Source organism: Neopelma chrysocephalum, unplaced genomic scaffold (genome assembly GCF_003984885.1).
Source record: "Neopelma chrysocephalum unplaced genomic scaffold, ASM398488v2 Primary Assembly neopelma1_24, whole genome shotgun sequence".
Classification (NCBI taxonomy): Eukaryota; Metazoa; Chordata; class Aves; order Passeriformes; family Pipridae; genus Neopelma; species Neopelma chrysocephalum.
In genome coordinates this window covers 44,738,459-44,864,692 of record NW_020897693.1, presented here as the reverse complement: position 1 = coordinate 44,864,692, position 126,234 = coordinate 44,738,459, and the positions used below count along the sequence as shown (strand labels likewise).

At 42.2% G+C, this 126,234-nt stretch overlaps 1 protein-coding gene across 2 annotated transcripts; it reads left to right on the top strand.

Annotated features, from left to right (window-relative positions):
- Positions 1–7,304: 7,304 nt before the first annotated feature.
- On the top strand, positions 7,305–104,266 carry BCL11B (BCL11B, BAF complex component). 2 transcript variants are annotated; one of them, XM_027673937.1, is made up of 4 exons: positions 7,305–8,211; positions 21,744–22,109; positions 50,236–50,451; positions 97,075–104,266. In XM_027673937.1, exons 1-4 carry the CDS (start codon positions 8,154–8,156, stop codon positions 99,084–99,086), a joined length of 2,652 nt encoding a protein of 883 aa, XP_027529738.1. In that variant the 5' UTR covers positions 7,305–8,153; the 3' UTR covers positions 99,087–104,266. The 2 variants fall into 2 exon arrangements, with proteins under 2 accessions (XP_027529738.1, XP_027529739.1); XM_027673938.1 differs by lacking the exon at positions 50,236–50,451.
- Positions 104,267–126,234: the final 21,968 nt, after the last annotated feature.

Genomic DNA, 126,234 nt, shown 5'->3' with positions numbered 1-126,234 from the left:
ACTTACCATCAAAATACACTAATGAAAATCAGTGCCCCAAAGTGACTTGTGCGTTTTGTCTTGTACAATCCAACACCTCTCTCATATTTTATTTTATTTTTTAAATTATTAGTTCCAGTTTCCATTTTAAAAATTAAGGGGTTGAATTAAACACTTTCATATGAATTTCCTCTAACCATCTCTGCTTTTGATCTAAGGACATGTATCTATCTAGCTCTCTGCCCTTCCCCAGAACAGTAACCCCTGGGGATACCATAGAGCATAGAGATGATACAATTTAATAAAGTCACAATAAAACATCCAAGGCCTTTCATACTTTTTCACTTTCTTTAACTCAATTTATTTTTCATTTCATGGACAGAGATTTAGTCCTGGTATTAGTTTATGATTTTGCTGAAAGAATTACCGAACACATACAAAAAGGAAATATTATTTTTATTATTTATTTTGCGCCATGTATACCATAGGAAAAAAAAAAGAGTTGAAATCACTTCAGTACCGCTGTGTTTTTCATTACAAAGTTATTACATATAGAAATTACTCCAAATTATCTGAAATGAATGGAAATTATGAGGTTTAAATTCCCCAGGTTACTGCAAGCACAGCACTGGAAATTTATTTTGTCATCTTGCTGAACATAATTGCTACAACAAAATTTCTTCCATTTTACAACCACAGCATAACTTATTTATACCAGTGTTGTTGTAATTTTACATCAATAAGTTGCATGGGAAGGAGTACACAGGTGGTAATTGAAAACAATAATTTGTAGTGGGGTCCAGGTGGAACAGTTGGCTCAGAGAAGACTTCATTTGCTGCTCTGTAAATACTCTGCTTCTTGGTGGCCTTTGACTAGGGTGCTATCAAACCTCTGCTCCACCCAGCAGTGAGGTGGCCTGATCATCCTAAATCACTTTTCAAAGCACCAGTGGAGGTAAGAGAAACAACTGATCTATCACTGTGTCACTGACTTGCAGCTCATGTGCAGAAGCCAAAAGCGAGGTGCATGGGGAGAAGGTGAAATCACAGCTGGGAAAGTGGGAAGCAAGATCCCAGAGTCAGGAGCAGCATCCTTGAAGGAACTGAGTGGGAAGGAAACACAATCCAAGGCCGGAGCATGTGTGTGTGTGCACACAAGTGTGTACTGGGTGTGTTATGGCCAATATCAGCTGCTGCCCCTGGCTTTCCAGCTCAACCATCTTCAATGAGTGTGGCAAGACAATTGTCGTTTGTTTGTCAGAGGGAATGCTGTTATTTGATCATTTTCAATTAAGATGTGAGTAGTTGCCTGAGACACAAGCAATGACGCTAACATTCATACTTTGCTTCACTCTTTATGAACAGAAATGTGTAATTTGGGTGCAATATACAAGCACTCCCTGGCCAGGCATCCACACTTCTGCTATCCGTAATTGTCAACAGGAATAATGAAACTGCAGAGGCTGATACTGAACCTAGAAACTGATGCATTTCCCTGTTTGAGTTGTGTTGCCCAACTTAAAATAGTAAAAATAATAATAATAACAACGATGCTAATCTGTTACTATGGATATACCCTATTTAAATAAAATAAAGTAGGAAGAACATAAAGGGATAAAGAAAAAGAATGAATGAGTTGCTGCTCTCTTCTGATGTTCAGATTCGGATTTTCATGATTCACAAGAGACAGACTGGAATGTTTCTGTCATGAGTTCAAGCTGAAGATTTCATTGCAACATTCAGAGCTTAGAGGCCTTTGTTATTTTAAACAATCCAAAGATTTCAAATCCTCCTAAAATCATCTGAGAAAGGAAAGAGTAGAAATCGGTTGAAACTTGCACTTGAAAGCAGAGCAGAGCTGTATTGATCCCAAATTTCAGACTGTGTAAGTCCTGAGGAGCACCTCTGGAGGGAGGAAGGGTTCTTTGTCCCCTCCACATGCAAACCAAGTTGCACATGAATCGCTCTCATGCAGGCCTATGATATACAATTCCATAATGGACCAAGTTTTTAAAGTACCTCCTCAGACAAAAATACCCCTCGATTTCTATGAGGTTTTCAGGGATTTTTTTGAATTACGTAAAATTTTTTTGCAATTAATTTAGTGCTGGTTCACAAAACTCAGCTTACTGCAGCAAGCAATGATGACATTTGTTTTCCAAAGACACAAACAATCATTGGATTGAAGTCGTTAGGAAAGAAAGATGTGCCAGCTTTTTTTAAAAAAGCCTCCCCAGCAACAGTGGGTTTTACCCATTTTCCTTCAATTTTTTTTTTGTTTTGTTTTGTAAATAACAGTCCTAAAGCGGGTGCTATGTGGATGCACAAATGGCATTCATAGTGGGATGGAGTACATATAGCAGATGGGATGCTTGACTCTTATTTGTGTTGGATGCTTGTAAAGCATGTTATCCTCTACCTTTTCCTGTTGGCATATACACACAGATGCAGGTGGTCCTTTGCAGGATTAGAAAGGTGCTGGAGAGAATTGTTATCTGACTTTTAGATAGTTACAAATCTAGGGGCAGGTTTGCCTCTCCCTGAGGTCTTGCAAGTGATTTCAGTGGGGTCACAACGGTACCTCTACTGTCAAAAAGTCTGAAGCTTAAACAGATCAAATAATTTAGGAATAAATGTTTTACACCTTTTAAACTGAAGAAGGAAAAGACGGACTGATCCTGCATTGAACCCGATTAAAAAAACCCTAAAATGAAAACAGTGTTTTTCTTGTGTTCTGGCTTGCCAGTTCCATGAGTTTTTCCTCTTCTGGTTTTTTTTTCCTCTTCTTCTTTTATTTTTTTGTTTGTTTGTTTGTTGTTCTTGTTGTTGTTGGGAGGAATGGTATTGTTTTGATTTTGTTTATTTTTACTGAAAATAGGAGTGGGACAAAACTCGGACCCAGCATTTGGACTGTTATTTAGTACATTTAACACTTGGAAAGAGTTAGAAAAATGAGAGACTCTGAATGAATAAAAAAACAAAATAACAAAAAAACACAAACCCATCCTCAACCTCCAAAAGAACTCAAAGACTGAGGAATAGACTCCAGGGAAGGTTTAGAATGTAAATGTTGAGAAAATCTCATTTTCTGAACTCACTCCTAGAAACATCAGCAAATGGCAACCACCAAAAATAGGGGGGACACCAAATGTCTTGAAAACACACAAACATCCTCATCGCTTTTGCCTCACTCGAAAAGTCTTGAGAATGGGGCAGGGGATAATACATTATCCTCTTAAGCCTTCATTTCACTGCACTCTCAAATACACCAGTGTCATGGAAAAGAAAATCGAGTGAATAAATGTTGCAATTTATATATATTTGAATAGATAACAAGAACAATTTTACTGTTTGCCATAAATGAAAACCCCACCAAATCATTCCTCTAATTGAGTTTCTGAAACTCTGTTTATGGCTGCAAAGTGATTTGATACAAAAAAATTACACATTTTGAGTTATTATATCACCCAGAAATTTGATGCCACTTAACTATGTAATTTTCAGAAATGATATAAAACCACTGCAGAAAAATATTCAGGGAAGCCCAAAAGACCTCTTTTTATCTGTTTTTATGGGTCTAAAATGAGAACTTGCAGAGATCCTTGCACTGTATGTGACGGCTGAACTGCCACCTCGGGAGCTTTATTAATATGTATGTAAATATGATCTGGTTAGATCCTGTGTTTCTGTGCCATTTCACAAGGTGGAGCGGCTAACTAAGCCGAACAGATCAACGCCCTGTGTTTATTTTCTTTTTTTTTCCCTCCCAAGCAGCAACATTTAAAGATTCAAAGAGAATGAGGACAGCAGCCTCATTTATGTCAAGATTGTCTCCAACCTCCTTCCTTCCTTCCTTCCCTCTCTTCTCTCTCCCCCTGCCCCCCCCCACCCCAACACCCAGACCTGTATCAAAAGCAATTTACTTCTAACTTAGCATAAGCTTTCTCATTAAAGACTGGGAAGAAACCAAAATTACATCACACAGAATCTGCACCTCCAATTTTTCTTCCACTGAAAAGTTATTTGACCAAATGGGGAGAAAGTGGAAATGCATTCAAAATGTGTCCAAGTGACACATCAAGCTTATTCTATATGAGGATATCGGGACTTCCTCTTTACACTGAAGCCACTGTTATTTATGTATCTATATCCGTGCCAAATTTTAGCTAAAGACATTACACGATTTAAAAAAAAAAGAAAAAAAAGAAGAAAAAAAAAGAGAAACACAGAAGCTGAGCATGTGTGTGCTGACAGTTCTTGACTCAGCATGCCTTGTTGCGTATAGGATAAAATGGAATATTTGACATCAGATGAGCTTGTTTTTCCCTACAATAAGGATGATATTTCTACATGAGAACTCCTCAAATCCCTTGTATACTATGAAAAAAGAAAAGATTATTATCTTAATACAAGGTATTTTGTGCAAGAGAGTGCTTTCTTCCCCCTAAGTGAAAACAAGTACTTCTAAAGCTAGCAAAAAGCTTGTTCTCTTCTTGCAGGTTATGCTTCGTTTTGCCTGGGCTTTTTTTCCTTTCTTTTGGTGATATTATTGTAGGTTTTTTATGTGTTTTGTTGTTGTCGTGGAGAGCTGCGGTCCCAAGTTTGCAGGCCAGTGGCGGAGGCCAGAGCTGAGCCGCAGCCCCAGGACAGCGCAACGGGGCACTGGGGGGGCTCAGGCCCCTTTTCCGGCGGCGGGCGCCCAGCACGGCCGCGCAGAGCGGGACAAAGCGGGGCGATGCCGGGGCCGCCGCCGCCCGGGCAGCCCCCGGGGACCCCGGGCCCTCTCGCGGGGCTGCTGCGGCGGGTGGGGGAGAGACAGAAGCGCCGGGCCAGCTGCAGATGGAGGCAGGTCGAGGGATAGGTCAAGGTTAGAAAGAGCCTGCTATTGATCTGGCTTTGAACGCGAGACAGGGAGAGCAGAGAGACTAAAGGGGGAGCTGTGAGACAAGACATTAACAGCTTTCAGTGCTAATGATCACAAGTGCCAGACAGGGGAGGAAAGAGAAGACTGAGAAATCACTTTGGAATTTTTTTTTTCCTCTATTGGGATGTATTTTCGGAGGAGGAGGAGGAGGCAGGCTGGGGGCTCGACCCCCGAAGCCCGGCCCGCAGCTGGAGGGGCGGGAGGGGGCTGCGGCGGCCCCGCCGCCCCGAGCAGCCGGGGCGTCCGCCTGGTCAATCATTGCCGGCCCTTATCTCCCGCTCTCGATGCCCACTGGAAGACACTAGTTAATCAACAGATGATGCCCAGTAACTTCCCGATAAGCCGTGCTCCGAAGGGGTGCAGCTTCCTGCAGCTCTCCGAAGAAGGGCCGGGGCCGCCGGCGGCCGGACTTTGCCCCTCACAACAACCCCGTGCCCGTGACCTGGGGACGGGCCGCGCCGAGCACGGCAGCACAGCCAAACAAAGCCTCTCAGCCTCCCCAGCCGGGAGCAGAGTGGGATCAAAGCGGGGAGAGCAGTGCGGGCAACCCCATCCCCACCGATCCGCCCGGCCCCCTTCACCGCGGGCGCGGAGGCCGGCCAGGGGAGCGCCTTCCCTCCCTCCCTTATCCCCCGCGTGAGGCTGCCGCATCCTTTCCCCCGGCTCGGAAAAGGCTGGCCCTCAGGGCAGGACGGGGGGCTCTCGCTCGGGGCCCCGTCCCTCGCCGCCAGGCGTGGGGGGGCCTTGCCATCACCACGGTCATTTTCCTTTGCAGGACCGCGCAGAGCAAACCAAACACACACGGCGAACAATCGCCGCAGATTAAGCGCCGCTAAAGGTCCTGTACGTGTTTGCCGAGCGTTGGCAGAGGCGGAGGGCCGAGCCCGGGCAGCTCAGGGCAGTGCCAGGCTGGCCCGGCGCCCACCGCCCGGCCGGGGCTGGGGGTCCCGGTTGCCCTGGGCGCCTCCCGGGCCAAGCTCCGGGGGGTCAGGGTCTGGCAGCGCCGGAACACGGGCTGTGAGCGGGCGGGCGGGCGTGGGGAGGGAGAGGCAGATTGGCCGGAGGAGGCGAGAGCGATGCTGTTTAGCCAAATTCTTCTCAAAGCTGATTAAGGGCACTGAGATGAATTCTGGTCCCCTCAAGGCTCTCATGCAATTTAATAAAATAAAAAAAAATATATACTCATTTAACGTGGAAAGTAAATGACACGAGTGCAGCGCGGCTCTCCAAGCGTGCTCCGGATACAGGGTGGTTTCTTGGGTTTCTGCTCCATCTGCCTCCGAGCCCCCAGGCCTCTCCTCTCCCCCTTCCCCTCGCCCTGGCCAGACCTGGTGCTGAAAAGCTGTTATGCACCGAACTATTTACTTGTCGGGAGAGGAGGAGGAGGGGGGAGAGAGAGAAACAATCGCAGGAGATGGGCTGGGAGAGCCGAGATAGAGGGGAAAAAGTTGGTTTACAAGAATCTTCCAAGTTAGAAGCGCACGCAGTTGTGGGCATTTACCTGCGTGTGAAATAGGAGGACAAGTGCACTGGGATGCGGTTCCTGGGAACTCGGCGTCTCTCCATTCGTGGCTGAGACTTAATTCCTCCGAGAAAAAATACTCTCTGCCAGGATTTTAAGGGAAGGGGGGTAGGGGGGTGGGAGAAGAAGGTCGGAGCGTGTGTGCGTGTGCGGATCGGGTATGCGCGCGTGTCCCGCTACCATCGCGCTTCGGGTAGGGAGAGAGGAGGGGGAAAAAATCCCTCTCCCCAACCCACACAGATATTTGTGTTGTTGTAAAACTGTTCGAAAGAAATGCAGGGGGAACGCGCTCGCCGCCGAGGAGCTGCGGCGGCGCCTGGAGGGAAGGAAGAGCAGCCCGCGACCCCTGGGGAGCCTCCGCTCCCTGGCCACGGGGACGGCGGGAGCACGATCCGGAGCCGAGCCCGGGCGGCGGAGAGCGGCGGCCGCGATGGGTAACGGCGAGGCGGCGGCACTAGCACCGGCGGCAGCGCCGCCGCCCCTCGCCCGCGCCCCCCGCGAACCCCGGCGGCTGCCCCCGCCCGAGCCGCCCCCGCTGCGGCCGGCGCCGGGCTCGGGGAAGTTTGGCCGTGCTTGAGGATGCAGATTTGTTCCTTCCCCGCGCTCTTTTCCTAGCCCCGGGCACTCTGCGCACTGAAAGCGGCGCTGCACAAAGCCCGGAGCGGCGGCGAGCCCTGCGTGTGCCGTAGTTGGTGTGTGTGCGGTGTGTGTGCGTGTGCGGTGTGTGCGGTGTGTGCGAGTGGCGTTTCTTGTTCTCTTGCAGGGTACAATGTTAAAAAGCCACCGCTAGTCGCCCCCAGTGCTCCTACTCTCTGGGTCTTTTTGTCTCTAGTGCAGATTAAACGTCACGTCCGCACTTGAACTTGAATTTTATCCCATTGTACAGAGGCAGCCCCAGCCATAGAGAGACAGAGCGCTCCCAGAGAACCAGGACTCCGCCATCTTCACATTGCAATATATAATAGTAATAGCCAGCACCAGCCCAGCTGCACTGGGGGCTTCCTTCCTTCCAGTCCCAGTGCCAGGCGAGGGGGGAAGAGTGCAAAGTGGTGCAGGAGCACTGGCAATCCAAAAGCACCAGGGCAAAGCAGTACCACTTGAACTGGGAAAGAGGAGACACAGTTTCGGCTACCCCTTTTCAAAAAAATTCTCTCTATATATCTACCCAGCAAGGGTCAATCTCTGAAAAACATTTTTTTTTGGCAAATTTTTTTTTTGTGTGGGCTATCCCAATTCTAGTACTTTTTTTTTCTTTTTTTTTTTTTTATTTTTTATTACTGCTTTTTTTTCCTTTTAATTTTTTTTAACCCTCCTGGTGGAAAAGCGCACTTGCCAATTTGCCAAGCACTCTGGAAAGAGGGAAAGAGAAAAGTGTCACTGGCGGTGCATATCCTCCTAAGTTCAAGAAGAGATCTGGAAGTCCAAGTGGCAGAAGCAGTGGAGAAAGGACAGAGTGTGTGAAAGAGAGAGAGAAAAAAGAGCAAGAGCTTTTCCTGATGATGATGATGATGATTTTTAATTGAGAGGGAATCCCATCCAGTGCACCACAGCAGCAACAAAAAGGAGGCTTTTTAATTTTGTTTTTGATTTTTTTTTAAGAAGAACTTGATAAAGAAGAAGAAGAATAAGAATAAGGAGGAAAAAAAAAGAGGAGGAGGATCGGCCCCCCAACACATCTCCCCAAACCAGTGAAGCTCTCCAGGCGATGCCAGTGTAAATGCCAGGGCAATGTCCCGTCGCAAGCAGGGAAACCCGCAGCACTTGTCACAAAGAGAGATTATCACACGTAAGTTTGAACTTGGAACCAGACGGAGCCGAAATCGAGAAGCAAAATTAGGGAAGGGGAGGAAGCGGTTGGGGGGGGGACTCCATGAGCAACCAAAGCTGGTAAATGACTTCAGAGAGAGGGAGAGGAGAAGGGAATTAAAGAGGGGAGGGGGGTGTGTGGCTGGGGGGGATGGGCTGGGGGTGGAGGGGGGGAGAAGCCCGAAGTTTGCTGTGCGTTTTTGCAGCGGTGCGGAGGTGAGGCGGGCAGGCAGGCGGGAGGGCAGGCGGCGTGGAGCGGGGAAGGAGCTGCCGGCGGGGAGAGCGCGGCGTGGGGGGCGCGGGGCTCTCCCGGGGAGCGGGTGCGTGTGCGGGGGGCGGCGGAGCGGGGCGCGCTGCTCCGGGCCGGGCTGGGCCGACCCGCCGGGGCTCAGCGGCTCGCCCACGGCCCCGTTCCTCGTTCCTTGCTCCGGGGGCAGCACGGAGCGGTGGGAAAAGTTGGCCGAGCGCCTTGCCTCAGCGTGACAGCCTGGCCGCGGAGGGGGGGGGCGGATCAAGGTGGGCAGTGGCGGGGGAAAAGCGCAGCGACCGGGGGAACTTAGAGGGAAGCACATGGAGGCGGTGGGCCGGCGGCGGGGCCGAGCTCCCCGGCGCTGGGGCGCGGGGCAGGTAGATGGGCAGCTGCGCCCTGCCTGCCCCAGGTGCATCGCCGGCGGGGGAAGAGAACTCTCCTCCGAAGCGCGGGGGAAGGCAGAACCAGCTCGGCTGGGGCTAGAGGCAGGGCAGGGGCTGCCGACGTGCGGGCGGGGGTGTCTGTCGGTGACGGGGGGGCTCGGGGAAAGCCGAGGTGGGGGACGGGGATGGAGTGCAGGAAATGCGGGCCGTACAGTGGCACCGGCTGGGCTGCGGGGCAGGAGCGGAGGCTGCACTTGGTTGAAGCTCCAATGAAAATACACATATATGCCCCCCCCCCACACCCCCTCAAAGAAAAATAGGAAAGGAAAAAATAATGCGGGGGGGGGAGGGAAGGAGGCGCTCCCCCCACACACATCCCGTAGCTCCAGCATCCCCCTCCTCCCCGTTCCCACCCCTAAAGCTCCAGGAGAGGGGCGAGCGCCTGCAGGCAGAGTAGGGGGCAGGTCCCCGCGCGGGCGCCCCGCTCCGCCGCTCCTGTCCCCGCGGGGCTTGTGCCGCGAAGGGGGGGGAGGGAATATGTGGGGGCACATCCCAGGGCGCGGGGCCCCCAGCGCTCCCTGCTGCTCCGACGCCACCGGACCACGGGGAAGGGGGAGGTCAGGCGGGTCCCCTTTTCCCTCCTATAGCATAGGACCAGTCTGGGATGGGGGTGGTAAGAAAAGAATGCCCGGCGCACCGTGGCCCAGCGCTCCGCCGAGAAGCTCGGCCGGACCACCCCCCAAACCCCCCCCGCGCCCCGCAAGACGAGTCCGCAAGTTACTGTGCTGCGGGGGGCGGCGGCTCGTACTGAGCCAGCCCGGGGCTGAGCCTGAGCCGCGGCGGATCCGAATATTTATGTTGAGATTTTAAAAAATTTAAATAAATAAATAAAATATTCCCCCGGCTTCTCTCCCCTCCTCTGAAAGCCAAGAATAGGAGCCATCTGCCAGGAGCATTTGGTGCTTGCAAGCTCCTCTTTTTCTTTGTTACCGGTGATAAATTTCTGTTTGTAAGATTTCCTTGGGAATCGAGATATATATGTGTATATAATTTTTTCCGCCTCCTGTGGGATTTTTTTTTCGTAGCACAGGGTTGTTAGGGGACGGTTTGAGTTCCGAAATTTTAATTTCTTTCGCTGTTTCTGCATTTCCTTTTTTTTTTTTTTAATATATACATATATAATTTCTGGTTTTTTTGTGTGCGTCTTTATTTTTTAAAAACTAACCTCCCCCCGCCTCCCAGCCCATCAGCTGGTGGAACCTTGATGAAAATGCATCTGGTATTCAGCTTTTTCTGGGGTTTGGTTTTTTTTTCTTTTTCTTTATTCATTGTTATTTTGGAGCCAGATTTGCATCACCATAAAAGGTGGATTTCCCCCTTCCTCAACGCCCTCCCCTTCGTTAATTGCATTTTTGATTTTAACCATCCAGTCTGGAAAATGTGTTACCCTTTTTGTTGGTGGCTTCTTATTTTTTTCCCTTTTTGTTTTTTAATTTTCTTTTTAAAAGAAATAGCATCAACAGCCCCCTAAATCAACCTGTACAATTTCTCCCACTTGTTTTCTGTCTCACTTGTAAGGAGATGTGGGGTGTTGAAAGGGGGTGTGCGGAAAATCTGTTTTGTTGCACACGTCTGAATTTGTTTCAAGGGGTGAAACATTTCTTTTCTCCCTGCTGTTGCTGCTGGGTGTGTGGAGGGGGGGGAGGTGGGGTGGAGAAGAGGACCAGGTAGGTTTGTTATTTCAATTTGATCTCCTTTTCTGATCGCTTTATTTGAAGGTAAATAATGAGGCAGGACAGCATTCGAAGGTGCCGAGGAGTTGCGTGTACAATGGGTTTAGCGGGAAGGCTGGGGGAGGAATGGAGAGCAGAGCGGTACGAGCTTCCCTCCCTCCCCTCTTGTATTTATCTATATCTCCATCCTGAGGAAGCTGGCGGAGAAATCAGGCTGCATACTGAACAGTGGCAGAAAAAAATGAAGGTATCCAGGGGAGGAGGTGGTGGGAGGCGGGGGGTGGGGGGAGGCTGCGTCGGGCTGGAGTTGGGGCTGGGGGAGCAGGAGCGCAGGCATTTCAGCGCATAGGTCTGAGCCTCAGCTGCAGGCTTGAAGGAGAGGGGGTTGCAGGCTCTGCACTTCTCGGGAAGTGTCATTAATGGGGGAAAAGCAGACAGGCAATGTCCTGTCTAAAGGGGAGTTTGGAAAGTAGCGGGCAACAGAATGGGAAACCAAAACACTTAAACCAAAATAAAGCCAACGCCAAGTCAAACCCCCAAAGCTGGGATGAATTGATACTGTCTTCAGAAATCTTTAATTTCTGTTGTGTTTAGCTTGGGCTTTTTTCTCCCTCTCTCCCTTTTTGGCATCTTTCAGGAGAGTTGCATTTCAGGATGGACTGGAGGTCTGTGCCAGGCAAGGAAAGAGAGATGGGGAGAGAGATGAGTGGAGAGAGAGAGAGAGAAGGGTTTTCTGACACTGCTCAGCTGGAGTTTATTTGGTTTCATGCACTTTGTGTTTGAAGAAACGTTTAGATTCTTAGTGTAAGACAAACAAACTCAAAAAGCAGAGAAACTGCAGTGTAGTTGTGCTCCAGAGTTGCAGCATCTCATTAGCACAGAGGTCTTTAAGACTGCAAAACGGAGTGGCCTGCCTGTCCTTGCCAGGCTCACCCAGGCAGCCTTGTAGTGGATGTATGTGCAGGACAAAAAAGGAGGGGAAACATATGGAGAGAAAAGTGTAGCTCTGAACCTTTCTTCACTGGTGGTGGACAGAGCAAACTTGGTAGCCAAGCTCACTTAAATGCAAAAGAATGACAATATAAAAGAACTGATTATGTAGAGAAGAGGAGGTTGAGGTGTTGAGTTGCTCTGTACAAAGAAAGGTTATTTTGGTTTGATTCAAATTGGTGATTTTCCAGCTTAAGATCTTCCCTTTTAAACTCAAGAAATCTGTTTTCAAACTAGCCCTGCATTTTTCATTTGAAGGAAATATGAAAGGCGAGAGCATGTGAAAAGCTTGCTGGTAGCAGTTTTGCAGGAGGCGGCAAAGCAAGAACATTTCTGCAGAACAGCAGCAGAGATTGTGAGGGAAAGATACAGTAAAATCATACAATTCCAGGTAGAGAACCAGGTTTCCCAAGGCAGCTCTTCAGCACCTGGTCAACAGGTTTCCTCGGAACAGCAATAATTTCCTGTATCACTTTGTATGTGTACGTAGTCATTAAAAATAATAACAAAAACCCCTACAATTTTTTGCATGTCAAAGTTTTGCAAATTGCTTCAAGGAACTTCTCTTAAAATGCATTTAGATTTAGTGCAATTAACGCACATTCCCTGCAGAAGAAAACCCACACCAATGTAATCAACTCTTAATACAAAGAATGTATGCTGTGACTGAAGAATTAAAGAGGAAATTACTATTATTTTAAGGATGGCTGACTTTTTCATAGTACGTGCATAGTTGTGCGCAGAAAAACTTATTGTGCTTTTAAAAGACATTACATGTGTTTGCTTTAAATAGGACAGGAAAAAAAAATAAAGGTTGTGTGCTGTCGACTTCCAGGTTGCCTTTCATTTGAATATATTTGTATTGGACTTACAAGATAAATAAAAACACTACTGGTACATTTTCATAGTTTCTCATATTTTAAAATATTTCTTAGAACTGGTGCAGAGTAACTAGATTGTGGATCCTAGTGGTTCTGTCCTTTTTAGTTGATGTGCTCAGTGGCTTAAATAGACGTACAGTGGGTGAGAAACCATTTTGCATTTTTTGCTGGCCGGCAGATGCAGAGCGTATTTTGTCAGGCTTATTTAAATACTGAGAAATAAAACTCTTCAAATTTTTACTACCTGGCTGCCTTTAATAGGAATGGTGGGAACCCTTGCCTTGTGCAAAGTATATGTTTTTCTGCAGAACAAAGGGTTGTCTTGTGGCATGTGTCAGTAGTTATGACTTAGTGGAGTGTGCGCTTGTAGAAGTAGTACAAATTATTGATATCGGTTAAGGACTCTGGTTGACTCCAGCAGCTCTTCCTAGGGCTGAGCTTGCTGCGAGCAGATCTCTCCGCTTCAAAAATGCCTCGCACACGATGTTAGCTCCTCTTCCACAATTTCTACCTGGATCTCTTTGCGCTCTGTGTTGTTGATGCAAAATACTTTCCAAAATAAACTTCGCTGGCTGTTGGGAGCCTGCCGTGTGCTCCGTCCGCCAGTGGCGGGGGTTGGCGACTAGGGGGAGCTCCCAGCCCGTGCGATGGCCACGCCGGCCCCGCCGCGGGACGCGCGGGATGCGCCGCCGGAGCCCGCACCGCCGCGCCCGGCGCGCACTGTGCTGCAAAATGTGCTCAGCGTAAAGTTGTAGTATCGATTTCCATGCGAAGATCTATACAGAGCTAGCCGAGAAGGGCTGACAGCGAGACGAATCTAGTTTTAGCTAAATCGCGGCTGATTAATTGACCCGAGTGGACAGGAGTTTTTAATTAAAATTAGTTTTTAACGGTGCTTTTTATTGTCAACAGACAATGTTTAAATTCTCCATTTGTTGTTGTCAGATAGTGATCGGGGTAATGGTACCTGTACACGAGTGAGCCTCTGCGTGGCGGGGAGTGGGGGGGAACCCAGAGAGATCCATGTGTTTGCTCCAGTGGATGTGAAAACACGGAGTGAGGAAGCTGCAGCTCTAGAAGAAGGTATGTGCAGCAATAAAGCAGACACACACAAACAGAAATCGGCGTCGATTACATGTCAGAAAGCCACATGTACCCCTGCCGAGAGGATTTGATATGAGAGAGTTGAACCATACTTTGATCCTCAGGTCCTTAGAGCAAAAAATCTGCAGTTCCTGCAAATGAAAATAAGCTTTCTTTTTTTCTAGAGAAATAAACACAAAATCACATCTGTCATGTAGAAGTTGCTGCTGAACAGCTCACAGGGCTTGTGCTGTGTGCTTCTCCAACAGGCTTGTGCTGTTCTCTGCTGCAGTCGGCTTGTGCGTTGTGGACGGACTTTAGCGGGACTCTTTCTTGCCCAAACGTATAATTTAGTGGCGTGCACACGGGAAGCTTTGGTCAGTGGATGTCTGTTTCACCCATCCTGAGAAGTCCATCAAGTTATGGCGCTGTTAACATAGCAGAAGCGTCTTCTTATTTTTAGGGTGCAATATGTGGATGGAGGTTAGATTATCCTGTGACAGGAAAGCGTGCTTTATTCTAACCTTCAAGAGAAGTAAATTAGGTCAGACAAAGGATCAGGGCTGTCATCAGCTGTACTAGAACCTTTCACTCTTGGGTAGAGAAGACCAGCAATTTATCTGATGATTTCTCTACTTCATTTAATGTTTGAATTGAGCTAGTTGGAAGCATATAGACAGCAGCCAGCTCATTTGACAGACCGGTAAGCTGAAGCATACAGTACCTGGGCCACTGCTGATGCTAGTGTTGCACAGCCATGGGGAAAACCTTCCCTTTTCCCCTCCCAAAACCTCAGACTTCACTCACTGTAGCTTTCCTTTCATTCCATGACTGTTAACTTTTATCAAGAGAAACAGCTATTCCCCCTCTCCTCCTCCCGGTCACCTCGCCAAGTGCACACGCACACACGCTCCCCTTCCTCTCGTTCCCTCCTCTGCCTCTCACCCTTCCCACTCCCCCAGGTCAAAGCCTGGTGGAAAATTCTCCCTGCAGAGACCTGCTACCCCAAAATGGCTCTCCACCTCCTTGCTAGAGCATTTCTGGCTCTTCATTTGCCGTTTGGTTTCTCCAGGGTTGAGGTGCAGTTGTAGATTGAATTTGGTCTCCCCTCGGTAGCATCGAGAGAAAGCATGTGGAAAAATAAAGGGGGGCCAAGGATTACCCACAAGCTTTAAAGTTAGTGTTACTACAAAAAACCACTTGATGAAGCACGAGCATTGGCTGTAGATGGCTTTATATATATGTATCCTCTTAATGAGGGAGGGAAAAGGCATCAATAACTGCATGCATTGATAAATGCATGATTCATTCAGCTGCTTTTACTATAGCACCTTCCTCTATGGTGTTTATTTACTTTCCTAAAATGTACATGGGCAGGCTGTACACCATTCCTCGGCATCCACAGTTACAGCCTCAGAAGCAGTTGTGTGTTCAGCTCCTGAACATCAGTTAAATTTGCTCGTTGTCTGCCCTCCTTCCCAAAGAGATGTTACTTGCTTGGTACTGTAGACCCTTGCTGGAGCTTTAAGTAGCAGCTTTTTTTTTCTTTTTTTTTTTCCTTTTTTTTTTTTATTTCCAAAGGATATATAAAAAATGCCTAAAGCAGGCTATTTGAAAACAAATTAAAGTAGAGGGACACACTTCATGCGTTGCAGGCACGCGCCAGTAGAAGGGGGTTAGAAGAATATAATCATTTTACTGGCAAAAGTGACACCAGATCGGGGATTTGATTAATGGTGCAGCATTCACAGGGACTTAGTTCTGTATTTTTGACATATGCAAGTCTTTTGTGTTGTTGCCTCAGTGCAAGAAATTCCGTTTTGTTTTTTTCCTGGAGTTGCTGATAATTTGTGTGTGTGCTGGATATGCCCAAGGTACTTTCCAAAGACTAAGCACTAGACAGCACAGTACAAAAAAGGAATCCAAAGTTAAGGGAAAGGAAAAAAACACACTGGTTTACTTAACTTTTTTATGACCCTTTTTACTAAGCCACTGGAAGAAGCCATAAATTCGCTGAATGTTATAATGAATATGCTTCAATGAAAGTAAAAAAAAAAAAAGACTTAAGAAAATTGTGTATGAGCAACAGTGTGCCGTACACAATTGCAAAACGCAGTTTCTTTTGAGCCTGATATTTAAGAAGAGAACAGAGCTGTTGTATGTTTAAAACATGCTCAGAACTAATTACTTAATTTTGATCATGCCTTTTAAATCCTTGAGTAAGAATCTCTGCTTCTAATATCTTTTTCTATGCCAGTTGAAAGCCTGTACCCAAATACCGCTCCTTCTCCTTTTGTGGCACCAAGAGCTCCTTTCTCTCCTTGCTTGTCGTTTAGTTTTAAATAAAACAAATGTATTCACTGGGGAACAAAGAATGCTTTTATATCACATCATCACATCCCATTTTATCTTCAGAGATTTACAGCTTCTGCAGTCTATAGAAGTGCCTATACATTTTCTGCTCTCAAAAGCCGTAAATATTTTTTATGAACATATAGTTTACTTAAGAGGAGACACACCACTCCCTTCTGTAACACTGCATAGTTTCTGAAGAAATAACATCTGACAAGTGTTGGATATTCGTGCAGATTCTTGGATATTCTTGTCTTTTGTCCTGTTTGAGTACGGCGTGGTTATTGTGTCATTTTCCTCCTTCTTTTCCCTAAATCCTGATGGCTCTTTGTGGCAGTGCTTGACTTGTTCTGTCTCAGGTGTGTACAGAGGGTTAAACTGCTTTCTGAAAGGTTCAGTCTACTTCTGCTAAAGGTGTCCGAGGTACCAGTGTCGCAGGAATAGTCCTCCAGCTCTCCGCGCTGTGCAGGTGCTGAAGCATTGGAGTGAACGGGTCATTTCCCCCCCCCCCCCCCCCGCACCGCCGTGTCCTTGTCCCCTTGCTGTCGGTGCCCAGCGGGGGCGGCAGGTTCCATCCTGCCTGCTGCGGGGCCACCGACACCTGCCGCGCTGCGCTGCCGCCCGTCCAGCACGTGGCGGGGGATGACCGGACGGCCGTGGGGGACTGGACGGGGGCGGCTCAGCGGCTGCACCGAGGCCACGCACGCACGGTGTGGCAGAGACTCGCTCGCCGCTGCTCCAGCTCTGCCTTTGTGCACTTTGCGCACACCGGAGAGTCGCTGGGAAAGTGAGGAAGAGCCCCTGTGTTTCTGGGGCTTCTCCATCAAGTTGCCTCTTTTGGCCAACTCAGCCTCAGATTTTTATTTAGGAAAAATTAAAATAAAATAAGATACTGCAAACAATTGTTTTGCAGTCCTCTGAAAAATTAAAAATTGGTGGCAAATAAGCTGTGCCTAGTGTTGCTGAGTGTGATGCTGAGGCAATATGTAGGCATAATCTCAACTCTGCACCTTGCAGCTGCAGGAGCTGCTGGAAGGCTCTGGAAGCAGGTTATTGATAAACTTCGACGGCAAGGAGCCATGTCATCCGCTTTGAGCAGCGTTAGTCTTTGTGCAGCAAGGATCCTGACACCGATCTCGGTGATAACCCAGCCAGAGAGCGTGTGATTCGAGCTATTTCCGTTAAGCATGTTGATGCTACAGTAAATGTGACATGTGGGTGTTGATTGAAGGGACATCATTTTCAGGCCTGCTTTGGGCCAACACCCTGAAGAGCAAGTCAGTTCTTTGTGCTCGCTCCCCAGCTAGGCTGAGCTCTCCCTGGCTGTGCCTCCAAGGCAGCAGTGACTGTGTGAGGAGAACAGTGCACTTGATGCACTGCAGCACACTGGTGGGCAGCTTCCTGTGTCTGGGCACAAGGAGCTGTGTCCCCATGGTGGACCCTGGGCAACCTCAGCTTGTCCCAGAGAAGGGTGGCCCCTGGGGTAGCCTGTGCTTTGTCCCCCACGTGGGTATAAGGTTGGGCAGTGGCTGTGGTAGGGCAGGAAGGGCATACAGCAGCACCTCTGTGGTGAAGGCACTGGCAGCGCTCACCTTCACCACCCCGTTATTGATTTGTGCAGAAACCAGCCACAGAAGGCAGGTTTCACATGCAACACTTTGGCCCGACACCAGAATGTTCCCTCTTCCCCTTTGCTCTACCTCCTTTTGATACTTCAGGACAGGAAAAATAAGGAGAATAGGTTGGCAACTTTATAGCCCTTCTTACCCAGGCTCTGCAGTGCAATAAAAAGGCAAGAAAATAAGTGATTGCTGCCTGGACCCAAACCCTGTGAACATGCATTCACAGTTCTGTCCTTCGAGGCCTTGGAAATGATTTTTAGGAACACAGTCTTTTCCACTATTAATGGGTATGATTTTGAGACAACTGACAGGCAGAAAGTAGTTAGCATGTGCATTCACTTTAATACTGGGCATGAGAACATTGTTTGCATGGGGCACATATGCTCTAATGATGTCACCACACTGGAGTAGGAGTGCTGGTGGCTTTGTGACAGTGCCTTTATGGAATTAAGGGGTTTGTCCACTGCATTTTGGTGTGGTAGGCAGCCAGAGAGCTTGGAGTCCAGTCAGCAAGTGTAATGATTTTTTAAGTAAAGCAAATGATTTAGATTGTCCAATTGCATTAATTTCACGAAGCCATCATATAACAACATTGTCACTCATGTCCCCATAGATTGCCCGTTGCCGACTCACTGTGCTCTCTAGGCAGGCAATGCCAAGGCAATCCCCTTCGGAGGAATCTCTGGATTCAGGGAAAATGCTGGGCACACCTTAACACATCTGGAAGAACCAGGGCACCAGTCCTGTCTAGAAATATCTCGTTTGCATTTTTTTTTCTCTTTTCCCATGTAAGGGAGATGAGGTGTTTTTCATTCTCTCTTTTTTTTTTCTTGTGTGTGACTTGATTTCTTCTTCTTAAAAAAAATATAAATTAATTTTAAATAAATACTTGTGAAGAAACACCCTCCTCCCTCTAAACCCAGCTACCAACAACAACAGCAATAAAACCACAGAGTTAAATTCAAATAATGTGAAGCGACTCATTTGAAACCCACAGACACAAGTAGAGTCAGAACTTTAGATTGAGACTGGCCTAAATTGCCCCTTTGGTATTAAAGGACTCCTTAAACAGCCTAAGATCTTGGCTGTTGTATTAACCAGGCATGACCCGATGCGTTATGGGCTGGGCTTGCAGGCTTTTTTCTCTTTTCCTTTGTGGGTTTTAAATCTCTCCTGTAATGTTACTTGAATGTAGGTTTTTAATGGCTTAATTGAGTTGTCAATAGGAAGCCTTTTTTTTTTTTTTTCAATTAAAAAAAAATAAATGCAAATTGACATGGATAAAATGCATTTGAAGATCTATTCAGTATTTTGTTTTTCATTCTTTTATGTCTGTTTTCCATGTCCTGAATAAGGGGATGTAATATAGCCTCTGCATTGTTGGGTGAATAGCTGGTCTCATGCTTGATGATTTATTAAGCTCAAATCAGAAATAGAGTTGAGTAAAAAAAATCTTTTGATAGTTTGAAACCCAATTACTACTGATCATGAGGGCTCAGCGTACCAAGAAAACGAAAAGCTGATTTTCGGTGATGCGATGACTGCCAAAATATGAAGGAATACCAGATGTTATTTTAAAAAAGTGCCATTGCAGAGTCCTTGGAAAGAGAGTGAGCGAGTGTAAGTGAATAGGCATATGTGGATTTAACTAATATTCAAATGAAATGTATAACTGAAAAGAAAGAATTTGTAACAGTTTAGCTGTTCAAACCTCCTTCATGTTTCCACAGACGCCTGGTCAGGACCCTTATCAAATGCAGCAATTTTGCTACGTTTTCTGAAGAGCACAATTTAAATTGCAGGCAAAAAAATATAAAATCCTCACATCACAAAGATAATAAAGTTGAGGTCTGTGCTTTTCTTTTTATTTGTTACATATATAAAATATATAAATACCAAAATTCAGTCTTTGTAATTTAAGACACAGACTTTAATCAGAAGCCTTTACAGGAATGTTAGTGAAACTAGTAATAAACATTTTTCTCCTCGGCCACCTTTTTTTCTTACGACCCTTGGTTCAGTTCCTGTTTTCGTGTTGTCTTTTTCAGCTCTTTGTCCCATCTCCCGTATGTGTATCTGTGTGCCTGTGTGTGCCTCTCTGTATGGTTTTTTTTTAATATTTTGACACACTGCTCCCCCTTAATAGGAATTCTGACTACAAATAGTGTGCACGTTTCTAAAGGAACCTTTTCACAGTCCTTTTCTTTTGGGTCTAAAATGATGTATATGTAATTGGTAATTAAAGGTGCAAGCTCTCTTCAATATAAACAATATTGCTCAATGTTAGATCATTAAAGGGAACCGCAGCACTAAATAATTACCTTTTGCATCGTGACATGCTGTTTGCAGGCACCCGCTCCCTTCCCAGCAGTCCCTTTTCAGCACAGGGTTATGGTTACATTTTCACTAAGGCAAGGAGGCATCTTTTCATGATATAAATTGGTGAATTAATTGCGTAGTATTGTCTTCAAACTCCTTTTAAACTTAGATTAAGGGGAAGAAGGTAATTAATGCTTTTCAGAATGAATGAGTTTGGAAACAGAGGCCTTCCCTTGCCCATCGTCTTTTCCAGCAGGATGGGCGCTTCTCTGGGGTCCCTGTCCGTTTCTGCCGTCGCTGCTGCTGCTGCTGCTGCTCTCCCCTTTGCTGTTAGGGAGCTCTGATGCAACTTGCAATACCACTGGTAGATATGTCGATCATTTATTTATTCTGGAAGGCAAAAATGGGAGTGATTCTTTTTCTAACTACCTTTTTTCAGGGCGCAACCATTTATGTTGCCAGGTAATGCGTTCCACCTTCTACCATTTGTCTTTTTCCTATGTGTTTCTTTTTTTTTGCAATTGCTTAAGAGTGGGACAGAAATCCTTCTGTTTTAGGACTGGAGAAGAGTCCAGATCTGGATTATAACATCTGTTTATCACAGTCTTACTTCTTTGAGATATTTGTGTGACTTACTTTCCCCAGGAAATCCATAAGGAAATCACTTGGACTAATAGAGAACGTTTTTCCTCCTATTCCTTTAACCCTGATTCGATTAGAGGTCTCAGTCACTGATTTACATACTGTTAGTTCCTCTGTTTTGTTCAGCCCAAATCCTATAGTCCTTGCAGAGTCAAACCAGCCTTAGGCAAAAGTCAGTGGAAATTTTGCCTGAGTAAAGTCCAAGGTTTGTATGATTTGGCAGTTACATGGTAGAACAAGAGAAAAAAACCTCCAAAACACGTTTTGCCTCAGAAATGGATTGTGATCCACAATTATTTTATAATGTAAGAATTATCTTATAAATACCCATTAAAAACATGGTGGTTTTTAATAATTGTGAAATGAGAAGTTGCATATTTCCTAGAAACTGATGCAGGTTACTCAGAAATTCTTTCCCAGTCTTTGGGGGTAAAGGTATGAAATTCACCAGGTCTCTGGGCAAAATTTAAACAAGAAAAGCTTTTATTAACATATATAGCAATGGCAGGGTTATTTGACATCAGAAAAATAGAGTGGAAGATTTCAGGCTCAGCCAATATTCCAGTATGTTAAATAAGCACCTCATTCCCTTTCCCACTGTACAGACTTTTGAAATCCCTTAACTGCTCATGTGACCATATCCTGCTTACCTTACTCTTACAAATAGTTTGCTGTAATTTGTCCTAATGGGTGGTCATTTAATCTTGCCGGTAACTTTGTAACGGGAAAGGTGGTACTAATTTTGTATGTCACGGGTATCCTGGTTCTGCTAGTTTGGAGCATACAAGCTTTCCCCCTCTCTCTGAAAAAGGAAGAGAGGTTTGGGTGCATAAGCTTTGCTGGATGGGGCCTTGGCCAGATGGCTGGGAGACGCGGTGGGAATGAGAAGGTGGGATAAAAAGAGAGTAACTATTTCAGAATATGACTCGGGGCTCGAACGCTTGCAAAATGGCTCTTTGCTGATATCCTTGCAGTGCTGGCAGCAGTGGGAAGGAGCTGTCAGGAAAGCTATGCCAGGTCAGCCTTTCCATTTCGTTTCAGGCAGGCTTGGTTGCAAAATGTATTGAAATCATTCTGGGAGAGCGGAAAAGTTGAAAAATAAAAGAAAGATCTAATCAGGCTTGACTTCTTCTGGGGGTGGGGGAAGGCTGGGCCTCTGGTGATGCATCCTTCAGAGTCTGTGAACACTCAAAGCAATCTCTTTCTCTTCTCCCCTCATCCCTTTCCTCCCTCTTTCCCCTTGTCCATGCAAAGCAGAGGCTGACCATGTGGAACCGGCACTGGCCGACGAGGATGAGAGCCTGGCAATAGCAGACCCAAGCGGCATCAGCATCGCTGCAGGCGGGACAGACCCCGACTTGTTAACCTGTGGACAGTGTCAGATGAACTTCCCGCTGGGAGACATCTTGGTTTTTATAGAGCACAAGAGAAAACAGTGCAATGGCACTGGTGGTGTCTGCTATGAAAAGAGCATGGATAAGAGCAGCCCTCCCCCCTCCTCTCGCGCCGAGCTCAGGAAAGTGTCAGAGCCAGTGGAAATCGGGATCCAAGTCACACCCGATGAAGAAGACCGTCTTCTCACGCCTACAAAAGGAATTTGCCCCAAGCAGGAGAACGTTGCAGGTACAGCACGTTTTACACTCAATCAACTGCCTAGGTAATCTTTTAACTAGAGTCCTCTAGAAAGTGCCATGAAACACAGACTTCAGTAACAGGTCTTTATAGGAACCATCCATTCTGGAGAATCCTCATGGCTATGCAGGGCTGTCCATCCCATGTTTAATTCAGTGTAGCTGGCTGTGCATGGCCAGCTGCTGGAGAAAGGGGCCTCTCAGTTCCCTGGGAGAGCCAAATAGCACCCTGTACACATGGCAAAAAGAAGAAAGCTGGAGTCAGAAAATATTTCACGAGCATCCTTAAGAAGGTAGAAGTGGCGGAGGGATAGGGGACTTTGGTGAGGTGTTCAGTTCAGTCCTCTTCCAAACACCTTTTGTCACATGCAGACTCACTGGGAAGGATTAATCCTGACCCTAGTGAAGTCAGTGGAAAAATCGTCTTCCCACTGACTGTTAGTGGGAAGAAGATTTTGTTGTGAGGGCTGAAACAGGGGTTCATTAAATCCTTGCTTTTTCTTTTCCTGGGGTAGATATCAGCTTCCTGGCCTGCACTTCTGCCAGTGCTGCTTGTCCTGGGTCTTTGTAGATGGCTCAGGTTGGGTAGGCAACACCTGCATTCATATGCACACCTCAAATGGGTCTTCTGAACAAGGATACAAGAGCGCAGGCTGGCCTGGGTGAGAAAATTGCAGGCATTTCTTTTTCTAAAGCTCTCGTACATGGTGCAGTTAACATTCATTCAGTGGACCTTCCTTGCTCAGAGGTGGGCTGGAGGGTGATGGTATCCACCTGGGATTGCTGACATGCAGTGGTTCCTGCAGAGTGACTGGCGTGGGGCTTCTTCCGTCGTGCAGGGCTTTTGTCCCCTCTACAGTGGTGAAAGGAAGGCTCTCGTCCCTGCTAGTGAATGGGAGTTTTATGTTACACAGTAGGATGTCCTCTGAAACGGGCCTTTTTTGTTCAAACCAACTGCATCCCATACCGAAGATCAGTGGCAGTTTGTCTTTCTGCCACTGTCCTGATTTCTCTAGGAATTGTCCTGTGGGATTAGATCTGACAGTCCAGGATCCTGCCAGTAGTAGATATGTTCCCATGAGGGGATCCCCAGAAGACTGGTGAGAGGCTCCTATCTTTACAATTGAAGCTGAAGAGATTCCCACTTTTAATGTTGGAGGTCTCTGAATCAGCCCCCAGCATCTCTGACAAGCTTGGGCATCATATAAGTGAGGATGCCAGCCTTGAAATGCTGCAGTCTTCAGACATCCTGTCTTTTAGAAGAGAGTATATGCCACCCATTAACTACATTGTTTTCTTTTAAGAATCTTTTTTGGGTGCAGCCATCATCTTGGCATGGGACAGGTGGTAGCTTTGGGGGGATTACGTGTGGCAGCCTGTGCTGTAGGGTTGTAAGCAACCCTACTGTAAGACCTGACCCTGTCTTTTCCTCCTCCTTTTTCAGCTTTCCCCCTCCTTTTTCAGCTTTCCTCATTCTTTTTCAATTGTGAATGCAGTTCTTGGTAGAGATGACTACATTGTGGTGTAGCAGATTTGAAGGCTAGATTTCCTTCCCATTTGGTAGGAGCAGAAGAGAGGTATTCAGCACATTCTCCTCTGGTCTGCTGAAGGTCTGAGTGATGCTAAGTGATGCTCAATAACTGTTGATCTCCCTGTAAGCTGATGGTGCTCAGCCCCTTGCAGAGGTGCCCAGGGTAAGGGACACCCAGGGTAAGGTTGGTTCAGGAGACCTATGCTGCAGTTGCAGTCCAGAGCTCATCTCTGACTAATCTCTGCCCAAGTTCAGTCCATAGTGAAGTACCTCAGTGGCCCAGTGCACAGGGTGCTGTCCCATCACAGCTTCTGGGGGTCAGCATCAACATAACCAACACTTGTGCCACACAGAAAAGCTGCCAGGGGAGGAGGGGGTGAAGGGGATGTTCACATGTGAGAAAGGCATAAAAAAAAAATTTAAAAGCCAATCTGGAGCACCTAATCTCTTTCAGACTAAACTGAATATCAAATGAAAATATGTAGAAAAGATTTTGAATTGAGAAAAATAAAAGGGTTTATCATTTGATTGGCATTTTCTCAGCAGTGCATGGAGATAGGGACATCCACTAAATAGTGCAGTAATAATGCTTTCTCAATTAGGAGCCCAGCTCTGAGATAAAAAGGTGCAGTGTCCTTCCATATTTTTTTTAATAGCAGCGGATAGTTTTCAATAGTAGGATAAAAGCCTCACATTACAGCCATGGAGGGTAGCCATGAAAAACCCACAGAAGTCATTCACTGGAAAGGCTTTAGTGGGATATACCAAACCCCTTATTTATATTTCAATAGAAAGGCTTTCTGCATTAGCCAAGAAAATCAGAATCTGCATTTAACATTAAAGGTATTTCCCAGTGAGCGGCTGTAGAGCATTGTTGTTAGATTTGTTAAAAAAAGAGACTAAATACGATTTCATAAAAGGGAAACTTAATCTCTAAGGCAGCTTTCTCCTACCCTGCCACCCCCTCTCTTTATTTTTTTATTTTTTTTGGTAATAATGCAACAGCCTACAGTATTTTTACTTTATATGTGACGAAAGATATTCTTAGCCTTTCTGTACTGCGACAGGAAGAATGAATTTCTTTATTCCACCAAGAAATATGTAAAATAATCCCTTAGAAGTATGGGGAGATATGTTTGTTCAAAGCATTTAAAATGTTATTTTAATCAAAGGCACAAAACACTCTACATGCTGTGTCAGCTAAAGGAGACCATTACATTTTAACAGCAAATCATGCTCTTTTCCCCCCTCCTAGCCAGCCCCCCCCTTTGAAACTAACTTTTTTTTTTATTAAATAAAAAGGCGAAAAAGATTAAAGAATAATAAAAAAAAACTTCAGTGGCTCAAATGTATAAAGTAATTTAATATGGTAGAAGCATTAATTATTTTAGCTTAATTGAATTCTGAGGACTGCAGTAGTTGCATTTTTGTAGACAAGCTCTGTTTATTATTTCTTTGTGTAGATTAACAGTAAAGGAAACATAGATAACTTTCAGTTATTTATTGTAAAATAAATGTGTCAATTCATGTGTAAAGCAAGCTGTTCAAAGATAATTGAGTCTTTATATTTGAAGAGGGAAACCAGAAATCACCCACTCGCCACTTCGGCTCCCTGAAATATGCTGCCACCACTGCTGTCCTCAAAGAGGTTTCAGCTCCTCTCCTTGATCTTGTGTAATTTTTGTAGACCTTCTTATTTGGTCAAAATAATTTGTATGGCCTTCTGCGGTGTGATTAAGCCGCCAAACCTTACATCTTCCCATGGCTGGATGCTGTGAGGGTACATCGGGAGCTGAGCTTGGCTCTGCCGTTGCACCTCTCTTCCCTCTGGGCATGAGGATATTGGGATGCAGTGCTGAGCATTCATCCTGGCACAGGGTACTCCTGAGGTCTTTCCTCCTCTGTTTCTTTTTGTCTTTTTTTTTCTGTCTTGGTAGCTCTTCTTGCACCCTTCACTGAATGCCTCTTGACCACACAACAGACCCTGAGCTGCTTTGAGGCAGGCATGTAGAGCTCAGGAGTCTGCAACAAATTGTATGCACAATTTGTAACACAAATCTCCGGCTGACGTTTCTATATTTTGCTAGAGACAAAGGCAACTTTTTCTCTGCAATCAGCTTTTAAAGATCTTATGGTAATAAAATCTGTCATCTTTCCCTGCCTGGTAACTTGCAAATCCAAGCTTTTCAAGGTGTTTTCATTTAGTTACGACTGTCCATGCGATGTGTGGTAGCACGTTAGCTGGCATTAGGAGGATGTGACTTGCTTAGGAGCAGTCTGCCCTGTAAAGTTTTTGGGTTTGTTTTTGTTATTTTTAAATTGGCTGACCTCTTTGAAAATCAGTTCTGCCTCTCGCACAGAGGGTGTGATAGTATCGAACAGATGTACCAGATTGTTGTACAGCAAAACATAGCCCGGCCAATGAGTTGGCCAGGAGTTATCAGTCACTGCTCCTTTTGCTTCACCGCTGGCAGGTATTTTGGAAAAAAATTAGACCACTGTTGTATTTTATATCTCTTTTTATCTCTCATACTTATCAGATCTTGGGCATAACCAGGTGACCTGTCCTGGCTGAAGAATGACCTGAGAAATATGCTTCCACTGTCCTTTGACTGATAGTATCTCGTCTCCTCTCCGTGGCCCTGCTGGGCTCATGGGCTACTGGTTTGTTTGTTAGCAGGACTCTCTGAAATGATCCAGGTTAAATAAAAAGTACCAGGCAGCCAGCTTGCTTTTAATGCTGGTTGGTTTCATAGAGCCCTGGCAGAGAGGAAGGAACCTCTGTGGGGCAGGCACCACTTGGGACAGACCTTCTCCAGATTCACTGACAGGTCTGCACCTGCGGGCCAGAGTACCCTCACAGACACATAACGACAGCAGCAGCAGCAGTTCATTAAGACAGCGAGTTAATTTCTGCAAGGATAGTGCTAGGAAAGGGGAGGGGGTTGATTGGAATTCCTCATTCATCCTGTCCCGGCCACCAGTGCCGGGCTCCACACATTGTACTTGAACTAGATGTGCATCATGAAAAAAGGCTCCCTGTCAGAGGCAGGATTTAACTGCAACCCCTGCTCCATGAATGTTCATTTCAGGCTTTTGAATGGTAAAACTGCCAGTGAGAGAAACTAAATAACTCGCATGTGCTGGAAGCCAGAGATAAACACCGCCGTAGGTTGCCATGAAATAGGCTATTTGATATATTTAGAATTGTTATTTTTCTCCAAATTAAGATTAGTTAAATCCATGTGTGTTGTGTGAGTGATTGTTAACTCAATGGCATGGATTATCCTTTTTTCAAATCATGACAGCTAATTATTATTGCTGTCTACCCTGAGACATTCACTTACAATGTACCATTATGGACCCGTGCACCCATATTAACTGCAGGACTCAGCCAGCCATCGTGATGCCTTCACATGTGAGGGGAGGAAAATGCAAGCTGAAACAACCCGAGCGCTGTGATGGTGATGTCGGGCAGGTTGGGAAGAGCTGTTCTGAACAGCACTGAGCTGGCACATGGCTTTGGGGTCATCCCCTTCCCAAGGCTGCCATGGCACTGGGTGCTGCTACCAGCATATCCCTGGGGTACTGGGTCTTGCAGGAGTGACTTGTCAAAGCCAGGCCAGGAAAAACACTATGTGAAGAAGAAGAGGCTTCCAGAAGTGTGTGGTAACAGTGCCTGAGAAACTCAGCTTGTAGTTGCAATCCTTCTCGTGAGGCTTTTCCAGACTTGTTTCTTCCCTCGCATCTGCTGGGGTTTTCCTGAGTGCAGAGGAGTTACCTGGTCACCTCCTCCTCCTTTGCTGTATTTAGCAACACATTTTGCCAGGTATTTAGCAACACATTTTTCTAATTGGTGTTGCTGAGCAGTAAGGGGAGGACACATGACACAAGGAAGGTGTCAACTGGTGGTGCCCTGAGAGAGGGTTAACGAGCAAGCTGCCTGCCCCTGGGACCTTGCTGAGGTCCTGGCTTGGGTGTGGAGAGAAAAACAAGCTAGGTGATCTCACCCAGAGCCCTGCTTGTGCCCAGAGCTGGGGGTGGGGAGGCATGCTGAGGGAGCTTGGCTCTCCTCTGGGGACAGGGCAAGCCCCAGCCCACAGGAGTGGCCCTTCCCTGGTTTGCTGAGGCTTGAAGCATGACCAAGGGCTGCTGATATGATGATGGGTTAAAGTTTAAAGGCTGCCGGTGCAAGCCAACATGGAGGTCTCCAACAAACGTGATTGCCTCCGTGGGGGATCCTAAGAGAGGGTGCCCATCAGCGTGTGTGCAGGGCTGCAGCCGCAGGGCTGTGGTCATGGTGCTTCTCACCAAGGTGGCAGCACAGATCCTGCTAATCCCGGCAAGAGTTAAAGGTGAGAAACCTGCCAGTTACAAAACCCTTCCTTCCCCTTGCTTGAACTCCACCACACCCTGTGGCCCCACTCCAGCGCCCTCTGCTCAGCCCCAGCCCGAGGCCACCGACCGCCCTCTCGCCGCTGCAACCTCAGCTCGCCCCCAGGTGTCCTGCCCGGGGTCCGGCCCCGCCAGGCACCAAGGCTTTACCGGCATCTGCCAGTCAAGAGTGAAATTAATCACACTGAGTTTTTAAAAGGAGATTAAAAAAAAGGCCAAGTAATATTATGCTCTCGATTCTCCTTGCTGGTTTTAGCTTTTTGTTTTGTTCCTCTCACCATCCTGTTTTTCAAAGTTATTTTCCGCGCCCTGTATGTGGTTAGCAGAATTCCCACGAGGGTGAAACGGTAGGTGCTGGTGCTGGAGGAGCGCTGGGGGGGTCCAGTTCACCCCACTCTGCCCTGGTTTCACCTGGGGTAACTCCCCTGAAACTGGCAGGACCATGCCAGATTTATCAGGTGACACAAGTGGGGACCTGCCCCTGAATGCATGGTGTGCCGAACTGAGAAACGGGCTTGCTGCTGTTATTTTTTCTCTCTCTAATCTCTCTTAGTTATAGTCATCTTTGGTTTTATGAGGGACAATTCTGGGTAAAACCTTTTTGACAGAAGTGCCATTTTGCAGGCTGATGAGAGGGGATTTAAGAAGGTCAGTCAGTACACTTGGCAAGAGTATTCTTGCTCTGGGGTGAGTGCATGTGAGGAGTCACTCTTTAAGAGCAAAACTTGCTTGTTTGTACCAGCTTGGCACTGCTGTTACCCTCTTTTAATTAAATGGAAGAACTCTGGACTTAGAGTTAGAACCCACTCAAAATGTCACCCAACAAAGTGGTTTTCTGCCTTTATTCAGTTCCTTTTGTGAAATTACTTGGGCCATGTGTGAAAGACCAAAAATCCTGTATGTATCTGGTTATTATTTTTATGGAAAGATTGGTAGATTTTTATAGGCAACACTAATAGCAATGTGCTTGTGCTTAGTGGAGTATTGACTGCAAGAAAGGAGTCTAAAGGTATTTGCAGGGGAATTTTGCATTGGCATGTTGATGAAGGAAAACCAGGTGTGTGGAAGCACTATAAAAGAGAAAAGCTCCTATAGAGATAGAAAAAGTTACTGTTCCTCTCCAAAGGTGGATAAATACAGAAAGGCACAGAAATGGTTCCTTTGCTTCAGCAAGACAGAAGTGTTGCTATAGCACGAGGTTACCTCCCTTCATGTCTTTTCCATAGATTGTTTTTCTTTCTCAGCCAGTGTTTGAACTGTGCTGCCTATACACACAGTGACCAAATCGGCTGTGACATAAAGGTTGAACCTTTCAAGGTTTTTTTGGAGATTGGAACATTTTTCTATCATAACTGGAGGAAAAAAAAACCCTGTGAAGTAATCATACTTTTTGTACAAGAAAGGCTTGAATTTCTATGTCATGTCACATAACTTCAAAGGGCATAGATTTGGGGCTGACTTTCAGCACTGGCTTCGGTGGCCGAGTGGGAAGATGGGAGCCCGGAGGGTGAGAAATAGAAGAGAAAGGCCAGGTATAGAAATAAAACCATGTTTCTCAGCAGAAAACCCTGGAAGCCAGGAGAAACGGGGTAGCTGGGTGGCTCTTGTCTTGGGAGATGCGTGCGCGCACTCCAATCAGAGGATCCTTTTCAGCATGGTTCCTTTTCCCCATTCCCTCCCACCCTCCAAATGGTAATTGGTGGGCCGTGCAGTAGAAACGTTATTAAAAAAAAAAAAAAAAGAAGAAGAAAAACTGGGTGGGTGGGGTATCTAGGGATTTGGTGTCTAAGCTCAGGAGTTAAGCCGGAAATCCCAGAGATGTAATGAAAACAAAACGGACTTTTCACTCGCGCTGTGGCATTCTGGCAGTGAGAACGCTTTCGTGAGCCAATGTTTTCATTGTAGGTTTTCTCGAGAGAAGTAGTGGAAACGAATCGTTAACCCCTTAACTGGAATGAATGTGGTTGCTGCAGCGGGGAGAGGAGAGTCCTCTTGGCTCCTGGTTGCTGTGTTGCAGAGCTTGGGGGTGTGTGTATGTTTGTGTGTAGTGGGGAAGGTGGGGTAGATACCACTTGTAAGGAGTTTAATAATGTTAATGGCAGTTGTGAAGTGGTTACTTAGTGGTTGTTGTTTTTTCCTCTTTGCATGTATGCCTTTGCAGAAAGATTCAAGCATGGTCAGCACGAACCACTGTTAAGCCCAACAGCTCTAAAACTCGCTCCTTCTTCTGGCATTTGGTAGCGTATTTCTTGAGCGAGAAAAGGGGGACACTGCTCACTGGTCCCTCGGCAGGGTCGTAAAAGCTGCGGATGGAAAAGACCTACCAAGTAGCAGATTCCAGTTTTCTTGGAAAGTGGATGTACAGGATGTATGTCTGTAGTAGGCATGTTACGTATATAGTTTTAAATGTTCAGCAGCCTTGGATGGTGTTCAGCCTTACAGGAGTAAGCCCCTTGTTTACAATAAAGGGAGTTTGGGGAGGAAGGGAGCTGGGAGTGATTAATCTAATTTACCCTAACAGCCACTTTTAGTGAAGAGATTTTGTATCCCTGTCCCCCATGCTCTGATTAGGCTGTATCTTATTTTGGTATTTTATTTCACCTTTTGATCACTGCTGGCACTTACTATATTTCTCTCTCCACTCTCTCATTAGGGTATTTTATCTGCATGTATTCTTGCAAACGGTATAGAGCATCATCCCCTCTGTTCTAGCTAAAGAGGATCTCATTTACTCTTTAGCATCTTGGAAGAGCAATTAAAATTATTATAGACCTTCTTCCAGCTGTCCTAGGTCCTCTGGTCCTTGCATGCAGGTTGTGGGACTCTCGGTGCTGTGCAGACTTTGGATGTAATTGCATAGCTGCTGCAAAGGGCTGTGTCTCTGCAGCTGACCTTGCTCAGCGCATCTGGCCTCTGAATAGCTGTTTGCCTTCTTTCTTCCCACTTTGACAGCTCCCCCCCTCTGCACTCCAGCCCCTCACTCTGCTCCAGCCCACTCCTTGTCTGCTCACTCTGGGAAAGCACAGCAGTGGCAGAGTATTTGTGGCTGAAACTGCCTTGGCAGTGAGCAGAGATTGAGGAGTGCGTCGGTTCTCCTGCACAAAATAAGGGGAAAAATAAGAAAGGAAAGAGATGCTGCTGAATAAATGATGGTTCTGCATGTTTTCATACTATACTCCTTTTGAAATGGTCATTTAAACAAGGTGGAGTGGTGAGGGAGGAGAGAACAAGATGAGACTGCAGACAGGGATTAAACAGCCCTCTTCCTCTTTTAAGACATTTATTATTTTCAGAGTCAAATCTGTAGTCAGCTAATGTAATTGTAAAGGTCTCCTTTGAATTATTGCCGAGGTGCTCTGAAGTCTTCTATTAGAGCTGATGTACTTCTGTGCAGGCAAAATCCAGATTTGAATTTAGCACCTACTTGTTTTATTTTCTATATTAAACCAACTCCTGGTTCATTTTTTCCTTTCGAGACCCACTTTTTGTTTCCTGTTTTCTAGACTGCCCTATTACTATCTCATAAAAAGAGTTAGAAACTGAAGGGAAGTTTCCTGAGCAAGAAGGAATTTTTTTTCCTTTTGTTTTTTTTTTTTTCTTCCCCCTATGTCTTGGCCCAGAGCCAACCTGTCTTTCAACAAGTAGAGAGCCATTCCAAGTTGAAATTTATAGAGCAGAGTCCAGGTTCAAGGGCTGAAGCCCGCCAACAGCTCCAGCCTCTTTGTTACTGATTAATTCTGCAAGCGGTTCAGCTGGTTTGCTCACTTCTGCCCGCTCTTCACAGCACCATGGCGCTTCCGAGCCGGCTGCGGCTGCTTCCCCCTCCCCTGCTTTTCAGCAGTGCTTTTTCCCCTCCTTGTACAGCATTCCCCCAAAAATTCATTTTAACTCCGTGCAGTTCAAGCTGCACCGAGTTGACTTTACAGTGAAAATTACAAAACATCCTTTCCCTCTTTCCCTCCACTTTTTTTTCCTCCTTTTTTACTTTTTTTTCCTTTTCCTTTTTTCCTCCCTCCCCCCCCCCGCCCCCTACAGCTAATTTTAAACGTCTGGAGCTTCCCATTTCACTTCAGCTCATATTAACGATTGCTTCTTGGCATCAGTTGGAACCCAAGTTCCCAGGTTTTAATTAGTTTACTCAAACACATGCACTGGAGCAAAAGAGTTTCTTTCAGCTTTACCTGCAAAGGATGTTTCCTGTCTCAGCGAGGGGGTTTTCCTCGGGAGGGATTTGAAAGGCAGAAGTTTTCAAGTGGTCTCAATATGGGGCCCCACAAGAGTGAATGTGGGAGGTGAGGGGGAGAAAGAGCAGGAAGAGAGAAGGAGAAAAAAACCCCCAAACCAAAATAAAAAAAGAGTTTGGGAAAGTACCTTGAAATGAGGATGGTCCCAATCCTGCAACAAATTAGATGTCAAAGCACAACCTTATTGACGTCAATGGGGGTTTTGCCATTGGCTTCAGCACAGGCTGGATTTTGTCCTTAGCCTGCACTGAGCTGTAGGTAACGCCAACGGTCCTCTGCAGGCAGCGGGATTACTGATGTGCAGAAAGTTAAGCATGTCTGTAAGCGTTGGCAGGATTAAGATCTGTGCTGGTATTTTCAGACCAAGTGAAATGCATGTGGGAGTTTTTTAAAGAAGAAAGTGCATGGGAGTTTTAAAAAAGGGAGAATATAGCCAAGCCTGCCATTTATAAGCGCCTTGGGGAAAAACCTGGGTTGCTATTAAAAATATCGGAGGACTAATGTGTTACTAATTGTGACACAATTAACTTCTTAAAAGTATCTGATTGTGAGTCCCAAGAAAATAAAAAGATGTGGATGAATAGCTAGAAATTCAGGCCTGTGTTTCAGTTAAAACATTTCTTTTCTATTAACTAGAAATAAAAGTGAGCCTGGAGGTTCACTTTACCATGCATCTTGGTTACTCTGTTCCTAGAAGCCTACTTTTGAGTGGGTTACTTAAAGAATTAAAAAAACAACAACAAGGAAAAGAAGCTTAAACCCAGTAGCTATCTGAGACCCCTGTATGTGGCGTTACCACACAGCTCTTAAATTCTTGTTTAAACATTTCTTGAGAGCTGTTTCTTGTGAAAGAAAAATGTGTGCTGTTTGTTTCTAGCAGATTAAAAGTTTACCTTTAATGTGACAGCTTCTCAAATCTAGTCGGAAGCATGCTTCTATTTTATGGTATTATGAAACAGGTCTTGAGCAGAAACAACATGTTTAAGTAAGAGAGAATGAGATAGAATTTGTGGGTTTCTTTCTTTAATGGTTTATAGCCAGAAACCTTTTCTGTGTCTGCCTCTGAAACTTATGTGCATACAAGTGGCCAGCACATGTAAACCATGCTTTGAAATTTAACAGTTAACCTTAAAAAATATTAAGTTCAGCAAAATGGCATTTTTATTTTGGAATCTACAGACAGCTCTTTGTAATGATCTGGCAGAGGAATCTAAAGTTGGTTGTTTTTTTTTTTTAATCTCCAAAACATTCGTAATTTCAGCAGTAGAAAACTGAAGCACACCCGAGCTCTGAGAAGGCTCTCTCACATCTGCCTCTGCCTGTGTGCCGATTCCCTGGGGTCCCATTTATAACAATCTAACAAGATAGAATCTGCCTTTGAGTATCAGTAAATATGGCTAAAGATCACAAAACTGTACTCATAATTGTTCAAGACTAAAAGGCAGAATACAGTGTTTGATTAATGTTTATGGTACAGGGCCTTTTTGCAAGAAAGAAGTGAAAACAGTGAACCCCAAAACCCCCTTAAAAAACCCCTTAGCCCCCATGCCAGCTCCCTCAGACTTCCCTGGAGGATGCTATCCTCATTGTGCAAAGTTCATAATTTAAGATGATGCACTTTGATTTTGAAGCTGATTGAGGATACCTGATTGGAGTTGTTTCTCCAGAGGGGTACACAAGGTGGGTTTCTGTTAGCAGTGCTGGTACACAGGAGCAAAAGACATCTTTACTGGCCACCAGAAGTACCCATCCCTTCAGGGGGCTTTTGACAGTGCATTGTCTTGGAGTGGCCTCATCCTTACCATGTCTGCCCTGTGGGTGAGGAAAACACCCTCAATCCTCAATGCTCTCTATCTGACAATTAACGCTCATTAGAAATATTTCATCAAGGGGATGTTATGGATGCAATGGTGTCTGTCAGAGATCCCTAGCAAAGGCACCTGCTTGTTTTGGAAGGACTGATAAACTGGATTGATGAAGTCTGTGGGCTGGGGCCTTGAGGCTGCTTGGGCTAGGGTTTTTTCTGCAACTTGCTTCCAGGCGTTTCTTGGGTGGGGCAATTCACTGGTTGTCTTCACTCCCTCCACAGGAAGCTCGGGAACTCCTATTGTCTTCACTGTTGGGAGGGTTGGAAAGGTTTACTTCTTTGAGCGATAGTGAGTGGAGAATACAGTACAGATGGATCTGTTTCTCTTTCATTAGGTCTTTTAAGATTCTTGTTTAAATGTGTTTGCTTATCAAATGGTAAATGTCAGTGTTTCAAATATCACTGCTATTTAATAAATAGACCTTTGAAAATGCCCAGGCCAGGACTTTGTAAAATGCTGGTCTTGAAGTGGCAAAGGTGACACTGGACATGCACAAAGAGGACAACATGAGTAAGAGTCAGTGCTAGTCTGCATTGAGGGCTGGTCCCTCTCAGAGGCTCCTGCCAGGGCAGAGGCCAGAGCAGGTCCTGTGGGAGGGAGCCAGTGATGGGGCTGGATGCTGGCCAGGGTGCCAGGGGAATGTGCTGAGAGGGTGGTTGTGACTTTTGCAGTGAAAAATCCATGATTTGGGGAGTGGGGTAAGGGTACAGAGAGAAAACCTGGAGGGGCAGATGTGTGTATGCTTCAGTGGAGTTTGTTTCTCACTGAGGAAAGCTGCGGCCTTCAGGGTGAGACAGTAACTGGGGTGTGCAGAGAACTGTGCTAGCAGAAATACCACTCCAGCGTGCCACCACAGGAGAACCCTGGCACTTCTAGAGTCACGCTTGAATACTTCTATTTCCCACCTTCCCGTCCCTACACTTTGCCCAGCGCTGGCTGTGTGATGGCCGTGCAGAGCAGAGCCTAAACTCTATTCCTTCTGTAGGACAGGTCAGCATGGTTTGATGGGTGTAGAGCAGGAGAGTTCATCAGCCCTTTCTTTCTCCCACCCTGCAGCCCCACCTTTGTTCCCAGAAATGGAGCAAGTCCAGGAATTTTTAATGCTAGTTGCTATTGGTTTTAACTCTCCCATCTCTTTGCCAGCACCAGCTTTAAGACGCCCACAGGAGATACGCAGTCTCATTTCTCAGATGAGGCAGAAAAGATGTGAATGGGTTTATTTTCTGAAGTGCCTGGCTGCATCTGCTGGGGGCTTGGGGCAGGCTGCTATGCTCAGTACTCCTCTGGATGAGGCCACAAGCACTACTGTCCAAAATGCCAGCGAGGAACAGGTGAAGGTAGTGGGGCTGTAGCCAGGAGAGCTGCCCTCTGATTCACTTCTCACAGCCCTACCCTTTTGTGCATGCGTTGACATTTTTGAGCAAGCCCTAATCCCTTTGAATCTCTATGCTGTTAGCGTGTTCCCCCCACCCCCAAATTCGTTGGCAAAATGGTTGGTTTAAACAAAAGTGAAATCACGGACAAGGCACTGGGGAAGACAGTGATGTCTCCCATCCCCTCTCTCAGCATGCACCGGCTGGTGAGGATGGATGGAGGATGGGAGGCTTCATGCCGCTTCCTGGAGCCTCGGCAGCATTGCCACTGTGGGCACAGTGCCAGAAGATGGCTTCTCCCTTAAAAGTGAATAAGGATCTAAGGAAATTTCACTTGTGAGCATATGATAGGCTCCCTTCCTATGGGGAGCTGCGAGCCCTGGAGCTGGGTGCCTCAGGTGAGATGCTGTCTGAGTTTGACTGGGTCAGGACAAGACTGAGTGCCCTCTCCTCCACTGTGGGTGTTGGTTCCAAGAGGAGCTGGGATTCCTCGGTATTGCATCTCTGCAACTGGGTGCTGAGGAAGAGGAGGAGGCAGGGGGGGAAAGGGAAAAAGAGGAAAGATCTGTGACAAAATCATGCGACACCCACGTAAATATTGTTTGTATGAATTGGGTCCTTCATCTTTTGTTAGCAGCAGCTTGTTAATTAACAGCAGATTAGTGCTGCTTTCTTCTGACACATGAATATATTTTGGGCTAGAAAATACTTGTACTCCATAAAACTGTGTGACTGAACAATTCAGAAAGTACCAGCGGAGTGCCGTAATGGATTCCCTTTTCATCCCCTCCCCCCTGCCTTCTCCTCCTCCTCCTGCTCTAAATGCAAGCAGATTTCTGCAGTCTAGTGCAGAAGAGACACGTTAAACACAGCTAAATAAATCATGTTTACTCTTGGCGTTCTTGGTAGTGAAAAATCTGTTGGCTGTTTTTACTTCCTTATTTCTCAGCATTTGCTTCCTACCTGTTTTTGAGTCTGTGCCCAGAAATAGTAGTTTTGTCAAATGAGTGGATTATGCCAACCAGCAGTTCCCTCTGCCAAGGAAGCTGCTGGATCGCAAAACCCGGTGACTTCTTTCTTACAATGACACTGAGATTCCCACTCTTCCTCCCCCCAGTCCCCATTAGAATATAAAATAAAAATATTAAAATCTGGAGAAGGAGAAAATGTAACCAGATTCCTGGCAGTTGAAGAGCCCAGATCAAGGAAAGTTGAACTTCTGTTCCAGAAGCCCTCCTTTAAGCTGTTTGTGGAGGTGAAGGCACTGGAGATAGCAATAATAGGAACCAGACATTTTCCCGTTCTCGTTATCATTTCTTGTCCCATTCTCCCCTGGAAATGGGAGTGGGTTTTGTTTCAATTTTTTTTTCCTTCCCTCTACAGAGAGCTTTACAGCTGGGAGAGAGAGGTAACTGAGCCTTTATTTAACCAAGCTGGCTGGTGAGCTGTTGCAGGTGGAGTGTGAACTCTGGTTTTGGGTCTGAATTCTGCTCCTGACCCTGTGCTCTTGGGTGGCCCCATAAACCTCCTGCTTGAGTGAGGGGCTGAGCTTCCTTTGCAAGGTGGGGTAAATGCAGATATGACAAAGCCATGCACAGTGCATGTATGTATATAAAATATATCTACAGAGAGAGGGGCACATCTGCTGTCATCAGCAGAGCTGTGTCAAGTGGAGGTAGTATAGTCCAAAAGATAACTCCATTTTGACACAATCTTGGGTATTAAGTGCTTCTCTTTGACCCCAGGTGGCAACTTTTTAGCCTGGACTCATCTTCCTCGTTGCTGTTATCCCAGATGTCAGTGATCCCAGATGTGACTGTAACATGGATTATGAGCCTGGTGGACTCTCCCTGTTTAGTTTTAAAATTAGAAAAAAGATCCTTTCTCCCATCAGAGCTTTGCATGTATTTACTCTTTGATCACATTGGAAGGGCCTTATCCTGTCTCCAGAGGAGCTTTAGTTCTGCTTTCAGTGGTAACAGGGATCTGGCCCTGTGCTGAATATTAGCATTTTAATGGCTTACTTAAAACCCCATTGCTGGTACACTCACAGGGCTCCTGGCAGGAGAAGAGTCCAGCTCTGGGGTTTTGCGAAGTGATGTTGCAGGCTGCTATGCCTGCTGAAAGAGAGGAGCGGGGATGGCCCATTTGTCATAGATTATTAGTATTGTCAATAATAACATGTCTACAGAAGCCAAATTAATTCCTTCTTCCACTTAGTACTAAGTCGAAGAAATGCCAGATCAGTTTCAGAACAGGGGAAAAAAATAAACAGAATCAAAGTTTGTATGTTATGATCCCTCTGAATTTCTGGTGGGAATACTCTATGATAGAAATGATATTTCCATAGAGGCACTGGCTGCCAGTTTGCTTAATTACATTAAATAGTGGTATAAACCTCTGCAGAACATAAACCTCTGTTCCAGCCAGTCATTAGAATATTGAATCATAAGGAATAATGATACCAGTGCTAACGTGTTACAACGGTCTTTATTATATTAGTGACTGAAGTGTTATTTAAAAAATAAGGTTTGTTGTAGCAGTTTAGGTGTGCATGCATATTTTCTCTGATCACCTATTAAGAGACTGAGGACTAGATTTGAATTTATTACAGGGAAATAAAGGACTTGCTTCGAGGAAGAGCTACTAGATCGCTGGTTATGATTTTACAATTTGATTCTACTTGTCCTTAAGGAAGGTTCATAATGCTTACTTTGGAAATACCATCTACATCTAGAAAATTAGGGTTAAAAGGATGACTTTGTTGAAACTAATTACAGGCTAGTTCAGTTTTTTATTTGGTGACATTTTAGAGATTTTCCTCGTAATGCAAGAGGTTATAGAAAGATTTGGTTAGACTGTGATATAGAGCAATAAGCTGCTGTCTGAGTATATTGACATTTTCATCAGAAACAAAACAAAAGTCTACTCACCTTTATTTTACTGGGGTGATAGGTATGAATTTAATATTGCTTCCTCATCCTGAACATGGATGTTTGAAGGAACATGTTGCCTCACCTTGTTTGTACAGTATCTCTGTTTTGTGATCTCTTTGGGTTTTTTTTTAATGCACTTTCCCAGCTAAGTGTATTCAGCATCCATTTCCACTTGATAATAAAAAGCCTTTTTGTGTCTTATACTTTTACCTTACAGAGAAAGATGCTATTCTGTACAAATAAATGGGTAAATTGGGAGTTATGGGGAAGTCTGGTACAGCAAATATATACCTCAGAAAAAAAATTCTGTGTGTAGAATGGTTCTTGGTTTCTTGTATTTGACTTTGCTCTTAGTTTTGTGTGAGACTGAAAGGAGAAAAGGGTTGTTTTTATACTGTACATGTGTTTTACCTCTCCTGGTGCAGAGTTTGGTTATCCTGTCTAATAAGCATTTGTGGTTGGCCAAATTCTGTTTAGATCCAAGTGTTTGGGTACAACTTCATTGTTCTATTAAGCAGGAGGATTGGGCACAGGTTTGCAGCATGCTTCCTTGTGCAAATGAAACACTGGTTCATTATTTCATTTTTTAAACTTACATTATAATCTGAACTACATTCCTGGTTGCTGGTTTATTTGTCTGCTTTCTTTTGTTATTTAAAAGCTAGTTAATTTCCTAGCCTCTGTTCCATTCAGACAGCATTATTTACTCAGTTGTGCTGGTGTCCAGTGAATTGAAGACCGAAGCTTTAGATCTTCAGTAGATTTGGTGAATTGTTTTACCATTTCCAGTTGATTGCTCTGCTCATCTAAAGATTCAGTTATTAGACTTGGGTCCACTCATACACACACAGCTGGATTGATTTTTCCCTGGGAGATCCAAAATTCAAAGGGAACCCTCATTTTAAAAATCACTGTTGCTCCCTCCCTCCCTCCCTCCCTCCTCAATCACTGGCTCTGCTTTGCTTTTTCAAGTTTGCATGTGTTAGTGAATTGCTCTGCTGAGTGTGAACGTGCTCCATGCACAGGGAAAAATTTTAAAATTATAAATGTGCATGTTAATACCCCCTCTCCTCCCCCCCCAATGTTATATTACTTTAAGTCTGAGGTATGCATTCACACTAGGCAGGTAGACTATTTTTCACATTGAAATTCAGCACTTACAAAGTGCCTACACTTACATTGCTTTTGGCAAGGGGTGAGCCAAAAAAACAGAAGCTGTGATTCTCTCCCAAAGCTAATTGTGTCTGTATATTAAGTTTGTCCATCTGTGCTGTGCAGGGACATCGGCATCACCTGATGGTTCTCCTTCGCATTTCCAGCAGTGAAGCAGTTAACAGTGCTGCTGCTTAATATATTGCTGTTACAGAGTCTTTTTAGTTTCCAGGACATTTAACTAAATCAGGTGGATATCATTAGCCGATTTTCACAGATGGGGAGACTGAGGCACAGAGGGGCAGAGTGACTTCGTCTGCTTCTTTTTCCCAAGTTCCCTACCGTTCCAGGAATTGTTTTCACTACCAAACAGCTGAAGAGCTGCTAAAGTCTCATCTCGCCTAATTTCACCAGTGATTTTTTTTTTTTATGAGATATGGATAAAATTCAAAACTACAAGTAGAAAGCAAACTTTAGAGCAAGGCAGAGATACTTACCCGAGCAGCAAATCCTGCTGTTCTCTTTTCCAGAGGCCATATTCAGCCTGAGGATACATGTTTGCAGTGCAGCATCTGATGGTGTAAGCCGGGCTCGGCTCTGAATGGCCAAGGCAGAGAAGTCCACTGGTGTTAATGACTCCTGCTTATCTGTGGCTCTTCCCTGGCCACTTCACTCTATTCATTTTAGCCTCTTGACCATCCTCTTGTGGTCAAGCCTGCTGATTATTTGTAGTGGCATTTCTCTCTCTAGCTGCCTGTATATATTATTTTGCCCTTTGGAAACAACTCTTTCCATCCACTGAGTTCCTTTATTAATTCCAGGGCTTGTTAAGTTGCAACGATGGTCTGTTGGGGGAGTTATATGTTTCAATTACATCAGGAATATTTGTTGGTATATAGAAATATTCATTATATAATCAGGACTAAAATTTTTAGACCCCACAAGGATTTTTACAACCATTGAAACTTCCTAGGACTTAATTACAAGAGTTGGGGAACAAACTTGGGAAAACTGATGAACTGTTTATTGTCAACCTTTTATGCATTTTGTTAAAAAAACCCTCCACAAATCAGGGTGATTATTGTTATTTGTTAGTTTATTGCGGTAACTTCTGGACATTGCAGCTCAGATCAGGGCACCATTGTAGTAGACACTCTGCATTCCCAGAGTGAGATTTGGGCTCTGTTTGGAAGTGTGTTGGGGCTGAACAGAGCAGACAGGCAGTCAGTGGAAGGGGAAATCTGAGCTCCGGGAAAAGGACGTGCCATAGACTGGGTGGCTCATGCCCTGGGGTTTGCACCCCAGCCCTCTTCCCAGCCCAGAGCCCTGTCTGCAAGACCACCCTTCTGAGATGAGAAAAGTCCCTGGTTTCCTGTGCTATATTTTATCAGATCTGTTGATATGCTACATTTACTTATCCCTTATGATGTTTTTAGGCCAAATCTTGCCCTGTTTTCTGCTGCTCTTGCTCCCAGTTGCTCTCATAGCAAAGGGATATGGTCCTCCTGGGGCAAAGCCTTGTGTCAGTGGGGTGGGCAGAGGGCACAGCAGGGGGAAGCAGTGAATGCAGCCTTGGGGTAGGCAAGAGTCCTTTTCCCTGTGTATTTAATTGGGATGAGCCCAGATGTTTCAGTTTTTCCTTTAGTTTTATGTTCATAGCGCAAACAAGGGGCCAGGAGCAGGTTTAGATGACCATCAGGTGGGAAGGAGGGATGGGTGGTCCTGCAGGAGCCCCTGTGGAGAACTGGTACATAAGCATGCTGCCAATGCTGCCATGTGGCACCTGGATACCCCTGCGGACCACCCACCCTGGTCCCTGAGTGGGGCCAGTGACAACCCATACCCCCATTTTCTAAAAGAGGGGTTTTGGACTGCAAAAGAAGTGTTGCAGGCATAGCGTGGGCTACTTCTGTGAATTCACATGGTCTCTTAGGTAAGTAAAATTCTCCACAGCTTGCCCTCAATGTCCAAGACTCCAAAATGCCATGCACAAATATGTGGATGACTAAAATGTGGATTTTTTACACAGTGAGAGGAATTGCATGCTCTTTAGATATATTAGTATATTTATTAACCTAACAGGGTGTTCCAAACTCAGTTTATTTATCTTTGTAAAGTACTTCCAGAGCTTTGCGTGGAAGGCACTAGAGAAATGAAAATATTATTATTATTATTATTGTTATTATTGTTGTTGTTATTATTATTACAGCATCTAACTACTGACAGGCAACCACAGCTGCATGCTCATTTCAAGCCATTTAAATTTAGGGGCTGATTTTTACAATATTGACTCTTAATGCTTTTCCCTATTGACTCCATATGCAGAAATGTGTGTTCACCTGGCCTGCAGAAGTATCATTATTCTCCAGAAATATGTAAATGGGGGGCTTTAAAGAAAGAATAAAAATGTGGCATAAATACTAAGTATTCACATTTATATGGCAGAACTCAACTGCCATTTAAGAAGGGCTTCAAAGCAACCAACTGTAGGAGCCGGTAGTTGCTTCTCTGTCATTAAAAAAGAAAATGCACCGATTAAAATAAAGCCAAAGAATCTCATGGACAAAGGATAACATTTACAGTGTTCAAGGGTCTGACACGAGCTGTGAACAGCCCAGGAAATGGAGATCTGAGTTTCACAGTCAAGCGTTTTAATCAGTGCGGTTGTGCACAGCCACTGCCGCGTGTGTGTTATGTAATATCACACTTCACCCGCCCACACACACCTAGAGACAACAGGCATCTTCGAAAGGTCTTGGCATTATTCAGAGGAAAGACTCCCAGCAATACCCTGGCATGGTGTTTAACCTTATCTTTACTTACATTTAGGCATTTCTCTTTTTTTTTTTCCCCATCTCCTTTCTTTTCTTCCCCCCCCTCTTTTCTTTCCTATGGTACATCAGTAGTGGGTATTTTTGTATCTCCAAAAATGAATCAGATATAGGGGGAAAGATTCCATTAGCTACATGATGTGTTTTCATGGCAACTGTGAAGGTTCTGGTCATGGCCCTTTTTGCAATTTGTAGCATTGTCCTCATGCTGTTATTATTATTTTTATTTTAAGTAAAGTTGAAATTTTACATTCTGAAGACACCAGCTACTTATTAAATGGTACCTAGCCTATGCTTTCTTTAGATTTTTAAATAAGAAATAATTAACCAGAGTTTTTAAAGGTCTGCAGAAAAGGCAAACAGGCCTGTGAAACCCCAGGATCTAATAACAAAAAGGTGAGTTGGTTTTCCAGTGCCCTAAGAGTTTGAAGATATCCTTACTCTGTCTTTTGAGTAACAGACAGAGCTCAACCACATTTCGTTCAGGTATAATGTAGCCCTGAAGTTAACTGTCTTTCAAAAAAAAAAAAAAGAAAAAAAAAGAAAAAAAGATGTCACTGGCTGCTAATTAGATGTATTTTAACTGCATAGTCATTTTAGCAGCTAATATTGTTACTATGTGCTTCAGTGTGAATCCTTAGTGAAGCTATTAAACTATGAGAGCCTGAACTTATCAGACATTTTATAATGTGACTGGATTTTTGTATCCTTGCTCAGAAATCTGTGGGGAGTGGAGGACCTTTCTGGCTCAGACATGGAAAACACATTTTTTACCAACTGATTACCAGGGCGGGCAGCTGAGACCTCCTTGCACCCTCCTTTTCACTTTTTTTCTTGCTTTCTTTTCCCTGGCAATAATATTTCTTCTTTCTGTTGCACTCCCTCCTCTCCCAGGCAGCGGTCAAGCCCTGCAGTGTGCCCTTTACCCAAGGAATGGGATTTAACAGCAGGGACTGGTCTTGGTTATTTCAGGATACTTTCGACTCCTGCCTGTTGTGTACAACAAGTTGGCCGTTCTCAGCCAGTAGGCTCTCAGCATCAGGCAGGTTTCTGCTTTTGAAAAGTAATAGCCCACAGCAGACTGTGGACTTAGCCATCATTTTCCTAGCAATTTCTCACCCAGGATTCTTACTTTGTAATTGCTGGGCTGGGTTTCTCAGGGTTTGGATTTTTCCCTCCATCTCATTGCATCGGGTGATTTTATTCTCCTTTGCACTCTAAAACAAAGTGACTAATACAATATCAAAACTGATGAAAAAGAAGGTGATTCTTTTTTCCCCCCCTTTATTTGCTCAGATTTGAATTAGGTTATCTGCCTATCTTGTTTATGAAATTTTGTGCTGTCTTTTTTGCACAGACTGTGACTCCCAAATCTTCCACAGCTCCATTTCCATATTCCTGCGTGCTTGTTCTTTGTTAATCACTTGGCAAGCGCTTATTTGAATATTAAAAATTTCTTTAATCATCAAAGGCAGGAGCACAGCTTCATGAATATTCATATTTTTTTCCTCCTCAGACTGGATTCTAGTTCATTACCCTGCAGTAAAGCCAAACAGTCATCAATCGCGCTCATTACAGCCGCTGGCGTTTTGATTGGCTGCCTGCTGCTGGTAGCCCGCGTCCCCCATCCTCCCGCTCTCCTCCATGAGCTGTCGTGTACCTGCCAACAACAACAACAGAAAAAAAAATATATCAACAATGCAAGAATAAATTTCTCCGGTTGAAAAACAACTTTGCAAACTTGTCAAACAGTCCTCATCACTTTTTTTTTTTTTGGTTTTACACCAAAAATTAAAAAAAAAATTAGAAGGGAGAAACTTGAGCTTTAGAGATGAATATTTGTCAAGAGAGTTGACGTAAGTTTCATTTGCATAATGACTTTGTACTTCTGCATTAATAAAATTTGCATATGAAGCCATGTTAATTACTCCTGATCATGCTTTTTGCATTCATGCATAGTAATTTTCTCCGACTTGTGAGAATTAATGTCTTGGCATGGGGGGAGGAAGGGAGGGAGTTGGGGTACTGTCAAATTTCTATGCCAGTGCCCCTCACTCACACTCTTTCTCCTCCTTGCTCACCACGTCGCTGTTCTTGATCTATGACTCATTTATGCATTATCATTCGAAATTCTTGGGAGAAAGAAATGTATCAATTCAAAGGGAATCCTTACCTGCCAAAATTAAAAAAAATCCCTGAGCAAAATATAACAAATCCCTTCCCTGCCCTCCTTCTTCTCTCCCCAGTGCAACTTTTCATTTCCAGCTCGAGCAAAGTTTTAGTCTTAACATCATAGTCGGTGCGGGGAAACTGCTCCAAAACCGCTGTTTGTGTGTGAGCTGGGGGGAGAGGTAAAGGCTGGTGTGCAGGTCTGTCTGAGCACTGGGCTCTGTGTGTATGTGTATAGTGGTGTCTGCCCATACCATGGAGTCTTTCCTGAGGGGTGCTGTAAGCATCTGTCCCTTCCAGGGTATGAATTTATTGCTCTGCTAGTTGCTGTTGGAAACGTCTGTGCATGTGTGTCTCTGTATGCTCTGTGTGTGTACACGTGTGTGCTTGTGTGTATTTGCTCCCTCAACCCTGTTGGTAGCTGTATAAAGAGACATGACAGAAAGATAGTGCTATCAGGTGGGAATAGTCCATGTAAGAGGGTGTGATACAGATGAGACAACTTGGTTTAGAAAAGCTTGGAAAAAATCTATTGGAAAGATTAGCGAATAGATTTGTCTTTCATTTTTGGATGTGTCTGCTCAAAGCTGCTGCAATGGTGCATGTAAAACCCATCTCAAAACATCTGCAGTATTCTCTCTGAACATGATGGGCACAGGGCAGGGATGAGGCTTCAGCCTGCACTCCAAATTTGTAGCCGTACACTGTTTGAACAGATGTTTTTCTTTTTATTGAGAGTTTTTTAATAATGGAGCTGAGCTTTATTCTCTAACCAGCTATTGATTGGATTTTCTGTCACCAGACAGGCACAGAGAGACACACAGAAAAACTTGGTTCATGCCCCGTTAAGTGGCTCACACGTCTGCCTGTGCACCTGCCTGTTTGCCTGTACACAGATACACACCCAGGCACCCTCCCAGCCGAACACACAACACCCCCTGGGACACCAGCTACACAGCTACGTGTGGCTGCAACTATATATGACATGAGACATAAAGGCAGATCTCTTAAAATTTACGATTGGTTCCCCTGGTCTCAGCCATGCTGAGGTGGGATGTTGTGGATGCTGCTTTGGCTCCATCTTTGTGCTTTGCTCAGGGACTTTGCTGCAGATGTGCCCGAGGAGCGTGGTGTTTCACATATACCATATCATACGGCCAGTCATGCCTAGGCTTAGGGAGAGGGACAACAGAAGGATGCAATTTATGCCTTGATTGTGGCCTTTGTCAGGTTTATCTAGGCTCTTATGTTCATTTCCATTGTCTGGGGTCATATCCAATTTACCTTATTTTCTTCTTTGAAAGTTTAAAAACAGCAGAGAGTAAAAAAAAATTCAGTGTATGGGAATCAACATCACTTGTGAGCTACTGCCGTGTACAGGCTTTAAGGATATGATGAGCCAATTTAAGGCATGAGAACAAAATCTTCCTCTATCATCAGCAATGCAGATATTTTATTTACATAGTGGCAATCCCTGTGCATGTTTCACCCTCATACTATGTGCAAAACTCCCCTTTGCAACCATGCAGAATGAATGTAGAATATATAATTGAGATCTGCAGTGCAGGTGAGTCATTTTCCAGTGCTGACCCCAGAGGAAAATCGAGCTTCACACATCGTGTCATTGATGTTGGAATGACACAATGCTGCATGTGTGTGCCTGCTCTTTCCATCCAGCTGGGATATTTGCCTCTAAGATTGGACTGCAGTTCTTGTGGTTTACTTTCCCTTAGTGCTGATTGTGGCTGTGCCCTTTGTGGCAGTCAGGGGCTTGCAGGTGTGTTTTCTTTTTGAAACCTCTGTGCAATGTGATGTGGTCGATTGGATGTAGAATTCCAGAGATCAGCTCCGCTCCCTCGCCTGTTGCTGCGTGGGCCGAGCAGAAAACTCTCAGTACCACCTTAGGATACTATCTATCTACCCATATCTATTTATCTTTTTATCTCTTTGTTCATTTTGTGTTTGTCTGTCATCTGTAACAGTTAAGTTGAAGAATGGTAGAGCCTCCATCTTCATTTTCAGCTTTAAATAGACCCTTTATGGGGAAAAATCCCACATAGGATCCCACAGAGAGGAGCTAAAGAGATAAAACAGGAATATGTTCCTAGCAAACACAAGCTGAGCATTTCTGAGCACAACTGTTATTCTTTCTATAGCTTGCACCTAAGGCATCATGTACCTAATGGTGGAACACTCCTTTCCCTGCCTTTCCCTAAGGCCATTGGGTATGATTTCCATCCTCATGATTTGCCATCTGATCTGATTCTGTAGGACTGTCTGGATTTGTGACAAAGAAGCAAACACTGAAGTCGTAGCAAAGAGGAGGAGGAATCACCTGATTTGACTTTGTTGGTAGGGACAGACAAATCTTCTGATCTGGCAGCCCCATGATCTTTGTCTCTTCGTGCTGGATTTGGGAGTGGTGGTGGTAATCCCTGATCATCTGCCAGAGTCTCTCTTGGTTGATTCTTTTTCTCCCTCACCAATTCTTTCTTTTCTGACACTAGGTTAGCAATTTTTAGATTTCCTCATATATACACTAAAACACAGAATCATAGAATGGTTTGGGTTGGAATGGATCTTGAAGATCATCTAGGTACAACCCCCCCCACCATGAACAGGGACACCTTCCACTAGACCAGGTTGGTCAAAGTCCCATCCAACCCGACCTTGAGCACTTCCAGGGATGGGGCATCTACAGCTTCTCTGGGCAACCTGTTCCAGTCTCTCACCACCTTCACAGTAAAGAATTTCTTCCTAAGATCTAATCTAAACCTACCCTCGGTCAGTTTAAAGCCATTGCTCCTTGTCCTATCATTACATGTCCTTGTAAAAAGTCCCTGACTGGCTGTCTTGTCAGCCCCATTCAGGTATTGAAAGGCTGCTATAAGGTTTCCCCAGAGCCTCTCTTCTCCAGGTTTAGGACAAGAAAAAGACTTTCTGAGTGACAGGTTCAGATCCATCCATTCACTGGCATCTGGTTCATACAGTCCTTCTGTAAATTGGTTAGGTACCTTGTTAAAACAGATTGCTCTCTTGCCCCCACTACCTCTGTTGGGAGGCTCTTACAGGATCCCTTTGACCAGATGGTGAGAAACCTCGTATTTGCAATCTTAAATCTGTTTCCACACTAGAAGAGATTATTGGGTAGGAGCAGAGAGGGCCTCCCTGTATCCACTTGGTGAGAGCTTTTTGCATCTTGTACAGCTCAGGGCTGTGCAGACCACATCAATTTCATCGTCAGTGTGGACACACAAGGACTAAAAGGAGGCTGTTACTCTCAGGATAGTGCTGTGTGCCAGGGCCCGTGGTCCTCCACACTGAAGTCCCATGCAGTTGAGGCTGATGGTGTACTTGTTGGGCTTCATATAGTTTCTCTGTGTGATGATCTCCTTCAAAACCTGTAATATGGCACCATGATGTATAGAGGGCCATGTGATTGCAGGACCCTTAGTCATGGTGGAGCTGCAGACACATCTTGTGTAATCTGAGAAGTAGCTGCCCTGTGGTTCTATTTTAAATCCCCATTTTAAGCTCATGACTTTCCCAGCAAGGACAAGTGCACAGGCAGCTCAACGCAGTCTAGCTATTTTTATTATATTAAGAATATAAGATACAATTGTTAAGTCATTGGAGGGAATCTGTGTTACTTTTTGCGTGTTCCATGAAAAAAACCAAACTTGTTAGTCATATCTGTTACAGTGGCAGTAGAGTGGTTCATATACACACTGAAATCCATGTCCGACATCAGTTTCCACATGCATAGTGCACCATCCTGCCCAAAATACAATGTAGATATGATCTGGATAGCAGTTTTCATTACCTGTTTGTGTAGTACTTTCAGAGAGATGAAAGAGTTACAGAAGTCAAACAACAGAGCCCCCAAAATAAAAAAGTCCTTCCTTGTTCCACAAGCCACAGAGATGGCTTCTATTTAAAACCAGTCCTCACAAAAGAGCATAAATTTTATCCTTGATGCTTGAAGCTCAAGTATTTACACAGGGAATTTAGACTCTTCACTTGTGGTTTTGGCAAAAGCTTCACACAAATGTTTTGCACTGGTGGTCTCTTACCCATTTAAGATAAACGCCAAAATCAAATGCAGTCCTTGCAGACTGGAGCACTGGATGCTGTGCCAAGGATGAAGTATCCCCGTTTGCCTCACATGTGTAGCTGTCAGATCAACATACAGGCCTGGTTTCCAAATAGGGACTCTCAAGGTGGAGAGGCTCTCTTGGAAAATGTTGCATGTTTAGGGTCAGAGGGAGCATGGATAAATATTTCTCCTTGCTGCCACAGTGTCAGTTCCTTTAGAAAATGTTGGGTTTTTTCTAGGGTTGGAGGGAACACAAATAAATATTTCTCTCCTTGCTGCCATGGTGTTTGCATGTATCTGCAAGGCGCACACTCATGCACAGCCAGAGATGCCACCATTTAGAAAGAGACCATTTGCCAGAAGGTACCCCACAATTAGCACACGTATTTCCTGATATAAATACAGGGGGAAACTGTGGTTTCTGATCTACCACTGTGCGGTAACTATTGGCAAATGCCAGTTTTTTAATGGCGACTACTTCACCACATATCTTCATTTAGAGACTTCCCTTGATTAGTAGCTACTCTTTAGTTAATAACTAAGTGGTAGGCATAGTTTTAAATGGAGGGGTTGGGATTCCCAGTAGATGGAAAGTGGTGCCATTCCCTAAGCTTCCCTTTAAACTCTGCTAATTTATGCCAGCCAAAAACATGACTTCTGCATGATTGCGTGTGTGTGTCTGTATTTGTGCAGGTGTATGTCGATATTTAAGACTTGTATCTTAGTTTTTCGAAGCCACAGAGTTCAGTTTGGACTAGTGCCAGGAGGAGCAAGCGCTTCCAGTGGAGCAGGGGAAAACTTTTAAATACAGCTTTTAAATGGCAGGTTATTCCTAGAGGGGTTAAAAATAAATAATACGGTTGGAGGTTACAATATCATCTTTTAGCTGCGAGGAAAAAGGTTGTTCCCTTCCTCGCAGGCTCAGTAGGGAAGCAGCCTGCATAATCGGGGCATGCAAAATGCACAACTGGCCGCAGCTCAAGCGGGAAGGCAGAACGCGGCCGCCAAGGCTTCCTTCTGGGAGCTCGGCTCCTGGCACCTCGCTGGAGCCATTTGAGCTCTAAGTCACCTCACTTTGTCCGGGCTGGTGTGTGGAGCCCACTTCAGCAGTGGCTCGGCAGAAAGCCTGCCCAGTTTTGTGTCAGCTCAGTGCATTAACACAGCCATAAAACAATAATCCCCCTTTTGATTTGGTCCCTGAGCAAGTGCCGGTGGCGACTGGTGGCGACGTCCGCTGCCTCTGACTCTGCTCCGTGCCAGGGCTGGCCATCCCCCACCTTCCCCCCACTCCATGCATACCACAGGCCCCCAGCCTGGGTTCGTGGGTCCCCCAGGTCTCTTCTTATTCTTCCCCTGTCCAGTGTGAGCCCAGCAGCCTCAGCCGGACACAGAGAGGGGTTCAGACCAAGTGTGTCGTGCGTTAGGCAGCCAGCCCCCACCTCACTTGTTTCCCCTGATGATGCCTCCTCTGTCCCTTCAAACTTAGATCCGACTGACAGTTTTTTCTATTGTTTTTTCTCCAGGGCCGTCCAGGCCTGCAAACCTGCCGGGGGCTCCCATAGCTGCCTCCTCCCACCCTCACACATCCGTGATCACGTCACCTCTCCGCGCATTGGCCTCCCTCCCGCCCTGCCTTAGCCTGCCCTGCTGTGGTGCACGTGCAGTCTCAGTTGGCGGGACTCAGACTGAGATTCAGACTGAGACGTCAGGCACATTTGGATGTCATTGTCAGTTGTCAGGTAATAGAAATACTTTTTTTTTTGTTGCTATCTGAAGGTCAGTAGTGCTGCCAAGTGATGTCGTCTTTGTTGTGGGAGAGCTACCTTTGCTGGGTCGCATGGGGAAGGCAGAGAAAATGCCTTAAATCCCTTTCCTCCATCCCTCTTTACCCTGGAAGAGGATGGGGAGTGGGAAAGGGCATGTGATTCCCTCCATTTGCCCATCCCTCCCTTCCTGCCTGCCCACCCTCAGTTGTCACCCGCAGCCACTGCCGGGCCGTTTGTGCCATGTTGTTAACAAATGTCTGAGACTCCTCACAGAAAGTGATACCCCAGTATCAAGATTTCATCTCTCTGGGATGTTTATCTTAAGCTTAATTGGATAACATTTAACATCTGAGGTATTTTTACTTCACTCTTTTTTTTTGCCCTCCCTCCTCAGTCATTCATATTAAAGGCTCTCCTCCGTATCCATGTGCACACAGGGTGTATGTGCTCCATGCTGTTTTCTCCCTTGCTTTGAGAAAATGCTCCTTGGTAACTCACCATGCATCCCTGGCCTCTACCCCATCAGCTTTTCTTTTTCTTTATTCCTTTTGGATGCCTGACTTTTGTCACCACAAGGAGGGGAAAGTAATGTGAAAATGAAGGCACACCAAGCTAGCCAAAGAGAACACGGACATATTGTTGCCAGACCCCATCATTTCAGACCCAGTGATCTCTTTGAAATCAGTGGGTGTTTCTGAGTATGGCTCAGTTGCAAGACTGGGTTTATGGTGAACTGCAGGCTGGAAAGGTGAAAAGCAGTGGGGGTTTAAAAAAAAATACAGATGTGGCAAAATCCACAAATGTTTATGGAGTCTCACTGTGGTGGGCCAAACCCCACAGCTCTCATTCATGATAACATGCATGTAGTTTTAATAGGGAGTTCCCCAAATGATTCTGGATAAGTAAAGTGTGAGGACCAGAGGATTTAGAGAGACAGCAATGACTGTCAGCAGTAAAGCCTTTGGGAAATAGCTCCTCATTTCCCCCCTGAAGCTGGCAAAACTTTGCTGTGCTCAGCTTATTCCTTCCACAAGTAGTGGTACCACATGGCTACAGTATGCTGTATCTAATGAGAATATCCCTGTACATCTCTCACTGATGTAATAAAACAAGACAAAAAGATTTGCAAGAAATTTAAATTTGTATCTTGGAAACCCTTGTTCTTGAAAGATAAAATATTCTCAGGAGGAGGCTTTCTTCAGGGTGCCGTTTCAACCTTGGGTGAAGCTCAGGGCATGCAGAGAAGGCTCCTATGCTGCCTGGAGGATGCTCAGCTTGCACCCATATGCTTGCACTGGAGTGCAGGCACTGGGCTTGCAGCAACGTGCTATGTGGTGAAGTGCTGTCAGTGCATCTGTGGGTTTGGTTAGATTTTCTGCTGTGTTCACTGTGGTGGGAGATGCTGTTTTAATCAAACTGCTTCGCAGCCTTGGCAGATTGACCAACTGGCCTGGGATGAATGTCGAGACAGGTTCTTGCAAATAGTGAGCATTGGATCAGAAAGTCAGATAGCTCCCCCACCTCCTGCCTTCCCTCCTCCCAGTAACCAGTAAACCAAACTGGAACTTATCTCCTGTTTTGCTGTTCTCTGTCTTCACTGGTGTAGACTGCACACATGTGCTTTTGATACTCAGGTAGTAACAGTGAACTGAATGCCCTGGTTCCCTATTGCTTCTGGTGCCAGTAGCTAGTGGTAAGGGAAGCAAGCACAACTAAAAATAGAAAAGGAAGGAAGGAATAACTTATTAAAGAATGTGGGAAGGTGAGGCTTTTGTACTTTGCGTACTTTGAGTTCTCACTTTGGAGTTCTGTGCTGTGAGTTTTCAGAATTGCCTGTTTGCTGGGAGAGCGATGCCAGCTCTGTGGAGAGAGAGACCTGTTATCATGGCTTCCTGTAATTACTGCTGCAGTCTGCGGCACTTAGAGAATAGGTTATATCAAAGTGCATGCTACATGTTTATGACAGTAGTTGGTCAAGGTCTGCTTGAAAGAAACATTTTCTTCCCTTGAAAAAGGAGATTATGTCTGCTTAACCCTTTCTTAGCTCACATAGAATTCACTGTACGTGAGCCTGGCCATGGTTTAAACCCCATGGGAAGGGTTATGGGATCTTTCTGTCCCCCAAAATATTTTGTGGAAATGAAAGAAAAATGAGTTATTTGTGTGGACTAATAATCTAGTGACAATCCCGGTATTGTGCCCTCTTTTTTAATATAGACATTTACAATAGTCTCCTGCTCCAGCTTTAGAGATCAGCTTGTCTCTCTGACTTGATTAGCCTTTTATTCTGTCAGCTCTGTTCTTCCTTCTGAGGAATTGTTTCCTTCTTTGAACAAAACCCATCAACAGTTCTTGCCTCTCCTCATCCTTCATTGTTTCTTACCTTTCCTGTTTTTCAGCATTCATTTAATTCAGGACCTGGAGTTTTTCTGTGCAGTTCTCAAGCAGGCTGCGACTCTGAAGGCTTGAAGTTGCAGGTACTCCCAAATCTCTGCTGGGCACTCAGAAATGAGGCCCTCAAGAGTCCCTCACAGCAGTTTGTGCTTGAGAATCTAAACTTCTGGAAGCCAGTGGGATTTGGGGTACACATGTGTGAAAAACTGCATTTGGAAATCTCCGACCTAGATAAGAGTGATCGTCTGGGATGCTGAGCAGCATTCAGTCATGCACAGAGGAACTCATGCTGCCTCATCCAGAGCTGTTAGTGATCTTTAGAAAATGTGCTGCTGATAGTGGTTTCAATCACAGTAAATGGTGCTGGGACATCTGCTTGGATGTCCACTGTGCTTCTCGGCTGGTGCTGGTCGTGGTCTCCTCAGTACTTGTTCAGTTCTTTGTATTCAGGGCACTACAGGATGAGGAATTTGCAATTAAAGGTCTATATTTTTCCATGCGATTAAAAAAAAATCTACCACTGGTTCAAGTTCTCTCTCAATCTATTTATTTATTTATTTTTTGCCTCAGAGGCTTTTGTCTGTTGAATTGGGTTCTCCCGTTTAAATGTTTTTAGTGCCTATTTAATTAGAAGTTGGAATAGAGTAATGAAATTCACAGGGTTGTGTAGCTTGGATCTAAAATATAAATGGGCAAAGCATTCATTTTGCTTTACCCCTTGCCAGATTAGGGTGCTTTTTTGAGCCTGCTTTTTATTTCATTTCAATGAATTGCAACTGCTCAGAGTAACTGTAAAACACACGCAGGTTTTTTTGCATAACAGAGACATGCAAATGATTGTTGAGAGACGTAATTATGTAAAGAAAAGTATATGCCTGTATGCATGCACACATACACTGCAATGCTTTTTGTGGGGCTATTTTTTCACAATACATCTTCATAAGACTCTTTTTATGATGCTGATTTATTAATATTGTACATTAAGGCTTAAATTGTCAAAGCTGCCTAAGAGATTTGGATGCCCATTTGCCATTAAAGTTAACGAGAAATGAGCATTGAAAATCTCAGTGCAGAAGTGCATGGCACTTTACAGTGTGTTCTCCAAAGAAAAAAGTCCCTGCCCTGAAGATACTATGGTGCAAAAGCCCCAGAAACGGGATCGTAATCGGCATAAGACAAAAGGGATTGTAATCACACAGAGAATAATTTGTCCCCTGTGCCTGCGTTCAAATATATACCTGATCCCAAATCTTTGGACCTGGGCCTATGGGTGAGGATTTTATATACCCCTGTAAAGATAATTAAGTCTGTCTAATACACATATATTCATCTAACCAGTGAATCTGCTTCCTTCCCACATGTAGGCTGGTGGAAGGAGGTGGAAAGCAATTAGATACTTAGTTGCACATGTAAAAACAGCAAGTGGGCATGGACAGCAATGATTAATGGACAGGGCTGTGTAGTTTAAGGTCTAAAACAGAGGAAAGCATGGGGCCATAGCTCAGAAGAGAGGAACAAGCTCCTGCTAATTCAAGGAATCAGCTGTATTAGTCATTAGGACATTCTGAAAATCACAGTCATCTTGTAAAGTTAATATCAATTTACTTGGCTACTGAAATTCTACTTACTGCTTCATTTAACTAGTCTGGTGTTTTCTTGGCAAAGGTTAACGTGACAGTAAAGATAAAAGCAGTCCCTATAAGTAAATCATAGGTTTTTAAAAGAATACTTTTCCCTCCTTCTATTATATCACCATATTAATTTTATGTTGGTTTTATAACTGGAGTCAGCCAATAAGAGGAGCTAGATTAGACCACCCTGCTGTAAAAAGCTTGATGCAATTAATACAGTCTGTCTAGAAAGCAGTATTATTTCAAAAACTTTTATGTTAATGATATGGTATGCACTCGGCACATTTCTTACTTGAACAAGAAGCAAGCTTTTGTTCACTCCAGACTGGGTTTTATTAACACAGGAGGATCAATGGAAAACAAAACAGTAATCAGAGCAGAGAATGCAAACTCATCCGGCAAAAACCTCCTAACTCATCATGTCCCAGGACAATGGCTCATACTCTACTCCTCATTTTTTGTTCAGTGGAATCTCAAAAAAAAAAGAAAAAAAAAGGAGAAAAAAAGAGTGCACTAAAACTTGGTTTCTGTTTAGTACTTTTTGAGAGGAGAAAGGGAGTTGGGTATAAGTGTCTGAAGGCAGACAAAGACCTATAGTTTCCCCGAGACCCTTTGTAAATGTATCTTTTCATTTTGGTGCATAAAGAAGAGATTTGCATAAAGTGCTGGCTAGGGAAAGATCTCCCTATTAGTCATAGTTACATGTATTTATTTACTTTAGTGAAATATTTAATGCATGCTTTGGTAGAACTGACTTAGTGGATGGTACTTACAGAGTGCAGGGGTATGTGAGAGATATATATACTAAAACCAGTAATGCATCATCTGAGTGTATTCATCCATCTTTACACCTGTCTGTCAATCTATGTGTTCATTCATTTACCCAAGTATTAAAATCATATGTGACCTGCTGTCTATGCAGCTCTCCATCTCACTAGATATTAAAATCAGATCCAAACTCAACATAGGTGGGTCTAAGAGAGACTGATTTTTTTGACTGAGTGATGTATTTGTCAAGAGGCAGTGAAGGGACCTTAAGATCGCAAAGAGGTGACTAGAATGAGGGTGCTGCATGGGGCAGGGTCACTGGCAATGTGAGCATGACTGCAGCTTTGTTCTGGGCAGATGGCCGATCACCATAACTTTGTAAGTCCTAATTATGTCAAGTTAAGAACCAGCAGGAGCAACAGTGATATTTAAAGGTGCTTTAAAGTGGATGCTTACCATTTCTAGACATCCCAGGAAAAAAAGAAAAGCCCTTAATTGCAATAGTAATGGGTGGAACTGAGTCTGGCAGTCTTGGGACAAAATGGTTCAAGGCAACGTTGCCTGCAGTAAGGACAATGGCTCCAACATTGAGAGAGTTAACTCGATCGCATACCACTACACTGAGCCCAAGAGTCTGAACTCTTCAAACGCTCCAAATGGAGAGCTAAATCAAAGAATCCTGTTTCAAATCCATCCAAGATGTTGCTGTTTTTCTCCTCTGACAGGAGAAGCATTTGGAAGTGCAGTTTCTTTCTTTTTTTATAGCTGTCTTAAAAAGGAGTTTGGATGTTTAGCACAGCTGGTGCTCATTACATTATGCACTATCAATAAAATAGCATGTGTAATTAATTTTTAATGCAGTGCTGTATGCAGCGCTTTAAAGCAGTTACTGTATGGGGAGAGCCGACACCGGTCACTGACATCAGAAATATTGAAATAGAGGGCTAGATTTTGCATTTTTAAAGGGTGTATGTGTGAGTGGGGGAAGGGTGATTCCCAGCCAGCAGTTTTCTGGCCACAGTCAAATTTAAAAATATAGGAACAAGATGGATGAAGGTGATTTTATAATTTACTTATTGGAATGAATGATTTTATTTCCTTTTAGAGTTTGCTGAGCGATGGCTGGATTAGGAGTAGGTGACTTCAGAGTATAGGTAAGCACCAGGGGAGCACACAGCAACTGATCCATCTTTGTTAAAGCACGAACAGGCTTTGGTGGTATCAGGTGGGAGATGAGGCAAAAAGGGAGCTTATGAGAAAGCAGTGGAAGGCCATTTCTGTTCTATCTTATTGAACAGTTTTGTTTTTTCTTTAAGGGCTCTTTTTTTGTGCTTTCTTGTTCCCATTAGTAATAACCCCCATTTTTTTCCCCTTGATTCATTAAACATTTGGGAGTATCGATAGTTTGGAAGGGAGAGTGAAGCTTAGTTGCAAAGAGGCACCACTGATGGCAAGGTGCCTGCTGCTCTGACAGAAGACCCAAGCAAATTAGAGTCTTCTTTTTTTCTTCGTGTTTGTGCACTACCTTCCGTAAGAGCAGCATAAATGAAGACTGCTTTAATGGGGTGCAGTAGGCAAGGTTTGGGCACCATCTATCTTTCGGTGCCATTATGTCCAGAAACACCTCAATTGTCTGAAGGAGGAGCAGACCTGCTTTTGAAGTTGTAGCATGGTGCATGTTTGTATTCAGCAAAGGGACAGGAATGGCTTTCATGTTTCTGCTGTAGAGTAATCATCGGGGATGGTTTGCAGTATGGGACCAGCATCTCCCCTGCTACCACTGCTTTCCCAGCCGTTTTCAGGGAGTTGAATGCCTCTTGGTGAATAATTCCTAAATAGAGAAGAAATCAACTGCAGGAAGAGAAGGAAGGAAGCAATCACCTAAAAAGCAACAAAATTAGGGGTAGTGCTTGTCAGGTGCCTTGCCTTTTGGTTGGGCAATGCACCAGTTTTGTAAGAGCTGATTTTTTTTTTTATACGCATGCATGAGGCATAAATGTTTGCAATTATTCTTTCTTTCTCTCAGTAAATTGCTGTTCCTTTGTACATAACATATGCTAAACAGTTCACTTGTACAGCCTCACCTGGCATATTCAGGATGGAGTTTCCTCCTGCCCCTTCAGCAGTAGCTTTTTGTCATCACTTTTCTTCTCGCTTTCTGTCAGATTTGTGCGGACGTGTTTGTGTGTCTGAGCCAGGAAGTGAATTGGCCTGTTCAGTTTGTGAGAACAGAGATAAATCTCTCGTGCACAAATATAATGCTCAATGTCAAAGGAAGTAGGGCAAGCTATGGTGTATGGCGTAGGTAGTTGTGATGAGAACTGCTCTTGAGTTCACAAGCCAGAGTGGGAAAGGTGGAGGCAACAGAGAGGCGTTGTACATTTTGTAGTGAAATTGCTTTGTTTTATTTTATTTATTTTAGAGGAATTGGATCATTTATTCCTGGAGTGACTCAGGTTTAGGCCAGAGAACTGCAAAAAAATTACCCCGTGTCCCTCCAGAGCTGTCTAATTCAGAGGACCTGGGCTCTTTTTTATTTTTCTGAGTGCTTCATAAAAATAGATGAAAGGAAGAGTTCTGTGCTCAGATGGGATGCTTTATGTTCAGAAAGGGATTTGAGTCAAAGAAGCCATGCTGATGCACCTCGCATGTGCCCCACTGGGCTTCTGTGTTCTGCATGTTGGTCCTTCTATCTGCTGAGCAGTAAACATCTGAGCAACTGTTAGCAACATATGTTTTTATGCTGTTTGCTTTCTTTTGGGCAGTCTTTTTCCAAGCATTTTTGCAGTATGCACAGAAATCTGGTAGGCTAGTGTACAGTACATGCCTTTGGTATCTTTATTTTCGTCTTGTTTTTGTCTAAATCAAACCATTTCTATGGGTCCCTGTTCCAGCTAATGTAACCTGCCATAGCACAGGGGAAGTCAGGTTCAATGAGACACTAAAACATGCACTTGGAAGGAAGCAGGCAAAAATCCCATGTAGCAAAGGCTTACATTTTTTATGAATTCAGCTGTATGAGTCAGAGGTCCTGGGACTTCTGGAATGAGGTTAATGCAGGCACTAAGCAAGGAGATGGGGAGACATAGCCGCTGGAATTGTGCCATGAAACGGTGCTTTGTAAATTAGTGTTTTTGCTATTAACATAAAGAATCTCTGGTTAGAGAGGGGCTGGTTTGCCCAACATACCTGAAGCTTTTATGCTTGTTTAAACATCACTGGGCTATTTGAAGCCAACTGTAAATGTATTATTTTCTGTACATCCCCTGGCAATGTGAGGGGAGCATGCCATCCTTTCTGTGTATCAGTCTATCTCCTTTTATGTCCTGTATTGACCTAGATTACTTCACGTGAGACACAGATCTAAACTTGATCTTTACGTCTCTTCCATGGCTGCGTGACAAATGTAGTGCTTCCAGGGTGTGCTGTGCCATGCCAGCAGTCCACTGAGAGATGGGTTAGGGGCTGCCTAGGGATGCTTGGCTGAGCATCTTTCTATGAGGTGTTTTCTGACTTCAGTGGTGTTATACTCTTCTTCCAGCTGTGAACATGGTCTATGGAATTCCAGGATGTACAGAGATTTAAATAATAATCATAGTATTGTTGGTAAATACGTAGCATTTAAGACTGTCCATGGTGATCAGGGCAAAACCCAAAAATTCATGGAACCTTGTAAGACCTCAGCATGGCACCAGTGCCTTTTGCCTGCCGGAGAACTAGTTTTTTCAGTTTGCATCTTCTAACAGAGTTTTGGGTTATTTTCTCCACTCTTCTGGTTGAACATGGAGAGAGTAAGTTCATTCGTTATGGCACAGACAGGCTTATAATGCAAAGTATGTCCAAAAATTAGATCTGAGTGTTTACAGATTGATTAATCCAAATCCTCTATAAAAATGTGTGAACTGTTGAGTAAACTGGAAACAGGATCATTGGGGTCCTACAGTGAGAACAAGATTAGTGAGTAACTTTACTTTCCTGTAAAACCTTATTAAAAAAAAAAGGCAATTATTTTTCTATTTTTTCTACTTTCTCCTCAAACTGACCTGATACTTCCGTTGTAAATTTGAGGTAGAATCTTAAAAGCTCTGTAGTCTATTGAAGCCAAACACTTCACTATCATTATCAAGAGAGACATAGAATAGTTGTAAAATGATCCTATGAAATTGCTGTAAACTCCTTCCCAATTTCCTTCGTACTTTCCCTGCCCATTTTCCACACGGAGCGCTGTGAAATCTGCATCGATGCTGCCCCTGCCTCCATCACCACTGTCACCATTCATTAGTGCAGTTAAGCACACTCATAACTGTCTGAACTCTTCCCATATTTAGAGCTCTCTAGCCATCAAATCTTCCCTTCTGCTCTTCCCTTTTCGAGAAAAAACCCAATGATCAGGGTTTGAGGTGACCTCTTGAGATATAATTTTAATTCAGTGGCCTGCTATCATCCAGAGCTGTAAGGGAGAGCAAAATTGTGAGGGACAGTACCACCACTGCTTAAATAATTTGCTCCCTGCCCTTTTCTGCTAAGTTTGCCAGGCTGTGTCTTGTGATTATAAACTGAGATTTCTTAAATTTGTTTTCTCCTTAATAGGTAACGATGAGTGAATGCTGTTTCTCACTTTCTCCTCACTCTTTCTTCACAGATGTCTTTGCTCTCTGGGGCCAGCTGGCACTGCTGGGGAGGTATTACCCAGGGGATTTCATTGCCCCAGGATTAGATTTCCCCATGTACATGGCAGCATGGAGCTGTATTGCATATAGCTCCCTCCCACAAGTCCCAGTGAGTCACCATGCTGCTTGCTGGGCTGTCTGATGGGAACAGAATGCTCTGTCCCTGGCCACCCTGGACATGGAGCTTGTGCCCATCTGTACCTTTCCTTTCCTTTCCCCTGCTCTGCCCTAGACATTCATATCTCTTTCTTTTTTTTAATATATCATTTCAACTTTGCTATAAGGTGGGTCCTTCATTCATGCTGTCACTGCCAGTGGTCCCTGCAGTAACAATCGCAGCATTTTTTTTCTAAAACTCAACTCCAAAGTCAATTTGCTGGTTTTAGTGGTTTTGGGGTCTTTTTGTTTTGGGGTTTTTTTTCCTTCTTTAAAATTAACATTTTTTTAAATGGAAATGACTGCTGAAAGTAAACACAGCTTGCAAAGTACAGACTTATTGGGCCAGCACAAATTTCCTTAATAAGCTGGGGTATGTGTATGTGCGCGCGGGTGTGTTTTTCCCCTTTAAACCTTGGAATAAGAGTGCTGTCTCTTTAAATCCTAACTCAAACTTTACTGGCGATTTTACAGGGCCTGGTTTCATTTATAGTGGAGCCAGACTTGCTGTGTGAGAGCCGTCCGCATGCTGGAATTAGTCTTAAGCTCGCTTCTGTGGCATTGCCAAATTCCATGTTTGTGTTTTATTTAGAATTCTTTTCACGGCCAGTCGAATCTGTTCAGGCACACATAGGCAGTGTTGCGCCCCATGGAGAAAATAAGCAAGTTTGCGTTTTCTTTGGCATAGGCCATGGCCACAAAAGACTGCGGTCTAAAAAAACATTTTTTAAAAGCTATTTTAACCCATAACAGATGTATAAAGTAGGCACACGCATGCCAGCTTCCTTAGTTTTAATTAAAAAATAATTATGGCTTTAATGGGATGCTAGTGACAAATTTGGATGAATGGTGGGTGACATTATCTCAAGGCTTGCTTCAACTTATAAATTAGTGCATTTCTCTTGGCCAGTGGTACAGATGAAATTAAACGAAGGAGCAGATTAATATTTCTTAAAGTTCCATTGAACCAAATGAAAAATCAAATCAAATAAAAAACCAAGGCCCCTTCCTCCATCTCTGCCTCAGATTCCCTTTTCCACGAGACCATGGAACACAGAGGAACGGTTACTTTCTCTGGCTGATAAATGATCTGGCCAACGATAAACTGGACTTAGGTTTTCAAGGTACCTGTCCCTTTTGTAATTTCATATTGGTAGCTACATCAACAAAGTATTGTGATTAATGTCAGCTGGTGCTTCCATTTATAACCACATCTAACTAGCTAACACGGTACCTCCAAGCCAGGAAATCTTAAATATAAACCCATCCCTATATATTGCATGTTGCAATGGTTCTCTCTCCATACCTTGACTAACTCGCTACGATGCTGGCCGTGATTTCTCACATCTTTAGGCTATTTTCAATTTGGGGCTCACCAGACCTGGGCTAGATGCACAGGCTTGCATGGACAACAACAGTTTATATTTATGAAGAAATAAACAAAGGAGTAATAAACATGTAATGAGCTAACCTCAGATGATATCTCTACTGTTATTAGTCAGGTGCATGTAGAGTTGAGGAAAGGAGAGGAAAGGATCAGCCTGAAAGACTCTGGATATTGAAGAGGGAGAGGTGTGATGCGTTCACTGGAAAAAGTGTCTTCCTCCTTCCCATGCAAGCCTCCACCCCACCCACTGACACCTTGAATAGGTGCTGAGAAGAAAGGCGATAAAGCAGCACAGCTTTTCAGGGCATGCAGCAGAATCACATTTCCTCTAGACCTGCTTGCCCCACTCTGGTTCTCTCCAGCAGCAAAGACAGCCCAGCGTGGGATGAGGCTTTCTGGATGGGAGCAGATGATCAGCTTTATGATCTATGGCACAGGCAGATGAGGATCATTTTGTTTCTGGATGGCAAAACCCTGTTTCCTGTTCTCCGATGTATTCGTTCAGGAAACTTCTCATCTGCTTAACATTTAGCTCCCATTGTAAAAAACAACCCTGAAATGCTGCTGATACATGTAATCTAAATGGGGAGAGCTCTTCTTCACTTACACAGTGCTAGTTTTCTGTAATCAACATGTTGAATTTTTTCCTTTTTAAAAAGTTAAAGTGAGTTTTGGAAAAAGAAAATTGAGGAAAGAGAGAGAGAGTATGAGGTGCTTGGTGGATAGCTGTGCACCTTCCCCGTGGTCAGTCCCTTTGTCTTGTGATCTACAAATGTTTTACTACTAATTTCCACGCAAATGTGGCAGGGTCCCCCACCTTGCTTGCTGAAAGCTGTCTGCCATGTTAAGCTGGGGAAATCCAGGAAAAGGAAGCTGATCTGCTCGGTTTGAGCCAGTCTGGAGAATTTGAACGACTCAGGGAGATCCGTTTGATCCCTTGGGGAGGGCAGTGTCTTTTCTTGATGTGCAGGATGTCCATTGCCTGAAGCTGAACCAAGCCAGACTCTCTAAAGATACAATTCTTAGGCTTTGTTTAACTGCAGCAAAAGAGAGATTTTCCTTTGTCGATTGAATGAGGATTTCTGTGGTAACATTTCCCTGTGCTTGAATTCCTCATGAGTGAAAATGAAGCTCCAGCATTAAAAACATGAGTCATGCAGTGCAGATGAGAGTAATTTTTGCATTCCTGGAATTTTTGGAAGGGAAACATTACATTCACAATAATCCTTTCAATTATACCTTATTGCTAAAATAATCCATGAGGCATTCTGCAGTAGAGCCCTCTGCTATTTGGTTACAGTTGAGGCTTTGAAAATAGCACCTGAAAGCTTTTAGACTCCTGTGTGTCAGTATCTTAATTTTCTTTTTATGTTACTGCACACAGGATGGTCTGCCATCCTTTTTATTTACTCCTTAGGAATTTTTTGTTTAATAAATAAGGCTAATTTGATTTGTTCTGATCTGTCTCAAGTATCTAATTGCTGCTGTTGAGAATGATTAATGTCCAGTTGAAAGGATTCCATATCTATAAATGAGAACTGAAAGCAGATGTTAGTTTGATGAACGTGTGCTGCCCATTCCTTGTCTGCACTGGCACAGAGAGCAGGCTGCTGAGATATTGCTATCTATCAAAAGAGAGATGTTAGATGCCAAATACAGTTCAGAGTCACACACCAATCATGAGTGGAGTGAACAGTTAACAAATAATGTATCCCAGGTAGGTTTTTTTCTCTGCTTGTGAAATATCTGTACACAAGACTGTTATCCTCAAATTGTCAGAAGTACTTGATGAACTCTAGTTCAGGGGAATGCACTGTGAGTTGATGACAACCAGGACTTTGTCTCTGAGTTTTCACTCAAGGCGTAGTGTTGGTATTTTGTCCAAAGGCAGGTAATTTCAGTTTCCAGTGCTATTGCATGCACTGGACTGCTGACTCTGGAGTTAATTCAACCCATAAAAAAGCCCCTGACAAAACCAAACCAAAGCTGATACTGTTCTCTTTGCCATTTGTGGACTGGCTAGTTGCTCAAGCATTTCTGGCAAGCCAGACCAAATTCTTTTCAGAGTTCGCTAGCTTGGGTTCACGCAGATCTGTGGAGAGCAGACAGTAAAAAAAGCAAAAGAAGCAAAAGACTAAATTGCCTGGCCACAAGATGAGGTTTTGTATCATCCAGGCAACTTTGACATACACCTGCACAATAAGCACAACAACTTTTTAGATAAAAGTTGGTACAAATAGGATCTTTCCCCAGGGACTCTCCAATTTAGCAATGATGCTTTACAGTCCTTTCACAAGCAGTGCTCTCTAGTGCTCTCTGGGCTACTGGACTTCACCATCCCAGCCAGTGTGTAACAGCAAGTTAGCAGCCAGTGCATGGAGGAGGAGAAATTTTGGACAAGGGTGAGCATTTCTGATAATGACAATAGGATTGGCAACGTTTCCAAAAAAAAAAAACAACAGAGACCACTTGCTTTTTAAAGCATCTTTTAAAAATATTTCTAATAGTTTTAAAATCCTCACCAGTATTACTGTGAGCAAAAGAGAAAAAACAGGTTAACGGATTTAGTCACTTTGATTTTTTTTAATGTGTGTGAAATAGCCTTTGCATTTTTACTCTTTGTTAAATCACTATTCAGGTAATGTCTATGACTAGAAAACTATTTCACAGGTGGACAGACGGAGATGTAAAGACCAACACAAATCTTCCTTGCTGTCAATAAATCAGGCTGACTTGGGATGTGTGTGTGATAGGGAAAAAGAGAGAGCAGGGGAGATGGAGGATAAAAGGGACAGAGAAAGGACTTGGAGTCATGGAGAAGGATAAGTACTGGCATCCCAGAGCTCTCTCTATGACAGCTTCTGTGCTGTAATCATGTCAAAATTACAAGAGTACTTCCAGTGTGACACACTGTTCCCCTGGAACCTGAATAGGACTCTAGATACAGCAACCATGTGAGAACAGAGGAGAGACTGCTTTTTCAAGATTTTTTTTCCATTTGGCATTTAACTATAACAGTATTAATTCCAAATATAACTATTTCTTAAAATCCATGTGTTTTGTTTCATAGATGGTACTGAACTGAGCAGTGAGACTTTTTCAGTTAAAGTAACTATACTTAACTGGATAAAGCATGGCCTTTTAGATTGTTTCTGATGATTTTTCCTGACCTATATCTACCTGGCTGTGCTATAATGTCAATAGTTCCCAGCTGATATACCTCACAAAGTGACTGGAAATCAGAAAGTGGACCAAAAATAAAGTAAATGGTAACTTTCTCCCTATCAGGAGATACTTTCAAGTTATTAAAAAATAAAACCTGCTTTTTGTCTTCCTTTACTTCTCTTTCTTTCTCCACCCTCTTCTTAGTTTTTTTTTTTTTCTCGTAGGCAAGAAATGGAATTGGTGCAAATATGACTGTCCTAAATGAGGCTTGTGAGATACCCATATGGCTGATATCATTACTGGGCAGGCTGTAGTGCATGACAAACTTCATTTCTGTGGAGAAAGTCAGGACTGAAGTCAAGAGATGGGGCACAACTGACCATGTAGTCGAAAACACATGTTGCAATTTCTTTTGATCTAGTCTCTTTACATGGGGTAGGAGGGAATATCTTTGAGAAACTGTTTAAAGGGAGATTTCTTTTTTAATATGGTAGCTTTCCTCATTGCAATGAACACAGCCTGTGGAATGAGCTGTGAGTGTGTAATTTTAGCAGGACAGGGCTTGTTCACAGTATTTTATTGTTTCTGGAAGTGGTCATTTGAGCAAGTACACATGTGCTATGAGTAAGTATTGGTTTGCTCTGGCTGCTTCTTAGGTTTTCCTATGAATAAAGGTGTGCCTGGCCCTGGGCAAATTGTGGAACTCCCTCGTGTTGGCAGCAGGAAGGTGTGAAGGGGTTGGGAACTTCATGTGGAGCTCATAGCTCAGTGCAGATCTGAGGCTCAGAATTAGGAATCTCATGTTTGCTCTGCATGGACAAATACTCTCTTGGCCTTACACAACTGCAGGCATGGCTGCAAGGTTTAATCATGCATCTAAAATCAAAGGAAAACACCGCACAGGGAGTGTTCCTTGGAAAAAGCAGCTTTAGGAGACCAACAACAGGCTCTCTTTACAGGTGGGAGAAAACAAATCATTCCTGTCTAGAGGTTCCCAGAGATACCAAGGAAAGGACCCTGTATCTGGCTAAAATGAAAAAATTCAGGTTGAAAAATATTATGAGAGGATTTGAGAATTTGTTGTTTGCTTTTATTGTTATCCAGTGAAAAGCATTAATAAGAAAAGGAGATCCTTGCATTTCAGGTCCTATTCCCTACAGTTTTGGAAATCTAAATCCAAGCCTCTGTTGAATTTTCCCTGTGATCTCGGACTTTTCTCCCTGAAAAGTCTCCCACAAACAGTAAGAAATTCCAACTCTTCACTCTCTGAGGGGAACATTATGAGGATAAAGATGTGGAAGTTTCTGAAGTGCTCAAATACTAAAATAATAAAAAGCTACAGAAGTATATAAAATAATTGTGAATAATTTAGGCTAATTTCTGATGAATTGCTCATCCAGGGCTTTATTGGATGTGATGTAAATGAGACTGAGGGCCATTGATAGTGATTGATGTTTATCCAACCCTTACTGTGTTTAAAATTCTCACAAGCGTATAAGCGGTAGCGCTGTTACTCCTCTCTGTGAAAACAGTGGATCAAATTGTGCTCTCAGGTACAGCAGCTCAAGACCATTGCAAATTAAACCACTGGAAATCAATGGGGTTGCACATTTGTAACTGAGATCAGAATTTGGCTTGGCCTTGTGCGGTGCTCTCTGTGTTAATTCTTGCATCTGAACCTGGAAGAAACGGCTTTTTTATTACAGCAGTGCTTGAAGAGACCCCAGGAAAGTAAGGTGTAAATATCAGAGGCTGCCAACAGCTAGTGGCAATTTCGGCCTAATAAACTGGAAGTAAATAACTTGGTGATTAGCTGGAATTGGCAGGCCACTTAAACACAGCACTGACTGGATACATGGTTTTCCCTGTTCACACCTTAATACTATATCACAGCATGGATGGATGCCTGGAAGATAAATGAGCCTCAGCAGAACTTGTTCTGAATCTACCTTGACACTTCTATTTGTAAATAATCTCAATGATAATAACAACAAACAACCATAAGTACTTAGCTAGAACCTTTTATCCTAAGGAGCCCAGATCACTTCTAATTTGAAGAGTGAGCAAACAATAAATAATGAAATCCAAGTCATTATAGCAAGGGTAGTTTTGTAGTTCAAGTGGTGAACTGGGAAGACAGTGGAAATTGGGGTTTCTTGCTGCTGCTGTCACCACACAGTCCCTCTGTGAAGGTGGCTAACTCCCTTTCCCCCCAGTGTGTGTCTGTAGTGGGAACATGTGAGGCTTAATCTCAGGCAAACAGTTATGTGGATAAAGCAAGCAGTGCAAGAACCTAAACAGGATTATTGTGAATAAACTTGTATGTTCAGAGAAATCAAACCTGTGGAGAGACACTCTAGGAAGATATATGATCACACAGCAAGGGAACAAATGAACTCTTTCAGGGCAGGACATAGACGAAGTCCATGGAAGTTATCAGGAAAATCAGTTGCTATTGATTCAGTGAGCATTAGGTCAGGTTACTTGCTCCCTGACTGCCATTAAGTTGTATTTCAGGAGACAAGAGGGCATTTTGGCAAGGACTGTAAGAGAAAGTTTGGCACGGTCCACTCATTTTTGCTATTGCCATGGTCCTTTCTCACTTCTCTCAATTCTTACATCTTCTGTACTGTAAGTAGCAAGAGAAGATTCTAGTGCAGTTGTCTTTTGCTGCCTTTCTGAGTCCTGCTTTAAGCTCTAATACACTGGCTTACTTTAACATTTTGTTTCTCCACTGTGTTACTTTACTTTTTCCTTTGCAGTGATGAGGTTCCTGTTGCAAGGAGGAATTCCCCTCTCCCATGTAATAAAATGACCAGACTGAGTTAGCATTATGTTCTCAAAGAGGAAAGGATATAAAATACTCAAACAGTGCCAGGTTGTCTGACAGAATTAATACTTTACAGTATTGTGTCATTCCTGCAGCCTCTTCTTTTCAGTTACCCATCCCTCTTAGTCATTTCATTAGTCATTATTTTGGCAAGGGGTGTAGCAATCTGGTTTGATTGGAAAGCAGCAGCCTATATTGTCCAGCTTTGTTACCTATGGCGGCCATCATGTTGACATGTAAATTTCTAAGAATTTAGGCTGTGCATGGGTCAGAAAGTGTAGTGCTTCTTGACTCCTTCACTCTCTGAAGTACACAGTTGTGGTGGTTTAGAAGTGGAGTGATAATCCTTAAAAATGCTGCAACTTGCCTGAGATTGTGTAGCATAGTTCATCTTTGTGGTTTCTCCTAATCAGCCCTCACAGGTGTGTATGACCATTTTACAGGCAGGAAAAAAACAAAGGGCTTGGGCACAAATTTGGTTAGTAAGTTCCCAGCCTCTAGAAATCTGGTCTGGTCACGTTGCTACATGAACAACAGGCATAAAATGAATGTACGGTTGAAAGTGATTTGCTTTGGGTTTGGATTAGGCCCATAATCCAGGTCAGCAGTTATCAAATTATCTTGCAGAAGGTAAGAGTATTTTGGCCCAAGGTAGTCAGAATTGAAATGCATGACAAAATCTACAATTCCTGCTTAGGAGTGCTAAAACTTGGGTATGGAGATACTGGAGCATTTCTGATCAAATCATGAGTTTTAACTTTTACTGTAATTGAGAACACGCAAAACAGTTTTGTTTTTTTTTTAAAGGAGGGGACCTGAAAGATTTAAATGTAATTAATTTTGTTTTGTTGAGATTAAGTATTTAATACCTGGAGCACACTGGGAAAACAAACCAGGGTTGGGTCCACAGTGTGAATCTCCGGGTTTTGAAGAAGCCGGGAATCCATAATGGCTGCTTTATGTGCGTTTTCTTCGTTTCTTCAACCTCTTGGGCAGAAGTCAGAGCTGTGCGCAGTATTTTGCAAGCAGACATGAGCTCGTTCTGCCCATGCTTCAAGCCAACTGGACCCAAGCCAACCTCCAGCGGAAGCCGTACAGCTGCGCGAGCGAGGATGTCGAGCCCCAGCCCCGTTCCTCTGCAGGGCTTGTTAGCTTGGGTTTGGGGTTCTACTAACCACAGCTACCTGTCCTCTGCCTTGGTGCTGGCTTGTGCCTGGCCAGGCTGGAGTGCAGGCGGGGTGAGCCTTTGTCAGCCTGCCAGACACCATGTAGACATACCCTTCCTCACCCTAGGCAGCAGTTTCTCAGGCACTTAATTTTCGTTGAAGTCAGCATGAGCAAACGTTAGTCACCTTGAGTAGCGGTTGCCAAAGGAGGTCCTTTGTGTAACGCATAGATTTAGCAATCTAGGCATTGACTTTGCATTACTAATGTTTGGTCTGCTTTCTCCCAGGCCTTTCCACTTTCGTGGTCACTGTCAACCCCCTTTCCTGCTAGCTGCTCCAGCTCCGTAATTGCATCTGACTGCAGTGATACAGTTGTCAGCCCTGAAGAAGTCTCTAGACTTTATTGCCACCCTCCCTCAGGCGATGCAGTTTGCCACCAGCCCTGAGAGGCTGGTTTGGCGTCTCTTGAAGTTGCTGAGATCTTGATTGTGCTTTATGGTGATATTGCCCTTTCTCTTCACCTTGAAGAGGGGAGTGGCAATTTAGCCAGAAGCGAACAAGTGACTTCAGCAAGCTGGTGCTTCTTCCCTATGGAGTATATTATATGTTTCACCCCAGAGGGTACAAACTATGGTTTACCGAGTAAAAAAAAAAAAAGTAAAAAGAAGTTCGTGTTGGCTCGTGTTTCTGAGTTGTCTGAGACCAATCAAAATTGGTCTCTGTAATTCAAGGAATTCTAAGAGTACATTATATTATCTGTTACTAATTCACTAGTATTCCTTCGTACTTGGCTCATTGCTGAGGAAACGTGAACTTCATAGTGATATGAAAGCTTGAAATTGCCCAAAAAAATTCTTCTCTCACTTTTTTCAGGTGCTAGCACTAGTGTTCTGAAAAACTCCGCATGATCTAGGTGTGAAAATGTGATCTGTTAAACTCACCAGAAACTTCATGTTGACTTCTGTCAGGTTTCTCATAAGGATTTGCATCCTAAGAATTGAGAATAGCAAATGTTCACTTTACATTAATTTTTAAAGTCTCAAATTGTGGGGTTTTTCCTACTGGAACTGAAACTTAAAATTTCTGAGAAATTAAACTTGGTTTTCAGTTTGTTAGACAAAACCATGATATTTTATATCTGATGACTTCTGGGTCAGTATCAATGCTATTTCAACATTTTTCTCCCAGATCATTTGCATTCTGACAAAAAGAGTTGAACATGGATCTCAGGACTCAGGAAGGTTCCTGAACTGCTTGGCAACTCTCTTTCTTCTCACTTGCACAGTCTTTCTATGAAACTTCATTGAAACTCAGCTCTTAACACAGGTCCTCTTAGCCGTCAAAAATCTTTGGAAAAATGGTCTCAGCCTCTCTAGTTCATGGTCTTAAACTTGTTTTAGCTTCAACCACGTCAGATCTGTAAGAAAGGGTCTGCATAGGTCTGTGAAAAGAATTGGGCTTTACATGTTGACTGCATTGCCTGGCTGGTACAGTTATCCTCAAAGAGCTTTTTTAATGTGATAGACATAAGAAAAGCCTTTCCATTGTCTCTTCCATGTCCTGAGTTTCCCAGCTAGATTACAAATAGAATATGAAAGTCCAGACGTGGGTCACTCAGCCCTGGGGTGTTACGGATGCCCTCTTAGATCTGTGAGGAAAGTGGTGGAAACATACCTTGTAGAGTGGATGCACTTCACAGTTGGAGAAATGTAACCTAATTTGTCAGCTATCACAAAACACTCATTTCATTTCCATTGCTACAGTTTTGTCTAGAACTGTTCAAACCCTGCAGGGTTCAGTTCACAAGGTTGTATGTGAGCTGAACCCTGCTCTCAGGTTGAGGAAGGGTGGGTGGAGAATCAAACCTTTCAAGTTTGCTTAGAGGGATGAATCTGAGAAATTCACACCTTCAGAACTCCTCATCGTCTTCCTCTACTCACACGTGCACTGAGCCCTTTTGTACTCTTTACTCAGGACTTTGTAGTGATCCTGGTAATTCTTTCCCTCTACTTGCATTTCTGGCTTTCTTTGCTGAGTCACCCAAAGCACTGTATAGTGCTTTCCTCTCCTCAGGGGCCCTGGGTGCTGCCACTAATCAACTCGTGCATTGTTATAAAATGCATTCAGGATCTGCCCCATGCTGGAGGTTAGCTCACTGGTGATTTGATCTTCTCTTGGTAATTCACATGTGGAATTTGTCTCTCTACCCAAATTTATGAAAGTGTGGTTTATATTTTGTAGAAAATACAATAGGGATACAGTTCTGCTCAAGCTATTGAGAACACACACCAGTGTAATATTGTGGCTTGTTAAAGTTATTTGCTGCAGGATTCACATGCAAAAAAAAAACAACAAAAACCAAACCCCAAAATCCAGTAGGCAAAATCATATTAATGTTCCGCAGCCTTCATGTAGCATTTTTAATTCACAGTTGTGTCCCTATCGGTGCCCCTTTCTTTAACATTCATATTAATTCCCAACTCCATTTCAGTGTGTTAGCCATATTCTGTTCTTGCTTACATCCAGTTGATTACCGGGAATTAAATTCTTGTAGTGGCAAAACATATGAAAGATGAGATAATAAAGTAACAGGATTTTGTGTATACTTCCAATTACCTTAATGAGTTTATATATTTTTACTTTGGCTGTGGAGTTGTTTTAATGTGGCTCCTCAACTTGGCACAAAGTAACGCCCTTTCTTGCTACTTCCCGTAGGTATCCTAAGAAGGGATAATCCAAGCCTATAGAGTGTTTTACCTGCACAGTCCACCTCACTTTTCTCACAGCGACAGTGTCATTTCTCCATTTAAGTGCAGTACAGAACATGCGGCTTTGAACATGTGGATTTTGGTGAAAGACAAACAGATTCCCTCTCCCCTTGATACTAGAAATAGCAATAGCACTGAACAGTCAAAATATTTCAGTCTCTCGTTCTAACTGTATTTGAGTGTGCCTGTGTTTCATGTTCTGTTATCATTGCAGGAAAGAATCCCCCATCCTTGATAGCTTTTTTTGGTGCTTATTGCAAAGATGAGAGTGAAGAAGTAAGGGGGAGCTCTTCCACAACAAATATCACTGCATGCTCTAGGATCTTTTGAAAAAAACCCTTTTTTTATTTTTTTAAATTTGTCTTCCAACAGTCCTTATTATTAAGATATTCATTCTTATAAAGGGATGTTAAGTAATTAAGCCTGTGGAAGGGGCAACATCAACAAATGCTGGAATATATTTAAATAATGAAGAACATCTTTAATTTGTACATGTAAAATAATTGTGGGCCGATGGCAGGTTAGGCATTCATATTTATTAAAATGTACTTGCCTCTGCTTTAGAGGAAGAAGGTTGTCTTTTCATATACTCTCCTTCAGCCTGAGCCACTTCAAGACTTCCTTCTCTTCAGTCAAAAAGAATCAATTATGTGTTGCAGTTGCTTTCCCCCAAAATACTTTGATTGCCTCATTTTGTTTTAGCTGAGAGCACTCAAGCCATTCCTCTTTATACAGGAGGGAAGAGGGGTGTAGAAATTACGCAGTCTGTAACCAAATAACCTGGCCTTTAGTGAGGATTCCTAGTGATTCAGAATATTGACAGCAATCAGGAGTCTCAGGCTGTTGAAACTTCCCCTCTAATTGAACTGGGAAAGGTAAACCAGTTTCAGTGCTCCGCACGCTGTAATTGCAATAATTTAATTTAGCTATTTAACCTGTAATTCAGTGGTATTTATTAAAGAGCATAGGAGAAAATGAGGCCATTAGGAGCCAGAGATGAATACATTGAAATGAAAATGAACACTTCTAACTGCTAGTTGACCTTCGTTTTGTAGCAGTTTTTATTAGGCTGGTCACGGTAATTACTGGGACGTGAATCACGGAGAAAAGTGAATAATTCTGTAATGAACATTTTTATTCATTATCTCACATTTTCAGGAATCAGAAAAGTATCATGTAAAAGTATCTCCAATGTTCTCCTTTTGTTTGTTTTCCGACAAATAACGGTTTGTGGACAATAGCCCAGTGCAAAGCATCACTCCAGTGTGAGAATTCATGTCATGCTGAATTGATGGGCCTGTGGTGTTCCACATGCAGCATGAGTGGAGACTGAGCAGTTTGTAAATCAAGCAGGAATCATATTATAAACATAGAACATGCTGGTCACCCATGCTAACAGTTAGGGGGGCATATTTTGGGTCAAAAGCTGAGGTATTAAAACTTCCCAGTGGCTTGTGCTGAGCTCTCCGGGCTTGAGTTCTTTCACCCTGGCTCCTGCTAAGGGCCAGTTCATCTGGGGATAGGTCTTTCTGACCATCAGCAAGTTGTTTTGGGGAGCACAGTCAGCATCTGTGGAGGCTTCTGAAAGGTTTTTGTGAGGCAGGGGTGAGGCCAACACCACAGTGTGAGCTGTAGAGCATCCTCCTTTCCTCTCCTGCTTCAGCTCACACCAGCATTTCCAATGCCAGCCTAGCACTGGAGCACCCAAGCTGCCTCCCCAGGGTTTACCTCAGAGGAGAAAGGGTGGAGGGAGGGAAGTAGTGGGTGGATCTGTGGTTCTGCTGTGGCTGCTCTAGGACTGCCATCTCACTGGGGAGCAGGGGAGCAGATCAGCACCCTGTGAGGAAGTCCCTGTGGGAGGGAGCCCACACACTACCCCACACCAGTGCCTGCGTGCCGTGTCCCACGACCTGCCAGGCTCCTGCCACCATAACCGTTCCGGCCGTGTTGTTTCATTGAATCTCCTCCTTTGCTGCAGCAAATTATTCGTAGTTAGTGTCTCAGCAAGGAGGAGAACAGGCAGCATTTTGGCAGTTATGCTGTGATTGATATTCTGTTCTCTGCTCTTGAACACTCTGATCATTCTTTTCACCACTCTTGTTTTCTTACTAGTGTTATTAAACCAGTCAGACTCTACAGGTGGCTTGCCTCCTGCACTCCCATAGTTCACAAGATCTGAAGGTGGCTATTTTTATTTTTTTTTGTTTGGTTGGTTTGGTTGGTTTTTGTTTGTTCTTTTGTGTGTTTGTTTTTTAAATAATTTTTTATATTCTTTAGTTTTGTAAATTACTGCCCAATACAATGAGATGTAAGTTCAGAGAGAGCAGTGTAGTGAGGAGGGTTACTTCCCAAATCCATGCACTATTCATGGCCACAATAATTCTAACGCGTGCAAAGAGGGTGAATGTATTGATTGCAATTTTTCAACCTGAAGAGGTTTCTAATAGTTCCAGTTTTGAAGCTCCAAGCATCTTGGAGATGATCTCTGCTAAGCATTCTTCTCCCTACGTAAAAATGGCCAATAAACCTATACTAAGCAGCAGTAATGAAAAACTCCAGCCACAATAACCTCTTAATTTCCCAAAGTGTGTGTTTCCTTGCTTGAAACTCTTTGATTTTCAGCCTGACTTTGAAAAGGAACATAGGTCTCCTTTAGCTTTAAAGTGTCCCAGTGATGCACATTCTCAAGATAGTTTTCCTAATTTATTTTACTGTCTTCACTTTAAGGCAAATCTCAATCCCTCTGGCAGATCTCTCACTGGGACTGACATCGACTTGAGGCTTGGTATTCAAATGGCTGAGGCTATATTGTGCGGTTTTAAGGTGGGAAAAAACAAATGGAGTTGGAAGTGGTAAGGTGTGAATACTTTCAACATTCACCTGGCATCAGAAATTGAATGTAACTTAAAACCTGAGATTGCAACCTGAGTGTGCTTATGGAGAGGCACTAAGGAGCTGGGCAGAAGAAAGGGAATGTTATGTTTTCCAGTTGACTTATTTTCCTACCATATCCCCTTACCTGCAAGCTACATCCTACTGCTCAGCCAAGAATCCCAAACTGATAAATATGCCACCGTTTGCACCAATTTTCTCTACCTGACACTAATTTAAACTCTACCTCACTGAAGTGTCTAACCTGAATACTTGCTGAGGATTTGAAAGCACTCACCCCTTTGGAATTTGGCAGTGTGATCTTATAGTGGCTTGCCAAGTCTTTTGTGGGGGGTTTAGTTACCTATGACTAGTTTTCTTTAGAAAACTGCCACATTCTTTTGGGCCCCTGTGGCTAAATGGAGATGTACAGAAGCATGTCTGACCACCCCCATTCAGTGATCAGCCAGAAAACTTAATCTTGGGTCAATCTAATAGAGTTAAGTTTTATTACTAATAGTTTTCATCTGTGGTAGCTAGTTAGCAATTACAGATGATATGTGAATGCTGACTCAGTATTGTCAGGATAGTCTATGATTTGAGAAGGCTTAATACAGCCCAGAGTTTAAAAACAATTAGCAGATTCTGGCTGTTTCTTTGGAAGGCAAGAGTTAAAAATCCTTACTGTACATTTTTCTACATCTACATCAAAGATGCTGTAGTGGTGAGAGTTACAGACATACCTATACCAATAGATATACATTCAACATATTCCTTTTATATTCAATTTATATTTTATACACACACATGTATCTGCATGTGTATGTGGGTTGGAAATAAACAATTTTACCACTACATTTTGCTTCAGAAACAAATGCCAGCCAGTAATAATGGTATACTTTCTCTAGCATAGGATCTTTTTAAGCCGTAGACTTTGCCACTGGGGACTGTACTATGAGATAATTGACCCACGTGAGTTATGTGTCCTGAGTCTAAAGCAAGGGCACACGTAGTGGCATCAAAATCAATTATCTCGACAATACATTCCCCAGTGGAAAGGGCTACTGCAGTTAGAATAGACCCATGAAAAAGATTTAGATATTTTAAAATGTTTTCAGTGACTTAATTCTTTTAAATAATGTTATTGCATTATGCAAAAAATAGAACAACAGTGGTAGATTAAACTGTGCTTAGTGTACCTACTGATGGACTCCATACGAGCACTCACTAGCTGGGGATGAAATCTCATTGGGGTATCACTGATGGAGTACTACCAAGGCTGTATTAACTGGGCTGCCTCTGTTGCCTCTATTGCAGGTAGTCACCTGCAGACTGTCAAGTAGATGCATCTTCATTTCCTCTGTGGTCGTCATCCTCTTGCGTGTGTCAGGGAGAAGCAAAAGTAATGGCAGAGCTGCCAAGCTGTGAGGACAAAATTCTACCTCTGCCAATCCTTGCAAACCCTTGCCAGAGTAAAACTATTTGGAGAGAGCTCAGGGATGGTGTCTCCAGTCAGAGTCCGATCACCCAAATGATCATAGCTAAATTATCATGTACTGGAACTTTGAAACTCTTCAATTGCCCCGTTGCTTGGTTACAGGATCATTAGTCATCTATTCTGGTAGCAGGGTGAGAGGTGGGGGAACTGGAGGGAAGGGGGGAGAAGATTACATGTGCTGTTGAAAATGCAATGAGCACATTCGATCATATCTAATTCCCATTTATATTACTGTGGACATCCCTACTGCCCAGCTGCCCTCTCAAAGACTCAGAGCTATGGGATTTTTTGATGCATGAATGAAGACTGGGAAGAGGGCCAGCATGCTGTTCATAGGCTTCTTCATCATTTATTACCTTCTAGTTTTAATTGTTTCCCTGCTTCTCCCGAGATATTTATCTAGAAGGAATTGTACTATGCAATGCAGACACGCGAGGTGGCAACTGAAGATTGCTTGTTAGCTCAGTGCACCGTACGGTAGATGGATCTTAATAGAATAGGGAAGACTATTTACATTAATAGAAGAGGCCCATTTGTAAACCCTTTATTACTGAAGTACACAAGTTTGACTCCTGTTTGTCCATTAAAGAGGTGTGGGTTATATAATAATCACCACATAACTACACTGTCTGTATCCTTATAGTAATGAAAATCAGATCTCTCCATATGCCACGCCGCTGCATCCTATTGTGTCTGCAGAGCTACATTTATCTCTGGTAAAAGGCTCTGGTAGATTTACAATAGGGCAAAAATTTTGTCTGCTTAGTTTCTGACTGGTACTCAGCAGAGGAAAAATAAATAGAAGCTCCCAGAAGGGAGCTTGATGATAGGAGGTAAAATATTCCCTGTATCTTCAGTGGAGCTTCACAGTGTTTTTCCATGGGCAGCTTTCAGATGTCACCCTCACTGCCACTTGCCTTCTCTCATCAGAGCCTGGCGGCTTTGCCACAGGCACTACCTTTGTGCCAGTTACCTTTTGCGGTTCTCATGCTGCTATCCAGCCCTACCCTGTCCTGTTGGAACTGCGTGGCCATGGCCACAGCCAGCTTCTTGCAGAGCTGGCGATGTCTGTGCAGTGGGCAGCCTATGGCCAGGGTGTGCAGAGAAGCTTGGTCTCTGTTTGGTCAGCCTCCAGCTCCAAAACCTAGCGCAAACACAGTGGTGTACCCAAGGGAGGGAGAACTGGCAGTGTAAAGCTGTGTGGAATATGGCTCCAGCCTTAACAGGTCGGTGCTTTGTGTTCTCAGAGCACCCCACACTGTGCAGGAGATGTGGCAAATCGCTCCTTATCTCTGAGGAAGGTCAGACCTGAAGGCTGAAGCAGGAGTGACCACTTTGATTTAGGTCCTCTTTGATTTGAAGAATAAAAAGATGCAAGTCCCTTTTCATGCTTTGAGGGCTAGAGATTTAGGGGTGCTTTTATGCCTCTGTCCCATTTTAGTCTTCAGGAAAGCAAGGGTTATGCGTTACTCCAATTTCATTTTTTCAAATGCAGTTTGCAGTTTAGAACAACTGTGTGTGCGTTGGGGCTTGGAAGAATTAAAGGCTACTAAATTAGGGGAACTTCTTAGGTGGAAAAAGTGGCTTCAGAAACAGGCATTTTTGAATTTACAACCCCAAAATTATTTTATCATTTCTCCCAACTCTTAAATTACCTTGAATGTTTATCTCACCTTTTAGGGGAGTGGATTTTGTCTTCATGAAAGTTCACGTTATTCACTGAAGCAGTCAGGACTTCTCTGTTTGCCTGATACCTAGAATTTCCTGTAGTTAACTGGGAGAGCATTTGTTGACTTTGATAGGTCTGCTGATCAGAGTCCATGTTGCCAAGTTCAGTAGACAAAGCATATACACCAGATTTATCTATTCCTCATCCATCTTGACAAAGGGATAAATATTGACTCAAGTGTTCAATCTTGTTTCCCTCCCATCCCCCCTCCCAGCAAAACACAAAGTACATGTTTCATGGATAGAGCCAAGTGACCAAGCTTAGGTAAAAATAACTTGTGCTTGTAGATACGAAATGGCATCAATTAGTCTGAGTAACAGGTCATCTTGCCCGAGACAGCACACATCATTAGGTCTAAAAAGATGATAATATGTAATTTATAAATATATATCATATGTGTTTCCTAATGTCTTAGGAAAAAACCTTTTACCATCATATATTTTTAATTGCATAATGAATGTTACAGTATGTGAATCAGCTTGATTTAAAAATACAAAAGAGTTGAAGTACCCTAATAATAAATCTGTGGGTGTGTGTTGGAAAGGAGATGCAGTTCGCGTGACTGATGAGATATTAACAGTTTTGACCTGATCTCTTGGTGACTGATATTGATAACACTCATTTCTAGAGTGCACCGAGGCTCCCATACAGCACAGCCTCTGTTGAGGTTGGAGGAGGTGTGTGCAGCTCATGCTGAGTCCGGTGTTTCTAAATGGGGTACTTGGATCAACCCGATTCCTTTTTGTGAATCACGGCTATAAATTTAGAAGGCAGAAAATGCCTGTTTCATAATGCTGCCTGACTCTGGCAATGGGACCTTATTGTCATGTACTCTGAAGTGCTCCTGCTCATCTGCGATGTTGCCATCTTGGAGCTTCTTTTAAGGATTTGTTGGCCTCAGAGTTAGGAAATGTTTTCCTGATAATCAGACTACACTGTTACTAGCCCAGTTAAATCACATTACTACGTCTTGTACCCCAGTGGGATCCCCTAAACAATTGCTTGGCATCCTCACTATCTGTCCCCTGTAAGACACTCCTGGATGATTATCTGGAGTCTCCCATCAAACTCCAGCTATAAGGCAGCCTGGCTGTCTGCTTTGTGAGTGTCCAAGGCCCTTCTTCCTGCTTTGCATCCCATATCCCTCAGCTGCATTTTTTTGTAAATCTGGCCTGCTGTGATGTTTTGGTTAGAAAATAACTTCTCTGTGGAGTTAAGCATCTGCCAGAGATTGATAAAGGCAAAGCAGTCCAGACTGAAGGTTGTCAATCAACCCCTCTGTCACCCAGCTCTGCCTTCTGGTCTCAGAGGTTGTAGAGGAGGGAAGCTCTTGAGCACTGCTTGATCCAGGAACATTGACACTGAACTGTGGAAAAGACTCTCCATCCACAGTTATGCACATGGGCCAAATTCAGTCCTTAGTTTCACCATCCCAGGGTGTTCTTGAAGTCAGAATGTGATCCACAGCAAGACTAAATGGGAAACTATTTTTCCACATAACAAAGACCTGACTCTATGATTTTGTGCACCTTGCTATTTGGAGGATCTTGTCAAATTGGAGGTAATTCAGAGAAGAACAACAAAAGTGATTAAAATGTTGACAGGATTGTTTCATATGGAAAGATGGAAAGAACTGAAAATATATGAGCAAGTTATATAAGGAACAGGTAGAGGAAATACGATTCAAGTGTCAAGGAACATTGGGGGTGATTCTGTAGTGTGGCACCCTCTCCAGGCCCCATTTTCAGAAGGTTTGGAATGAGGTTTTGAAGCCTGTGAAGCCAAAGGGGCTTCAGTATTGTCTTGATGCTACACATCGGGTACATTTTCAGAATGAGAGCTACAGCCATTAATAATATGTAAACTGAACTATGTGTGGAGTGAGCATTAGGAAAAACTTCCAGACCTTGACTGATTTTCAGGTTGTAGAGTGTTCTTAAGAGGTGGAAAACTGTCAAGTTTCAGCAGAGTACTTATAAACCCATCCCCTAGCCTTTGGTGAATATGTCTCCTTTGTTTGAGGCATTTGAGCCTGGATTAGGTGTTAAATCTAGGCTAGGAATAGAACAAGAAACTATTCAGTTGATCAGGAATCAAGAGCAAACTATCTAAGGGAAGGATGGTTTGGAAAGGAGCTGCCTTGTGCCCTATCCTGAAGTTTTCTGTATGCTATTAGTTAGAATTCAGTCTCCTGTGGAATCAGTAAGGATTTGGTTATAGTTAGAATTGTGTAAAAGCAGTGTGTGATTTTGCTGTCCATATCTCTAGGGAGTACTGTGCAATAATCTGCTGCCATGACCCACTCAGGTTGCACTTGACAGTGCAAGTGTCCCTGTTAAATAACCCGTGAGTCAGGCAGCAGACCCAAAGACGATGTAGTTTTTTGCTCATACTGAATAGAGGTGCAGAACTCATTGCTGCAGGATGTCTCAGGGACTAAAAGTAACAAACAGATCCAGAAAAGGACTAGGAAGATTTGGTGGGTGGTTAATAAAAAGGCTAATCTGGTCTGGATCAAACCCTGGAACTGAAAGACTCTAAATCATTGGTTGTTAGGAGCTGGGAGGCCTCGATAGGGTCGAGCTGTGAATTTTTTTGTACCTTGATTCACAAGCTCTTTCCTGAAGCTTCAGATGGTGGCCATGATTGAAAAAGGGGTCCTGCCTGTGGACATGACCCAGAGGGCTTATGTTCTTATATGAATAAGAGCAGCAGTGTCTGGCTGATGGGATCTCACTGATTTCACTCTGTCCAGAAAGAGACCTCGAGGTTCAGCCCAGGATGCCACAATTTCTGTCTCCTGTGTAAAGCCAATGCAGCATTTGGGTCTTGCCTGAACAGTCCCTTTCCATTAGATTAACTAAAGGGGTCTTCCAGACAGAATAATCCAGAATACATCAAGGTGTAGATTGTTTAAACTGATTGCCATCCCAGTTTATCTGACCTGTTTTAGCATACCTATATGAATCTGCAGTGAGAAATTTCCTGATACAGCCAGTTTTAAGCTGACAGAAATAGAGGCTACACTGGGGTTTGCACTGGTTAAACTGAATCCTTTTGATTAAACTGGTGCCAAATTCTGTGTGGACAAATCCTCATATTGTAACAAACCCACACATCCTCCCTTTCCTCTGACAATCATATCAGGCTGGTGAGTCCTATGGACCCAATCTAATAGAAATGGAATTTTTACCATGCAAATCTTATTACCTAAAGTGCCAATGAAACTAATGGGATTTTGGATAGTAAAAAATACTCTGTATGTGATACATAGTTTGGAATATAAATTCATGGGGGGGGAGGAATGTAAGGAAAAGAAGCTGTTATTGCATGTGGTCCTTTGTGACTTTGAAGGACCTGTTCCTCCTGACACCTCTCAGCTCCCACTTGATTTCAGTGGGACCAAAGTGGTGTTTAGCATCTTGCTGAAAACACTGAGCTCCTTGCGGATTTTGGTTTTGAAATTACACATCTAAGTGTTTGGTTTAGAGCTCATATAAAGGAAGTGAACAAAATATACCCCAAACTTTCCGCTTCAAGGATGGACATCGAGAGAGATATATAATTTTCCAAAGGAAGACATTTTTTGCTGTGGAATTTGGCTGAATGCATCAAGGACACAGGGAACATTTGGGCATATTTTGAAAATTCCTGGATTAAAAAAAAAAAAAAAGGCTAAACCTAGATAACACTTTCATTTAAACCCCCTCCCCAATATACACACACACATATATATATATATGCTAGTGTCCTCAGACTTCCAACCTGTGTGACAGCTCTCAGCCTGAGGAGAGTGTCAACAGATAGATCTAAAGTTAATAACTGAAGTGTTGCAAACACTACAACCTCTAAAACTGTTTCCTATAGTTCCTATTTGTTGTGATAACACAGCACATCTTGTGAAGGGTCCAACACCCCTTGTCATTGCTTGGTCAGAATTCCTACAGTTTTTTCTAGGTGCTTAGTTTATGTGTGCATTCTGGCCTACAATATTTTGGAGTAAAATCTTTTTAATAAACTACAGAGTTGTGCTGTTTTGATGGTGATGCTGATCACTCAGTGTTGCAGTTTAATCCCAGTTGGCAGCTAAGCACCACACAGACACTTGCTCACTCCCCTCCAATGGGATGGGAGAGAGAATCAGAAGGGTAAAAGTAAGAAAACTTGTGGGTTGAGATAAGAACAGTCTAATAATTTAAATTAAATAAAATAATAATGAAAAATTGTAATGAAAAGGAAAATAACAAAATCAGAAATAAAACTGAAGGAAAACAAGTGATGCAAATGAAAAACCATTGTTTACCATAAGCTGAATGATGCCCAGACTGTTCCCTGAGCAGCAGCCCCCCAGCCAGCTTTCCCCATAGTTTATAAAATGAGCAGGAGGCCATATGGTACGGAATATCCCTTTGGTCAGTTGGGGTCCGCTGTCCTGGCTGTTTCCTTTCCCAGCTTTTTGTGCACAACCAGCCCACTGGCTGGTGGAGCAGCAAGAGAAGATGAAAAGTCCCCAACTTCAGGTAAGCACTGCTCAGCAGCAACTAAAACATCAAGATGTTATCCACATTATTCTCATTCTAAATCCAAAACACAGCTCTGTGCCGGCCACTAGGAAGAAAATTAACTCCATCCAAGCTGAAATCAGGAAACTTGGTTTCCTGTCACTTTGGAAGCAAAGATGCAATAAATGATACCTTTATTTTTGTATGTATTTTAATGAAACAGACAGAAAAGGCACTTCAGAAAAGTGGAGGAGGTCAGATATAAACAACTGCAATGTGATGTACGTTTTTGTGGCGTTGATAGTTATTATTCCCAAAGAAAATAATGTCCTTTTTTATTTGCTTTTAACATTTCGCCCTTGGCATCTGTTCCATCCATTGTGGACTAACCTAGACTCTGTTCTCTGACGATGGGTTAAAGCGAGCACTTACTGAAAGGCATTCTCTACTTAATTACTTTTCCTTCTTCTGGAAGCTATTTTTTTATAGTCACATGTTAATTGTGTATTAGTGGGCCTTTCTGATTAGTTGAAAACATAATGAAACCTTTGTAAACAACAGGGAGAAAAAGGGGGAAAGAGGGAGGGAGGGAGCAGGAACTGGGGAGAAAGGGACAGAGAGAAAGAGAGGTGTGAAGTGGGGGCTGGATCGGTGGGGGGGAGGTCAGTTTTGAAAGGCAGAAATTATGCAAGTGGAAATTTCTGGTTTTTTTGAATGACAACTTCCCTCGCCCAAATTAATCAACTTACTTAACGAGAAATGAGATGCATGGAGATGCAAATTGCTGTTGATCTCCAAAAGCAGGGTGGCAAAGGCAGCAAGTTGGAATGGCATGGAGGGGGGCTGAGCCGCAGCTGTCCACTAACAAGTCAGTCCTATTTGTAAAGGGCACGGAGCTGAATAACGGTTTTGTTATTGGCTTTCTCTCTTTCTCAGCCGTAGGTAGAAATGCTGCATTTGTTTCCTGCTACTATTTCAGCAAGATAGATGTCCTCCTTTTTTATCTCTCCTGCCCATTTGATTTTCACAGTGGAGCCCTGTGTTCTCCATGCACCCCAGCCTCCCCGTGACACGGCAAAAAATTGGGATACACAAGGAGCACAGGCTCGGGTGCAGGGTCTCAAACATGCAAGGTAATACCAGATAACTAAGTTATCTGCAAACCTCTCAGAAGGGCAGGAAAAATTAAAAAAAAAGAAAAAAAAGAAAGCATGTAAGCAGTACTTAGGACCCAGCTCAGAGCCCAGCCTGTGTAGATCAGATTCGGTGAATCAGCTAAATCAGGCCCCCTTCTCGGAGATGTTTTTTCTTTCCCTGGAAAGCTGCTCCTTAAACACAATTCACATTGGTTGTTTTTAAAAGGACTATCCTCTGTTTGCAGTGCTGGATTTTGAACGGGCAGAGCCTCCCCCTCTCTGGTCCTCCGCCCCCACCTCCTTCTGTTGCTGCTTTAAAGAGCTGTGCTTATAGGGATTTTGCAGCTCTCTGTGTGTTATTAGAAAACGTGTGGCTGGGACGGTTAAAATGGGAGTGCTACTGTATGCAAGAGCAATGTTCACTGTAAGCAATCCAAGGAAATCCTGCCAAGGCAGTATATGAACAGCAGCCAAACAAAACACAGGCGCCTTTCCAGTGAAAACCAGCACACTTCTGCAAATAGAGGAAAAATTGACTTTCTGATTTGGAGTGTTTCTACAACTAAGAAGAATTACTACAGTGATTGTTCTAAAAATATTTTTCGGCAGCACATTCTCCAAGGGGTTGGGATGCTTAGCATTGTTTAATTATGCTTCTCTGAGGTGATCAATCTGGATTGTATAGAAATAAAATAGGAAGTTTTTAGGATCTTTTTTTTAGCCAACATTGGCATTATTTTTCTGCAGTGTTATAGTGGCATAAAACACCACCTACTTAAGGAGCAAAACCGATGTTTTTATCTTTGCACTTCAGAAAGTATGATTAGAGATTCGTCTTTTGCAACTTCATAGGCACAGATTGAAATTTAACTGCTTAATCTAAGCAACCCCCAAGATCCCCACCTCTGTAACTGATCCGTTTTATTTTTCACCTGAGGTATTTTATACCTTCCTCCTTCCCTTGTCTCCACCTCACAGTCCCCCCCACCCCCCGCCTCCTATTTAGGCTTTTAAAGCTTCTGCTCATTTTGCTTCTTTGTTCATCCAGTCTTGGATTTTCTTTTAGAGGACTTCTGAGTCCTGTAGGAATCCTTTTAGTATAGATGTATCTGCCGACATTCTGGCATTCAAAAAATTTCCATAATGATGGAAATTGAATGGGATTCCACAAATTTGCGTATTGTGAAGAATAAATATGTTATTAAAAATTGTTTTGCTAGTCTCAGCTCCGATTTTTTTTCCAAAGAATTCTTAATAATGGAGTTTAAGAATGCAGTGAGCTTATCTAAAATGAGCTAAAGAACTTGGATAGATCTAGGGGAGAATTGCATTATGGTTTTTTTTAATTTCCAAAAACCAACATAATATCAGCAGAAGAAAAAGCAATAGAATTGTCAAAGATTGATTTCAGTGTGTGTATTTCTTCTATTTCAACTGTTTGTCTTTTTAACTAAAGATACAAAAGATACTTTACTAGCTGTGTCTCCATTTATTCCTCTAAAATATTTACAACTGAGTTCTTTAGGCTTCTAGCTGCTGTGAACTCAGTTATCTTCTTTTAACTACACCACCACAAACCAGATTTATCCTTACATTGAAGACAGTGTCTTGAGACTAACAAATCCCAATGTGGAAGAAGACCTGCATCCAGAGCCCATTGAAGCCAGTGGAAAGATTCATATTGACTTTGGTGGGCTTTGCACTGGGATATTAAACACTCATTTCATCTTCTTTTTTATTTATTTATTTTTTAAATTTAGCTACTCATTTTCAGAGCGAGAATAAATCCTAAATTTGCCCTAATTTACTAAATTGACTTGTACTATATTTGCCATTCAGGCAAAACTGTATTCATAGCCATTCTAACAGAGTTTATATATGTATTTATACATATATAAACACGCACATATACTACTCATATATTTGTGTGTGGGTGTATATGCACATGTACATTTGTATATATGTATATATATATAAAAATAAAAGAAAGCTTGAAAATTTCTGCCTTGACTGTAAGGGATATCATCCTCTGTGTTCAAATTAGGATATGGAAGTTGTTGCATATGTTGTGTCAAGGCACAGCAGTGCAGTTCTGTGTCTTTAAATGTTGATGCATAACAGTGAAACCAGGTGAGATCTGACCCCAGGTGCCGGCTGCTGCATGCGTTGTTGAACAATTTTTAAAGGATGCAGATTGGGTGGTTGGAGGAGGAAAAAGGATGTCTTTTTTCTAAAGAGGTCTTTTTTTTTTTTTTCTCGGTGAAATATATTTTAGGTTTAATGAAATGATAAAAAAAAAATATTGACTTAGGCTTCATATATTCCTCTAATAAACAGCTCTGTATAATCTAGGCCTGACCTGCCTCCCCCTGATGAGCAGTCCTAGTTGTCATGGAGCCCCAGTTATGCCAAACTGGGGAAGATTTTGTTGAGACCATGAAACTCATTTCACTGGTGGTTGTACATAAATGGTGAATTAAAGATCCTTCACAGAATTACTCTGAAGTGAAAGCTTGGATGCTGAAGAGGTCCTCCAAGGACTGCTTCTGCTTCTCATGTCTGCACTTCAAGAGCCTACATGGCTTGAAAAACAGCTCCAAAGCAAAGTCTTTCCCTTCATTCCGTTCAATGTAAATCCAGTTTTGAATCATTTCACCTTCAAGTCCACAGGTTCAAATTCTGTGGTCACCAGAGATGGGTCACCAAGATAAATTGCAGATAATTTGGGTAGTGGGCCATACTGAAGGTGTGTGGCTTATAAACCTAATTAGAGGTGTAGTTTGTTGCAGGCAAAAATTATTGATACACAAGGAAGGTTTTATTCAGAGACATCTGTAGGTTGGCAGCTGTGCCAGCCATGTCTGTTCCTCTAAGTAACGGAAGCCACACAGCCGGGAATAGCGACGGTTTGGTGACAAGTGTTGAGAATATTGGTTGAATTGCACTATGAAAATATTTTCATTATTTTTATTATTACTGTTCTGCAAGCGGATTTGAGATACGTGCCTGCCTATGTCTGCATGCGTGAATGGATGAGCCGGAGAGGGAGGGCTGTTATTTTTATTTTTTTCAATCACACCTCCTTAGCATTTTGTACATATCAGCATTCTAGCCGAGCGATTTGCTAATTGCACTGGAAGACCCACTTTAAATTCAGGAATACTGAAACTTTGAAACTGTAACATTTTGACTGGCGAGAATGACCAGTCTTCTTTTCTCTTTCGCAGTGAGCTAGTTGAAGGAAGCTGGCATTGTCGCAGAGTGAAAGCTCTGCAGAAGTGCCGCAGGTTTTTCATATGGAAATGTGAAATAATGGGGTGATTAAATAGAGCTGTATATTAAAGTACATCTGACATTAGAATTAGCATAATGTGCTCTAGCCCTAGGCTGAGTACTTTATTTGCCATCTGCGTCGGACCAAAATCCCCTGGGGAAGCGCTAAAATATTCTGAATAAACTCAGCCCGAGTTCTTATTGAGAGTAAAATACCATTTGTGGCACGTCGTATTGATTCGTCTTAATTGCGGTGCAGAAAAGAACATTCAGTTGCTGATGACTTTTGTACTCTGTGACAAGTCGGCTGGAGTTATTCTAACACTGCAGTTGGTTAACCTGAACAGACTGTCGTGCTCAGAGAAGGAGAAAACCTTATCTTCAGTAGCATAAACTATAGTATCATCTCCCAGCTTTGCTACTTTCTATCTCGATGCAGCATTTTTTTTTATTGTTTTTTATTATTCCTTGAAAACGGCAGCCAATGAACTGGAGGGAAAATGGGGCTTCATTTAATCAGTCCAAGAAAATTCACATTCTTACCTACTTATTCTCCCCAGTCTCCCTCCCCACACTTCCACCCCCATATCGTCTTAAAAAAAATCCAGAAACATCTGACCAGCTTTCATCTAAGGGAGTGAAAATCAGTGGAACTTGTCCTTGAGGATCCATCTCCGGAACCATTAGTTCAAGAGATTTATTATGTATATTCTGTAGAAAGCTGTGGCTTCTCCTGTGCATAAGCCCACAGTCTTAGTCAGTTGTAATGGTTTGATTTTTGTCAACTCTCCTCTCAAATAGGTTGCTGAATACCTTTGAAAAAGTGCTTATAACATGCATAAAAGATAAATATTTCATCTGAAGGAAAATACTTTGATGCTCCATGCAATTCTGTAACATTCATAAGGTCCAGTTTTTACCCTATAATTGCCTATCATTATACACAATTTACATATTCAAACATTCTCTACAAACCTTAGTCTAGCATGTTTTTATTACAAATTCAGATCAAGGGAATAACCTTTAACTTCAGAGACAAATGAGACAAATTTACAAGTGCATGTCTGCTGTTTTCTTGTGTTTTATAAATCCCTGCAGACCTGAACACTTTTGCTATAACGCCACTCAGAACAATATACATATATTACTACTTGTTTGTAGTGCTTCGGTAATGAGTCCCCTTTGTATTAGATAACCTATATAATTCAGCATCTAGGCCCTCCATAACGTCAATTATCTCCTCATAGCTAAATGTACATTCCATTAAAACAAGATTTACAGCCTTTACAATACTTCTTAGGGTTGAACATGGAGATTTTGTGGATTTAAAGAAGCAGAGATGGGAGTTAGCATTTGTTAAAGAAGCAATGAATTAAAACAAAAATGCTATTTCATTTACTAAATATGAATAGGCACCTAATACCCTAAGAAATAGTTGCAGTAAAACAAACTGAAGTAGTCCTGAGGAAAAAAAGACAGGAAAATTTGTTTTCACCCTTTGGCTTCTTTTATTGTTTCCTAATTTACTCTTTATTTTTCCATTATGTGACATGGACAATTTCCTTTGTGTATCCTTCTTTTAGTTCCTATTCAGATTACTGAGAATTCTTGATTGTAAGATGAGAAAATGGCACCTTAGAAAAGTCTGTGGGAAAAAAAAATATCCCAGCACTTGCCAGTTTTCAAACAAAGCTGGTTACAGGAAACCAATTTAAAGGGAAGCTGCTGGCATATTTCATATGTTGTAGAAAAGATTGACATTATTTCAAATGCATTTGAATACCTAATGCTAAGAAAAGGCCTAGAAGTGTCCTTTAGCAGTACAACGGTTTTTCACGAGTGCTGTAAATGTGATCCTATATATTAAACCACCAGCCGTGGGTAGTCCTATGGTCTTTTAATCTCACGAGTGGGTATGTTACCCTCCTGTACTGCATTGCCCATTTTCTCTGATAGTTTTCAGTATTTTGTACAGCAAGTTTGTAAAGCATCATTTCAGTCTGCTAGCTGATGCCTTAGGTTCAGAGAAACTATCTAAAAGACACAAAGCTGTTTAGATGCTAAAGGTGGAGTCAGTTGAAACTGTTGTATCACAAAGGGCTGATTTAAAAGTTAACTCATTCACTATTGATCTTTTAATATTGATTTTCCTGTTTGCTCCTCACTTTTCACACTTCTCCCTTTCTCTGCTTTATAAATTGCCTTTGTATTTTAGATTTAACACCAATTAGGAGAAGGTGTTCAGAGATGACAAACATGTTTTTTATCTTCCATTGAAATAGTGGTTCTGGGTCAAAATCCCTGTGTCATGAGTTCCAACTTTTGCTATGTATTTTCCTTTCTTTTTTTTGCACTAAGTGAAAGCATTTCTTATACTTTGTAGTCTGAACTTCCAGGAAGCCAGAAGCTCTTTTAAGGAACAAAAAAATTGGACATCCAGAACGAAGTTGCCCAAAATGCCTATTGACATTTTATACCTAAAAATATAATATTGCCATTTTGTAATGCACTAGAAATTAAACTGAGATGTGCATTTGGCTCATTTATGTGAATCTGGCATTACAGATCTGAGGTATGATTAAGTCTCACAGAAAATGTGACCATTGAACACGAACTGCATCTTCAGCCAAAGGTCGCCTGTGTCCATTAAGAAGCAGGAAGCATCTGTTTGTGTAATGCATGGCTGTAGTCTGCCTGCAGCCTCCTTCTTTTTTGTAACTGTAAATGCCAGAGAGGACATATAATATGCTTCTGGGGAAAGTTTAATGAAAAAAGAACAAGTCACAACTTGCTATATTCATGTAAGTCTAGTTAAGGTCCTTGTTAGTGACAACCTGGTATAGTTTATCTGGAAAAATTCAAGGTCTGCATTGGTGATTATCACAGCTACTTTGAATTCATAGCAGAGTAATTCAAATCAGAGTTTGGAGAGGTTTATCAGGTTGATATCTCTAAGACTTTCAAGGATTTATGCTCTTTGTTCTTGGAATTCTGAAAGGATTGGCTGTAGACAGACAACATGACAGTCTAACTTCTCAGCTATGTGATCGGTAATTAATCTGTTTGGTTTTCCACTCATTTAATAAAATAGTTCATTCAACAGAATAGATATTTATTATTACAAGAATGATAAACAGATGATTTGCAGTTCTGCCTAATAGAAAAGGAACACTTCTGAAATGGTTTCAGAAAATAAAATAGTCTCCCAAAAATGGGGCAGCACTTAATCCACCAAAACTGGAGTTTGACAGTTGGCTTTAGCACAGAAAGAATTAGTAGTACATTGCTAATAGTAATGTAATATTAATATATTTTAATATTGGTGCCAGTGAGTGCTACTGTAGATATTTTCCAACAGGTAGAAGATGCTCTCAAGAGTGTTTGCATTGCTAATCAAAATCAGTGCTGGGAATGAGAGGGTCTTGGGTGGTAGGTTCTCTTGGCATAAAGCTTCTTGTATAATCTCTGTAGAGAGCTTGCAGTCTCACTAGTCAAGGTAGAAAAAGGATGGGAAAAGCTGTAAAATATACAGGCAGTGTGTGGGAGAAGAATATTGCATGAAGTCGTGATTTGATGATGGCACTGGAGGAGATAGGCTATCAAGAGGCAAGGTAGAAAAAGAGAACGAGGTCTTGTATGGGAGGAAACAGGATTCTGTTACTGAGAACTAATGTCTCTCAGTTAGTTCTTCCTTCCGACACCCTTATTTTTCCATCCACCTCTTAAAAACATTTAATTTTTGTTTCCCTGTCATATTCTTTCATTCACTGACCTCATCCTGAGAGTCCTCATTTCCAGATGACGACAGGCTGTGTGACCCCTCATGTTGAGTTCTTTCATCTAAATCTCCATCTTTTCTTGACTGAGATGCACTTCAGGTTGGCTGAGCTTTACAAGAGACAACAGCTGTTTATCTGAGTGTAGAATTGGAGGTGCGTAGGTTGTGAGACTGCAGGCGACTTGTTAAGTCATAAAACACCAACTTTAGCTACCAGTTGATGCTAACTTTATGAACTGTTGGTGATAGTCCCCATCACCCTTAGCAGGATGTGTTGCAAGACTCTCTTGAGCCCTTTCTTTAGATGAGGCAGTGTGGGGATGGATGCACTGTGTTAGCTCTGGGGATGGATAGAGGAGTTGTGCTTGTTTTTCATCTTCAGTGCTTGTTGCCATCAAAACAAAATTAAGGTGAAGAGATGTGTAAAGAGATATGGTTCCTTTGGGTTTGGTGTTTAAAACTAGTGACTGTCATTGGACTGGCAGTGGTGATCCACATCCAGACTTGGACCTTACTTCACATTTCTGTCTTTTTTGTTGAGACTGTCAGTCCTTCTGAAATGGAGGTAGCAGCACTTCCAAACAGCCCAGGGAGTTCAGGAAGGGTAAAACGCTCGATACTGTGTGTGTTCAGCACATCTTTATTCTATTATAAACATATGTAAGTAAATGTTCTTGCTAACTTGGATAATTTAAAGTGATAATATGGCTTATAAAACCTCTTCAGCAGAAATACCTGTATTTGAGATATTTTTGCATACCCAGTAAAGCATCGAGTATGAACCGATATAGTTCACACAGCAGATCCACACTGTAGACGCCTGTGAAACATTTGGCCCTTGTCTGGGTGATCTGTCAAACTACATATAACGATATATTTTTTTCACTATGCACCACTAAATCTTTCCAGTATTTAATGCCCTTCTTTTTAATGTCAGCTGGTCTTATAAGGAGACTTGTAAACTCGTGTTCTCAATTATGGCATTTTAATTTAATAATAATTCAATTAAAGGTGTGTTTTTTATGGAGCATCCACGCTACCTTTATTGGTATTATTAGAGTAACCATCATAATAACAAGGAGCAATTATTTAAATATTCATTAAAAATCAAGTGGTGGAGAAGAGAGTAATATTGGTGGAAAGATTGTAGGAACCTGATACGTGTCTGTTCCTGAGTGCTACAATAAAAGGTGTCCTTTCTTTAAAGCTTGCAAGTTTCTACTTTTTCTGAACTTCTAAAGGTGCAGTAAACCAGCATTAAAATTCCTTAACGTTTTTATTGCTACTGTTGTAACTTTGTAAAAGGGAACCAGAAATATTATCTGGAAAGTATTGCTAGAGGTAAAGAACGGCCGTGGTTATATGGACCTGACTGCAGGTCCTCACCACAGTCCTGGCAGGGGTTATGGGTGGGTGATTAAAAAGAGGGGGAGTTCATTCTCTGTTACAGCTAATGGAATTATTCAGGCATGCTGAGGGGAGGATTCATAAGGCACTGGATGTCACTGTAGCTCAGCAGAAAATAATGAATTCTCAACAGTTCTTATCTCACACTGATTATTGTTTGATGGTATCCAGAATAACTGAGGATATTTTGAGGGAAATTTTTATCTCCAGGGCAAAGACGCTCAGCATTCAGGGTATATAGAAAGTCATGTACCAACTGGGCGAGGAAGATCTGCGTATCACTAAATGATACAAGTCAGACTGCAGAGGACAGATAAGTCAGGGATTCAGGCTGCCTGGTGCAGCAGGGTGGATGCCTGCAGACGCAGGCTACTCTTGTTCTGCGGGGGCAAACTGACCTGTCTTTTCTCACTGCCCCCTCTAAGGGCAGAATCTGGGAGGCAGTATCTGAATTTAGCTTTGTTTTGTGCTGTTCATGAAAGAGAAAAAAGCTCATTATTGCTTTGACATTTTGAATGGAACATAATCTGTCATGCAGTAATGGAGGGAACACATTTTAATATTTCTGGAAAAGACCATCTTTTGTCATAATATGCAGAAAAGGCAAGAGTGTTCAATAAGTTCATAGTTTATAATTACCTGCTTTGGGAGAAGACACTAGAGAGATTTTTAATCTCCCTGATAAAAATATAACACGATCTAATGGTTGGGAGTTGAACTCAGCAATTTGAATTGGAAAGGAGAGAAGGAGTTTTTTAATACTGAAAATAGTCAACCATGGCCACCAACTACTCCAATACAAAGTGAATTCTCTCTCACTCAACATTTCCAAATCGAAATGGGAGAAGGAGGTGCTAAAAGACATGAAGTAGTTCAACTGCAAATCCCTGATTTGGATGATGTCTGTGTGTGAGAAGCTGACTAAATTGTTTCCTATGTTTTGCACGTGCATCTAGGCAGGACAATATATTATGATCTTAAATTGCAGGAAGAAAGATAAGGCACTTGGGGAACCTTCATGATGGTAAAGGAGAGAAGGAATGAGGTAGACTTTGGAAAGGCTGTAGAATCTCCATTTGATGACCTTTGAAGTGGGATAGTGGAGCATCTTCCATAGATATGAACAGATGCATAGATACGGAACTGTAGTGACAGGTTAGGGGGGAATGGGTTCAAACTGAAAGAGAGTAAGTATAGGTTAGATATTAGGAAAAAATTCTTTATTGTGAGGGTAATGAGGCACTGAAACAAGTTACCCAGAGGAGTTGTGAATGCCCTATCCCTGGAAGTGTTCAAGGCAAGGCTGGATGGGGCTTTGAGAAACCCGGTCTGGTAGAAGGTGTCCCTGCGCATGGCAGGGGAATTGGAACAACATGATCTTTAAGGTTTCTTCCAAGCGATACCATTCTATGATTCTATGCTCCCTTGGGTCAGGAACTGGACAAGCCAAACCTTGAGGTTTATCCTAGTCCTCTCATTCTTTAATTTCACAATCCTTCCTAACATTTGAAACAGTATTTCTAAATCTATACACTTGTATCTCAGTAGGATTCAGACCTACAAACCTCTTTCTTATTGTCTGAATGTGGCAGTGTTTGTTTGGCTTTACTGCAACCGTGAAACTACAATTGATTGCTCAGGAGTTATGACCTGGATGTCTCATGTCTGTGTGGTAGATACACCATATCTACCAACTACTGTAAAGATAAAGAATTATACTTGAACTATCAGCCCTGAAATTCATGCCTAGTTACAGACTGTAACATTGAAACCACGTGCAATTCATCGAACAGTAATAATGAAGTCTTGGCTTGTGTTTAACTCTAAGCACATGAATAATTTCATCACTATCCAACAGAGCACTTCAGCCTATGCTTAAGTTTCACTGATGTTGATTACTCACATGCTCAAAGTCAAGCACATGCTAAAGTGATAAAGACTGCATATGGCAAAGACTATATAGCTAGTTGTCATAAAGCAGGTATTTAGACAGACTTCAGTGTAGGTGGCAAGGGATTAAGATAGTCATATATCAAAAGTAGCCTTATAGCAAAGAGTTTTATAGTATAGGTGCACTGCATTATTAAATATAAGGATCATTCTTGAGCAATATGTGGCTGTTTCTGGGCATGTTTAAAATATTTAACAAGTTTTTGAATATAAAAATGTTTGGAGTGGATCTTCAAAGATTTTTGACATTGTTCTGTTCTTAAAAGTGAGCATCTACACTGCTCAGGGCAACTTTTAGGCAAGAAAACCATGAAGTGATAGTAGGAAATTAACATTTAATTTTTTTTTTTTTTTTTTTAAACAGGGAGTCTGGGGACAGTCTTTGAGGGTTGTGAAAGTTTAAAAAAAATAAAATGTGTCTATATATGCAGGCATGTACACACAAACACTCATGAAGCAGTCAGAGATTGGTAGCCAGATAGCCTGCAGTCAATTTTGTTGTTGTGTTGGGGTCTCCTGAAGAGGAGTCATAAGGAGCATAAAAGCTTAACAACAGAAAGGAAGAGAAGACTTACGACTGCTAGCTTGTAAATCTTAGATCACTAATAACACTAATTTGCTGTTTGAAAGAAAACTAGAAAGGAGGGGATTTACTTTCCTCTCTTGAATTTCATGGAGGTGAAATTTTGGAGAACAAAACAAACTAAAACATCTTAATTCCATGTAACATGTAATAGCAAGCATCCAGCCAGCTGCCATTTTGAGGGTAATTTTTTTAATCAGCCATTTCAGTTTTAGATTGGCCTTGATCCTCAGCCTGCTCAGGAATTTTTCTTCTTACGTATGTGCCTTTGCTCAAGTAAATGTGTTGCTGTTGTTGTTGTCGTCTAATACACAGCTGCTTTCTTCCTCCTGTCAGTTCTTGAGCTAAGCAAAGAGAATGCATGCACACACACAGACACTCACACACTTAATTTTTTTAAAGAAAAAAAGCCCCACAACAAAAAAGAATGCATGCTGTGACTTTAAAAATGAAATAATCGAACAGCTGTGGGTAATAAATCGATTAATTAGAGTGGATAAAGTGAAGGTGAAGGGTGCAGAGCACTCTTTAATTTGAAGATATATGACCTTGTAAGATGCTGCACTTCATTTGCTATTAGATCACACTTTGGAAGGGGCTTTATTAAAATCTATTCCAGGGTGAGCTGAGGTAAAACATATTGTTTAAAAAAGCTTTTGACAGAGTATGTTATATACTTTAGTCTGCTTCAGTGATTTCTGTCACTTTTTATACTACACATGTTGCTGTGCAAGAAAAGTTAAAGGTCTAGACATTTTCATCATATTTCTGTAAGAAACAGAAATTTAAATATTTGAAGTAATAATGGGAGCATTTACTGTTGCTTTGGCTGCAAAGCTGACATAAAACTTCCTAACTGCCTCAGTGCTGAGTAGATTTTTAAGGGATAATGTATCAGTTCCTTTCCATGTTTGTATGTGGCTTTCATTAATGTCAATAGCAGTTATGGGCACTTTTTCCAAGCCAAGTGCAGTTCTCAAACTTGTGTTTTTTTCGAACAGCGATTGTTAGAGATTAATCAAAGCAACTGCATCAGTCTCGTAGAGACACAGCGTGCGGGGCTGGGGCACAGGGGCCATGTCTGCCAGGCACAAATGCCCGCCGTATTGTGTACATTTTTTCTTGGCTGTGAAGAGATGGCTTCCCTGAAATCGGGGTTTGAAGCTGCTGTCCACAGCAATAGCCCTACTAAATCAACAGAAGCGTGAGGAGCTGCATCACATTTATCACCTACCTTTGTAAATAAGTCTCAATCTGATACATACTTTTTCCTTTATGCTGTTACGGATGTATATTGGGTGATAAGATTAGATAAACTGACAGGCTGATAGGTAGGCAGATAATCTTCTAGCCTCCTTGTCTAAGGTTTTGTAGGTTTTGTTAGCAGCAACCGTTCCTGCAACAGCCAGAAGAGGGGAATTCAGTCAGCAGCAATCCCACTTCTCCTGATGTGCCCGAGTTGAATTTTTTTTCTTTGTCTGCTATGAGTCATTCCCCTTTACAAGGTAGTTTCGATAATGCGGTTCTGCTCACCTTATAAACTCTTTCATTTTCAAGCTCATGCAACAGGCTTTTGTGAATGGCAGCCTCCCTGTCTAGAAAAGGGTCTGTGTAGTTCAGCTTTGGATCTGAGCTCCTGTGGAGCGGCTGGATCAGGCACTGCTTGGTTCCTTGCACCGTCATGGGTCAGGCAGGAAGCTTGGTTCAGGTACTGAACTATCAGGAAGTTTAGTGCCTCTGGGTGCAGTGGGGGCATCACTACCCAAAATATGTGCTTTCATAAACAAACAAACAAACAAGCAAGAAATTAATTTTAGGTTTTACAAAATGGGCTGTTGTTTTTTCAGGAAACCTTCCCCTCATTTAATAACAAACAACAAAACAAATCCTGGACCGTGAATTTTAAGTTGACACATATTTATGAATTTATCAGAGTCTTGCAGAGACATTGAAGAAAGGAGGGGAGTGGGAGAAAAGTGCTTTTTGAAGATAGGACATAGTTTATATTGTGCCCAGGACTGGAATTTTCTAGCTAGCAAAATTATGACTGTGGTGCAGACTTGTCCACACCTGTCCTTTATGTAAAGCTGAATCAAGGTTAAAGGAATGCTTTCCACCTTTATGCAGCCGTTCAAAGAGGCTAGAAAAGCAAACAGAACAATGTTTTTGGCTCTGGTGAGCATTTCTGCATTGGAGGGCAGGCTCAGGCTCAGAAATTTTTGGGACCCAGTTCAAGCACGGCCCGACATTTGTTACTGTTAATTGCAACTGTGCTGTCGGCTTTGATTACCGGATGTTTCATTTGAGTGGCTTCTTGGTGTTTTGGCAAAAAGAATGTCAAAGTGGTTTATGCAAGGGTATGTTTTCCAAGCTCCTGTTGACTTGAATAGGACTTGTGTGGCTAAATACCTACATAGTATTTTAAAAATGGAAGTGCTGGCATGACTGAAGCATGTATAAATTAAATTCAGCAAGATCTCAGGGGACTGCTGCATGAAGTATATAAAATGAAAGAATGAAAATGACACTGAAGCTCCTTGCAGGTGCCTTGTAAAACCTACCACGCTGCATTTTCCTTGGTTTTCATACGTAGTCATAAATCCCTTGAAACAAATTCCTTTTTGTGGAATAAACACATGAAAGGATTTGCATCCTTCCATGTCATGAAGGAAGGTTTTATTTGCAAGTTAGAGGATGTAAATGTATATAGCAGAAATGCGTACGTGTGATATTTGTCATACATGTTAAGTGAATAAGTGTGGTGAGTAAATGTGCTGTTCAACAATTTATATCAGTCAATACGTTGCAATTAAATCCTTCTTTCAGAAATGCCAAGAAGGAAATGTGTTAGCAAAATAAAGTGCATGCCAACTGTATTTAAATGTTCTCCACTGTATTATTTTTTAAGTGTTCTTTCTGCTTTTTCTTTTATAGGTAAAGATGAGCCTTCAAGCTATATTTGCACAACATGCAAGCAGCCTTTTAATAGCGCTTGGTTCTTGCTTCAGCATGCCCAGAACACACATGGATTCCGCATCTACCTGGAAACAAGCCCTTCAAACAGTTCCCTTACTCCACGCATCACCATCCCTCCTCCTCTGGGACCGGAGACTGTTGCACAGTCCCCGCTGATGAATTTTCTTGGAGACAACAACCCTTTTAATCTTTTGCGGATGACAGGACCCATCTTGCGTGAACACCCTGGCTTTGGTGAGGGTCGGCTCCCAAACACACCTCCGCTGTTCAGCCCACCACCTCGTCATCATCTGGATCCACATCGCCTTAGTGCCGAAGAAATGGGGTTAGTTGCCCAGCATCCCAGTGCCTTTGACAGAGTTATGCGTTTAAACCCCATGGCAATTGAGTCCCCAGCGATGGATTTCTCCAGAAGGCTTCGAGAGCTGGCAGGAAACAGTTCCACCCCTCCGCCAGTCTCACCCAGTCGCACCAACCCTATGCATCGCCTGCTGAATCCTTTCCAGCCAAGTCCTAAATCACCTTTTTTGACCACTCCGCCACTGCCCCCCATGCCCCCCAGCAGCACTACGCCTCCCCAGCCTCAGGCCAAGAGCAAGTCCTGTGAATTTTGTGGGAAAACATTCAAGTTCCAGAGTAACCTTATTGTGCACCGGCGCAGTCACACAGGAGAAAAGCCCTACAAATGTCAGCTCTGTGACCATGCTTGCTCCCAGGCCAGCAAGCTAAAACGCCACATGAAAACACATATGCATAAAGCTGGCTCCATGACAGGCAGGTCAGATGATGGACTGTCCACCACTAGTTCCCCCGAGCCAGGCACAAGTGAGCTCACTGGAGAGGGACTGAAATCCAGTGAGGCAGATTTCAGGAACGAGAGTGATCCTTCTCTGGGCCATGACAATGAAGAAGAGGAAGAGGAGGAGGAGGAGGAAGAGGAACTTGAAAATGAGAGCCGGCCAGAGTCAAGCTTCAGTATGGACTCAGAGCTGAGTCGTAACCGAGAAAACGGCTCCAAGTCGCTGCCGGACGAGAAATCCCTCGTGCTGGGAAAAGTCATCGAGAATGTAAGTCTAGGTGCCATTCAGCAATATAACGACATGTTAGCTGAAAAACAGAAGAGAAGTAGCTTCATGAAAAGGTCCTCTGATCAGCGAGACTTGTGTCCTCGAGATCTCTGTCAGAGAGATCCGGGCGATGAAGACTCAGTGGTAGGAGAGCTGGACCGCACTGAGGAAGGTGCGGTCAATGGAAGAAACTTTGGCCCGGGTGAACCCTTCCCAAACTTGTTCCCCCGTAAGCCAACACCTATCACGAGCCCCAGTTTAAACAATTCTTCTAAAAGAATAAAGGTAGAGAAAGATTTGGACTTGCCACCAGCAACGATAATACCTTCCGAAAACGTTTACTCCCAGTGGCTGGTAGGGTATGCAGCATCGCGGCACTTCATGAAGGATCCGTTCCTCGGATTCACAGACTCCCGACAATCCCCCTTCGCGACCTCTTCTGAGCACTCGTCGGAGAATGGGAGCCTGCGTTTCTCCACTCCGCCGGGGGACATGCTGGACGGGGGGCTCTCAGGGCGCAGCGGCACGGCGAGCGGAGGCAGCACCCCCCACATCAGTGGACCCGGCCCCGGGCGACCCAGTTCGAAGGAAGGGCGCAGGAGCGATACATGTGAGTACTGTGGCAAGGTCTTTAAGAACTGCAGCAATTTGACGGTACACCGTCGGAGCCACACTGGAGAGCGGCCTTACAAATGCGAGCTCTGCAACTATGCATGTGCCCAGAGCAGTAAGCTGACGCGCCATATGAAAACGCATGGCCAGATAGGGAAGGAGGTCTACCGCTGCGACATTTGCCAGATGCCCTTCAGTGTTTACAGCACCCTGGAGAAACACATGAAAAAGTGGCATGGAGAACATTTGCTGACAAATGACGTCAAAATTGAGCAGGCAGAAAGAAGCTAAGGACCCCCCCTCCCTCCTGCCCCTCCCTGCCCCCACCTCCACTAGGTTAAATTTCAGGGGTCTAGGTAACATTTTATTTGTACAGTTTAACTATTGCCAACTGAGAAAAGATGACCTAACTTGCCTCCGTAAACATAACTTAGCATAACTATGGTAGGTGCCAGACTTTGGCACTTAAATATAACCTGTGTCTACAAAGTTCTATTAAACCCGAGGGTTGATTAAGGCAGTAAAAATTGTGGAGCCTTTTAACTGTGCAATAATTTCTGTATTTATTGGGTTTTTGTAATTTTTTGGCATGTGCAGGTACTTTTTTTTATTCTTTCTGTTTAAATTTCTTTTAAAATTTTGTTGGGTATCCCTTTTTAATTTTACCCAGTCGTAGCCTGAGATTACTTGCATTGTAGGGGAGAAACATATCTTTTAAAATTATAATTTTTGGGCCGCTGCTTTGTTGAAATTTAAGCTAAGTGTGTGTAATTTCTTGTGAAGAAGCCAGCATGAGAACCGAAATCTTTTTTTCTTTCTTTTTTCTTTCTTTCTTTCTTTCTTTTTTTAAATTTTTCTTCTTAAATAACCTTGAAGATTAGGGAAAACAAAACTGTACAGCGGATAACAATCTTTAAAATTAGCACTTTCTTTTGAAATTGGATCAAATACATAGCACTGACAATGTCGCTGATGATAGAGGCCTTTTCTAGATGGATTGTAGCACTAAAGCTATGACAGCAAAAAAGACAAAGGTGCAGAAGGCAGCTACATTCAAAACCCAGAAACATTCTTAATTGTACATTACTATCTGATAGTTTCTTCTTGTTGTTAAAAGCTATGGCAACATAAGGGTGCCAGTTTGTCACTTTTTGCAGTGTTTTCCCTCCCTCATCCCCTCCTGTGACTCTTCCTAGAGACAATAAAAGAACATCTTGAGCATTGTAATATTATTTTCAAACCTCAGAGGAGCCAAATGCCATCTTTTTTCTTTTTTTTTTTCTTTTTGAACCACAAAATCATAAAATTTGAATTCAGGACATCTACTTCCATCTGTATTTGCTGTGGTTAAATATTAGAAGATGGGAAAGTGTGATTTTCTCAATGAAAAGCCTCAACTCATAGGCATTTGGTTTATGAGTAGGAATATTTTATGATGTACAGTGATGTTATTATAAGGAAGAGAAAAATAAATCCTGGTTGATTTACCTGTCTTGCCAAGATTCTGCTCCTACTGAAGTCGGTAAGAGTTTTTCCCTTGACTTAATTAGGAACAGAATGGAATTGTATTCAGAAAAAAGCATTATGACAGACAAAAAGTAAAGCAAAGGAAAATGCACCTGTTCTACTTTTAAATTCCAAATATTTTAAAGCCTTTTACAACTAATATTAGCAAACAGTAGACAATTATGGTTAGAGATTTTAATTATGTTGACCCGCACTTTAAAGCTTTTGTTTGTGGTTAAGAGAAAAATGGCTTCTCAACAAGAAATTACATCATATTCTACTTGGCCCAAAGGTGGGTTAAACTGTAAGGGAACAGCTGAGATTAAGTGTCAGTGTTGCTAAGCATGGCATTCACAATACTGGCACTATAAAGAAAAATAAATAAAAATAATTTATTGGACAGTTTTTCTACTGCCATTCAATTTGACGTGAGTGCCTTGAAAACTGATCTTCCTATTTGAGTCTCTTGAGACAAATGCAAAATGTTTTTGTGAAATGGAAAGACTTTTAAAAAAAAAGTAAAACAAGAAAAGTACATTCTTTAGAAAAAAAAAAGAGCCACATTTACTTAAAAAAATTACTGGTTGAAGATAGTGGACATGAAAATGCCATAAGACCCAATCAAATGAAGATGTATACCCAGCACAACTTCGGACATACATTAGCTGAATTATTCTCAGCTTTTTTTTTTTTTCAGGACAACGCTGCTTAGGAAATGGAATGGAAATGATTTACTGCTGAATTAAAACTCAAATGACACAAATTACAAGTTGCTATCATTGAATGAAAAAAAACAATTCAGGAACAACGGCTAATTTTTTTTTAAAAGTTAAATTTAGTGCACTCTGTCTTAAAATACGTTTACAGTATTGAATACATACAAGGGTAAAAAAGAAATTGTGTGTATGTGTGTTTGAGCAATCTTTTTTTTTTTTCAAAGTTTGCTTAATAGGTTATTAAAAAAAATGCCATAATGGCCATGTGTATATTGTTTTCTTTTGGTGACGGGGTTTTAGTATATATTATATATATTAAAATTTCTTGATTACTGTAAAAGTGGACCAGTATTTGTAATAATGGAGAATGCCTGGGCATTTTACAAAACCAGAAAGAAAAAAAAAATTTTCTTTTTTCCTTGAAAATGTTGCAGTAAAATTTAAATGGTGGGTCTATAAATTTGTTCTTGTCACTGTAACTGTAAAGTCTTGAGTTTTAGTAAATTTTTTTCTGCCTTGGGTGTTGAATTTTTATTTCAAAAAATGTATAGAATCTTGTATTCGGGGATTAAAAGGTGATTGCTACACCACGTAGAAAAAGTATGTAGAAAAAAGTGCTTAATATTGTTATTGCTTTGCAGAAAAAAAAAAAAAATCACGTTTCTGACCTGTACCTATTTTTCTCTTTTTTTCTCCCCTTTGCCCCCCTTCCTTCCCCTTCTGGAATGGATATTGATATTGGTTGATTCATATGATGTAGGCACTTGCTGTATTTTTACTGAAGCTTGTAATTTTTTAACTGTACGCTTGTCCTTTTAAAGGGATTTAATGTACCTTTTTGTTAGTGAATTTGGAAATAAAAATAAAAACAAACAAACAGGCTGCCATAATATATTTTTTTAATTTGGCAGGATAAAATATTGCAAAAATAAAAAAAAATTTGTATGTGAAGTCCTTATTGTACAGGAAAAAAGGGGGTTGTTAGACGACCTTTCAGTAAAAGAAACAAAACAAAATAATTGAGTGCTTTTTTATTTTAAATTTTTTTGTTGTTGTTGTTCACAAATAATTTTAGTTGTATATATATTTTTTTTGTCAGAAATGGCCTACAAAAAAGTGCTGTTCCTACAGGGCTCTAAATAACTTCAAAGCTGCCTGGACCCCTTGCATCAAGGTTTTACCAGGTATGGTTGAACCAGGCTGGATGGTTATTTCCTGTTTGTGTGAAATGAAATTCCGTTCCCGGAAAGGTGTCTGGGGTGACATCCCACAGGTTCCCTGCAGATTTGAGAGAGAGAGAGAGGAGATTTCTTCCCCTCCTTCCAAACAAGAAGATGTCCAATCCATCTTCCCTCTCCTGGCCAACCCCCACTCACTGCTCCTCACACCCTGCCACCGCCCTCTGGAAGAAAGTCTTTTTATAGCAAAAAGTGAGAGCTGTTGCATCCACTTTGACATAAAATGGTCTGCTGTTGGTACAGCTGTAATCGGGTTGAAGAAAAATTAGTCCAGGCACAGCCCTCCTCTTCCCTGTCAGAACAGGACCGACTCCGTGTACAGGTCTTGCCAGTCCATGTTATTAGCTGCTTTGCTGCTGTTCACTCCTAATTGTACATTCCATAAATTTCTGAATGTTTGAGGGACTGGGATGAAATCCTGTACCTTTTGATTTCTCTCTTCTTTGCAGTCCTTTTTCTCTCTCTCTCTCACACTCTTTCCCTTTTGGGTCGAGGGGAAAGAGAGGTGGAAGAAGAGGCACTAATGCTTCAGTGAAGGGGAGGAGGGGAAAATGCTCAGTGCTCTCACAGGAAACGGTGGTAAAACTTAAAACAAAACAAAACAAAACAATATTGCCATGCCAAATTCTTCTGCTGCTTTCATTAGTGCAGAAACACTGGAGCAATTGGAGAGGCATGGGTGTGACAGGGAGAATTTGGTCCAGCTACCTAACAGATAGATGTATGCCTTCCAGACTTGAATGATGTACCCTTAAGACTTATGGAGAAATTCTGGATCTCAATTAGACTGATATAAATCAGGAATTATTCATAACTCTTAGTCCTGAATTACTCCAGCATAACAGAGGTTGGAATGTGGTCCCTTAAAGGCACATTTTCACTTTTTGGTGAAAACTGAGATCTCTGGAGTTTCACATAAATTCAGAGTCATGTCACTGAACTCAGAAGAATCTCTTGGAGTTGAATCAATGCAATGAAGATCAGAAGTTAACTGCACATTTTCAGTCCACAGTTCATTAATTTAAGAAATAATTTCACCTTTCATTTTAGTGTAAGTTGCTTAGGAGCTCCAATCTCCCTGTTGTTTTTAATGATCCAGAGTAGCAAACACCAGCAGTTGTCTAATTTTGTGACTTAGATCACTGAAACTAACAGTAAGTCACCCAAAAGCACAAGGGTTGTGTTTCTGCAGACTGTAGTGATACTGAAATGGCCCTCCTTATCTTCTAGCTTAGAAGAGCTGTAGTTTACTAGGCCATAAGCACAATATAACATGGACATAGCTAGAATGCTGCCACAGTTCTTTTCACACTTGAGGTAGTTTTTCATTATTTTTTTGAGGTTGAATTTATTACTTTCATTGTTTCTAGTCCTGCTGCCTTTGTAGTCCAGAGCAAAACTCCAGTCAACTCCCTTGGCAGCAGGACAGGTCTGGAAACCTGGTTTTAGAAAGAAAAATACCAATTTTTAAGGAAAGGGTCAAAAAAATCAGCATTTCATCCCAGTCCTCTGTAAAAGACAGTCCAAGGTTTTGTTTATCACAGGCAAACTCATTTTTATGGTGCTCTTTGTATTTTAGAACTGCAAAGCAAAGTAACGTTGATTTAAGTTGTTTGCATTTGTACCGGCAAGGCAAAATATTTTTATTACCTTTTTCTATTACTTATTGTATGAGCTTTTGTTGTTTACTTGGAGGTTTTGTCTTTTACTACAAGTTTGGAACTATTTATTATTGCTTGGTATTTGTGCTCTGTTTAAAAAACGAGAGCACTTTTTTTTTTATTATGGATAAAATGTTGAGATGGCTGGAGGTCATTTCAATATGGCTTAGTGAAATATTTATTGTTCCTTTTATTCTCTGTACAAGATTTTTGGCCTCTTTTTTTCCCCTTATTGTCACAATGTTGAGTTCAGCATGTGTCTACCATTTCATTTGTACGCTCGTTCAAAACAACGTTTGTTCCAGTTTCAAGTTATAAAAATAAATTGGACATTTGACTTGATCTCCAAATCTTGTCTTTCCTGGTTCTTTGAAATTGAGGGATGGGAAGGGGAAAAAAGAAAGGAGTGAGGAGTTGAAGCTTCAGCACAGATGATAGAGCTTATGCTGTATTTTCTGTCAGTTCTCATGGGAGTCAACCAGGAGAGAATTCTTGTTTGGGAAGGACATGTGAGAACCTGCATGATGCTAAGTAGATGCTCAAGTCCTGTTTACATCCCTTTGACTTAAATATGATATAAGGTATTTCCTGAGTAGGGGTCTTGAGACAAAATGGTAGAATAATGCTTGAAGCAGTCACATTTCTCATATGAAATCATGTTATGTTTGGGGCCATTAGCTCAGTTTTCTGAAGGCAGTGAGACCTGCATTTCTCTTGTGTTTCTTTCCATCCCTCCACAAAAACTTAACTCTATGGTCTATGCACTTAAGTTTGTTAATGTGTTCTGCTTCTTGGATGCCGATGCAAATAGGGAGAACACCTACCAATTCAATCAGGACCTCAATTTTGGCCACAAACTGTATTATGTGAGAAGCACCAAAATATAACTGCAGCTAAACATGTGCTCCTCGTCCTCCTCTGCTAGGGACAAAGGCGTGCACAGTGAAAGGCAGAATTTTGCACAATTTGAGGATAATTTTGCACAGTTTGAGGATAACAGCTGACAGCTACAGACAGTTCACTATCCTGATGCTCTTTATCAAGCCAACCTGTTAGCTAATGCATGGAAATCTTAAATAAGAGAACTGTTATTCAAACCATTATTGGAAAGCATAGGAAAGATTTGTAGTGTCAGAGACCAGATTCTGATTTCCTGGAGGCCCTGGTCCAACAAACCATGTAACAGGCTTGTGATTCAAAGCAGGCGAGTAATTGAAATTCACTTCAAAGGAACTGCTCCTGGACTTTAAAGTATTTGGCTCAACTCAGAAGTCAGGAGGGGAAGCTAAGTGGTTTGTGCTACAGAAGAGCTCCTACAGATGGTCTCTTCCTGATCTCAGGCTCCCTGAATCTACAATCTAAATTTAGGTATGTGTGTAAGTGCTTTGCTGGATCAAGGCTTCAGAGTGATATAAAAGTTACAGGCTTTGAAAAGTTGCACTCATGAAAAACCAGTGAAAATGAAATCGGAACCCGACGCTGACAATTATATTGGGCAATAGTTCACGCTATAATTTCCCAAATGCCATGTTCGTTTTGGATGCCTTCTGCAGTGAGCTGTAAGGGCTGTTACATTTTACTTCTAAATTTCATACAGTTTGCATTTGAATGGGGTGTTTTTGACACCCCATAAACATGACTTCACTCTAGCTGAGCTTTACACCGCAGTGTCATTTTGTCAGCTGTAAAGGCGCTGCAGGCCTTGCAGATGTTGATGTGGTGTTCGAAGGTTTAGCAGCAGCAGCCTCTACTGTGCATTGTGGCTTGTGGCCGGAAGGGCTTGGAGATACAAGAGGACAGACTCTCTGTCTATTGCCTCTGCTAAAGGAGGTGGTATCCGCCCGGCAAGGAGAAGCGTGGACCTCCTGGAAGTTGTAATGCCTTCACTCATCACTATTGGATCTGTTAGAGCTTGTCTGTCAGAGCTCTGATTACTCACACATGTTGGCATGAGGGAAAAAGTAGAATTAGGCCCTTTTTTACAGAGAAAATGTGAGAAATCACACAAATAAAGCTGCAAACAACTAAATCCAAATGAGTCTCTTTGCAACATCCTTGGGTTGGATACTCCTGTTTCACACATGCTTATGTAATCCAAGAACTCCATTATAATTAGAAAGGAAAAGGGCTTAGAAAAATCTTTGTGACATCCAAGTGAAACCAGTGGAATTCAAATTTTGGTATGAAAGGAGAGACACTTATACTTAGCATTATAATTATTATAATGAAAAACTATTTTAAAGGTGATTTGATTTCTCAAGGTCCTTATTCTTCACACTGATTGTACACTACATTGCTTCTTTGGATTCAATACATTTACTACTGATTTACATAAGCATTCCATGGACTTGAATCTGGCTTAGTGGCTTTACATACACAAAACTTACATAAATTATAAGAACATATAACAGAATAGCATTGGCCATTGAACTGTAAGACCACAATTGAGATTTTTCTACTAAAATGTGGAGATCAAGAGTTACATTTACCCTACCAAAGGACAGAAAGATACCATGTGATCTATACATCCAATTAAAACAGCTTGAAAACTGAGCACTCAAAATGAAAGGCTTGTGAACAGACCAATAATTATACACCAAAATCATTCAGGAAATAATTCTGAATAATGAATATATTTGAGAAAATTGTGATCTATTTGCAGACAACTTGTAAGCAAAAAAGAAGCAACATTTGCCTAATAGTTGATTTGCTCTGAATTATTCTCCTAGCTCAGCTAAACACTGACCTTTAGCTACTCAATGACAACATGGATTTCACTGTTTGACAGATGACAGACCATTCTCTGGGATCACACGTGTTAGAGATGGAAAAGACCTATTCATTCCAATACACCACCAATGCAAGACTATTTCTTTCAGTACATTTCCTAAACAGGATATTATATAGAACAGGATCAAATATAATTTTACACCTACACATTGAAAAGAAAATTGGCTGGTAAGGAGGTATTCTTCACCCAGATTTGTCACTGTCCATTTTCCCACGGCTTTAATCACAGGATATGACAATATTGTACTAAATTTATTGAGAGTGGACATATGCTTAGGGCTTAGTTGGACCACAGTTTGAGGGTGAGGCTAGTTCCAAAAGTTGTTCAGATTCATCTATTTCTGGTATTAATTTGGACACTATTGCATTATGCAGACAAGGTATTGATTTACAGATAACTTTTTCTGTGCAAAAAAATAGATGCAGGTTTTCTTTTATGTGTATCTTTTTAATTATTTCTTATTCTGTCACCATACCTGTAATAAAGTTCCTGTGCAATGGAAGTACGCTTACATGTTTTCATAAAGAGTTGGCAAGTGGCAGTGCTGATTATGGTGGAAGTCACAGGTATCATCAGAGAACATAAAAGCTAACAAGAATGTGAAAGAAAACAATGATGTTTCAATGATTCCTATAAACTGACAAGGAATTACAATAATGCAAAAAAATACACATCACTTTTCAATAATGTTTGAAGCATAAAGAATAGATGCCCAATGACTAACAAGTTAGATATGTGTGCGTGCGCAAAAACTGTGTATACATCTCTGTGTACGTAACTTGGATATAAGTGTACCTGTACAAAGCTAGAAATTTGAATTTCTCCTAATTAACAGACAAGTGTAATTGAGCTCATTTTAGTCCACAGCACTATATCCCTAAGATTGCCAGTTACTTTAGCAAAGCTGATTTAAAATGGGTATTACCACGATAAATGAAGACTCCTTGCTTCACCTCTAAAAATAACAATTGAAGTACCCATTGCATGTGGGCAATGTCTATATAACATTCTACTAGACACTACTAAAATCTCTAAAATGCTGTTTTTCAGTAGAAACCAATAGATCATAAAGCAAAGCTCAGTGACTAGCCAAGCTAATCTGGTACATGTGAAATTTCCACAGTACCAAAGTACTACTAGCAAATATGTTGATAATTCTTTTCCTCACTATATTTATTAGTTTATATGTAGAGATGGATATCACTACCTGTGTGTTTGGGGCATGTGGGGGCTTCACTCATCATGGTGCATGGGTCTTCCCAATGGTGTGAGACGTAGAGAGAGAACTAAGATGACTTAGAAAAGCCAAGTAGACATGGAAACACAGAACGAAGAACACGGAACAAGCACTCCTCCTTTAACTCTCTATGATATGATGATGAGAAGAATTTCTGGAGTGAGGAAGAAGGTCAAGAGAGTAGAGTCTTCATATGATATATTTCCAATGTGAATCAGCAGCAAACCCAAGGAAAATAGAGATTGATAGCAATAGTAGTTTCTATGCAGGATGTGGGCTGCAGCAATCTAGTCAGAAACCAGGCACTTATCACAGAATACTTTGAATTCTTAGCAATGATGTAACATAATGCAACTTCACTGAGCAAAGCTCTATTCCAGCAAAATACCCACAAATGACTGACAGAATGAAATGACACAATTACAGAATTAGAAGAGGAGAGGTAAGGAGATGTTGAGACAAAAACAAGGGAGAAAATCATGTTTCATGTGGTAATAATGTTCAGATGGAAGGAATGTGTTGGAGGATGCATCAAGACTGTTAGACATTTCAAAACACCTAAGTGAAATCGGAGTTTAAATCGCATTTTAGAGATAACTTGAGTTCTAAGACCCACTGATTTTTAACAAGCTTTGCTTTTCCAAATGACTATTGAAAATAAGTCAGTGGTCCAAAGTTATTTTAGAAGAAAAATTCGTGTCATAGATATAATTCTGCTCATATTCCAATGGCTTAAATTATTGCTTTTAATGTCTGAACATTTTTGAACATAGAGAACTTGTAATGCCAGACTCATTCTGTTTCAGTTTGTGGCTTAATCTCATGTTTACTGAAGAGAAACATAACTCCTAACTCCCCATGTGTCAGGGGAACGTAATTTCAGGGTAAGCAGCACATGGCCAGGACAGTGTTTTAGCCATTTCACTAGATACGAAAGGCTCCAGAAATATATTCAGTTCAATATGGCTCATAAGTGTTCCAGGAGTCCTATGAAACTCTTGGAATGACAACCTGGTGGATACCACTCTCTACTTGCAGGAGGTTCAAATTTAGATCTGCAATTTGACTTATTGCAAAGACTCTTGAAGTAGTGGTACGAAATCATGGCTATTTAAAATACCTAAACTGCAAACAACCAACAACATGAACTTTGTTGCTGAGGAAAACATATTTTTAGTCAAAAAATCATGTCTCTGCATGAAAAATGTTCACTGAAGAAAATGTTACTATGTATGTGCTAGTTTTGAAGTTTGATAAGTAAAGTGTTTGCGGTTTACTCCTCTGCTATAGTTTATCCTTTCTATGAAAAGAGTTGCAGGGTAGCTCTCATGGGTGCTCCTTGTCCACTTTAGTGTAAAGTTGGGTAGATTAACCAGTTCTTTGCTGACAGATCAAGCTAATTGAAGAAAAGGAAAGGACTTCAACAATCTTCCCAGATGTGGATCTGAAAGCAGATTTTTTTTCTTTTCTTTTTTTTTGAAGTAGCTAGTTAGAGAAATGAATTATCTAACTCTACATTGTGGGGAGCAAACTAAAGTGAGATATGTCTTGATGTAAATCAGCATTGTTCTGTTGCGTGAAAGTAACATCAATTGAGAGTTATTTTCCAATTTGTGCTATCCACCCCAGCTAGGTAAATGGTTTTAATATCTGATATATTTTTCATGAAGACTAAGATGTTCCTCAGACTTTTTAAAGCAAGAGATGTTTTGAACCAAATTACTTGATTGCTTTGTGATACTAAGTGTGACTTCCCAATAAGTCAATCCTTACAAAGAGTAGCAGAAAGCAGTAACTCTTGGTAAAGTAAGTATACTGTGCATGTTGGTAGGAACTTCTGTGATGTATGTGAATGACCAGCCAGCAGAATTAAGTAACTTCTTTGTCATTGCAGTCTGATGTAATTTTTCAAGCAGTTTTTCCCAGAAGTATGTACTTGTCTTGATATGCAAAAACTCTGGCCACAGAGTTCACATGATTTTCCATACTCAGAGTCTGCTTCTTTGTTAGCTGTTATTCAAAAGTGATTTCATATTACCACTTTAACCCTGGTGATGAATGATTTCTCAATGTAAAACCAGTACATTTATCTTCACCATCCTGTTTTCTCACAGATGAGGTTTCAGTCATTATTCCTCTGTCCCAGCAAGACTGGACATTGACTTCTCCCTCAACTGTTAATGTGAAGTAATTTGTACAGGTAATTGTGCCTCAAGGGAAGTTTCTTGGTTTCTGTGGAGCACCCCTGGCCCAGAGGTCTGGTGATCTCCTTCTGCAGTTCTCCCACGATATCTGCTTAAGTGAAATAGCAGTTTAAACAAAAATGAATTCAGATCCTCTGAGCACAAAGGACAAAGAACAACCTGCATGCCTACAAGTAAAGTGTTGTTTGGTTTGCCTGTTTCTACCAGCCAAACATCATATCTCAGTTTACTTGTATTAATACATGCTCCTAATTTTCCCTTCAGGGAACCTTTTCTGCTCAGGAAGAGATATACAGCTTGAGGGAAAGAAAGCCATCTTGGAGGAGTAACTCAAAACAAAGTGGGTTTTGAGGGGTCAGTACTGGGAGAGGTTCTGTTCAATGCTTCATTAAAATCTAAGGTGATGAACTAAAGACAATGTTTGTTATATTTGCACACCAGACCAGACTGTGAAGGATCAACACTGTGTTGAAGGTTGATGGTGGTTTTCAAATTGATCTTAATATCTGACCAATTTACTAAACAGCTGCTGGCCAGGAAAAAAAGGAGTATGAAGGATCATAAGTGACAGGGAGACAGCAATATGGTGTTGCAAAAAAAGGCAGATCCCACCATGGAATATATCAATGAAAATATCCTGTAAATGGCATGATGTACTCTGTCCACTCTGGCTAGCATTGGTGAGGACTTTGGACATTCATCTATGGGTTGAGTTCTTACAAATCAAGAAAAATTTAGGCCAGTTGGAGGGTTGTCCTAAAGGGAGCAAAGGAAATGATCAGAAGACTACTGTGTAGGTTTGATGGGAAAATAGTGAAATTATTTGGATTGTTTATCCAAATAAGAGAAGAAGGAACCAAAGTGAAGGAGGAAGATAACTCTTCTCAAGTAGGGAAATTAATGTTATAAAGATGCTCTCCCACTCTGTGGCTTCATATGATTCATATGATTCATATGATGGTATCTGGAAGAAGAAACAAATACACTGCACCTTCATAAGGAATTTCACCTTATGCAACTCTGAGATCCTTTCATTGGCAAACCTTTCCTTTCCTTACAAATCAGTGGTCATGGCTCCCTTGAATGGCACTTTAAAAGAGCAAAGATAGGGTTTTTTTTAATGTTACTAAACAAGACAGTTCAATGGCAACCTTGCTTTCACCCAGTCTTCATCAAATTGCAGTAGAGACCTGTGGACCAGATTCAGATCTGGTGTAAGCTAGTACAACATAACCTTTGAAAGAGTGCCTCCTTCTTCCACCAGACCAGAATTTAGCCCTTAATTTAACTCAGAGAAAAATGCAAATTAGCCTAATTAAACATACAGTTCAAGCAATCAAGATACTGGTTTTGTACTATATTGATCTATTTTAAAATATCAACGTAGGACAGTTAAAACCAAAGGGGGCAATTAATGTCTTTCCCTGGGAAGGTGTGAAAGGTACCTGTCAGGTTTCATTAAGGGTATTTATTCTTTCCTTTCAAATTGTCTCTGCTTTGAGCAGACCACTCTTCTGGGTTAATGGTGACAGAAGACAGCAGCACTGCTCTAAGCATTCTACACAGGAAATGTAGCCTATTAGTGAAAGATGGGGAATCCTGAAAATGAAATACTTTACTGTTGATGCCTCTGAAATGTCCCATATGCTTATAACTGTCTCAGAAAAGCAGCACTGGAGCTTGATACCCCTGCCTTTGTGAAAGACTCAGTATCTTTGGGCAGAACCTACAAAGATCAAAAGAAAAAAATGTTATTATAATAGCTTTATGAATTGGGATCTGAAGCAAAGAAAGATTAACATATTTGTTGAAAGTTGTACAAAAAACACTGTGAAACAACCAGAAGTTTTGTGGAGATCTTCCGAGTCCAGCTCTCGTGTGTTTTGATCTTATTCCTTAGTCCTAAATGAACATGCATCCTTTGGTAGACACGTTGCTATGGAAGGTGACATCTGAAGGTGTAAGAAATTAGGTTTTTCCATAGAACCTTCACCACAGCTTGTTTAAATCAGGGAAAAATATCCCATTGGTTTGAAAGGGCCAGCTAAAAGCTTCAAGGGGCAGGGCTATCCTCCACCTTTAGTGTGAGCACAGCATGACTGCATTAGACCTCATGGGATCAGCCTGACCTCAACCAGACAACGCACCTGCCAACAACCCGGAGAAACTGACCTGCTATGGAGAGTGAGAAGGAGATGGGAAGAGTTTTCTTACTGGACATGTTGCAGTGGAAAGAATGCAACTAGAGACAAAGTAAGGGAGAAGAGGCGATGGACAAAGAGGAGGATCTTTTTGTACATTCCTGATGAAACCTGTGCTGTGCTTTGTGTGTGTTTCTGTCAGTTCCTGTGAAGCAAGTACTGCAGGGCTGTGATCACAGCCGTACAGTTTGCAAATAACCAACAAATGTGAGCAGCCATAAGTCTCTGAGTTGTGACCTTTGATGGTGGAATAGATTTCCCTTGTGATGCTGAGATTCTTTGACAGCTGAGCCTGACTCTGAGTTTACATGTTTTGTCAGTCCAGCATCTCTCAGGGTTTGTGGTTCGGGTGGCCTTGGTGACAGTCACTGTTTTCAGTTCAAGATGTGAAAGAGATGCTGGGCTGCAGCAGTAATTCTTTGGATATTTCTCCAGCCGAAAATCTGCACATCTCCGAGTCTGACATTTTCTTCTCAGTAGCTTTTAATGTTATATGGATTTTTAAGAAGTATAATTTATGTCAGTGCTATTTAATGATGCACCTTTAACCAAAGATAAAACACTACCCACGTTGCTTCTGATTTAGCCTTTTTGGCCTGGTTGCTGCAGATCATTTTAGCAAGGGAAAGGTTGTCTGCAGCATGAATCCCCCAACCAGTGAAACTACTTTGTCTTAATTACCTCAGGACGAGAGAGTGCCCCTGAAGCAATCATCTTTGTTTGTTAACACACCCTATCTGCTGTGCTACTCCCCATAAATAAAACATGACCAAGATTACAATGTCATGTTCCCGTGGACTCTAGACCCTGGTAACTGCTCAAGTAGAATGCACAAAAACATCCCACAGCAACCCTGTGCATATCGGAGGGCATAGCAAAGGGATGTTTCTCATTCCTAAGCAACCACATGCATACCAGCTTCTAATATTAAACACGATGTCTGCTCGAATGCAAACAGGATGCATAAGACATACTCTTTCTCGCCTTTGTCGCAGGAAAACAGCAGATCCCAGTCCAGATCTGTAGGTGGTAAAAAAATCGCAGAAGCTCCAAGATCTAGCTCAGGAGTTTACCCTCTGCAGATTGCCTAATTGGAGCCCCGATGTTATCCATTACTGTGGAGTTGGTGGCAGAGGGTTGTAGGAAGAAGATTTAAGGATTTGCAAGTGTTCTGTCCTGGTTTTCTCTTGTTTTTCTTTGTAAGGATTTGTCCATTAGTGCTTTGCCACTGTTGGGGTTCTCCCTAGACGGGACAGCACTTGACTGCTTAAGCTAAGATAAATGAATACTATAAACAAATAGATTGGCCCCTTAAATATCTGGGAGGGGAAGGTAACAGGTATCAGCTGTGAAATACTTCCCAAGCTTTGATTCTTACAGGCAAAATTGGAGGGTAGGGTCACTCCTGCACTGAAGTGTGTCTTAATCTGTGATTGATCTTACTAAAATTAAGGGGCACTGTGGAGTTAAAGATTGTTTAATGGAGGTTAAGATAAGGGCAGTGAGGAATCACCTCCTCCAAGATAGAATAAGGGGGAATGAAGCTGCCCAGGTAGCTCAGAGGAAGGCATATCTTCCTGCTATTTACTAAGGGGTTTTTTACTTTTGGTGCAGTGGCAACCTGGACCAGTGTGATAAGACAGTAGGCAAGATGGGTTGGTCGAAGATCTGGCACCTTCTGCTGGGTTGCTTCAGGGTCATGTAGCTTCAAAAGAGTCAAGGAGAGCTCTTCTGTTTGTACAGGACACTTTTATTACAGAAATGCTCTGTTACACCTGCAGTGCATGCCTACATATATGTCAGGTCCAAATAAGTTAATTTCAATGTACTCTCAAATCTCCCCTGTCTTCTTTTTCTGAACAAAATTATGTTTTCTATTCTGCTTCCTTCTTCCTTAACACCCCGCCCCCACACACACTAATGCTGGTAGGAAACTGCCTTCCAGGGGTCCATAGAGCAGGTACAAAGACCATTGGGGGTGCTTGCTTTTTCAAGAGGTTCAGTATGGTTCTTGTTCAGAGAAGGTCCACAGGGAAGATTCAAGATGTGGAAAGAGCACAACTAGGAAAAGATTGCTTGAGACCATGAAAGAGATATCTGAGGTTTGTTAGGGATGATGCTGGCTGGGGAAGGTCAGAAGCAATTTTTCACCCTGTATGCAGGTAAGCTGGAGCACTCCTTGATACATCTTTATAAAGGTTTGCATGCCATAAAAGGAAGGTTTTGCAAGCTTGCAGAAAGAAAACCTTCTGAGGATTCCTGAATACACAGAAACCATCTTTGGCCTAGGAAGTTGCTGAGTCACAAAAGGCTGGAGACTGGAAGACTATTTAGAGAAATGTTTTATGCATTGCCTTGATCTTAGATGCTTCATATGCTCCTGTATTTGGGTACTGCTGGAGAAAAAAAGATGTAGACCTTTGTTCTGATCCCACACACTGTTGCCAAGGCTATACTTGGGGGCTGATAGTCAAATCTGTAAGGCTGGTGTTATAGGCTGGTGTATGCACTTCATGGCAGCTGGCTAAAATTTTCTGAAACAATCCTCAATGGCCTTCCTAGTCAGGGCCATGCTGTGTGTTTTTAACCATGATGCTGTATTTGTTCATTCAGAATATCTCTATGTCTGTGGCCCATATTATTATTTTAAAAAAATTCTCTATGTCCAGTCAGCTCTCAGCAGCTCTGCTCAGACGATCAGTTGTGCCAACTGCCCTGGTATTCTTTGTGAGAGAGACAAATATCTCCTGCAAGGGGAACCAACAGCTCTTTCTTATACAGGACACCAAAAAGACATCAGAAAGGGCACACTGCTGTCTGACAGGCTGTTGCATGGATTATCAAAGGCAACTGCCTGCCAGTGCCTTGACCTACTGTATGCTTTGGTCAGGCCACGCATTTCATTCATTTGTGAATTCAGAGGTGCTTTTTGAAGGCAAAAACTCTTTTCTTGACTAGTTGCTCTAAACGCAGACTCCAAGTCTCTGTAGAATACTTCAGTTCTTTTAATGATTTGTGCCCTGTCACTTACAGAGTTCTGTCTTTTTTCCCAGCACTGCAATAAAATGTTACTTCCCTCTCTTGTGCTTTCTTTCTACTACCATACTTTCAAGTTTTGTTTTGTTTGTTCAGTGTTGTCTTGATAAATTCCATATTGTTCTTCCTGGTTTTCTCTCTCATCTTTGTCTTTATATCATTGTTCTGATTTACAAAAAACTCCTTTATTTCTTGAGCTTAAATCTCTATATCTGCTTTCTTATCTCTTGCAGTTGCCTTGTTTCCTCAGATACAACCCTGGCTTTTATCTGGCATCTCACAGCCTCTCTTGGCAACTTTCTGCTAAGTGTCTTCTTTCTTCATTTGTAGCACCATTGTTCAGGCGGATTTTACTTTGAGATTTGCTGGCTTTCATTAGTCAGGATGGCACATTGGAAGTTATGTAAGCACTGATTTTTTTATTTAAAAGCTATCAGGTTAAAATGTGTAAAAAGGAGAGTAAGAAAGGAGAGTAGCCAAAGCGATAGAATAATCTCTAGTCAAAGTTTACTGCTTCTAGACAACAGCTTTGGTTTGCAGGGAAATATAAGGGGGTAACGCAGGGGGGGAAGGAGCAAATCTCCATATTGCATAAAATCAACGTGGCTCTAAATCTCCACAGCTGAGGGTTTGGCCCTGGCTCTTGATTAATTCATCTTGCTCAGAGACCTATCATCTGCTGAACATTTCAGTCATTTTGCAGGTGGGGAGAGAAACCTGTTGGGGCAGATCTGTGTGTCCGTGCAGAGGAGTGTGGATGTTGTGCCCAGGTGTGCGGGTGGAACTCCTCAGCTGCTCCCGCTCCCACGGCTGCTGGGCCGTGGCTCGGAGGGACGGCTGGGCTGTCACGGGGAGGGCTGGAGGCAGCTGCTGGAAGGTGCTCGTGGTAGATAGAGCTTCCTGCCCCGAGGAAGGGGCAGGAGCGGGGACTATGTGCTGCTGGGCTGTCTCTGAGCAGCTCAGCCTCCCAGGGCTCCTCCTGGCCTGACTCGCCAGCATCACCCACTGCCGTCCCAGGGCTGTGCCTGAAGCACAATCAGAGTCATAATTTGTTGATGAAAGGATCTCTTACTGCGGAAAGTCGGAGTTACTGACCTCTGAGTCCTGTTAATTAAAGTTTGGTAATCCAGGAGGGAGGAGGACCTGGAAAATCACATTTTGTTCTACGTAAATGTTGGTTATGGGAGGCCACTGCTGTCACATGCTGGCACTAAGGGAGACTCCAGACTGAACAGTGGAGTCAGCAGACGGAAACTGGCCTTGTAAATCGGAATTGCCAGTTTTTGTGACAATGAACAAAAATGTAATTTTTTAACCAAATGTATGTGTCATAACTTGGTGACCTCAGTGAATACACTTTAATTAAGTCCTTTTGTTGCTTTTCACCCCTTTCCCTCAAGCAATTCCAAGTTTTTGAAAACAGCCAAACAAAGTCTGTTGTGATTATTATGAATCTGACAGAACTGTGAATGACCCACAACTGTAAAAACACAATATACCAGCTCCTGTCTTTGGCCTTTAGGCAGAACTTGCTGTAGCCATTACTGGGGTAATGAGAACTCGGCTCTCAGTGTGATGTGCTGTAGTCATCCCCTTGGGCAAAGCTGCCTGTGAGCTGCTCAGCTGCTTGGAGCCTGCAGCCTTCCCCTGCAATCAGGGGAGCCAAGCTGATGCATATCAGATCCGGCTTTGGCCCAAAGACATTTGCTTTCGTCTTGGGAAAGGGATAGTCTGTAACTGTATCATTCAAGTTGGAAACCTGACCTAAAGGCATGAAGCAGAAGAGATTATGGGAGCTGCAGGTGGGACAGAGCTATGGAAGCCCTTCAAACAGGTTTGAAGAAAAGGTTCAGGAAGCCTGGGTGATGTGGAAGATGCAAAACTGGAGACGGACCAAAAGAAATGAGGAGAGAACAAGGAATGCATGGCAGTGAAATCCAGGCCAGGGAAGCAATAGGAAGGAAGTGAGAAAGAGCAGGGCTTTGTGGGAGGTGAGGGTCAGCAGAGTAGGGAGATTTCACTGCTGGGCACCTGAGCAGAAAGCGGGAAAAGGGGGAAGGATTTGGAAATTGGAAGTACTCGTTTCATTTGGGATAATAAGGCATGAGAACACCAAGAGATCCAAGCTAGGCAGGAACTGGTATGATCTGAGGCAAAGGGCTGCAAATGGGGCTGGCAAAGTGTGTTTGAGTTTACACTGCAGAAGAAAGCTTGATTGAATAGGCAATTATTCTGGTTTTGCAGACCTATGGTGAATTTTCTAAACTCAAAAGAGGATCAGAGAGAGGCAGACCATTGAAAATAACTAAGTGGATGATCTCATTCCATTATTTTTAACTCCATATACCATTGATAATTAATTTGTCTGTAACCATATTGATTTTTTGTCTCATGTTTTATTGTCAGCGCTTTGTTTGCAATATATAACTGGTAAAGTTACAATTAACCCTTATTGCCCTGTCCAAACACATCTGTGCATGTTTAGAAGCACAACAGGAACATTATGCCTTGAAGTGATTCTTTCAATGCACAGTAAAATGCTCACGCCTATACTAATGAAACAAAATTATGAAAGGGATGCTTTCATGGATGAAGGTCGACTTGGAGCTGATGCTACACTGAGCCCTATTTGGGGAACATAGTAGTCATATCTTAGTGAAATTATTCCTGTTTCGCTCATATCTAGAACAAAAGATCTGTACAAAATATTCTTCTGTAGATTTTTTCCTAACTAATTAGCATTTCTAAGGGGATGCTTATACTCAAGCTAAATCAGGATACTTTACATTTCTTGAAAGAACTTCCCCTTTGACAACATTAAAAACCTTGTTATGCATATGCTAAACCTGCAATTCTCTGTTTTTTTTCTTGGTGGCCTGACACTGTATTTATTGTCTTAAATGTAACCTTTCTTGCTTCCAGAAAAATTAATTTTGTTTTGAATCTTCAGGATAGGTAACACATGTATTTACACACACATACACTCTCCCTTTTCTTTGATTTGGGTTTTCAGTTGCACACTGTGAACTTCAGCCACTGGGTACAGCAGTTCCTTTGAGCAATTTGCAACAGAATCACTAAAATGCCAAACCGAAACAAGCAGCAATGCCCTCCTGTGTGCCTTGGTTTCTGCACTCTCAGTTCTGCATGTCAGAATGGCTTTTCTTTGCCGTCAAAATTCACAGGGTCACCTGGAGACAGTCTCAGAGAAGCACTTCCCAACCATGATGAGAGTGCTCACAGACCCCTCATCCTCTCAGCTGCTCAATCTCCTGCAACTGAGATACCCAGACCCTCCAGAATGTTTAATCCACCTGCGGTTTCCCTGACTGCCCAAAACTGTCCTTTCCGGCTACCAACAGCTCTCTACATCCTAGACAAGCTGACTAAACATCCTCCTTCCTCTCATGATATATGCCAGCAATCATGGCTATGTGGTGTTGTTACATCTTGCGACTGCTTCTCCTGAATTTTACATAACATTATGGTCTGTAAGTCTTTAAGTTCATTCTTATTTGTGTGTAGGTCTGTGATTAATGTTGGTGCGATCTGTGCTTGTGTTGGCATGAGGAAACTGGCACAAGAGCCTGGACATCTGGGGGACAAGTAGGCTCCTAGCTCTGAATCCCCAGCCTACGAACACAAAGGAGTTCAGTTTTCATCACCAAAGCTCTCTCCTGAAGTTACATAGAGTGAAAGGTTGTTGCAGAGGTTGTTTTGGGTGTTAAATAAAACCACAGTACCTATATTTTCTCTTATTGTTGGGGTTCGTAGTGTGAGAACCATTAGGCTTAACCATTTCTGATCAGAAGTGGGCCCAAATCACAACCCCTCACTTGAATTCTCTAGGGAACACGTGGAATTTATTCACTGAAGTTTCTAGAAAGCTACATAAATGGCATTCTGGTGGTTGACACTGATAATTTTGCTTTTCTGGCTCAAGAGAACACTATTCCATTTGGATAAATCTTGTCTGTGAGGGAAACACAACCCTAGGGAAGCTCTCCATCAATTAAAACAAAAGTCTAAGAAGCTAAGGAGTATCACAAGCCTTACAGTCTTCCACTCCAAGCGTGAGACATGCTTTGTGACCTTGCTTTATCCAGTATGCAAAAACATGTGCAGACAAAACCAGAAAAAAACCCAACAAACCCTAGGAAAACAAGAGGCCTGGCACCACACACTCTTCCTCCATGGGGAGATGATGAGAGAACAAAGAACATGTGATGGATGTGAGACACATCACATATTGTGATGTCTTCACATACTCAGATGAGCAAGTATCCAAGTCTCAATAGGACAGAAAGACACCTGAATTACTGCAGAAGATTTTAATGGAAAGTGTAGATGCTGGGGTGAGTGTTTCAGTGCCATGTTACTCTTGCAGTGAATGTTCATGGATCATCAAATTTAGTAGTTAGCATAGACATGTTTTCTTCTGGACATTTCATGGCATTCCTGACTTTATTAAAATCATGTGTTCCACTGCTGTGCTTTTTTTTTTTATTATATTTTATTCTTCCTTGTATGTAGAATGTCCTAGTTTGACTGCTGGTCCGGTGGCTATTTTCCAGGAAAACTGTTTTGTAACAGGCTGGCTCACGTTCCTCAACTTTAGCTCATAGACTATCAGAGTTGAAAGTCTGCCTGTAATCATGTAATGGAGACAGGACGTGTTTTTAACTTACATAGTGAGACTGAAGCTATGACAGCAAATAACACTTTTCTTACAGAGAAAGCTATAGATAGGCAGAGGGAAAAAATAATTGTGACCGCAGGAAGAAATTCTTCAGTTCTGCTCCCACATTGAGTAACTGGAAGTCTGTAGGTGCATATTGTTGGTACCTGCTGTGACTGCTTGCCTGTGGGAGATAATTTTCACGCAGAAGGTTTAATAATAAACAATTCCTATACCTCCAAAAATCAGGAGGAGTTTACAGTGGAGAAAAAAAAATCTTGCTTTTTGGAAGTGGAGCTTTGAAGACAATCCTTCTGGAAAGTAATCTTTGGACAACCAACAGTCACCTTTTAATAATAGTCTCATGCAAATCACACAGGGAGAACTGAAGTGATAAAGGGGTTTTGGAAATTGCTGCCCATAACCATCAGATATATTGTATCCAATCTTCAACTATTGTTGTATTGTAGAGATTGTTGAATGTGATGCTTTTTACAAGTTCTGATCATAGAATCATAGAATCATAAAAAGTGATTTTTCAGGGTGTACAGGAGAGTGGGTCACTGGATAAGAGATGTGTGTGACTTAGTCAGGGGAAAACAATTAATGGATTTCTTTGTCCCTCTGAATGTTGTCTCAGTTGGTGGGGAGATGTGTAATGGGAAGGCCTGATGAGGTTACTGGCTAGCCCAGGGTCTGTCTGTCAGTCTGCCTCCTTCACTTCCTCAGCTGATCCCTCTCATATGACTTATATTTTCCTAAAAAGATAGGTCAACAATTCAGGACATTTGCAGCAGCTTCCATACTTGTCTTTCTGCATTTGAGCTGACATGGGGAAATTTCTGGCCTCAAAAGGCTGAACTATCTCTAGTTGCCCTCCCATTTCAAGCTGTCCTTGATGACTGGGGCTGAGAATCAGAGGCTCTTCTAACCTGTGGCAATTTGCTGCTCTGCAGGCATGGCATGCATATCCAAATCTGCTCACTGTGTCTGCTTGTACTGGGGTCCTCAGCCCCTCACATTTGTTCTCTTGCATTTCATCCTGCCCTGCAGAAGACAGTCAGTTTTCTGGGTGACATCTCTTACCAGATACTTGCTGAAACAGGACATGGTCTTCTAGCACAGATCCAGTCTGTCTAGAGTACAGATTCAATCTGGGAAGCAGACTCTAAGGCACATAGTTAAAAAGGAGGATGAAAATTATTTAAACATGAGTCTTAGCTGTAATCTGAATGTGTGTTTTCACTTACTGCAAATATTTAGTGGCTTTAGATATATGAAATGGATCCATTGGCTTGGCTTCCTCTCGTAGGTGGGTGCCTTGATACAGAGTGTAAGCTGAGCACTCATTTGACAAGTAGGAGGACATAACCCTGCTGAGCTGCAAAAAATGGAACATCATAAACAGTGGGATAGTCATCTGCCTTCTTGACATCAGCATATTTCAGTTCATTATCAGCTGGACTTATTATGTCATGTTTAATACTCTGTTAACTGTGGTTTAGTGGAGTGTGATTGGCTTAGGACATTGGCAGATCATTCATTTCTACCCACACTATAGCGTATAGACTGCTATGTGACTGTTCCTATGCTCAGCAGAGGTTGGTCTCAATGGAAAAGTTATTCAAAATATTGGAAATTTCTGTTGTAGAAAATAAGAAATGAAGTGTTAAATTTTGGGTCGCAGTATACAAAACACTATGGGAAAACCAGCATGCATTGTTCCTGCAAATAAAAACCCAATAAACAACAAAACAAAGGCCCACAGAAGCCAAAGGAGCTGCTAGAGACAAATGTGAAATCCACTTTAAAGAAAAAAAAAGCAGTAAGTCAGCACAACACTAACAGGTAACAGAGAAGGTGACAAGTAACACGTCTCTTCAGAACCCTAGACAATGTCTTCTCTTTACAGTTGTTGTCACTTCATTTGAAGGACATTAGGAGCTTCATCTTTACTGCACTCATGGGAAGAAAGGAGAAGAGACAGCATTGAGAAGCTATACTTCCCTGAAAGGATGTGTTAAGGGTTATCGAGTAAGCTAAAAAGGTGAACTACATGAAGTGATGTCCTTGGTGTTGGATGTTCAAGCACGAAAAGAGAGAGAGGGGCAAAGTGGTTCATAGTTCAGGTTTTAGTCCTTCCTATACATATAGTGTCCTCTCCCATAAGGCATTTCTTGAAAGAAGAGTTTTTAAAGATATTTGACATAAATGTATCACATAAGCAGCCTATCAAAACACAGTATCCCTTCTTGGGAAGCTACCTTTCCTAATGTGATTTTTGCTGTGCTTAAAATAACAACATTAAATGTGGTTAGAAGAACTTATACACTTAAAATTCTTCTCAAATATATAACTTAATACCGTTTCACACCAAGTTCTGTCTTTGATAGTTTTTGTGAGCTTCCAATTCACTTGGAGAATTAACGTGTTTTCTTCTGGGTTTAAGAGAGTTACTTTTTCATGCCAGTATTGTACAAAGACTTGTATTTACCTTGCAGGCATCTTGATGTTGGTGCCAATGCAATCTATTCTTGTGATGATAAGAGACTGGCTTGTACTTGGTTCTTCTGCTAGCAGGGTGTTTTGAAAGTCTGTTCTGATGTTTACTGGGTGTTTTTCTGCAATGTTCCTTTCCACATCCTGCTGATTGAGTCTCAGTGCCACCTTCAAGTTAATGTCCTGAGTTTGTAATAAGTGTGTATCTGTGATATTTGTGAATAATATACCCAGCCACTGCTGTGTTATGTGATTGAAACTTTATCTGTTCAACACACATATCTTCCTCAGAAATATATTGTATCTCATGAGGTTGCATTTGATCCCAACAGGGTCTCCTGATGGTAGTTTTGAAATGTTGCTAGTTCATCACCTGTTGTATGTTTTGGACTCTGGAAGTCTCAATTTTTTTCTTACCTATCCTTTCACTGTTGGCTCTAATAAAACTCTAACAACACAAGGACTATTGGCGAACATCTAGATATCGACCTAGCAAGATCATGTGTATGAGAGATCCTCTGTTTTGTTTTTTGTTGAACTTTTCTGTAATAGGCTGGAAAATTTTCCTTTCTCAACTTGACAAGCTTTCACATTTCCTGGTAAATTGCTCAAACTCATTGCTAACAAACTAGTGTCTATTGTCTGAAATTGCACAGTGTGGGACAACATTCGTGATGAAATGCTTTATTGCTTTGTTTGGGATGGTCACTGTGGTAGTGTCTGACAGTTTGTCTTGGTGCCAGGAGGAGGGTTTTATATAAACAGTTTAGCATGAGCATATCCCTTGTTTTGACCAGATCGCTTTTTCTCAAGATGCTGCTCTCTGCAGTGCCCTGGCCAGACTCCAACTCAGGGAATAATTTTCTGCCTATAAAAATCCCTCTCAAAGTTACAAACAGTCAAGTCCTAAAGACTCTTGAATTTAACTTGTCAGGTTAAGGAAATGTCAGCTTAAAATAATGAGGAAAAAACCTGAGTTGTTTATTCCTTTCCCCCATTTTTCTAAATTTTGAGGAAATTGAACTTCAGCTTTTATTAAAAATCTGCAGAACATTTTCAAATGGTGAATAAATTTCTCCTATTTTTTGACATATCCTCTGTTTCAGGCAGCTGTTGGGGTGTGTATCTCACAAATCAATCTGTACTTCTATCATGAAAAAGATGTTATGCTATTGAACTCTTACATCATCCTGTAAATAATGTTTTCCAGTATAATGAATTATCAATTTTAAATAGTTTTGCTGGATTGTTTGTTTAAGGACATTTTGTTCAAAAGTTCATTTTTTTTTAGAATTATTCATCAAACAAAGAAAATTCTCACTTCTCATTTCCTCAGTTTTCACTGACTGAACTGAGATTTTGTTTCCATGCAAATCCTTTCAAAATAAGATTTTATCAGTTTTCTTATTGCATAACCAGGATTGCCCAACCATTCCCAATATTTGAGTAAAAGGTTTGCAAAATGCCTGCAATGAAGAAGGAGGGTATGATTTACGAGCAAAATTTGGCTTGTATTTGAGCAAAGGTGCCTGTTTATCAAGACTGTATGGAATCCCAAGACACTGGAAAAAAACCCAGAACAAGTGCACATTGACGGTCTCATGAGAATGAAAAAGGTAATAGGAAATTTAAGTATGTGTTGTACTACATGAAACAAAATAGTTAAAGGTTGACATGTTATTTTTTGGAACGAGAAAAATGGAATTAGTGACAAGTCCCTTTGAGATCCTTTGGGATGAAAGATGGCACATAGTGGCAGGATGCACAGTATTTGCTGTATTATTATAATTTTTCTAATTGTTCAGAGAAATAAAATGTACTTTGCTTGCCATCCTGTCCCTCAAATTTCCATCCCCTCTTAGAATATGCATTTGAACAGTATAAAATGATGTTTTGGCAAGCCCTGTTGAAGATAATTACACAGACACTTTATTTAGGTCAAAGCAACTGGGACTACAGTTTCTTCTTCCAAGTTCCTAGAGATTGTTATTTTTGCGGAGGGGTCATCTGCATAACTTAGAAATGAAGAGGCCCTTGCATTGTATATGAGGCATAATTTTGTTTTTTTCCCGTTTGCCTTTGATCTGTACAGAATGAGGAAAACCTCCTCCAGTTTGAATTTCAGAATTGTACAAATTCCGAGTTCGGAGAATCACAGTGCTGGGAAGAAAAGGAGAGCTGCTTAATCCTCTGTAATGCTTTCTAAATGAAAGGAAGGAAATATCTTAATAGCATGTTGCAACAACAAGTGCACTGTATGTGCACACGTGTGTGTGAGTGCACACACGCTCACGCCTCCAGCCCTGTGGTTGGAGTTGGCACAGAGAGCCCAGCTAATAAATAAAGCTCTGATGGGTAGTGTTAATCATTGCTACTCCTGGAAAACAACTTTCGTAGGCTTTAGTTTGTAAATCTCATGCATTACTCAGATGTTTAGTGCTCTCCTTCTGGGGAAACATTTTGTAAACTACATGTCATTTCTCATCTCTAAACAGAGGATGAGAACCTAATTTTGGGCTTCTCCAGATTTACGAGGTAAATTTGAAAATTTGTAAAAGCCAGTTCCAGGCTATGTACTAAAAGTTGCAATTATTGATGCATCCTAAATTCAACTTGAGGCTTGTTTTAAAATAAAATTGCCAGTAAGCTATGAGCCTTGTGTGATGTGTAAGCATACGAAAAGCTATGGCAATTAACTCATCATCCAATTCAGGGATGTTCTAGAAGAGGTGAATTTGGCTCACCCTTTTTTCAGGATAAAGTAACAACCTAAGAGTGATGGGATGTCAAATATGTTGACAGTTTCCAAATAAGTTAAGAACTATGATCCCTTCATACTTTTTCACTAGCTGTATATCTGATGTGTTCCATATGAAATATTAAGTAACAGGAGATCACAGGCACAACTTCTTTAATCCCTGACATTACAATAGATAATTTCCCTACAGTTTATATAGGCTCTATAGAATACCTATATCCTTATTCTTATCTACAAAAGCAGAAGTATATAATTTGTATGTATACTATTATATCTGTATTTGTAAAAAAATAATGTTAATTTAGAATATTTATTTATAAATATAATAAAAGGTCTGAACAACTTTTACTGTCATGAGAATGCAAGTGAAAAACAAGGGGGTTTTTTAGTAATGTCACAGAACTCCAAAATTCCTTCTGTAAAACTGCAGCTGTGTGCTGCTCTTTGGCTGATAGCCTGTGCAGTGGAGGGATGGCATCAGGCTCCTGCCGTTACTTACTAAATGATTCCCTCCTTGGCTCAGTGATGGAAGAATACTCTCCGCAGTTATCCTAGATATTATTTATATAGAATAACTTAATTTTTAGAAAAGAATTGAAGCTTTCTTTAATGAAAATAAGGAGAAATTTAGCATATCATAAACTAAGGATCTCTGGGGTTGTTTTTTTTGAAAACATTTGTGCCCTAGGGATGCTGAGTTCCGTAACATCTTATTTTATTTATTCTTTGGAATTGATTTCCATTCTTATATATCCTACCTTATGATAGGTATAGAAGCAAAGGGATCATCTAAGATCAAAAGAAAAAGAAGAAAAGGAAAAAAACTTTGCTAAGATAATGGAAGTTTGTATAGTCCTTTATTTACTCAATCAGAGGACTATATGGCAGTCCTGTGAAGTGGAATCATTTAATTA

Bases quoted from the DNA above. Each gene is read 5' to 3' on its own strand.
- BCL11B (XM_027673937.1), top strand. From the start codon at position 8,154: ATGTCCCGTCGCAAGCAGGGAAACCCGCAGCACTTGTCACAAAGAGAG. The intron at 8,212-21,743 runs GTAAGTTTGAAC...CATGCAAAGCAG, and splicing joins ACAAAGAGAGATTATCACAC to AGGCTGACCATGTGGAACCG. The intron at 22,110-50,235 runs GTACAGCACGTT...TTTTTTCTCCAG, and splicing joins CAAGCAGGAGAACGTTGCAG to GGCCGTCCAGGCCTGCAAAC.